The sequence below is a fragment of the Daucus carota genome, chromosome 3 (genome assembly GCF_001625215.2).
Source record: "Daucus carota subsp. sativus chromosome 3, DH1 v3.0, whole genome shotgun sequence".
NCBI classification, from domain to species: Eukaryota; Viridiplantae; Streptophyta; class Magnoliopsida; order Apiales; family Apiaceae; genus Daucus; species Daucus carota.
Window position 1 is genome coordinate 60,936,549 of NC_030383.2, and position 140,995 is coordinate 61,077,543.

Consider the following 140,995-nt stretch of genomic DNA (forward strand, 5'->3'; position numbering starts at 1 on the left):
AATGAACAAAATACTCTCTCTAAACCTATGAAGTATGAGTGCGGGTGCGGCAATACGTGATGCGGGGATACAATAATTCGGCAAATTTTTTTGATGAGAAATCAGGTGTGGGGATACGGTAATAAAAAAAAACTATAAGTATATTGTGTATATATATATAGTTAATTAACAAAACAAAAGAATTCAAATCAAACCAAATAGTTAAATACACAAGTTCATATTAACAAATAAAAGACATAACATTCAATCTTGACTCGCTATCTTAAACTCTTTGACACCATCTAATTAGGGGCTAGTTAAAAAATTTGGGGCTGAAATTGTGAGTTCTATGTTTTTAACTGAAAGTCAAATTTTTTTATTGACCGCAAAATTACGAAAACTACCTTCTTGCACCCCGCGAATCCCCGAGCAGGTGCACTGGCGCATCCGCACCCGGTGCATAGTGCAGCAGCTTCCTAGCTCTAAACAAACCACAAACTCTGGAAGTGAAGAAGCGGATTACAAATAATAACATTAAAGATTTCTTATTCTTTTCATAATGATCAAAATTGCAAGCAAAAAAATGTCCAATGCAAATAACGAAAATGCGCCATAACTATCTGTATGGCCTATAAAACGCCTATCTGAATCAAATTATGATAAAAACTTTATGAAGCTTTCACGATTGAAATTGTGACCAATTTTTAAATTCTAATTAAGGTTCAATTTTTACTAAATTTTCTGCGTCGAATTTGTCCTGGCATAAATGCCACAGAGCTCTCTCTTGCAGTGGCAATGGTATAAGAAAACTAACCTAAGTAATGTAGGTAGAAACAATAACAAAATTAGTTATCTTGTACATACATGAATGACCAAATAAAGTCCACTGTTAGGCACGTCTGAAATTATACTAATACATATATTAAAATCATCATTAACAACAAAATCTCAGTTAGTATGTGCAAATCCACATCATAGAATATGATGTGAATCAGAAACTCTTGATGCATGTACAATCAACAACCTCATTTAAATGATTAGTACTTGGTATCTGAACATTCCTCTGCGTTTAATAAGCACATTAAGCTTATTTTAATGCTTCTGATGAGAACATTCCTAGTATATCAGTCACACACACAAGGGCTAATGTCTAATGATGAGCAAAATGTATCAATATCTACAAACATCATGGATTCAGATACTTGTATAATAACACAACAATGATGAGCAGACGTTTATTATTCTCCGACATATGTTTATCTATGCAATGTTGACTTCATTAAAATATATCTGATAACACAACAACTGCAGGCAATAACAATTCTGATAATGTATCCATTGCACACGTTTATGATTCGTCCAAATATATTTGACTTCACTATGTTCCAAGATTTCTCTTCTGCTATATATAGGGACTTGGGGAGCCCTTTATACTCATTCAATCCGCTCCCATATTCAGACTCATATCATACCTTAAAAACCATGGCTTCTAAATTTTCTTCTAAAAATTCCCAAGCTCTGTTTTTTGTAATTGCCCTTTCATTTGTTTTTTCTTCGTCTGTGGCTGATAATGTTTCTTCCTCTAACTCAATTTGTGATTCAACCCCCTATCCTTCCTCATGTATCTCCTCTCTTCCGACAAATTACAACACTACCAACGCCAATGTCTATAAGGTTTGCCAGTTCTCCATCCGTAAATCCATGTCAAATGCTCGCAAGTTTAAGTTGTTGATTGAGAAATATCAGAAACCATCTTCAGCATTAACACCTGGGGCAATCCGGGCTCTTGAAGATTGCCATTTACTTGCTGATCTCAACATGGATTTTCTGACTAGTTCATTGCAGTCAGTAAGCACCAAAGATTTATCTTCTTCCAGAATCGAAGAAGTACAAACCCTACTCAGTTCCATTTTAACAAATACACAGACTTGTTTAGATGGCCTTCAAGAGACAGCATCAACTTGGAGCCAGAAAAATGGCATCTCCACCCCTCTCGCAAATGATAATAAACTTTTCAGTGATTCTTTATCTCTATTCAACAAAGGTTGGGGACATAATATGAATGAAGGAACGTCTTATCCTTCAAAGAAGCGGCTATCAGGATTTAAAAATAGCCAGTTACCTTCAAAAATGTCAAGCAAAGACAGAGCCGTCTTTGAGAGAATTGGCAGAAAGCTTCTGCAAACAGACGATGGTGCTGATGAGATTCCAATAAGTGACCTGGTCATTGTCAATAAAGATGGAAGCGGGAATTTCACCACCATTAATCAAGCTTTGGCGATAGCTCCAAATAACTCACTAGCTAGTGATGGATATTTTCTGGTTTATGTTGTTGCAGGGGTTTACGAAGAATATATTACTATCCCCAAAAACAAGAAGTACTTGATGATGATCGGTGATGGCATTAATCAGACTGTGATCACTGGCAATCACAATGTCGTTGATGGATGGACCACGTTCAATTCCCCTACATTTGGTAAGAAAATATATCATGATAGTACTATTAGAAGTTAAATATGAGTAGCAAAGAACAAGATAAATTTATGTACTAATAATCAATAAACAAAATTCTATTGCAGCTGTGGTGGGACAAGGATTTGTCGGGGTGAATATAACATTCAGAAACACAGCGGGAGGAATCAAGCATCAAGCAGTTGCATTAAGAAATGGAGCGGATCAGTCTACTTTCTATAGCTGCAGTTTTGAGGGTTACCAAGACACTCTCTACGTGCACTCCCAAAGGCAATACTACACAGAGTGTGACATCTATGGCACGGTGGATTTCATATTTGGTAACGCGGCTGCAGTATTTCAGAATTGCAACATTTATCCACGACTTCCATTAGCCAACCAGTTCAATGCCATCACAGCTCAAGGAAGAATTGATCCGAATCAGAACACAGGCATTTCTATACAAAATTGTAATATCAAAGCTGCTGCTGATTTGGCTTCAAGCGATGGAACTACTCAGACGTATCTAGGAAGGCCCTGGAAACAATACTCCAGGACTATTTACATCCAATCTTTCATGGATAGCTTGATCAATCCTGCTGGATGGCGTGAATGGTCTGGAGATTTTGCTCTGAGTACATTATATTATGCTGAGTTAGGCAACACGGGACCTGGATCAGTAACTAAGGAACGAGTTACATGGCCTGGATTTCACAAAATTAGTGGTAAGGAAGCGGCTAATTTTACAGTATCCAAGTTCCTGCTAGGAGATGATTGGTTACCACAGACGGGAGTGCCATACTCCGGTGGCTTATAATATAACCACATCTGCACTAAATTATAGATTGTATGTGGACAACTGGTATTAATTTCTTATGTAATCTAGGCTTACCTAGCTATCTGGGCTGGTGTAGTAGATTAATCTTGTATTGATTGTTTCATTACTGCATTTTATCTGAAATTGTAATTATTACTTTATTATTCTACATATATCCAAAATTTGATCATCTGTTATTCAATCTTCGTTACCTCAGTTCTAACCTCTAACTAGCCAACTACATGTTTTTCCCCAAGCCCCCGAGTAAGATCTTTGCAAAAGGAACAAACTCAATACCCTCGCTTTGAATGCCATAGCCAGAGTGATAACTTAAAATCTTCCAATCTATTTATTTTACAGACAGTTGATAGCCATTCTCAGACTGCATCTGATGTTTCAGCTTAAGCAGAAAATAATAAAGCGTCTACCGTGTAAATTAAGAAAAAGCCAAGGTACACTTGATAGAAGTGATAATGCGATTATTAGTGAACCGCAGGCAGGGACCGAGCCAGGTTTCTGACAATGAGGAGGCAAAATATTTTTGGCGGAATTATTTAATTTAAGTATATAAATTTTATGAATATTTTTATGTAATTTTATTAATTTAAAAACATTAAAACTAAAAAAAAGAATATAATATGATTTTTAATAGAAATATATTTTATATGAGTATTAAAATGGAATCCTTTCCTTTCTTGTACTGCCCAACTTCAAAGTTGGTTTTCCCAATTAAGTATTGAACCATTACCGGGTAACTACCTAGACTACCTAAATAACAAACTCATGCTTCAACCATGGGAGCAAAAATTGTACTTAAGAAAATTTGTATAGAAAAACATAAATAAAAGACTATAAAAACTACTTGGGACAAGTACCCTAGTGCCCCTCCGTCCCTGACTGCAGTGACACGCACAGGGTGGGATATTAAGAAACAGTGGCAGAACCAGGATCGTGAGACTCTTGCAACTATAAATAATTAAAGCCCGATTTTGTAAATTAAAGCTGCTAATTACAGCTGAACAGGGAAAATCACTTAGAATCAGTTTTTGATGAAATAACGGGGAGACTCCACAAACCAATATCATGAACAGGTGAAATAAGCAACACCAGCAAACCTACTAAACTAAAGAACAAAACTCAAATTCTGAAAGTCAAGAAGAGCGTTACAAATAATAACATTAAAGATTTCTTATTCTTTTTATTATGATCAAAATTGCAAGCAAAAACAAGTCCAAGGCAAATAACAAAAATGCACCATAACTGTAAAGGCTATAGAACACCTATCTAAATCAATTATGATAAAAACTTTATGAAATTTTCACGATTGGATTTTTTACTAAGTTTTTCTGCGTCGAACTTGTCCTGTTGTAAATGCCACATTTACAGCTCTTTCTTGCAGTGGTAATGGTATACGAAAACTAAACTAAGAAAGGTAGGTAAAGAAACTAACAAAATTAGTTATCTTGTACATACATGAATGACCAAATAAAGTCCACTGTTAGGCACGTCTGAAATTATACTAATACATATATTAAAATCATCATTAACAACAAAATCTCAGTTAGTATGTGGAAATCTGCATTATAGAATATGATGTGAATCAGAAACTCTTGATCAATTGATGCATGTACAATCAACAACTTCATTTAAATGATTATTACTTGGTATCAGAACATTCCTCCGCGTTTAATAAGGACTTCTGATATCAGAACATTCCTAGTATATCAGTCACACACACAAGGGCCATTGATGAGCAGACTGTATCAATATCTACAGACATCATGGATTCAGATACTTGTTTAATAACACACCAACTGCAGGCAACAACTTTTTATTTCAAATTGTTGTATATCCGCTGCAGACGGTTATGGTTCTCCAACATATGTTTATCTCAAAGTTGACTTTATTATTCTACATGTATCCGAAATGAGATCATCTGTTATTCAATCTTCGTTACCTCAGTTCTAACCTCTAGCTAGCCAACTACAAGTGTTTTCAACTCTAAGTGTAATCTCTGCAAAAAGAACATTGTTTCAGACCCTTGAGCCCTAGAAAGAAACTCAAAATCGCCAGAGGGATAATTTAAATGCAGACAATCTATTCATTTTACGGACAATTGTTGGCCTTTCTGAGACTTTGTCTGATGATTTAGCTTAAGTAACAGATCTGCATTATAAAATAATAAAATGCAGGGGAACACACAAGGCTGGAGAGTTAAGAAATAGTGGCGAACCAGAATTTTGAGACATTCGTATCTAATAATGATCATTATTAATTTAGAAAATCAATCAAATTTTAAATAAATTTTCACCTTATTTGATAATACTATCCTTTTTCTTAACGATTCTATATTTTTTTGGGTGAGCAAGAATCGAATCCAAAATATGGGACAATTGAGGATAAGCCTTGCTAACTAGGCGAACTAATTAATTTATCATACATAAGATAATGCATGCCTAAATACATAACTACACTGAATAAATGCATAATCATAAAAGGTCAACGATTAAGCACGTCTACATTAGCCTAAAAAATGAAGTTGATTGAACAAAATCTCAATTAGTATGTGAAAATCTCCATTTTAGAATATGATGTGAATTGGAAACTATTGGTGCATGTACAATCAAGTAATCAACAACCTGGTATACAAAACTAGGATGATGTTGGAAGTTGAAAAAATCCATGCAGCAATATTTACAACCAACATGCATTCAGATTCCCTTAGAATAAGCTAACACACAACAACTGCAGACAACAACAATTCTTGTTTCATAGGAATATATTTATTCTCAATTGATTACATATTCATTCTACACGTTTATGATTCTTCCAAATATATTTGACTTCAGTGTACTATATATATGGACTTAAGGAGCCCTTTATCCTCATTCAATCCACTCCAACATTCAGAGTCATATCATACCAGATACCACAATGACCATGGCTTCTAAGTTCTTTTCGAAAAATTCTCTTGCCCTGTTTCTTGTAGTTGAACTTTCAGTTCTCTGTTTTTCAGCCACGGCTGATAACATTTCTTCCACGGCCTCTATTTGCGATTCCACTCCCTATCCTTCCTCATGTATTTCATCTGTCCCGACAAATTACAACACTACCAACACCAATGTCTATAATTTTTGTCAGTTTTCCATCCGTAAGTCCATGTCAAATGCTCGCAAGTTTAAGCTGTTGCTTGAGAAGTATCTGAGATCATCTTCAGAATTGACACCTGGGGCGATCCGGGCTCTTGAAGACTGCCATTTACTTGCTGATCTTAACATGGATTTTCTAACCAGTTCTTTGCAGTCAGTAAGTACTAGAGATTTATCATCTTCTAAAGCCGAAGAAGTAGAAACCCTACTCAGTTCCATTTTAACAAATACACAGACTTGTTTGGATGGCCTTCAAGAAACAGCTTCGACCTGGAACCAGAAAAATGGCATCGCGACACCCCTGGCAAATGACAATAAACTTTTCAGTGTTTCTTTATCTCTATTCAAAAAAGGCTGGGGACATAAGATTACAGAAGGGCCATCGAGTCCTTCTGAGAAGCATCGCGCTGGGTTTAAAAATAGCAGGTTGCCCTTAAACATGTCAAGCAAAAACAAAGCAATTTTTGAGAAAATTGGCAGAAGAAAGCTTCTTCAAACAGATGATGGTGCTGAGGTGGTTCCAATACGTGACCTGGTGATTGTTAGTAAAGATGGAAGCGGGAACTTCACCACTATCAATCAAGCTGTGGCGATGGCTCCAAATAACTCATTGGCTAGTGACGGATATTTTCTAATATATGTTGTAGCTGGGGTTTACGAAGAATATGTTACTATTCCAAAGAACAAGAAGTACTTGATGATGATAGGGGATGGCATCAATCAGACTGTGATCACTGGCAATCATAACGTTGTCGATGGATGGACCACGTTCAATTCCCCAACATTTGGTAAGAAAATATATTATGATAGTACTATTAGAAGTTAAAGATGAGTAGCAAAGAACAAGATAAATTTATTTTGTACTAATAATCAATAAACAAAATTCTATTGCAGCTGTGGTGGGACAAGGATTTGTCGGGGTGAATATAACATTCAGAAACACAGCGGGAGGAATCAAGCATCAAGCAGTTGCAGTAAGAAATGGAGCGGATCAGTCTACTTTCTATAGCTGCAGTTTTGAGGGATACCAAGACACTCTCTACGTGCACTCTCAAAGGCAATACTACACAAAGTGTGACATCTATGGCACCGTGGATTTCATATTTGGTAACGCGGCTGCAGTATTTCAGAATTGCAACATATATCCACGACTTCCATTGGCCAACCAGTTCAATGCCATCACAGCTCAAGGAAGAATTGATCCGAATCAGAACACAGGCATTTCTATCCAAAATTGTAATATCAAAGCTGCTGCTGATTTGGCTTCAAGCGATGGAACTACTCAGACGTATCTAGGAAGGCCCTGGAAACAATACTCCAGGACTATTTACATCCAATCTTTCATGGATAGCTTGATTAATCCTGCTGGATGGCGTGAATGGTCTGGAGATTTTGCTCTGAGTACATTATACTATGCTGAGTTAGGCAACACGGGACCTGGATCAGTAACTAATGAACGGGTTACATGGCCTGGATTCCACATAATTACTGCTAAAGAAGCGGCTAACTTCACAGTATCTAACTTCTTGGTAGGAGATGACTGGTTACCACAGACGGGGGTGCCTTATTCTGGCGGCTTATAGTTAAATTAACTGAAACTGGAATCGGTTCCTTTTGTATTCCTTTCCAGGCTTACCTAGCTATCTGGGCTGGTGTAGTAGATTAATCTTGTACAAGTAATCTTGTCAGTGCATTTGGTATGTAAAACATTTACTGTTACTTTATTATTCATCATATATACAGAATCTGCTTAGCTGTTAAAATTTATCACTATAGTTAATATTTTAATTATACAAAAAGACCAACTCAAGTTCATGTTCTGCAATTCTGCAGTATAATGTTCTCCACTGCAACAAGTTTGGTTCTGCAAATAGAATTGTCAGCTACTTTATCTATCTCACAATGTAATGTCCTGCAACTTTTCGAACAGAACAAATTATTTTAGAATAAAAACGAAGATAAACCATTCCTGTATTACAAATTATTCGTATACTAGTCACTTCCTCATTTTGACAATGTCGATAAATTTTAATAAAAGAACATATTTAGAGTATACTAAATTGAAGAAGATATTGAACAAGCTACTATTTTACATTTCCTAGGAGGTAGTAGCAAACCAGAAAGAGCAGAACTCAAATGTTCCGGCTATACCAAAGATATCATCAACAACTACTTGAGGCCAAATAGAACAGCCTCTGCCTCAGTTGGAATGACAGGTCTTATACATTACTTATACCACTATTCAGGGGTGAGCAATGGTTCTGACCAGACTAAATCTTACTGGAACCGAAAAAATGAAGAATCAGAATCACTTGAAAATTTTAATTTATGATAAAGTGCTATTTATAAAATTTTGATTGTATAGTATCAACTGTACCGTAGAAATTACAAAAATAAAATATTAACAAAACAAATTGAGGCACAGTATTAAAATAAACAATCAAAAATATACTATACAAGGAAAATTTTCTTTTTCTTACGAAAATTCTTTTTAGTATCGTCATAATTTATACAAGTAAAAAGGTCTCATATATCACAATCTCTTCGGCTAATGTTCAAAATATCATAATTATGAAAATGACCCGAAATATCATTTATTAACGTAGGATAATCCAGCGTGTTGATTCTTAAATAAAACAATACATCGTGTTGTGTTTAGGTTTAAAATCGCTATAAACCGTTATAGTAATTGGCGTTTTAGAGTGAAACGCAGCGTTTAGGACTTCAAAACTTGCATAATATGGGGGTAAGAGCATCTCCAACCATAGAGTACCCTTAGCTAAAATGTGAGTTGGCATACCATAATTAAAAATTATAGCCAACATCGTCAAAAAAGTACACTCCAACCACGCCCACCTGTTGTCTATAATTTTAGCCAACCTCCTATGGATGGCTAAATTTGTCGAACCTCTACAGGTCTGTAAGAAAATCTGTAGCAAGATTGCACATCATTTATTACCATATTGAACTGATATATTCTATTTTAACAATTTGAAATATTAATAACATACTACTTTTAAATTATAGCCAACCAAGATAGCCAATACCATTGAAGCAAAATGTGTTACAGGTTCAGCAAATTTTACATAAAGTCTTACATGTCCAATTTAGCCAACGATTATAGCCAACGCCGTTGGAGATGCTCTAAGAGGTGAAAGAGGGATGAACATTACACGATGTAGCGTTTTAGATTTTAAAGTGATATTTGGAATTATTTCTCCGATACTGATATATGGGGCCTTCAAAACAAATCCAATCATGAAAACATTTAGCTAAGAAATGAGTTGGCATTCCAAAAATAAAAAATATAGATAAAATTAAAAACATATTGGACTCCAATCATACTCTCCTCTAATTAATAATTTCTAGCCAAACTCCTATACATAACTATATTTGTCGAACCACTACAGATCTGTTGTAAATATGACGTCGTCGATTACAATATCAAAATAATATATTTTATTTATAACAACTTGAAATAATAACATGTATATTTTAAATATAGCCAATGAATATAGCTAGTATTATCAAATAAAATGTGTTAAAAGTTTAGCAAATTTTACATAATACCTTAGAGATCCAATTTGGCCGACCATTATAACCTGACCCGTTAAAAATGCTCTTATCCCTGAAAAAAATTGATCAACTGGACCAACAACCTTCTAGTCTATAGCTGCCTCACTATTCTAACTTGTAAAATTTTCACCAGTTACATGCAGAAAAAGAATGGTACTAAATTCGTCATGTTAAAACTCAAAATCTCCTAACAATCATTGCACCCAAATCTGATAATACGAAGTTGCCTCTTGCCTGCAGGTGTAGAGACTAGAGACTATTTTGTAAAATATGAGTTTCCTCATCAATGTTGATCATCATGCATATTAATAAACAAGATTATTTAGAGCTAACTACACTGAGTACATGCATGATCCTGAAAGGTCAACCATTAAGCACGTCTGCATTAAGCTAAAACATCAAGTTGATTAAACAACAAAATCAGAATTAGTCCGCCAAAATCTCCACTTCAGAATATGATGTGAATCGCAAACTATTGGTGCATGTATAATCAACAACCTCGTATATAAAACTGAGGATGTTACATTATAGAATCTAAAAGGACCTGATCATATATATAGTTCTACACACGTTTGTAGTTTAATATTGATCTTACATAGTACTTGTGTTGGAAGTTGAAATATCCATGTTGCAATATCTGCAAACAACATGCATTAAGCTACTCTTAAAATAAGTAACTTACTTAACAGCTGCAGACAAGAGACAAGAACAATTCTTGTTTCATTATTTTGTTTTCAGCTGATTCTTCCAAATATATTTGACTTCAGTGTACTATATATATGGACTTAAGGAGCCCTTTATCCTCATTCAATCCACTCCAACATTCAGAGTCATATCATACCAGATACCACTATACCAGAATAACCATGGCTTCTAAGTTCTTTTTGAAAAATTATCTAGCCTTGTTTCTTGTAGTTGAACTTTCAGTTCTCTGTTTTTCAGCCACGGCTGATAACATTTCTTCCTCAACCTCTATTTGCGATTCCACTCCATATCCTTCCTCTTGTATTTCCTCTGTCCCAACAAATTACAACACTACAAACGCCAATGTCTATAATTTTTGTCAGTTTTCCATCCGTAAGTCCATGTCAAATGCTCACAAGTTTAAGTTGTCGATTGAGAAATATCTGAGATCATCTTCAGAATTGACACCTGGGGCGATCCGGGCTCTTGAAGACTGCCATTTACTTGCTGATCTTAACATGGATTTTCTGACTAGTTCTTTGCAGTCAGTAAGCACCAACGATTTATCTTCTTCTAAAGCCGAAGAAGTACAAACCCTACTCAGTTCCATTTTAACAAATACACAGACTTGTTTGGATGGCCTTCAAGAAACAGCTTCAACTTGGAACCAGAAAAATGGCATCGCGACACCCCTGGAAAATGACAATAAACTTTTCAGTGTCTCTTTATCTCTATTTAACAAAGGCTGGGGACATAAGATTAATGAAGGGCCATTTAGTCCTTCTGAGAAGCATCGCGCTGGATTTAAAAATAGCAGGTTGCCCTTAAAAATGTCAAGAAAAAACAAAGCAATTTTTGAGCGAATTGGCAGAAGAAAGCTTCTTCAAACAGATGATGGTGCTGAGGTGGTCCCGATAAGTGACCTCGTGATAGTTAGTAAAGATGGAAGTGGGAACTTCACCACCATTAATCAAGCTTTGGCGATAGCTCCAAATAACTCACTAGCTAGTGATGGATATTTCCTGATATATGTTGTTGCAGGGGTTTACGAAGAATATGTTACTATTCCAAAGAACAAGAAGTACTTGATGATGATAGGGGATGGCATCAATCAGACTGTGATCACTGGCAATCATAACGTTGTCGATGGATGGACCACGTTCAATTCCCCAACATTTGGTAAGAAAATAAATCATGATAGTACTATTAGAAGTTAAATATGAGTAACAAAGAAAAAGATATATTTATTTTGTACTAATAATCAATAAATAAAATTGTATTGCAGCTGTGGTGGGGCAAGGATTTGTAGGTGTGAATATAACATTCAGAAACACAGCGGGAGGAATCAAGCATCAAGCAGTTGCAGTAAGAAATGGAGCGGATCAGTCTACTTTCTATAGCTGCAGTTTTGAGGGATACCAAGACACTCTCTACGTGCACTCTCAAAGGCAATACTACACAGAATGTGACATCTATGGCACGGTAGATTTCATATTTGGTAACGCCGCTGCAGTATTTCAGAATTGCAACATTTATCCACGACTTCCATTGGCCAATCAGTTCAATGCCATCACGGCTCAAGGAAGAATTGATCCGAATCAGAACACAGGCATTTCTATACAAAATTGTAATATCAAAGCTGCTGATGATTTGGCATCTAGCAATGGGACTACACAGACCTATCTAGGAAGGCCCTGGAAACAATACTCAAGGACTATATACACTCAATCTTTCATGGATAGCTTAATTAATCCTGCTGGATGGCGTGAATGGTCTGGAGATTTTGCTCTAAGTACATTATACTATGCTGAGTTGGGCAACACGGGACCAGGATCAGTAACTAATAAACGGGTCACATGGCCTGGATTCCACATAATTACTGCTAAAGAAGCGGCTAATTTCACAGTATCTAACTTCTTGCTAGGAGATGACTGGTTACCACAGACAGGGGTGCCTTATGCTGGGGGCTTATAACTGAACTACATTGAAGTTTTACTATTGATTGTGTACTGAAGAACTGGTATTATTTTCTCAAGCATTCTAGGCTTACCTAGCTATATAAGCTGGTGTAGTAGATTATTAGAGTAATATAGCACAAGTTGTTTCCTTACTGTATTATTATTTTGCAAACATAAAAATAAAAATACTGTATTATAGGCTACCAAAAAACAAGCAACAGAACCAAGGTTGTAGTGAGTACAATCATATTGCCTGATTTCGCACAAGTTTTATTTTCTCCACACCTTAATCAATAAGTTCCGATTCTAAACTTGTAAAGAAAGCGTCTAACTTACAAATTTGCTGCAATAAACCATGACTACATACCTAAAAAAGATCAGAACTTCTTGATGAAATCGTAGATGTGTGCGCTAATTTCCTCTGGCTTCTCTTCTTGGAGAAAGTGAGCAACGCCTTCCATTATGACTAATTCCTGCAAAAACGGTACATCTCTTCTGAGACCTCCTTTATGTATATATTCCTTGACTCCTGGGGTATTATAGGTTATGTCGAGGTCCCCCACAACAAACTTTACAGGCACCTTTACTTGAACACCAGTCCATGGTGCTGTGAGCTCCCAATTTCTGTACGAGGGAAGAGAAATAAAAAATTTAGGCCTCAAGTAAATTGTAGCGAATGGAAAAGCAGCAACCTCTTTTTTCAATTACAAGAATTTAATTACTCAAGCACGCAGTTGTCTCCACTGAGACTCGAACCCCCTCGATCTCTTGTTACCAAGGTTTAGGGTATCTATTAGGCCGTAATGCTAAGGATCCTTTCTTTTAAGACCTGTTTATCTTGTCATTGTCTTTATTTATGTTCAAAAATGGAAATGCAAACTTACAGATCCATAGCTCGATAGTAGTTCAGTCCACCTGTAAAGCCTGTCTGCTTGAATTTACTCGCATAATAATTTACATCTTCCTCAGATAACCAAGAAGGAAGTATTATTTGTTTTCCAGGGTTACGCCCTAATCCATCTTTATGTATACGAAATAGACCTGGATTGCGACCTACAAGAAATTTCTTTATTATTAATGCAGGATCAACACGAGCGAAGTCCTCTTCTGCCACACCAGGTTCCTGTATTATTAGGCAGCAAATTAAATCAAATAAAACAAGTTAGTATTAAGAACTGCTTGATATTCTACATTAATATTTGAAGTTTGAACCAACACGACACACATAGGAAAGGTAGTTAGGACATCGAACAATTGTGTTCATACATTTCACCTGAAAAAATTGATATACAGATAAACTCAACTGTGTCGTTAATATTCGACACATGAATATGATTCAAATTACTGAAACTACCTGCGAGTCCCCTCCCCTTTACTTCACGTTGTTAATTATCACACGGGAGAAAAGTCTCATTATTTTACTTGAGAATCTTTAATTAGAATAAACTGATTTGATAAGAATGCATCTGAGGTTCTTAGATGCCGGTCAATACTGTGTAGCTGGTTCATGATCCACATTTTACAGAAGCAAACACATTTTCTTAGTTTCAAGACATTCAAACAGAGGTTCTCTACACTCTACAGTGCAAACAATTATACTCCTTCTGTCCCTCTCATTTTTTTTCATATTTTTTTTATGAAGTGGCACGCATTTTAAGATGCACATAAAATATAATTTTATAATTTATTTTTGAAATTTTCCTTTTCTGTATAAATATACTTTATAAACAACCTGGGGACAGAGGGAGTATCTAATTAAACTTTGATGTTGTAATAGTATAATATCAAATAAATATACCTTTTATTTAAAAAAAAGAATTATCTCTAAATATTTATAAAAACGTGTAATTATGTGATAAACAAAGTGAAAGAACAAAGGATAAAGTATCTTAACGCCACTCAAGAACCCAACTTTGTAACCATCACCGATTGAATTAACAATCCACAAGTGGGTATAAGTCATATTCCTAGGCCTTCACTCTCAACTCTTAATTTCCCCGTCAGAGGTAAGTTCTGTGTACATCTAAACCTCGTAAAAGGAGTTATGCCTTAACAATTGAAAGTAAATTCAATGAAAGAATTCAATACCTGAAATTTGCAGATGTAATAATCATCCCCAAACGCCGCACGCAAGGACTGCAGAGGCTTCCTCTTAGGGTTCCTAGGCGAATGCACGACACTTAAACTAACCAAAGCCCGGATTCTATCAGGCCGAAGCTTGCAGAACCACCAGGCGATGAACGAGCCCCAGTCATGACCTACTAAAAACACCCTGCCAATCTTCAATGAGTCCAGGAGAGCAACCAGGTCTCCCACAATATGGTGGACAGTGTAGCTGGACACCGAGGGAGGAACATCAGTGTCACCGTAGCCACGGAGGTCAGGAGCGATAGCGCGGTAGCCAAGCGAGGACAGGGAGAGTAGCTGGTGGCGCCACGAGTACCAGAGCTCAGGGAAGCCGTGGAGGAAGAGCACAGGCTGGCCTTCACCAATTTCAGCTATGTGCATGTTGATTCCGTTGACGTGTAAATATTTGTGATGAATTTTCTCCATGTTTGCTTAGACTGTGAGGGAGGAATCAGACAAGAAAAGAGGAAGTGAGTGAAGGTCTTTTGTTTTTGTACTTGCGGGCGTCTTGTTTGACGGCTCCTCTTTTTGTGTGACAGCTGATAAGGCATCCAATCAGATAAAAATATGTGATTCTGTATAACTAATTTCAGGCATCAACTAAACAAAAGAACAAGAAATTTATATTTCCCAAGTTTTTATTTTGGGAAAGCTTCTTTAATACAAGGAACTGAACATTCAACAGTTTATGAAAGGGTTTATCATGAACTATTATCATAGAACTAGGGGTGTTAATTGTAATTGAGCTGAACACCGCCATGCTTAACTTGAATCCGATTAAAAAGTTCAGGCTCGAACTCGACCGAGCCTACGACATGTTAAAATTTGGCTCTAAAGCTCAAATAAATTTCACTAAATATTAATAAAAACTCAAAATATGATCAGTACCACTCAATTAAATATATCAAAAATAAATAACATATTAAAGATTTATATAAAAATGTATTTATAATTTAAAAATGAACAGAGGCTGCTCGCGAACTTTACAAACCAAGTAATTTGAAGCTCGAGCTCGGCTCAGTAAAGAATTTGAAAAGCTGGAACTCAAGCTCAGCTCGATTATTATTGAGCCGAATTCGAATATTTTACGTGCCGAACTCGAGTAGCTTAAGAACTTTTTTACTCATTTACACCCCTAATCATAACTTAATATTTGATTCGTCAATTCACCGGAAATTGAAGTACCCAAAAGAGTGGTGCAATGGAGACTGCTGCAGATAACAAAATTGTTCTTAATATGAAATTCAAACAAGCACAGGAAAAACATGGAAATGTCTGTGTTGTGACCATTATACAACTCAAACCCTAAATCCTCTGCTGTTCCTTTTGCCTCTAGCCTTCTCAAATTTCCGTCCCTTTGATCGTACATAGGGCTTGCTGTGACTGTGGGGCACACCAGGAGCTTTACCGAAGTGCTTGACTGCCTCGCGGGAGTTCTTGGGACCTCTAAGAAGGACCTAGGAAAATCAAAAAAAACTAGTTAGTATAAACATCTCTAAGCTCCATATCACAATTTAACCAGGACCTATATCCATCTTAGCTTACGGATATTTTAGACGATTATAATTCAGTAAACACATAAATGCACATCAACAAATGCCTTGAGATAACATTCTACCAAATGGCTTGAGCCAAATAAAATTTTGTCAAAATTCATTGTCCATAAAATCATATAATTTCCCGCCCCCATTCAAAGATGACCTGAAAGCTTCCTGCTCCCTATTCAAATAGACTAGAAGCTTCCCGACTCCAGCGAAAAACACAAAACAAACTAGTGAATTCATATGCCAGACAATTTGTATCACTAATTGGACAAGTAACTATTAGAAAACTATTTACCACACATCAATCAATAACACACAGTAACAATACATTTAGCTCTAAGCTGACAATACATATAAGCTACTTACTGTGTTCTGTCCAAGAGGGGCTCTAAGAGCAAGCTGGTCAAATGTCAAACATTCACCTCCAGCCTTCTCAATCCTGGCCCTTGCGGTCTCTGTGAACCTCAAAGCAGTTACCTTCATGCAAGGAATCTCATGCACTCGAACATCATCAGTAATAGTACCAACAATCACAGCAATCTTGTCCTCCTAGAACACCAGACATTAGTTGAAGAAATGAATTAGCCTCTCATTCAGAAACACAAGTACACACCAATCTGTATTTACAAAGTTAAAAGTCGACTTCTCTCTTTTCAACAGTTCATACAGAAATACCCCATTACATAGGAGTATACAGCACACATACATACACAAAGCCACATTCATTATTGTAATAAATAAGTAAATTGCTGCTCAAGCTACAATAACAATGGGATAATAAATTACGGTTAGGAATTATAAGTATAACTACACAATGAGCATAAAAGAAACATTTAAAAAGCTTGGAAACAAAACACGGATATGACACAAGGGAAACAATTGATTTCTTAAGCTTTTGTAATCATTATTGTTTTTCCATTACATAGCTAAACTTGTAAGCATTTGCAGGTATATAACTAAACAATTATCTTGTAATCATATTGTATTTCCATTACGGCTGTGTTCACTTGGATGGAATGGAATGAGGGGAGAATGGAAATATAGAATTTTAAGGAGGAAGAAAGTATGAGATAATAGTGACAAAATATGAATGTATTCAAATTTCTTGTGAGAAAGATTGTGAGAAAGCATGATGTAGAAATGGAATGAGCATTCCTTCAAAAACATGTGGGTTAAAATTATAGTTAAAATAGTAAGAACGGAATGATTGAAGGATTGAAAATTGTATACATTTTCTTTGATCAACACCATATTTTAGTACAAAATTCATTTCATTCTCCCTCCATTCCATTCACTCCAAGAATGTAACGAAACTTTAAAAAAGCTCGAGGAAGAATATCCTAATCATCTGTTATCATTCTTGCTAGCTGATTCAGTTCTAGTTATTCAGCATACTTGCACGAGAAAGTGTAACTACACATTAATTACCAGTAAAAAAGGAAGAATATTTGAAGCAATTAAGATCATTCTTGCTACTGTAATCATTTCTCTTCAGCAACTTAAACAAAACAAAACTCTAACAGACATCAACAGCAACACATAAACGATCAATATATAATCAATCGAACAAATTCACATATGAATCAAGGCAGGAAATAAATTGGATACCTTTCCAGTCATAAACCGTATCAACCTCGACAGCGACATAGGAGGCTTATTGGTTTTACTCATAAACAACCTCTTCAAAATCACCGCATTGAATTTACTCCCAGTCCTCCTCACAAGAAACCGATACAACTAACAACATTCACACAAAATAAAATGAATATCCAATTCCAGTACAATTCATTTTTAACCTCGATAAACGACTAAAATTCTCAATAATCACGAAAAAGATAAAGAAACCTTGACAATGAGCTTCAAGTAAATATCATCCGATCTCGGGGCAGTCCTCTTAGTCCTCTTGCTTTTTCCCCCAGCTATCAAATCAATACCCTACAGTACAATCTCGATAAATGAATATTCGATAAACGAATACCTACGCATTACATTTTTTAATCTCGATAAATGAATATTAGATAAACGAATTACAGAACATAATATTTTTAATCTCGATAAATGAATAAATTTTTGGGACTAAAGTGTATTTTCAATTCAATCAAGCATCATAATTTACACAAATTACACACAAATGTAATTACTGAGCAATAGTATTCAATTAAAAATCAAATTAATTGAGATATACAAAATATAAAAGTTATACATACGAATATGTGTATGTATATGTGAAGATAATTAGAGAACGAACCATAGCTGCTTGTTGATGTTCTTGTGAGTCTCGCCGCCAGAGAGAGAGAGAGAGATGTAGGGTTTTGTATTATGGGAGAGAAGATAGAGAAGAAGAAGCTATTGGACCCTGCTGTGATTTAAGGGCCCAAATTGATGGACTAGCCCACGACATAGAAGCCCGAGCGATTATAAAAGTAAAATTAATATTCTCTAAATTTTTCGGAAACATCTTTATAATTTCATAAAATTTGAATTAAAAAAGTGTTAAGAAGATGGACTAGTTCTCAGCATTTTATCCCTACCAATTAAATAAAAAACAAATATTCCGTAAATTTTTTAAAACAATTTATATAAAATCTTATAAAATTCAGAATGACGAAAAATTATTTTAAAATTTTTTGGAAATAATCGGCGTTAAATAACTAATGTAAATAACTAATGTAAATATAATACGTATAATTTGTATTTAGCTTTGTGTCATATTTGGGATTTTTGAGAAGGAACGGTTAAGAGATTGTTTTTAGCAGCAACAATTCTTCTGTAATGAGCTTCAAACAAAGCTTACTTTTGTGCAACAAACCCCATTCCTCAAAGTATCCTTGACTAATCCGGATGTGCATACTAACACACTCATACCCTAAGTATGATAGTCCATTTACTCCCGAGCGTCCACGTTTTCGAACAAATGACCTCAAGACAACAAGCCTTATTTGCCACGATCCAACCATCTGGAACAAGTCTTTAAGTGTCACCGTTCAACCATTTGCCGTGGGCTAACAAAAGAAGTTATCTTTGATTGCGTATTTTAACATCTTTTTTTTCAAAACTACCTAGTGTCCTAAATTAATTAAACATAATGTGAACTAAATTAATTAAAAATAATTCACATTATTTAGAAGGATTTGTCTAGTGTGTGCCCATGAGCACATGCTAAGCACGAAAACTCATAATTTTGGTGTGTTTTCATTCATGTGGTTAGTGTGAATGCAGGAGGGCCAAAAGAGTGTAAACCAATCAAAAAATTGAAAAACTATCAAATTTTGTGCTTATTTAGAAAAACCGTATTTAGAATTCTGATGATCATCACTCCGCTGATCATAAACAAACACACCTACATTCATGTTATCAACAATATTGCACTTGTTGCACCCCTCAGAACCCCACGTCTCCGATCATCATCTTCACTCTCTCACTCACTTCCTCACTCTGCACAGCCGCCACCACCGCGGCTCCAACAGCCTATGACCTCCTCAAAACATACAACTTTCCCATAGGCCTCCTCCCAGAAGGCATCAAAAACTACACTCTGAACCCTACTACTGGCAAATTCAATATTCACTTGAACCGTACGTGTAGTTTTTCTCTCGAAGATTCGTATCAGATTAGATATGAGTCTAGCATAAGTGGATATATAGAGGAGAATAGGCTGACTGGTCTTGGTGGGATTCGTGTTAAGGTTCTTTTCTTCTGGCTTGATATTGGTGAAGTTGATAGGAGTGGTGATGATCTTGAGTTTTTTGTTGGCGTTGTTTCAGCTAATTTTCCGGTTGGGAATTTTGATGTGTGTCCGCAATGTGGGTGTGGAATGGATTGTGATTTTGTGAGGAAGATAAAAAATGAGTAATGACTCTTTTTTCCCTGCATTGTAGGTTTCTTGATTTGAGGCGTGTTTGATTACTAAAGGTTGATTTATTTGAATACTGAGTTGTATGTTGCTACTGATTTGATAATTTTGAATGTTTTCTCAAGTCGGATCATGTACTGTTTCGTGATTTGTGTTTTGATAGTAATGTTGGCAGGCTATGCTTTGTTGATCATCTTAAGTTAGCGTTGTTAGGTTTCTGGTAAGATTACGTGAAATTATAATTCTGGAAACCTTTTTAGCTTATGATAAGTAGTTGAACAAGATTGTAATTAAGATCTAGTAATTGGAGCACGATTGGATAGCCCAAATGGTGGGTTTATCCTCTATTATCCTGGGACACCCAGGTTTGATTCAGGCTCATCCCGAGAAGTATTAACTGAAAACAACGTTGAAAATTAAAATGCTCATGATTCTTAATTGATGCAAGTCATGAGAGTTGCGCCAATTGTTATCAAGAAGGCTGCAGATCCTGACCACAAGAAGGCCGCGGATGATAACCACACTGTTTCTGCAGGAAGTTGAGATGTGTATGATAAAACTTGTGTAGGTTATGAGTAAGGTTTCTACAATTGTCAAGATCAACTATATTGCTTTAACCATTCTGGAAAAACAAGATCCTGAGTAGTATATGCTATTAAACAAACAATTCCGAAGTCAAACAGAGGTACTGGAGATTACTAAAACAAGTCTTTACATTAGGACTCCCCTTCAGTTGGAGTCTGAATATTAACACCTAACTTGCCAAGGTCTGAGTAAAACATCCGTGTTGCAAACATATTTGCAATTTATTCACCAGATTTTCCGCAGGCTACCTTATGTTATGGCTCCAAGATCCTCAGAAATATGGTTACATATGTTTGCAATTTGTTCACCAGTTTTTCCCCAGGCTGCCTTATGGCTCCAAGATCCTCGAAGATATGTTAACTTGGACACCTTGTCCATTGTTGTCCAAAACTGAGTTTTGGAGTAAAGCTGTCTGTCATAGTAAGTCCTGTTCTGGTAACTTATGCTCAGTCAAGGTTGAATTTCATTGTCCAATATGTTAAAGTCGGTAAAAAAGAAAAGGAAAATGCTAAACATTATACCCTTTGTCCCTCTCGTTTTTTACAATTTTTTTAGACACGTATTTATGTTTCTGTAAAGTATAATCTCATATTTTATTTTTATGATATTCTTTTTTTTAATAAAAATATAATAATTTATGAAACTAAATTTTTAAAAGTTTTAAAATTCACGCAGAGAGAGCTTGTCCGCAAGATAAAGAGCCAGAGGAAAGGGGAGTATATCCTGTACTCCTCCTGAAAGGGTTAAATTAAAAAATTTGAAGACACGTAAAATACTTTGATCGTATTGAGCACAATCGGATAGTCCAAATAGTGGATTTATCTTCTATTGTCACGAGTCCGTACGAGACACCCGGATTCAATTATGACTCATCTCGACAAATATGAGAACATATACTCATTTGCGTATAAGCCTAAATTGTAAAAAAGAAAAAAAAAAAAAACACACACTTGGTCGTATTCCTCATTTTTGTCTCTGAATTTCGATTTTTATGTTTAAACTCGAAAACACAGGAGTATAAATTTATCATTTACTCTAGGGTTAACACAGTGAGCGAACCCTAGATAGCTACTATCATTCATGGCTTCAACCACATACACTATGAATTCTCACTACATCCAACACATAGTAGTAGAATCATGTATACCCCTGTTCAAAAACCTCGTTCTTGATCTCAACAAAGTCCAATATACTCCTTGGTCTACTCTTTTTTGTGACACTGCTCGAACTCATAATCTTCTCCATCATATTGATCCTTCTCTCGCTGCTCCACAACTCTCTGATGCTGTCATCGTACTCACTAAACGAGATGACGTTTGTCCAGACGCTCTCGTTCTTACGTGGATTTACGCCACCATCTCCCCTTGCTTGCTTGCCAGGCTACTCACGAAAAATAGTACTACAGCTATGCATGCATGGGCATGTTTACGCAATATGTGTCAACAAGATGCCCCGGTGCAGAAGAAGAGAAGCAGGGCCGGCCCTCAGGTAAGACGAACACCTAGAGCACCACTATCAGGACACCAAAAATCTACACTAGTATCTACTAATAAATTTTTGCATTTATTTATTAATTTGTAATTGAATTGACTGTGTTAGTCTTAAAACAATGTTTTTATTATGTCATTGTATATTGATTTGAATATATGTAAATTTTTCCTGATCTTGAAAAATAGGGGCACGATGTTCAATTTTCGTCTAGGGCACCAAAATCTCCAGGGCCGGATCTGAAGAGAAGGCTTATAAATCATGGTCGTGTTGATATGAAAAGCAAAAAATTGGTAGAGTCATGTGTGGCAAGATTTAAGAATGTGGTTCTTGATCTTTATAGAGTTGATTTCACTTGTTGGTCTAATCTTTTTCGTGATACTGCTCGGGCTTATAATCTTCTCCATTGTATTGATCCAACTTTTAATTTTAGTCCTGATTGTGACATGATCATTGAAGATGCTGTTGTTACTGCATGGATATTTGCCACCATCTCGCCTTATTTACTTGCCAGATTACTGACTCAGAAATCATGGACTTGTGCAAAGGATGTCTGGGCACGTCTGCAAGAAATATGTCAACAACATGAGACTGCTATGCAGAAGAAGCAGAGGTTCATTCAGGCTCATGTTACCAAAGTTTCTCGGGGTTTTGAGACGACTAGTGATGATGGAGTTGATTTTATAAGCAATTTACCTGATGATGTGCTCGTGTACTTGCTATCTTTAGTCAATGATATGAAAACAGTGGGAAGAACCAGCCTTCTTTCCAAGAGGTGGACTCATGTGTGGCCTAACCTCATGGATCTTGATTTCAGTGATCCGGTATCTACTGTCACTCTAAAACAGTGTAGGATGTTCTGTGATATGGATATATTTGCTGACAGGGTTTTTGTTGATTGGGTTAACCGGGTTATAAGGGCAAATCGAGCTCCATATCTCAATTCCTTCAGAATATGTTTTCCCCTCCATAGTTCCTATGCTGTTTACTTTCAGAACTGGATCAATTTTGCCTTTGGTAAAGAGGTTCGCAATTTGGTTCTTGTATTTGGATGCATTGCTTATCCAAAGATCAATTTTTTCAGCATATTTACCAGTGATCCTGCCTTGATCCTCAATACTACACTCAAAACTCTTCACTTGGAGTCAGTGATGATAAAAGGACCTCTGCTTCAGTGGGTTTTAACTAACTGTCTCAACCTTCAACGACTGTCTGTTCATGGCTGTAGGGCTAGTCCTGATGACGTTGCCTCTTCCAAACACCACCAGAGACTCGTGGTCTCGTCCCTTACAGTCAAACACGTGGAGTTTGTTAGCTGCTTAAAGTTACTCAACATTGAAGTACTTCATCTGTCTGCTCCAAATCTTACTTCAATTGTAGTTAATGGTAATGATGTTGTTGTGGAGTATCATAGTATTCCATCGCTTGTGGATGCTACTTTTGGAGGGTCATATTTTCCTCATTTGGATAGCTTATCTAGCTTTTCTTCACAGCTTGAAAAACTGTCTATTGAGTGGTGCAAGGTCAGTTCACAATTTTGTTTCTCAGACAAGATTACTTGTGTCTGTGCATAACCTTGATGCTTCTGATCCTTTCTTATTTTTGTAGGTATACCCTGTAGTTACTGGATTTCCGACTTTTGTTAATGTTCAGCAATTGGAGATAGTCGTTAGCTCTTGGGATGATGGCCTTGTGAAGTCGACCTCCTTGATAGAGGCGTGTCCTTTGTTGCATACATTCAAGTTGAAGGTTGGATTCACCTTTCATATACATTTCTAAATTTGATAAATTTTTGCTGTTTACTGGTTAAATGATCTCAATTTTCTGTTAATACTTCGCGTATGATATTCAATTGAATTTTATTTGTTTTGGTTTTAAGCCGTTTATACCTAGGCTCCTCTTACAAGTATTCTCTGGAATTTTTTTTGGTTTTAAGCCGTTTATACCTAGGCTCCTCTTACAAGTATTCTCTGGATTCCTGGGAACCTGTGAATCAGAATCCCCTGTACTTTAGCACCTTCTGTTATCACCAGTTTTTATGTTTTACTCTTTGAACTTGTTTGAATGTTGCACTTTACCCTTGAAGTTGGCATGACAGGCAGATATGACTCGACTTTCTGTTGATTTACAGATGAAGGCATTTGATACTCTGACGCGATGGCTCTCCTGGTATGCTCAAAAACCTGTAATGTGTCTCCATCAGCACCTTAAGACTGTAGAGTATGTTGGATTTGCTGGATCTGCATCCGCTGCAGAGCTTGCACTTTGTCTCGTTCGACATGCTCCTATGCTACGGAGGTTCATTTTTGATACTCGTCGAACTGGATATTTTGGAGTACCGCGAGAACTTTGTACCTCTGGTAATAAGGATCAGATGGCTATTGCGAGGTGTTCAGCAGGGCTTGCAAAAAGAATTCAATTAACCAAAGCTCATATTGATGTGGTCATTCTATAATTTGATTAATCGAGTTTGTGACTGTTTATCTTCGAGACAAAGTTAAGAGGGGTGTATTGGATTGGGATTTTAAAGCATTTTTTTTGCATTCATGAAATCCGAAGGTATTCGATTGGGATTGTTTGAAATCCATTAAAATCTTGAGGTATTCAATTGGATTTTGCATTCATGAAATCCGAAGGTATTCGATTGGGATTGTTTGAAATCCATTAAAATCTTGAGGTATTCAATTGGAATTTCAAATTATGCAATAAAATCTGGTGGTATTCAATTGGGATCTTAAATTATGCTTTAAAATCTGATGGTATTCAATTGGGATTGTTTAAAATCCATTAAAATCTGATGGTATTCAAATGCTGATGGATTTTTTTTTCATTTCATAAAATAATGGATTTTGTGGCATTTTTCGGTGTATTTTAAGTTTTTTGAAATCCGACCAAAATCAATGGAATTTTGACGCATTGTACCTAAATCCTATCAACTCCGCATAAAATCAAAATCACATACAATCCATTAAAATCGATAGACTAAAAACAATTCATTAAAATCCCAATCGAATACACCCTCATAAATTTCATCACGGAATTTGTTTTCCTATGAAACCAAACTGCAGTAAAACAAAATTATCATTCATGCCTATAATTGAAAGAATGACACATACTACAGGCAAATTTTAAACGTTAGATCATTCCGCGCTTTCTTTTATCAAAAGATAAAATTTGACAGTTAGTAAAATTTTACGTTTTCCTGAATTTGTAATGCAGATTTTGACATCATCTCATACCGTTTGCCTCACAATTAACATTATATATTCCGCTGAGAATAATACTTGGAGGCGTTCGCTCCTGCGTTGTGGGCAGTTTTACATACTTGAAAAACACTACAAACTGATAGCATTACTTCAGAAACTTCAATTTACTAGGCAAGAAATAAGTATAAATTCATAATGAAAAAACATAAGATCCAATGTAGGTCTGAACTATGAAACACAGTTTCAAGAAATCTCAAAAACCTCAACAAAATTATTAAAAGTAGCAAGTTTTCTGGTTTCAGCTGCAAATCTCTGTGTACATGCCTCAACCACAAGCACTTTGTTCCTAGTCATATCAGTTTGCAATGCCACAGTAATTCCATACATTCTCTCTGTCATCTTTTCCCCTATCAGATGCATCTGTGTTCAAATCAAATGAAAAAGTGATGAGTCGGTGAACCTGAAGCCATACATACAAACCATCGGATAGGGCAAAGATGGGTTTTGGAAACATGAAATTTAAAAATTATTAGTAGAAAGACAGACCTACAAGCAATAGTAGCTTAACTTAAAATGTATCAAAAACTAGATAAGCAATCAGGTGCAAAAAAAAAAAGGGCCTATCTAGGAGTCCCGGAATTCAATCAAGATTCACTTCCAGGTCCTCTACTAAACATTAACATATTACAGTCAAGTTAAACGCATGTAAACCACTGGAATGAAGGCTAGATGCACCTGATCTAGCCTGGTTTTACAGTGCAAGTCAAAATACCTTCCACGTAGTTTAATAATTCCTAATGCGTAGTATGGTGTCAAGGAGAAAATAGAAGATCAGATTCTAAAAATAAATTGCACCAGAAAAATTATGCAGAAAGATTAGCAGAATCATATGATGATACTGAGCATATGAAGCAGAAAAACATTCGAGTGCTGATCATGTATTACAACTGAACAATATTCAGATTATGGGCAAAACAGAAAAACAAGAAAATATGCAAGGACTGGTTTAAAATTGCAAATTCCGATCAAAATTACAGCAGAATAAAATGCTAACTCCAGTTCAAAACAACAGAGCATATTCAAATCTTAAGCGAAAGAAAATTGTGAATTCTGAATGACTTTCCCTCCTATGTTCTTGATAACATTGATCTGGTTTAGTTACCGGAACATTTCTTGTACCTGTTTGTGTAACCAAATTCCAAGCAGCCGACAGAACTACAACAATTAAACAGACAGAGTGTCCAAGTATTGCAAGAATTCATCATAAACAATAATCTGATTTGTCTATTATGTCATTATTGCTTGATTAATATTTCACCTCGGAACAATGCAGCTACTCTTTTACTTAGCTAACACTAAAGCTAAAGCTAAAAACAAGCTTGACTCCAAAGTAGTTGAAAAGGACCAACAGGTCCAACACAAGCAACAAAGGCAAGAAACAAAAAATCTTGAATACAGATTTAAAAAAAGCAAGAACCTGATTAATTTCACAAAACTTGTCTTAAACTTCACTAACTACGCAACTATTCTTTCACTCTACATACACTTATATGTACTCCCTCCGTCCCATAATTTCTGTCACAATTTGACTTTTTCACTACTTGCCCGTCATACAGAAAAATCAAAAATATTACATATCCATGCAAAACTAAAGGGGACACAAATTGTCAGAAAGAGAACGTGTTAGGATTCAAATTCAGGGAAGCGCGAAACAAATTTTGGGAAAATGCCTGTTTATTTTTTATTTTTGTACTATAAATTAGAATATTAAAAAAATGTAAAAAGAAAATTATGTGGGACCAGGGTCTTGTACCTCTTCTTAGATCGTGTCTCGTACCTTTTCCTAGATCCGTCCTGACTGTGCTGCTCCATTTGTTCCGGTGGCAGCGGCACCAACACAATCCTCCCGTCCTCCATGACCCTCTTCACGCGACACGGCACATCACCAAGCACCTTCCTAACATCATTCTTCAAATTCCCATCAAGATTCTCATCATAACACGCCATCCCGGTCCACCTACACTTCTCTCGCAAATATCTCACGTACTCCGAGCTCGAGACATCGTTCACTTCAAGATACGGTGCATCAACGAGATTACAACTAAAGATGGCTTCAACTCTGCGTGCCTTGTTCTCCAAGAAACTTCGACGAAACCGGGTTAGCGGGGCCGCGAGGTGGGGATTTTGGGCGATGATCACGTCGAGTTCGGCTATGTCGGGGTCGGTGCTGCTGTTGATTATTATGGCTTGGAATGCTTTCATGGTCAAGAGGAAACGCATGCTTGAGATGGTGTAAGCGTCTTCGACGTGAATTTCTGCCATGGAAATATGTGAAGATTATGATGAGATTGTAGTTGAGATACGAATATGGGGTTAAGTGTAGGGTTTAGTAGGGGTGAATATGGGTCCGGTTTGATGGGTTTTAGAGAAAAACGACCCAATCTAATGACTTAGGGTTAATAAAAACTTAACTGGCCCATTAACTTAAAAAGAAAAATCATGTAACCCAACCTTACCCAATCCAATTAATTCGGGTTGGGTCGGATTGGTTTGGATTAAACTTGCGAAAATAATAATAAATAAAAATTTAGTCATTCATCGCGATAGATAAAAAAAAAATACTCAATCGCACCCAACTTTATCGGGCTTTTTTAAAATTTAACTCATTTATTTTTCAATTTTGAACAAGTCAGGTTAATCGACCTAAAAAAGGTTGGTTTGGGTTGGGTTAGCGGGTTGAATGGATTTATGTTCACCCCTGGGGTTTAGGATTGAGGTTTTTGGGTTCGGGTTATGGTGCGTTTGGATTTGGGCATGGGTTGATCGGGTCGGGTCGCAATTGAAATTAGCTGAGGTGTTCTCGTAAATCGTAAATAGGCTGCTAAATAAAACGGGGTCTCATAACTGGAAGTCTGGAAGGTCCAATTTTCGAGTTCATAACTCATAATATTTATATTTAATGTTCATGTCTATAATCCATAATATTTGTACATATATATATCGAATTTATAATTTATCTTATATCGATTAATATTTTTAATTTTTTTTGTCTACTTGGCCCATTTCTTTCTTATTTACTTGGCTCAGTGTTGTTATTATTATTATCACTATATATGAATTGATTATATTTTTATGTTACTATTTTATTTTGAATTATTAAATTATTATTAGGTATTTTTAACGGATGATTAATGTATAATTTTGATTTTGTCACAAGTTATTATACCTTTATTCCTTTTGAATTCTCTAAAATATCCGTGAAAAGTTAAACTTGCATGACAACATGCTTTGTTACAAAGCTGGGCCTGAGCTTTTGAGTTTTCATAGGATGTGAATTCACGGCACCGATAATTTTTCATACGACACGAAAATATGACGCGAAAACGACACGAAAATTTAGTGTTTGTATTTGGATTTTGAGTACACGACACGAAAAATACACGAATACGAAATATACGACTGAGATGTCGTGTCGGTTTTATGTTTACCCTTTGGGCACACGACACGACACGAGACACACGAAATAAATATAATTTTATAATTAAATATTAATATTTAATTATAAAATATGTATATTTATAATAAATATATGTATATTTTCTTTTAAAATAATGCATAGTTTATAATACTGTAAGTATAAATGATTTAATTATATATATTTCATATAATTTTCTAAATATTTTGCCTAAAAATCTAATTTTCACATTAATTTATATATTTATTTATATTTATATTTAAATTCGATTTTACACGAAACATGACATGAGAACTACACGAAAACGGGGGTACATGACACGAAAACAGGGTACACGACACGAAAATACACAAACACTAAACAGGTCGGTTTTATATTTGGTAATTGAATATTCGACACGAAAAGACATACGACACGAAATTACACGGCCGAAACGAACTGCGAGGTCTAGAATTCACAATGAATGCTGCGTCTAGAGGTGGCAAAATGTGGTTTTGGTTCTCATAAAATGGATTTAGTTTGGATAAATGAACCAAAACCATTTTCAAACCATACATTAATAAATATGGTTATGGTTATGGTTTTAGTTTGAATTATGGGTAAACTAGATTATTAAGTAAAAACAAATATTATATGAAGAACAAAAATTAATACTAGTAAATATAACAATATCATGTGTGAGTGTGTGAGTTGATGTAGTGGTTCAAGCTCTTGACTTCTCCAAGAAAGTTATGAGTTCGAATCACGGGATGTGCATGTGATGTAACTAGCAAAAAGAAAAGAACACAATAATAGTGTGTATGTGTTAAGATTTATAAGAAATCTTAAATGAGAGACACAAATATAGTTCGAATATGGTTAGATCCATATTTTGTGAGAAATGTGAGACTAAAAACCAAACCAAATCCATTTTCTTAAATGTGATTTTCATATTGATCCAAATCCACAATTTTGATTTGATTTGGATTGGTTTAATGGTTTTGCAACCATATTGCCACCTCTAGCTGCGTCATTATAAATTAACATGAATACGTTCAGCTTTCAGTTATGATGAATCAGAAATGCAACAAACAAAAACAAACCCGGGACCAGTACTTCATTCCATTCAATCTCCTTCTGTACACTGATCACCCTCTCATTACCGTCACTTGTCCATTCTTATATCCCTGACTTAACTTCTTTTCCAGCACCATCTTTGTTTAGAATTCTGGTCCTTTTAAGAACTCACTCTCAGTTTTTAAAAAAAAAAAAAAAAAACTCGCTCTCAGTTGAACAAATTTTTGGAAATTGTCTTTTGACAAAATTCAAACCCAAACTAGTACACATCGTTTTCTTATACTCCCTCTATTTCAAAATACGAGTAATATAATTTTTCGACACATGTTTTTAAGTCTCTTGATACCTTTTTTTAATAATAATATTAATCGTATATTTTATCCATAACATGTGCTAAGTTAAAAATACGTGTCAAAAAAATAAAACGACTTATATTTCAAAAAATTATGTGATAAACTAGTTACATTCACAGAACATGACCATTATTCATACCAAGGGTGTGTGTCGAAGTGCTGTTAAAAATTATTGTGCTGATTGAAAAAGTGCTGGTAAAAAATGTGCTGTTGTAGAAATCATATAACTATTTGATAATTTTTTGATGTTTATTTATTTTGAATCATAATAATATAATATTAAAAGAATAATTTTATTGGTGAGGTTTGATGATAAAAATCTATAACAGTTTCCAGGAAAAACTGAAAAGCAGTTTTTTCCAAAAGTAAGAGAGTACCAGTATTTTTCAAAAGCAGCTTTTCAGCTAAAAATTATTGTTCGGAAAAACTGTTTTTTGATTTACCAAACAATTTTTCATCCACTTTTCAACAACAAACTCTTTTTGCGGTCTGCAACAGCAATGCCAAGCAGTATCTAAATATTTAATTGTCGAGAATCATTAATTTGAATTAAACTATTCCCTCCTTTCCGAGGTAGTTGAGATTGTTATTTTTAATACGTATTTTAAAATTGTTGACCGTGTAGTTTTATAATTTATTTTTATAAATAAAAATTAAAAAAAATGAAATTAGACAATCAATATATTTTAATTACATATTCAAAATTAACTGGTTCATTTAATTTTATACGGAACGTGTAGTTTGTACTTCCTCTATCCTAATTTTGATGAGTATTTTGCTAATTTCACACATATTAAGGGGTATTAAATGATTGTTCTTTTTTCATCTTTGTTCATATTTATTGCGTTGACTTTCTAAAGAATTAATGGTACATTTGGAAATGATGAATAAGAAAGAGCAAAAATGAAAAATTGTTGATAAATGTGCATTGAAAAAAGAGAGGCTCGGCTATTTTGAGATAAATTTTTGTCTTAAAAAAAGATCATCTAATTTACGATGGAGCATGGAAACTAGCACAATTGCTATAAAATCCAAACATAAAATTACATGTAGCCTTATGTGAACGAGTTAACGAGGTGAAAGTTGGTTGAGGCTTGGACTTGGAGCGTTGGGTTTGCACTTTGCGGTACCATATTCATTATCACACAATTCAACAACAAACTTTTAAACAATCCAACCTCTCCCGAGTCCCAAACATCATAGCTACAAAATCCCAACTTAAAATCAGCAACTATGTTGCATAATCTTAACAAAAGTAGGTTTGGCCCTACCACATGCTCATCTACTTCACTTCAACTATAAGAATCAAAACAACTACTAATGGCCAAACAAAGAAATCATCAATTTAGAAGTTGCATCCACCACTATCCTATCAAGAAAACTAAAAACGCTCATTTCGACATTTAAATTTCAAAATCTGATCAATTTATAATAAATTAAATCATTTGTCTGTCATATTATTTGGAAAAAGGTTGGGACGAAATTTGAAATATTACTCTGTTGAAATCTTCCGACTGGACTATTTACGACGGATATTTAACCGACATCATAGTTCTTGCTAGAAAAAAAATATAAAAGGCAAAACACTCCAATAATTTCATTTCGACTTGCACCTAAAGATCTGATATTCAACTTTTATAAAGAAAAAAGTAGCCAATAAAACTACATAGCTACGCAAGAGGAACCACTATTTCAAACTCAAAAGAGTACCACTAGGTAGCAGATCACTTTAACATGAGTGATTAAAGAGTACCACTATTACACAAACCTTACAACCAAAAGACTAATGAGCTAACCCATACAAAACACATTGATGCATGCTTTTCACCATCTTTTATACTACTACTAGTATACATTATATCATATAGTACTAAGTACACCACTTTGTGTCACATTATGGAGCATGCACTTTGATCTTCTTCTTGATCATAGCCATTGGGAGTGTATGGCTTGGCTTGGTCCGGGTACGGGAGCGCGTGGTACGGATATGGATACGATCTCGAGTACGTGTAATCGTACATTGGAGGAGCATAGTAGGATGAACTAGTAGTAGGATAGGTGGTATTGTAACTCAACCCGTACATCGGTGGCTGAACCGGGTACGGGTTGATCGGATATGGATATAGTTGTTCGATTGGAGGCCCGATATTTATCGGGCCCATAGGTGGTGGTTGGGGCACCGGGTTCATCATACCCGGTGCAGACTTCGGAGCTCCAACACCACCGAGGGCATTACTTGCCCCATTGTTTCCATTTCCTCCGGCATTTGCAGTGTTATTACCATTCTGCCCTTTCTTCTTTTTCTTACCACCGCCATTACCATTTCCACCAACCCCATTCTCCACTAAACCCTCCTCTGCATTTCCGGGTTCGGGGTTCTCCTCCGGGTCCTGACCCGACCCGTTTAGGGTCTCTTTTTTGGTACTCGCGCCCTCTTGACCCGGGGATTCGGGCTTTCCGCCTGAATTGTTGGGCTTATTGTCGGGATTAAGTTTGGGCTGGCCCTGAGGCTTGTTCTTCTTGGACTTGTTTGGGCTCTTCTCAACCTGTTGTGAAACTTGAGGTAAAAGCTCAGCCTGTTTGCCGGACTTGAGAAGCTTCTTGATAAGTTGCTGCCCGTCCACGTTTCCGGTGACCGTAACTTTGTGCTCCTCCGAATCAACCACCGTCATGTAAACACCTGAAAAAATTACAAGAAATAATTAATACACGTGTCATCCATAATTACAACTCAAAATATTAAATATAACATGTCGAGAGTGAGAGTCCGAATCATGTCATTCAACGAAACCTCGTGTCGAGAGTTCAAATCATGTCGGTTTAACAAACGTCATCCATAATTACAACTCAAAATATTAAATATAACGCGTCGAGAGTTCAAATCATGTCATTTAACGAAACCCGATGTCGAGAGTTCGAATCATGTCAGTTTAACAAACGTCATATATACCGGCTAGTACCTTCAATGGACTGCAGAACTTTCTTCACTTTCTTCTTGCAGCCTTCACAATGGATATAGACCTTCAAAACCCATGTCTACACACACAAAATAAAACCGCACAAATAATTATTTAAATGCATGGCAAAAAATTCATTACAGAATAAATTGTAGTGAATATGTGTACAAAAATACCTGGAAGTTTAGGGTTTCAGGATCATTATTCACAGCTGGAGTTTTTGCCATAGAGAGAGAGACAGGGGAGTAGGAGAGATTTTGGGAGAGATTTCGAGAGAGAGTTGGAGAGAGGGGGGGGGGAGAGGTAGCTAGAAAGATAGTTGTGGGCAGACAATATATTTAAGGATGGATGTTGTATGAATAATTATTGAAAGAAATAAAGGAGGATCATAATTAATAAAGAAATAAAGATAAAGAGGCGAAGAAGGTGAGAGGAATGTGACAACACAACTTTGAGGGAATGCCACGTCAACCCCAACTATTGTCAGTTTTGTGACACGTGGCCCTGATGGGACTATATATTTATTTGCGGCAGGATAGATTTAATGTTTTGTATTCAAGATCGCTAATTTTACTCAATATTGTTTTAACCTTTAATTTTGACTTTTGAGTAAATTTAATAGTGGTAAATTTTTTTAAGTTGAATGCTGTTTTTCGAATGTTATGGGGTTAGGTTTTTAATTTTGATATATAGGTCGTGACTCGTGACATACTCCCTCCGTTTTCAAATATAGGTCGTTTAACTTTTTTTACGTACTTTTAACTTTTAAGTCTTTTGATCGCATGCTTAAAATTATTATTTTTAAAATTTTTATTTTCTGAATAATAATATCAATCATATATTTTTATTCAAAAAAAAATATCAAAAGTAATGATTTTTAGCATGCGGTCAAAGAACTTGGAAATACGTGCAAAAAAGTCAAACGACTTATATTTCAAAACAGAGGGAGTATATTCTAAAGTCCGTATTTCAAAAAAATTCAACAACCTATATTTCAAAACGGAATCATATTTATTTACACCTTGACTTTGTGTGAAAAATCAACTGCGACAGAGTTTATAATATTGTAAAAAAATATTAACAGATTTGGAATTTGGGAAACTAAGATAGCAACAAAACGAATTTAAAAATCGTAAGAGAAACAATTAAATATAGAAGTAATAATTTGAAGGACTAGGGGAAGAGGCGTGGGTGGATGATTAGAAGTATTTGCTTGTATTATGTAAATGGTACATATTCGTCACAAAAATCGAAGTGAGACTACTAGCAAGAAATTCACCCGAGAAAAGTATAACTTTTATCTATTTGGTTGTATTGTTTTCATCTTTTTCGGTTTCGGAATGCTCAAATTGCCCCCGTTCATTTGTCTTCACACGAAAATGCATCGTCTAAACATAGTAGATGAATTCGGAAAACAATCGCCCTAATATATGGAAGAATATGATTTTTGTCGATATCGTACACACGATCGTAAATTTTGTTAAATTCAAATCAAACTTTAACGGTCAATCTCCGTTCATGTAAAATTTTAAACTATCATATTTATATATGAATTTTATGTTATATTGCAATATTTCGTGACAATATTAAGGATGAAGGATTATTGAGTTTGAGACCTTCGTCAAAATTAAGTTCTAATACTATGTTAAGAACGAATTTATTTAAAATCATAAAAAAGATCTCAAATAAACATATCTGGAATTGAAATTTTTGGAAGAAAAACACTTTTTTTAAGGCTTGTGATACTCCCTTCATCCCATTTTAAGTGTCCTGTTTTGACTTTCAACGATCAAATTTACCAATTTTTGACCAAACATAAAGAACAAATTTGTTATTATTTTAAAAAACTAAAAATTATATTTTATAGTATATTGTATGTATTTTATAATGACATAATTTTTTTACTTTTAAAATTTATATTATATATATAAATCTCAGTCAAAATTTGATCAATTTGACCATTCAAAAGTCAAACATAACACTTAAAATGAGGATGGAGGGAGTATAAGAATAAGAACGGTCAAACAGTAATTATGAGCAAGTATGGTTGTAAAGATGAAAAGCTAATCTCCGTCTTTAGAATAAAGATATTGATGATTAAAATGCTCTGAAAAATGTTTCCACCATATGAATCATTGCTATCTGTTGAGAAAGATTTACAAGCAAACAAAATCTGACCTTTTGGACAAGACACCAACAAGCCAAATGGCTCTTGATAATTATTACTCCATTCATTATTCCAAGTAGAGATATACTCTACGAGTGTGTTGTACTAGCTTCCGTCCGGTGAATTATATACGATGGGATGTTGGGCCTGAGTTTAAAAGCTCGGCTTTAAAATTTATTTTTACTGTTTGTGTAAAAAATTAAAAAATACTTATTATAAGAATCTATTTGGTTTCATTCATGTGCACAAAGGTCGTAGAAATCAGAAATAAGATGTTAGATATAATTGATGATTACTAATATTCTTAAAGTCTGTTTTAGAACAGGAATCATCAGAGTTTAATCGGGAAGCTGATCAGAGTTTAGTAAAGTCTGACAGAGTTTGTTAAAGTCTGATCAGAGTTTACATAGTCAAGACTCGACAGAGTTTACACGTGGAAAGAGCTCAGAAGCGGATATACTTCAAGGAAGGATAGAAGCGGAGGAGTGATTTGCTGACTATGGAAACTAAACAGAAAACTGGAGCAATCTTTGATTGATAGAATTCATAGCAGATTTATAGGATATCAAATCAGAGATTGATTTTGTAACTGTGTCTATATAAACACAGATTAGGGTTACTCTAGATGAGTTGAGTTATCGAGTATATTATTAAGAACCCTAGCAGCTCTTAGTGATACATTATAAATCACTGAGAGAGTTTTTGTAACCATTCAAGCTTTGTGAATATAAGAGTTTACTGCTTTCAATCTCTTATATTGTCTTACTGTGTTACAGATTGTGATCACTATATCAGATTATATAGTGAATTTATAGGACCTAACAAGTGGTATCAGAGCCAGCTCTGTTAAGATTACTACAGTGAGATCTTAAACACAATCATGTCTGAAAAATCACAAGCTTCATCCTTTAGAGTTCCAATCCTTAAGGCATCTGAATATCCAGTCTGGAAAGAAAGAATGATCATATTCTTAGACTCTGTTGATCCAGAATACCTTGACAGAATTTATGATGGACCACATATGCCCACCAAGCTCTCTGTTGGGATTGCAGATGAACCTCAAAAGATGGTTCCAAAAGAAAAGAAAGATTATACTCCAGAGGACATCTCATCTATCAGTAAAGATGCAAAGGTGAAGCATCTGTTGCATAGTGCCCTTGATAATGCAATGTCAAATAGGGTGATTGGATGCAAAACTGCTAAACAAATCTGGGATGCTCTGGAAACCAGATGTCAAGGAACTCAGGCCATTAAGAAAAACAGAAAAACAATCCTTACACAGGAGTATGAGCACTTTGACTCAAAATCTGGTGAGTCCCTGACAGATCTGTATGACAGATTTGTCAAACTGTTGAATGACTTATCTCTGGTGGACAAGGAATATGATCTTGAAGACTCAAACCTCAAATTCCTTCTAGCTCTTCCTGAAAAATGGGATTTGAAAGTCACTACAATAAGAGACAATCTTGATCTTGGAGAAATGTCTCTTGATGATGTTTATGGAAGACTAAAGACTCATGAACTTGAAATGGAGCAAAGGAGCAAACGACATGGAGGAAAATCAAAGTCTGTTGCTCTGAAAGCTCAAGAGGAAGCTGCTAAAAGCAAGGGAAAAGCTCATGTCACAAAGTCTGACATTGAGTCATCAAACTCTGATGACTCAAACTCTGATGTTCCCTCAGACTCTGAAGAAAGTGATGATGAGATGATGCAGTTAGCAGCATTGATGGTGAAAAGCTTCAAGAAGTTGGCCTACAAAAAGTTCAACAAAGGCAAAAGTTTCTCAAGGAAAGACAGAAACTCTGACAGAGTTTATGACAAGAAGAACTTTAAGAAGAATGAGGGCAAAGAAGGGAAAGCTGGAAAAGCTGACAAGTATACCTGTTTCAACTGTGGTGAAAAGGGACACTTTGCATCTGAATGCAAGAAAGCCAAGAAGGAAAAGGAAAAAGCCTTTATCACCAAGAAAGGAAACTGGACAGATACATCTGATTCAGAAGAAGAAGTCAATTATGCTCTGATGGCAAACACTGACAACAACTCTGAATCTCCTGCTAAGGTACCTCATTCTACTCTTGCCTTTGATACTGAAGATATAACTGAGTTAAGATTGTTTCTTAAAACTTTACATATCAGCTTTAGAGATCAGACTTTAGAAAATGAAAGATTAAAATCTGAAACTCTGAGTGTAAAGAAAAGGAATGATTTTCTAGAAAAAGAACTAGTTCAGATGTTGGAAGTTCAGAAAGAAAGAGATGATGCTGTCATTGTCAAAGATGAATTATTAAAGAGGTATGCATCTCTTCAATCAGAACTTGCTAAGGAAAGGGAGATCATAAAGACATGGACTAATTCAGGCAAAACTACTCAAGATATCTTAGGTAGTGGAAACTGGAAGAAAGGACTAGGTTACACTGATAACATTGAAGCTGAGTCATCAAAAACAGAGTTTGTTAAAACTCAAAAACCTAAGGTTAAACCTGTCAAATTTGTTGTTGAATCCTCTAAGTCTAAACATAGTAGACCAAAATCAGAGATTAACAAAAATTTAAAATCTGATAAGCCCAAACAGGTTAACATAGGACTGATGACTCAGAAACAGCTTAAACACAAGCTTAAAGAAGTAAAGTCTGATGACAAAAACAAGGAGCCTAGGAAAAACAGAAATGGCAAGATTGGAATAGACAAGAGTAATAACTACATGCCTGTTCCAAATGCACCTAGGAAGACATGCCATAACTGTGGTAATACTAATCATCTTGCTAATTTTTGCAGGAAGAACAAGGACATTAACTCTTTACCTACAAAGTCTGGAGTTAGAAAAAGTAGTATTAGATATAAACCACAAGATCCATGTTTTCATTGTGGTAGTTTATGGCATTCTATTTATACTTGCAAAGAATATCATAGTTTGTATTATGATTATTATCAATTGAAACCTTCTTTGAAGAAGTTTAATAAAAGCTCTGCAAGTACAAAATCTGTTTCTAGTACAAACTCTGTTGCAAAGTCTGTTAGCTCAAACTCTGATAATAATACCGCTGCAAAAGCTAACAAACTTAATAAGGCCAAGGGATCCAAGCAAGTCTGGGTCCTTAAAACTAACAATTAGTGGTCTTTGTAATTGCAGGGCAACAGGAAGAATATTCTAGTCTTAGACAGTGGATGTTCAGGACACATGACTGGAAATAAGGCCCTGCTGTCAGAGTTTGTGGAGAAGGCTGGCCCAAGTGTTTCTTATGGAGATGGCAACATAGGAAGGACTCTGGGATATGGCAACATCAATCTTGGAAATGTCATCATATCAAATGTAGCTCTTGTTCAAGGGCTAAAACACAATTTACTCTCTGTCAGCCAAATCTGTGACAGAGGATATCATGTTGATTTCTATGAAGAACACAGTGAGATAGTAAGCAAGTCAACAGGCAAAGTGGCAGTGATTGCTCACAGACATGGGAATATTTATGAAATCCACTTGCCTACAAACTCTGAAGGAAAAGCAATCTGCTTGTCTACAAGGATCTCTGCAGAAGAAAGTTGGAAGTGGCATAAGAAGCTCTCACATCTGAATTTCAACTCTATAAATGAGCTTATAAAGAAAAAGCTTGTGAGAGGACTCCCTGAATCACTACTCACATCTGATGGATTATGTGATTCATGTCAAAAGGCCAAGCAGAGAAAGACATCCTTCAAAAGTAAGACTGAATTCTCAATAAAGAAACCATATCATCTTCTACATGTTGATCTATTTGGACCAGTTAATGTACCATCCATTGCAAGGAAGAAATATGCTCTTGTCATTGTTGATGAGTATACCAGATACACTTGGGTATATTTTCTTCACTCTAAAGATGAAACAGCCTTGCATCTGATGGATCATGTAACACAACTGGACCATGGATCTGAAGACAAAGTGAAGATCATTAGAAGTGATAATGGAACTGAGTTCAGAAATTCAAAAATGGAAGAGTTCTGCAAAGAAAGAGGTGTAGTGCAACAATTCTCTGCACCTGGTACACCACAGCAAAATGGTGTAGTTGAAAGGAAAAACAGGACTCTTGTTGAAGCTGCCAGAACTATGCTTGATGAGGCTAAATTGCCTACTTATTTCTGGGCAGAAGCTGTTCAAACAGCTTGTTTCACTCAAAATGCAACCTTGATTAATAAGCATGGCAAGACCCCATATGAGATGGTGAAGAAAAAGAAACCAAATCTGAAATATTTTCATATATTTGGATGCAAATGCTTTGTCTTGAAGACTCATCCAGAACAGCTTACCAAGTTTGATTTAAAAGCTGATGAAGGCATCTTTGTAGGTTATCCTCTGATAACAAAGGCCTTCAGAGTCTACAATCTAAGAACCAAGGTGATCATGGAATCCATACATGTGTCATTTGATGACAAGAAAATCATGGGCTTAACAGATATGGATGATCATGAAAAACTGCATTTTGAAAATGAAGAAATATTCTCTGATTCGATAAACTCTGATGAACAGCCAAACTCTGACTGTGAACAAGATACAGCAAACTCTGATGAAAATTTACAAGTTCATGATGATGAAGCACTTGCTGAGGGGGAGCATCAGAATGTTTCAGACTCTACCCAAGATTCATCAGAGAATGCTGACTCAAACTCATCAGAGAATACTGATTCAAACTCTGATAGCACAAACTTAGGGGGAGCTACAGAGAATAATCAACAGAATCAGGAGAGCTTGGATCAAGGGGGAGGATCCAATGATGAAAATGGTCAACTTCCACATGCTAGGAAGTGGACAAAATCTCACACACCTGATTTAATAATTGGAAATCCAGAAGCAGGTGTGCAAACAAGGACAGCTACAGCAAATGAGTGTTTACATCATTGCTTTCTGTCACAAACAGAACCTAAAAAGGTGGAGGAAGCTCTTCAAGATGCTGACTGGATACAAGCAATGCAAGAAGAGCTGAATGAGTTTGAGAGAAATAAAGTATGGACCCTAGTACCAAGACCTAAAGACAGATCTATAGTTGGTACAAAATGGGTGTTCAGAAACAAAACTGACAGTGAGGGTGTCATTACAAGGAATAAAGCAAGGCTTGTGGCAAAAGGGTATTCACAACAGGAAGGTATTGATTATGATGAGACATTTGCTCCAGTTGCAAGATTGGAGGCAATCAGAATCTTTCTGGCCTATGCTGCTCACAAGAAATTCAAGGTATTTCAGATGGATGTCAAAAGTGCTTTTCTAAATGGGAAACTGGATGAAGAGGTATATGTTGAACAACCTCCAGGCTTTGTGGATCCAAAGCATCCAGACTATGTCTATAGATTGGACAAGGCACTTTATGGACTAAAGCAGGCTCCAAGAGCATGGTATGAAACTCTGGCTCAATTTCTTCTTGAGAATGGATTTACTAGAGGTACCATAGATAAAACTCTATTTTATTTGAATCATGGTAATGATCTGCTTTTAGTTCAAATCTATGTTGATGATATTATTTTTGGCTCCACTAATGCTAAACTCTGTCAAAGATTTGCCAAGCTCATGCAGTCTAGGTACCAAATGAGCATGATGGGGGAACTCAGTTATTTTCTGGGTTTACAAGTTAAACAGACTGAAGATGGGATTTTTATAAATCAAGCCAAGTATACCAGAAATCTTTTGAAAAAATTTGGTATGCAAGACAGTTCAGCTGCAACTACTCCTATGGCAACAGCAACCAAACTAGACAAAGACACTGGTGCATCAGTGGATATCACAAACTATAGAGGCATGATTGGATCTCTACTTTATCTGACTGCAAGTAGACCAGACATCATGTATGCCACATGTCTATGTGCAAGATTTCAGGCAGATCCAAGAGAGCCTCATCTGATTGCAGTAAAGAGAATATTCAGATATCTCAAGGGAACCACATCATTGGGATTATGGTATCCTAGAGAATCAGACTTTAGTCTAATTGGATACTCTGATGCAGATTTTGCAGGTTGCAAAATTGACAGAAAAAGCACAAGTGGGAGTTGTCAATTTCTAGGTGGAAGACTAGTTTCTTGGTACAGCAAGAAGCAGAAGTCTATTTCAACATCAACAGCAGAGTCAGAGTATATAGCTGCAGGCAGCTGCTGTGCTCAGATTCTTTGGATGAAGAATCAACTGTTGGACTATGGGTTAGCCTTTTCTAAAATTCCTATTTATTGTGATAACCAAAGTGCTATTGCTATGACAGGAAATCCAGTTCAACATTCTCTGACAAAGCACATCAGTATAAGATATCATTTTATAAGGGAGCATGTGGAGGAAGGAACCATTGAACTTCATTTTGTTCCCACAGAACAGCAGCTAGCAGACATATTCACCAAACCACTAAGTGAAGCAACCTTCACTAGACTGGTGAATGAGCTAGGAATGATATCAGGAACTGAGTAAACATACTGGTCAGATCTTTTAAATTTCAATTGTCAAATTACCATATGTATTGCTCACAAATTTGCCATGACATACTCTGATTGTTAAAATCTGACGACATTCTCTGATGATATACTCTGTGTGCTATACTCTGATGACATTCTCTGATCGTCATTCTCTGACGATATTCTCTGATGTTTGTAAACTCTGAATCTTGTTTAATGATTTCATTTTTATTTCTCTGAGAAAACAAACCTGTGAAGATATTATGAAGCATGATATGAATTAGTAATCATAAATCTCAGTTCAGTTCCTTAATCTTGATCTCAATTTTGTGCTACTACTTAACACTATATGCATATTGATATCATTGAGACTCTATTATTTCACACATCTTAATTATAAGTGAGACTGACTAATTTGCATTTTCTCTCAGTAAATTAGACAGTGATTATAAACTCTGATGATATATACACCCCTGTAAATAAAGCATGGTACTCCTTTGAGATCTTAGATGTCTATATGACAGTGACTGGGAAGACCCAAACACTTACTGGTATTAAGTAAGTGCCAAGATTTTATAATCTATGGTGACCAGTCACAATCTCTGATTACTGGAGAAATACTGTTGCACAATAATATTTAAAGGTCGTGATTCATTTACACTGAAAAGCGTCCTTGAAAAAAAAAAAAAAAAAGGGTCAATTTATTTTACATTTCTCCATCAGAGTATGCCTATTGTCTATGTCTTGAGAGTTTAAATAAATTATTCCTGCCTACCTTATAATTACGAAATTGTGAAATTCCCTAGTCTCTGATCTCATATGTTCAATCACACACATAATTTCACAAGCACATTATTGAGCTATAGATTTTATGACAAACTCTGATTTTCTGATGAATGTTCTAAAAAAAAATCATGTCTTTATTCTGAGGTACTTAGAAATTTTATTTTCTTTGATGTAAATCTCAGAGTTTAAAATTCGAGAGATTTAATCTTGATTTTTTAAATCTTGTACATTTCAGGAGTACAAATATTCAGAGAATATGAAGGGAGTATTTCAAACGGATGTATTGTTAGTAGGTTTACATGAAAAACATTTTAATAGGAGAACGTGTAATCAGCATTTATAACTGCACTGTTTTACTGCGCTCATAATGATTACTTTCTTTTCTCCATGCCACTAACTCTCGTCCACCAGTTAAAAACTGACAGGTGTCCATGTGAACAAAGAGACATGCGTGTACAGCTACACAAAATCTGAAGGGTTTATCACATCAGATTTTATTGCTCATTATTCTCTTATACACTCAATCTCTACACACACTCTCTTCACAAACTCTTACTCTCTTCTCTCTGAAATTCAAATTTTCTCACACACATTTTCTCAAACACTTTTCTCTACTCACAAACTCTGTTATAATGGCAACTACTACATTCACCCATGCAGGTGTGGACTTTGTCCCCAATAACTATACAGCAATTCTTGACACTGCCGAAGCTCCAAGGGATTATCATCCCATGCAGCAATTTCTTGCCCAGAGTGCTATTGCTACAGCTCTTACCGCTCCTGCCAGACTATCAGGAAGCCAAATCATCAGTTTTTGGAGGACGGGTAAGTACGACAATGGTGGTGAAAATGGATCACCATCAATTGTGTTTCCATTTGAAGGGGAGGAGTATTTTGTTACTCCAGCCACAGTCAGGAAAGCATTCAACCTATCAGAGCGTGACACTGCTTATGTCACTAATGGCGATGCCAATCTAAGGACTATGATGACTGACTTGGGCTACTATGATTCTTTGGACAAACTGGGACAATTGAAGCGTCCTGGACTCAGGAAGGAGTGGAGTTTCTTCTTTGATTGCATAACCAGGGCTTTCCAGAAGAAATCTACCAACTGGGATGCAATACCCATGGACATGCTACAAATTGGGTATTCTCTGATCTATTCTACTAATTTCGATTATGGTAGATTAGTTATTAGAAATATTGGTGAAAGAATGAATGAAAATCGTAAAGTTGTATATTTTTCTCGATTTTGCCAATTATTATTCAATGCATCTGTTGGAGAGGTAGAATTTGATGATGAGATCAGATCTTTTAAGTTGCATAAAAGGGCTTTCAAAGATCTCATCTCTAAAGATGAAAAGAGGCCAGTTCTCAGGCCATTCCAGGCTCCAGCACAAATAAGGGAAAGACTGAACATGCCTCCAGCAAATCAACAATCTCCAGTCTCTCCACAAGCACCCAGAACTTCTGCATCTAAGTCCAAGAGGGCTGCAAAGTCTGATGCAACCCCCTCTACTGCCAAAAGGACAAGAACCTCTGTTGCTACACATGTTCTGAAATCAAACTCTGAAGTGCCGACAAACACTGATGAGCAAGTAAACTCTGAGGCTCACTTAAACTCTGATGCTCCAAACTCTGAGATCCCAGAAACCACTGAAGCTGCTACTCCTCAAAAGCAGAAGAAAAGAAGAAGACTTGTTGCAGCATATGAATATGATGATCTTGAACCTGCACTTGCCTTAAACTCTGAACCTACTCCTACAACAGCCTCTGAACCTGTTCAAGCCAGTCCTCAGAAGCCAGCCAGATTCAAGAAAAGGGCTCAAAAGTCTGCAAGAGCAAAAGTCCCAGTTACTGAAATTACAGACTTCACAGTTGAGGAAGACCAAACACCACCAACTCCAGTTGCTGAACATTCTCAAGCTCTGATGGTGCTTCCTATCCAAGCTGTTCCTCTCACATCTCCTACAGCATCTACTTCATCCTCTGAAGTAGATGAGGAAATAAAGTGTGATGAACCAGTTACATCTGAAGCTGGAGCAAATATGGCTGATCTTCATACTCCAGTATCTGATCATGGACCTTCTACTCAAATTCCTACTTCTCCAATGAAAATTCCAGAAGGTGCCATAGTTCATGATACAGCTCCAGACAACTACAGGTCTGATGTAGTTGATGAATCTGACAGGGTAGCTATGGAAGCTCTACAATCTCTTGCTCAGACTGGTGAAGAGACTATCAAATCACAGTCTGAAGCTAAAGGAAAATCTGCTCAAGACAGTGTGGAGAAAGTTGCTGATCCTGTTCCTGATGCTGACAAAGCAAACTCTGAGGCTGATACTGAGGATGATGATAGTTCCTCTGAAAATGATGGAAATGATGGAGTTCCTTTGACTCAACAAAAGTGGGAGTCTACTAGCCAGTATACTGCCAGGCTACAAACTCTGACCACAGACTCTGAGCCACTTCCCAGGGATCTTCAAGTTGATCCTCCAAAATGAAGTATGGGATAAACTCTGGCTTAGTCATCAGCATTCTCTGGAGACACCTAAAGCTGAAGAATTTTTGTCTATGGCAGAGAATAAAATTTCAAACTCTGATGTTATGTCAAGCCTCAAAGGCACAATTCTTTATCTGAAGACATTTCATCCTGCTCATGCCCAGACATCTAAATCAATAGATGGTCTAAGAACAGAGGTAGCAAAAGTCAAGGAGACAAATGAGCTGGAAAAGAAAAGGACCATGCTTCCTCTGAAAGAGAATGTACAGAAGCTGGTAACTGCCAATGAATCTCTGGACAAACGGATGACCATGATTGAATCAAATCAAGAGAAGATGTCCAAACAGCTTGAAGCCATCCAATCTTCACTTTCTCTGATCACATCCATACTGATTCCTGATGAGGATGATGTCAAAAAGGGGGAGAGAGTAGCTCAAGTCAAATGCAAGTCTACTACTCAAACTCTGAAGAGAAAGAAGAAGGATGATGATGATGATATTGATGATTTCACCAAGCACAAGAGATTTCAAGCAAGGACTGGTGGAAGAGTTCCAAACTCTGACAGTCAGAAACAATCTAAGCAAAGTACTAAGTCTGGTCCAACACATAATGTCACATCTGGATCAAAGCACAGACCAGTGACTGGATCAGACAAACCAATGACTGATGAAGAGCTTGCTAGATTGGTTTTTGAACAAGAAAATCCAGAAGCCAATTTGGATTTGGAGTTGATTGCTGCAGAGGAAGCTGAGCTGAAAAAGGAACATGTTGAAGCTATAAACTCTGGAAAGATCCAAAAACCTACAAAGTCAACTACCAAGCCAAAAGAGAAAGGAATATTGATAAAGGAACCTACTGTTGCTGATCAGAGTTTACCAGTCAAAAAGGTATACTCTGAAGATGAATACACCTCCAAGGGTAAAAGCAAAGTAGATGAACATCTGGAGAAAGGCTGGGATAAGAAGAAAGATACAACCTCTGACAAGGATCAAGTTGTAAAGGAAAAGAAGACAGAAGCTGCAATCTCTGACAAAGCTCATGTTGCAGAACCCCAAAAAGAAATATTAACCTCTGACAAAGCTCAAGTTAATAAGGATGCAAAGACAGACACAACCTCTGACAATGCTCAAGCTGTGTTTAAACCAACAACTACTCCACTGGCTGGATTTGCAAAGCCTACTCTGATGACTGAGATAAGCTTTGAAAAGGGCTCAATTCAACCAATCTCTCATCGTAAGGCAGGAAGAGATAAAGGAGGGCTGGGATCCAAATATGAAAAATTTGATCAGAGTATAGGATCAAGACCAGATGACCCCTCATCTCTCTGTGCTCCTAAGACTGGAGTATTGCAAGACAAAATGGACAGACTTGATTCAGTCCAGTTGGTGAAGAATGACAGAGGAGATAATATTCTTATCTACTTCATGTCTGATGGAACAGTGTTTAGAGTACTTGAAGCAGATCTCTATGCTAAACACTGGGAGGAATTGAGATATGTATCACACATATTTCAAGTGAAAAACAAGTCAGGACAACACATCTTCAACCTGCTTAAGGATCAAATCAGAAGAAAGATGGGGATTACAGGAAATAAAAATGCTGGACCTTTTATTCCTAAATACCTCAATCATAAAGGACAGCTGGTTGAGATGAAGAAAAATTCAGCAAAGATTGAAACAATAGGTGGAATCAGAACCCTTGCATTTAATGAAGAGTCTGATAAAGCTTACAATATCAGGCTGGATAGAGACTTGAAGAAGAACAAGATTTATGATCTCAGAGCTGCAATTTATCAAACTGGAGTTTCAGATCCAGAGCTGAGAGAGATCAAGAGACAAATGATTACAGTGCTTGAAGAAGCTGAAAAAGAACTTCTCAGAGGGTATCTAAAGACAGCAAATGGCATCTATGTAGCTAAGGAGTAAAGTATCTGTAAGTATTAAAAGTTTTCTGTTATAATTAGTTAAACTCTGTTGCATTTGACTTATATGTTTTGACATCATCAATTATCTGTTAACTTGCACATAACATATTTATGCACAAGTTGGGGGAGATTGTTAGATATAATTGATGATTACTAATATTCTTAAAGTCTGTTTTAGAACAGGAATCATCAGAGTTTAATCGGGAAGCTGATCAGAGTTTAGTAAAGTCTGACAGAGTTTGTTAAAGTCTGATCAGAGTTTACATAGTCAAGACTCGACAGAGTTTACACGTGGAAAGAGCTCAGAAGCGGATATACTTCAAGGAAGGATAGAAGCGGAGGAGTGATTTGCTGACTATGGAAACTAAACAGAAAACTGGAGCAATCTTTGATTGATAGAATTCATAGCAGATTTATAGGATATCAAATCAGAGATTGATTTTGTAACTGTGTCTATATAAACACAGATTAGGGTTACTCTAGATGAGTTGAGTTATCGAGTATATTATTAAGAACCCTAGCAGCTCTTAGTGATACATTATAAATCACTGAGAGAGTTTTTGTAACCATTCAAGCTTTGTGAATATAAGAGTTTACTGCTTTCAATCTCTTATATTGTCTTACTGTGTTACAGATTGTGATCACTATATCAGATTATATAGTGAATTTATAGGACCTAACATAAGATTTACTCAGTTTTGTTTTAAAAAGAATAGTGCTTGGAAATCGGAGAGCACTGGGAATGAGTATTAGAATTTTAATAATTTTTTCATTTTCAATTAAATTTTTAGTGTAAAATTATAAGTGTTTAATCTTGAAATTTAAGTATGACAATTTTTTGTTATTTATATATAAGAATATTTTATAAATTAATAACAACAATCTAATATCATCAATAATTCATTATTAAATAAATAATATTATTGACAATACATTAATAATAATTGAGTTCACAGTTCAAGTATATATCATCCTCTTGATACTATCTCATAATAATAACTATATGTATATTTCTAGTTATCATCTCTATTTTACAGAAAAAATTAAATCCAAATTTGACTCAGACTCTTAGAGTACTCGGACTCAAATCGAGTTTTGACTTATTTCTCATGAAATCGTTTTTGAATGCGAGTATCCGAAATTTGGATCGAACAAGAGTTAAAAATGAGTACTCGGATGTGTATTCCGTCGAGTTAACCGATTTTTAGAACACTAAGTTGTGCACTAACTTTTTGGCTTTTATCTGACTGTTGCAATTACACGACTATCTCCGTAGCTGGTAACACAAAAGATGTACTTGGATGAGTTGGGACGGTTAACCTAAACTGAAATCTTGTTGAATAATAAAATAATATATAATTTTTATTTATTTCAATCAAATTTTATTCTTAAAAATTAGCATTTCTCTTCCTCATATCAAATCAAACACATGATAGTGGATAAAGCACTTGAAAGACCCTTTTATCTTCACATAAATTAATCAAAATCATTCTGAAACCATTTGATATTAGGTTCAAAGTGCACAACTTTACAAACACTCATTGCTGGTTTTATAATCGATTTAAGAGGGAGATAGGAGATTTGATCAAGTGTGACAGCATTTTGCACTCATTTTTGTGATAACAGTGTGTGCTTATCCCACTGAGAAGAGAACAAAATAGCCTAAAGTGTTTTTAGCTTAGAAAATGTCGTCCAGTGGCTTAGTCGATTTCAGTGGCCCATGATGCATCCAGTGACAACTGGTGGGCTGGCCCATCTCAAATCAGAATAAAACCAGATATTTCAGTGGTTAGGTAAAGTCGTCAGACTGTGAAGTGGATCCGCATTCCCGGACTACGCAACGCTGTTGTGCAAGTATGCAGGGTCCGTTTGGAAAAATTAAAAAAAAAAGTGATTCCGTACTTAAAGTAAAGAAGTAGATTAAGAGTGAGAGATAAATAAGTTAATAAAGTGTATGGAAAATAAGTTGAATCTCTGAGAGAGAATCTAGCATTCTCGGCTTCTTAAAAGTGCTTCTGCTTATTTACACAAACGGGTTAAGAAAAATAGAAGCCAGAGCACTTCTGTTTCCCAAACAACCACGCAGTTTAGATAGAGTGGATAAAAATTATTAATACAATAATAAATTATTATAAATTATCTTTTGAAGTGATCATATATATTTTTATAAAATCAAATATCGAAAACAAATAAATTCTAGAAACACTAAAATTTTCAACTTCTCAAATTATGACTTATCCATCAAAAATTAATTTATAAATACTTTAATTCACTTAAAAGTCGAGCCGAACACCCAAATTATCTGTTGCAATTTACTCTGATGATGCCTGATCTGAAGGTTTTTTCTTTAAGCAGTGTATATAGGACATGTCAGTGTGTCTATTTACAAGCAAGCTTCCACCATGCAATCATGTATCTTTCGAAAATAAAATTGTGATTCGTACATTAGGTGTATCATTATGAAGTTGAATATAGCTCGACAAAATGTACGACACCAGATAGGATTCGAATGTTTCTGCACTAGCTCTAGTATTTTCTTTTCTGAAAAATAGTTAAAAGTATATAATAAATCTGAAAATAATTTTTCCGAATAACATTATAAATATTTAATTAATCTAAATAAAAATTGCTAATGTCGTTATGTTAATGGCTAAGTCGAGTAGGGAGATTAGTGTGAAATTAGAATACGGACGTGCAATAATGAAAGTAAAAGATGTATGTCTAAGTCTTTCAAAAGACCAAATATCTTTGGACTAATTTATCGAAATAAATAATACGGATGATGTAGATATAAGTACTGCGATTCTATCACAGAGAATATCGAATATATTGCTAAGAATGTTATGCATCATAATACCCTTCAGGTTGTTAATATTTTAGAGAGAGTGTTTGACATGTATTTTAAGATTTCTGTATAATGTGACTTTATAAGTTGTATTAATTATTTTTATAAAAATTCATATTCAAATTTTTATTCCAAAAAGCTTTAAAAAAACAAGTTAAAGGTAAGGGAGTAAAATTGTTAAAAATGGAAGGGGGACGGCAGGATATAATTTTTTGTGCTTCGTGAATCCAAAGACTGATGATCCAGCTGGATAGGCCGTATGGACTTGTGTTATTGCAATTGTGGGTTGGGCTGGTTTTCACGTATGTGGTTAGCTGCAGCCATTTATGAACCTTTTTTTTTTTTATCTATTAGGACAACGGACCAGGAACGAAAAAGTTTTGTTTTAACGAGAGAGATGCTTATATGAATAAATTTACTTTGATGCCGTTTGGCTTAACTTAAAATAAGTGATTTCTGCTTAAAATAAAGAAGTGAAATAAAAATTAGAAATAAGTTAAGACTTATAAGTGATTCAAGACTTCAAGTGTTTGGGAAAGGGTTAATTATCAAGTTGGTCACTGAAGTGGGCTTAATGTATCAAGTTAGTCACTGAACTTAAAACGATATCAAAATGGTCACTGAAGTGGCCATAAATATCAAACAAGTATCTTGAAATATGAATTCAAGTAATAAAAAATTATTTATAAAGTTTTACACATTATTTTTAAATGTTACCACAACCAACTATAAGGTTATGATTTCTAATATTTAAAATAATATATTTATATTCTATCAAGTTTATTTATTATTTATATTTTATTATATAGTTATTTTCTTTGTTTTATTTTAAAATAAATAATAAATAAACTTGATAAAATCTAAATATATTATCATAAATATTAAAAGGCATAACCTTTTACTTGGTTTTGGTAACATTCAAAAATAATGTGTAAAACTTTACAAATAATAATTTTATTGCTTGAATTCATATTTGAAGATACTTGTTTGATATTTATGGTCACTTCAGTGACCATCTTGATATCGTTTTAAGTTCAGTGACCAACTTGATACATTATACCCACTTCAGTGACCAATTAGATAATTAACCCGTTTGGGAAAGAAGCAGAAGTCATGAAACAAAAGCTAACATTCTCAGTTTTTTATAAGTAGTTCTTGACTTATTACACAAACCGTACGAAATAAGTGCTTCTAATTTATAAACCCAGAAGCCAGCTTTTAAGCTGTGGCCAAACACCACCTTTATATAATTGAAAATTATCACAAAGATGAAAAATGTAGTTTATTATAAAAAGGAGCATAATAATATTATACGAAAATTGTTTGAGCGGTATTACGGATATACAGTTGGCTAATTGTGTATGGATAGGCTGTAAATGGATTTGATATCCGATCCGATCCGTGGGTGAATAAATGGATATGGACATTTATTAAAAAGAAATGATTCGATAATAATCTGATCCGATAAAGAATGGATATAAATATGGTCAAATCCGATCAGTTAACAATCCATGCTTAGCTATATTACGTATATATTTTATATCGTATTGTATTATAATATAATATATTATATTGTTTTATAATATATTATATTAATAAATTACATACAGAGTAAATACGGGAGCTAAATTTTTCCACTTGACTGTGAAGTTTATTCCGCGTGTAACACCTTCCAATCACCTTTTTCCGTTTTTAGGACATATATATTAATTTTAATCCTTTTAAATGGAGGAGACCATAATTTGCTTCCTCTAAGACCCCAGAAGTATTAAATAATTTGTTTATTATATTTCTATTCACTTGATACATTCTATGTTGAAGGTTTTTATAAAAACAACCAACAAAATTTTATAATTACATTTTTGTTAATAAAATGTAACTGCAGACTTTACTTTATTATTGTATTAATTCCTTTTTGTACTTGTTAAGTTAAAATTCATGAATTAATATAGCTAGAAAATATCACTTATTTTTTTTTTTATGAAAAGTTAATATATCCTTCGCGTGCAAAAATATATTTCATGATTTTAGTGGATTGAATTTCCGATCCGATTGTTCACAATCCGAATGGATTGGATATAGATTGACTTGTAAAAATATACTAGGGCCGCTTGAGCGAGTTTAAAGCAAGTGTTTCTTTATTAAAGTGAAAAAATAAAATAGTGGTTAGAAACAAGTAAAAAGTGATTAAAAAATATTTGAGAAATAGATAGAGTGTTTTTTAAAAAATAAGTATTTTTTCTGAGTGGCCAAACAGGCACGGAGGCACATTTTACAGAAATGAGGGAGATGCTGGGAAAATAAAGTTAACCGTTTTTTTAAAAGGAAAGTCCTTTTATGCCGGTCTTTCCAATTAAAAAACTTCTGCAACACTTTAAAAAAAAAAAAAAAAACTTCTTCAACACACTTCTCTTGATTCAAGCCCTTGTTTAAAAACCCAACACGCACACACATTGACTTGCAGAGATTCTTGAATTACACAAAGAAATGTCCGGTGATTCAAGAACAATGAGAAGTAACAAAAGATTGAGAGACGAAGGTTCTGAAAGTGGGGATTTCATTGATGGGCCTAAAGAAATGAAGGGCATTGACAAGTATTTAAAAATGAGTGTTAAGCAGTTGCAGCAAGAAGCTGCTGCTAGAGGGGTTTCTGCAATTGGGTTGAAGAAAGAACTCGCTGAGAGGCTTTGTGGTGCTGATAGTTCAAACCCCATTGGGTTGGATGGTATGTTCTTGATATCTTTGATTTTAATCTTGCTTGTGTGTGTCAGCGAGAGAGATAGGGAGAGAGTGGGAGAGGGAGAGAGATATAGGAGAGAGAGTGAGAGAGAGATTGGGAGAGGGAGAGAGATAGAGAGAGAGAAAGAGAGAGATATAGGAGAGAGACAGAGATAGTGGGAGAGGGGGGAGGGGGAGGGAGGGGGAGAGAGACTGAGAGAGAGAGAGATTGTGTTCAAATGCAAAGCTTGTGTAGTGTACTAATGTAGTGTACTGTTTTTATGCTCCCACATAATGTTTTATTTGCCTGTTCATACCAATTTGAAATTTCTCAAGAAGTAAAGAAAAAAGATCAAAACTTTTTGAGTTCTTAAATTTTTGAATTTTATTATTTTTACTAGTTTTTGTGTGCGGCAAAGTACTCAGTCTGTCTTTATGGAAACTGTAACCATATAACCATATTTTTTGTTATATATTATATTTGAGCTTTTGTTAGTATTTTTTAGATACAGTTTGATTTCCCAAGCAGAGCTTTGAGTTTGAAATTTAGGGCTCGCAATTCAGGGCTCGCTTGAGCCCCAGCCCAAACTTTTTATTCGAACTCGAGCTTGACAATGTTTGGCTCTACTTGCTTCAGTTACACCCCTATATACATTCTATGTTTGGTTTGGCATGTTTATAATTTTGTTTGGTTTGGTGGAGTTCAGGTGAAGAAAAGATGTTTGTTGACGGGAGCAAGTACACAAGCATGACTTTAAAGCAATTACGTGAAGAAGCTACTGCTCGAAAGCTTTCTGCAATCGGGACAAAGAAAGAGCTCATTAATAGGCTTTCTGTTGCTGACAATCCAGAGCCAAATTTACTTGATGGTAGGTAATCCATGATTAACCATGTATGTTTTGTTGTATTAACATTTTTTTGTTTAGTTCTCTTTTAGCTGATTTAGATGGCTTTATACGATAAATAAATGATTTGAACAATACTTAACTAGTACAGATATGATTCGGAAACGAAAAAAATAAAATAGAGTCATAGAGGAAGCAGAGGAGCAGGATGTATCATGTATGCCAGTTTATTTAGTCATGTATTGATGAGGCCCTAAAATTAAGTAGTAATTATTTATTAATGAAATTTAAATTTTGTGCCCCCCCTGAATAGTGTGTGCATCGCTTATCCTCATGCATGTGCATGACGGAGACAGCGAGGCTGGTTGATGATATTTTGAACCTTCTCAAAACAATTTAAAATCTTAAGATAAAACATTAAAAAATAATATTTTCAAAGGAAAGATCTCCCACCAGATTGGCAGACCCCAGAACCTGGGAAAGACATACTGTGGGTTTGGTATTTAATTTATGATATAGTTTACATTCGAGCTTGTCTGTGTGTGGGTGTGAGTGTGGAGTCTGTTCAAATGCAAACTTATAATTATTAGTGTACTGTGCTATTTCTGAGGTTCTTAGATTTCTGTTTCTTTTTGTTTGTGTTCTACATAATATGTATTTTTTGCTTGTTGATTTCGAACTTTTTATAAATAAATATCAGGCCTTTTTGGAATCTTGAAAGTTTGGTAATTTATTTTTTTGGTGGAATTCAGGCGAAGAAAAGAATTATGTTGATAATAGCAAGTATCCAAGCATGACAGTTAAACAATTGCGGCAAGAAGCCACTGCTCGAGGAATTTCTGCGACTGGGTCAAAGAAAGAGCTCATTGATAGGCTTTTTGTTGCTAACAATTCAGAGCACATTACATTTGACGGTAATCGATGCCTGACAATATATATTTCTTGCGTCTATATATTAGACAATATATATTTGTTGTGTCTATGTTTAGTGTAATGTCTTTTATGTTATCACAATATTTTTTCCTCCCATATATAGTGCCTTTTGCCTGTTGATTCCATTTTGAAGTTTTCAAAAAAAAGAAATCAAAGATCTTTAAATGAAATTTAGAATATGAAGATTCTTACAAAGAACAGAAGGTTCCTGACCAGACCCTGTTTCCAAGTGACATGCTGCTTACATGTTGTGGTATGTGTATGTATCTCATTGGTTTTGGTAAAATATAGGTGAAGAAAATAAGTATGTTGATGATAACAAGAAGGAAAAGCTGGTAACAGCTACAAAGAAAGGTGCAGCAGTACTGGATCAATGGCTAGCAGATGAGATTAAGTCACAGTACCATGTATTCCAACGAGTGAGTGGCATAGCTGCAGTACATGTCATTTGGTTTACAATTCTGCTTGAGGATTAAGAATCTAATTAACACATACTAAACTTTAATTTGAATTTCCATGTTACATATGAGTATTTTCTTTCTAATGCTTTTTCCATGTATGTAGGGAGATGAAATTTATGATGCAATGTTGAACCAGACAAATGTGGGAGATAACAACAACAAGTTCTATGTTCTTCAACTTCTAGGTCACTCCCTGCTTCTATACTTTTTTATCTCTAGTTTTCTTAAGAATATCCTGCTATATTTTCAGATGATAATCAAGTCACTTATGGAGAATTTGAGAAATTAGGATATGTTTTTTTGGCGGGGACAATAAACTGACAAGCTTAAGCTGCTTTCTGGAATTCCTTCCGTAAAGAACTTATTGCATTCTTGGCTTACTAAATTTTTACCTCCTTAACAAGAATCATCAACATCCATGCTAATATATCTCAGATTCTACTATTGCCTTTTTAATCTTACTTTGCTCTTCCGAACCAATTGCAGAATCTGATGATGGTGTAAGGTACATGGTTTACAATAGATGGGGAAGAGTTGGTATTAAGGGTCAAGATAAATTACATGGTCCTTATACATCACTGGACTGTGCTATCAAGGAGTTCGAATTAAAGTTCTTTGCCAAGACTAAGAATCAGTGGTCCAGCCGTAAAGACTTTGTTCCTTACCCGAAGTGCTACAGATGGCTGGAAATGGATTACACTGAAACAGACAACCAAACAGATGTGAGTTTCTTTTACTTTTATGTATAATTGCTTGATTAGTATCTCTACATTTGAGGTACCTAATATCAGTGTTTGTATATTGGTTCAGTTCATGTCACGTTTATATGATTTGATGAAATTATTAGGATTTAGGAGGTATTAGGTATGCACATCCTCATAAGATGATGAATAAAAAAATTATGGTTCTCACTTTTCGGTTACTATTAAATTTGACTGCTTTTTCTTAATTCTCTTGCATTATGAAGTTGGTGTTCAATGGTCATGTATGCTAGAGTTTCTTACCTTTTCATTATTTTGGAAAACTTTCCCTTTATATTTGACTCTAAATACTCAAAAAGTGATGGGCAATTATTATCAGGTACAAGCAAAGCCTACGTCTTTAACTGACATTCAACCTCGAGAAACTAAGTTGGAAGTCCGTGTAGCGAAGTTCATATCTCTTATATGTAATGTCAGCATGATGAAGCAACAGATGATCGAAATAGGTTTGGCTCTTTCTATTACTACTTCACATCATTGCAAGCGTATCAGGTTATTATTTGTGCAGACATTGCAATTATTACAAATTACAAATTCTATGAGCTGTCACCCTGTTGAATGTCTGAATTGTAAAATATCATATGCTAATCATCTTATGATATTTACATTGTTTATTATTTTTTTTAGTATGATTTATTGTACTGATTAATTTACTTGCACTGTTTTCAAAAGTCAAAACCATCCATTTATGCCATTGTAGGATACAATGCTGAAAAGTTGCCACTTGGTAAGCTAAGCAGGTCAACGATTTCTGAGGTAGCCTTTCTATGATGCGTTTTTCTTATGATGTATCTTTTTGATGGTTTTTATGCAATATCTTATCCAAATATCTTTTAGGATAAAATTTAATAGTAATCTGCAAAAATATGAACAATCTATAGTTACTTTAAGAGCCACATACACCTCAAGTATATCATGGTAGCAGATCATTAAGACACTTTCATATGCAATGTAGCTTATTACTAGCTACAACATTTAGGTTAGGCTGTATATTTTTTGTTATTATGCCAAGTTTAGTTCCTGACGGCATTTAATTTGTTACTTTTGGTTTTGATATATCGGAACATTTAATTTAATTCTGTTAAGAATAAATTCCACAAAGTAAAGTTACTCATGGCTGCCAGCCCGCCCTAACAATTAATTCTCTTTTTCATGAAATAGATTATAATGTATGTCTATGGGAAATGCACACTCACTAAATTGTCCATTTTTTCCCCAGGGCTATAAGGTGTTGAGGAAAATTGCTGACGTGATTGGCCAATCAGATAGGAAAAAACTCGAGCAGCTAAGTGGGTAAGAATCATTCACCAGAATATGATTTCTCTGATCAACAATTCTTTTACTAAAACGTATCTTGCTACGCACACGCACAAACGCTTCAGAGAGTCAAACATATATCATGAATATATATCTAATCTTTATCTGCTTCTCTCCTGAACCTCCTATTGATGATTTCTCACAATTCTTGGCCAATGTTAATATTTCCAGTGACTTTTTGCTGCAGAGAATTTTACACAGTGATTCCTCACGATTTTGGTTTCAGAAAGATGCGTGAGTTTCTCCTTTCCTCACTTCTACACTTTCTTATTACTAGTTTGGGCACATTTAGATAAACATGGACTTGTACATTTAGATTAACCAAATCTTCTTCAAAAGCTTATAACAAGTTAACAATAGATGTTTATCGTGAACATTCATAATTGTGGGTTATACAGATAGCAAACAATTTAGTCTATAAACTTGTTGACACTGATAAACTATGTTCACAGGTGAGTTTGTCATCGACAGTCCTCAGAAGTTAAAACACAAATTGGAAATGGTAGTTCTTTCTTTTCTCTCTTGATCAGATGCTATATTGCAGAAAGAATTGTCACGTGTCCAATTAAATGTTTGATTACTTCTTACAAGATAGGTTGAAGCCCTAGGTGAGATTGTGGTAGCAACAAAGTTGTTGGAGGAAGACATGGGAATGCAGGTGTTGTTTTTCCCCTCTTGATAACGATATATCATTTATTTTACGGTTATGGTCGCTATATTATTTATTTTACGGTTATGGTCGCTATATTATTTATTTTACGGTTATGGTCGCTTTCGGCTTTTTTTTTTCTTGAACACATTGTCTTTGCATCAGCAGAATAACAGCTATATACTTAGGGTACCAGCCCTTGTTTAAAGTGACTTACAACAACAATATCATGTTTAACAATCTGCACTTGCTTATATAATAGGAAGATCCTTTGTATTCTTCGTATCAACGCCTCAATTGTGAACTGCTGCCACTTGATGTTGATTCCAAGGAGTTCTCCATAGTAAGAGTTACTTCTGTTATCTTGTCATGCAGAAATTTTCAAATATGTTTTGTTATAAGAATAAGTTAGGAATGTGCTTTCTAATTCTTTCTTAATCAGTTCAAAGTAAATAAATTTTTTAGTCCTGAATCAGTTTTTCTTGTATAGTTGCTTTAGAGTTTTGGTGTCATACAGGTTTCCAAGTATATGAAGAACACTCATGCAAAGACGCATTCGAATTATACAGTGGATATTGTCCAAATATTTCGCGTCTCGAGGGAGGGTGAAGCTGAGCGATTCAAGAAGGTAATGGAGTACATACTTATGTTTGTGGCATTTCTTGCTTCTGTGGATTCATATTCTGTTGCTTGCAATTGTAGTGTTATTCTGATTATTGTTTAAGATATTGGCTTCCTCTTCTTTTCTAAGCAGTTCTCTGGGACGAAAAATAGAATGCTATTGTGGCATGGTTCTCGGCTTACAAACTGGACTGGAATACTGAAACAAGGTATTCCTATCTCCTTTTCCAGTTATTCATTTCTTATTGAGTGCAGATTTCCTCACTTCAACCTTCCCCACATTAAACACTAGGTCTGCGTATTGCCCCTCCTGAAGCACCTGTCACTGGATACATGTTTGGGAAGGGTGTCTATTTTGCTGACATGTTCTCTAAAAGTGCAAATTATTGCTGCTCAACCCCTACAGCGACATCTGGAGTGCTGCTTCTATGTGAGGTGCTCCTTTAAATTTATAAATGTCCTAGCCATGTCAAGTAGTGATAATAAAAGGCCTTTAAGAAATATCTTAAACTTTAAAAGAATGAGCCGTGTTGAGGAATGACCAATTAACAGGCCATTTAGTTGTCATTTACTCTTAAAGATCTAGTAGAGAGAAATATATTACACCTCCAAAACTCCTAATATGTAATAAGTACATCATAATTCACAAATGTTGCTTTTTCCAAAGCACTCTATGGATATTATACAAAATCTAAAGTCCTATATTAGCTTCTTACAACACATAAAGATTGTATAAACATGACTCTTATCTTGTGTTTATATCACATATACTCCTTTGTTGGAAAAGGTTCTAATTGTGACCGACAGATAATCTTGTTATGTGAAACAATGGCTTTCTTGTAGATTTATTGTCTTGCCATCTTATTTTGTAGGTTGCACTGGGTGACATGGCTGAGCTACTGAATGCAAAATACGACGCAGACAAATTGCCAGTTGGAAAGCTAAGGTTCTCTCTTTAAGTCAAGATTGCTAATCTTCTTTCCATCTCTCTACACAGCATACATTTTCGCGGCCTAATTTCTTTTGCAATATCAACGATTCCATAGAGCATATCGAGTTTTGGTTAATTTTTGTCCTTCTTAATGTTTTATATGTACCTGATCTGAAATGCTAAGTGTAGAGTATGCTTGTCCACCTGATATTGTGTAATCCAAATAATCACGGGAACAACTCTGAAAAGCACACATACATGAGCATTGAGAGATTTCTTTTGCTACTATTTTTGTTTCATATCTGATATTCTAACGCAGCACTAAAGGAGTTGGTAAAACTGCCCCGGATCTTTCAGAGGCAGAGACACTTGAGGATGGCGTTGTTGTTCCACTAGGAAAGCCAAAGCAACATTCAGATGTGCAGGTTCTACCCCTAATACCAATGATTTGTACCCGTGTTAACTTCCAAGTATAATAATTATAGATATTAAACAGAATTTAGTTTCTTTTTCAGGCTTCCTTGTTGTACAACGAATATATCGTCTATAATGCAGATCAGATAAGGATGCGCTACGTCATCCATGTCAATTTCAACTTCATGAGGTAGAATATGTCTGTATTATTTATAGCCAAGCAGATCATTGAGTTCTGTTTTGTGCCAGTAAGAGAGGTTGTTTCCTAGAGCTAGATATGTATATGTAATTACATAATGTTAACTCTTTATATATGTGGAATAAGATGTCAAGGTTTATCTAGCCTTTGTTTCGATGTCCAGATTTTTTTTTTAAGCTGATTAGTTCCTGCAGACAAATATTAGTAGTGTAAATAACTCGCAAAATGATGTTAGCCTGATACATGATAACTCTGAAAAATGAATAATCTTGTCAAATTAATTACATATACTCATTTTATTTTCTTTTCCATTTCCAGTCCTGGCACAAATATGTATATATTATTTTCTTTTAATGGGGTTGTAAACGAATCGAGTCAAATATTTGCTTATCGAGTTTTAGTTTTGCTAAACGAGTCGTTTTTGATCATTAAGGTAAACAAACACTTTTTGTCATCCAAACTTGAGTTCGTTAAGAACCAAGTTCGTGATAATTTGAGTCGAGTTTGACTTGAGTTGTTCGTGAAAATTCGAAGAGTTCGCAAATTTAATTATCGAGACGAGCGAGAATCGAATCGGTCCAAATGAATATTCATGGTCTGACTTCATGTTACTCTTCCCTAAAAATATGTTGGTTTCTGTAGTGTGATGTGAAAGACCAAGATTTAAGGAACAGAAGCAAGCAATGATTGAAAATGTACTATACTATTATGCTAACTAAAAACATGCATAATCCATCTTGTTGATTCCTTCTCCACTTTCTGTGGTGCATGTGACACTCCATTTGTTTTTTCAAACTCAACAGCTGACTGTATATAATTAATTGCTTTCTTTATCTAATCTCAGTCACTGCATTTCACACTAATCCACGTTTATGTGTGGATTAGTATGATTCAAAACCACCTGCTCCAGTTGCTTAATAATTATCAATTACTCATTAGAACTGAATGCATCACTGCTCTTGCAGAGATTTTTCCTGTTTTTCTCTGTGTTCCGTAAAGAAATGAAAAGAAGGGAAATATTTTTTTTAATAAAGAAATGAGAAGGATGAAAAATTTATATCCAAATAATGTGGTTTTTAAACATAAACTGATGTGATTCTATTTGTTTTGCAATTATAACATTACAAAAGACATTATTATGAAGGGTCCATGTTCCTGGCATACGTATGCCAGGAGCTGTTAACCAACAATCAGTTTACTGGCCGTTGGATGCATGTCTAATGGTCAAAGATTAAAACAAAAGTTTAATATGTCCCGCGCTTTTCTACAACTGGATAGGTTTTTTCAGTCCGGCGGAAAAAAAACGCTGATCGGACCTCGTCCAACGCTATTTTAACGCTGTTGGATGAATCACGAACTGTGGGTTGGATAAACAGTCGCTGACATATATGATTTGAAGTTTCTACTAAAATAGTGATTTTCATGTACTTTCTTTTCCGGTCTAATTTATAAATTTTTTTTGAAATAATTAAATTTAAAAAAGTTAAACCTAACCCATCTATTCCGAAAAATATTCTAAAAAAAATACTACATACTCAAAAAGAAAAATTAGCTAACATATTTTTATCAGATATCCAACTATTAGACACAGATCCGTCATATCGATTTCATCAATAAAATTATCTTAAAAATAATTTCATAAAAGATTATTTGAGATACCTATGGCTCAGTATTTTAATGTCATTAATAGTACTACAGTGTTAAGCATTGAAAAACATGAAAACATGATGATCTAACTGGATCCAATTTTGAAGTTGATGAGTTGTCCACGCATGCATTCACTAGATTTCATCGATGTAACCTTTTCTTTCCATTTCTAGGCATCTCCTACCCTCACTGTATCCTCCTCTGACCACAGTAATTTCAGTCCACACAACATGCACCAAACAAGATGCATCAGATTTGGCATCTCGGCCTTCCCTTCAAATAAAATCAAAGGGAATTGAGAACGGTTGGATAATTCAAACGGTCAAGAATTTATTCTTTGTCGTTTCAGGTACTGAATTCGATCCCGCTCATCCTGAAAATATTCATTTACAAGATTATAAGTTATATTTGTTAGAATAAAGAAAAAATATCATATAAATATAAATTAATTTTGTAAAATAATTTAGAATGAGAAAATAAAAAGTGCTACAAAATGAGCGTTGCACTAAACAATCATTCTATCTACTCTCATAATTAGATCAATCATCCAACCCTTTTCTCACTATCTTGTTCACACTTTTAATGTATCTATAAGCACACATGTTGTAGATGCATGCATTTTCTATGATTCACTATAAAGCTTCTTCCAAATTTTTTTATGATAAATTTTTATAGAATAATATTTATAATCAATCATAATAAAAGAATCAATATATTTTAAATTCACAATCTTCCATAAAAAATATTAAAATATATAATATACCATTTAATTTAAATATCTTTTGAATATATCTTCGTATCAAGATATAAATACCGCTTAGTATTTGTGACAATAATATTCTAATATATGTCATACAAGAGACCACTTGAACACATTAAATTTGAGTATTTTAACATTCTAATAACTGTCAGTTTGATAATTTAAATTTTCAAATACATTTTTATTTTAAAATATTATAATTATATATCATCCCTTTGTAAACAAATTTAATTTTTAAGAAATTTATATAAAATTCGATCAGATCCGATCCCATCCGAATTATATTTCACAATATAACAAAAAAAATTCAAATGTTAAAAGGAATATATAAAGGTGGGGGCAACAAACAACCAGAAACAAGAGAAGTTTTGTTGTGTCAACTCATCTCTCCCTGTAATCATTTCATTGCATTTCACCCCATCTATCTTCCCCACCTATACATACACCCATCTTGTATCTATCTATCATCGTCTCCGTGTAACCATGGTCGAAACACGGCGCGGCTCGTCGTCGTCGAAGCGCCCGCTCTCATCCCCCTCGTCGTCGTCTCTCCCCACCGGGAAGCGATCAAAGGTGCCGCCTTTTCGCCGACTTTTTCGGCGGCTTTTTTCTTCGCGCGATTCGGTCGAATTGTGTGTGGATTGGGGTTTGATTGTGTGTGAATTGTGTTTTTTTGTGTGCAGGCGGTGGAGACGTCGTCGTCGACGAACGAGAATCGGCCGGCGGCGGAGAAAACCCTAGCACCGGCGAAGGAGTCGGGAGGGGAGTCGAGAGAAGAGAAGGCAGCGGCGGATCGGAAGGAGACGGTTGAGGCGGTGCGAGATGAATCCACTGATGCCAGACTTGAAGGTGAGGTTTCGACAAGTTTGACCTTTTTAGGTTTAGTGATTGAAGTTTGACTTTCTCTGTGAATTGTGATGTGATTTTAGTTAATTTTCGAATATTTGTTTTTAGAAGCTAAAGATAATAGGATTTTGATGGCGGATTTGAGTTTAGTGTTGCATTTTAGTGTTTACGTTTCTTGTTTAAATAAAGTTTTTAATTTTTATCCAGTCGTGATGGTTGATTTGAGTTTAGTGATGAATTCTAGGTTTCTTGTTTCAATAAAGATTGAATTTTTATTGCATGTAATGTTTGATTTGAGTTTTTACTGTGAAATATAAGGTTTCTTGTTTCAATGAAGTTCGACTTTTTCCTGAACTGAGATGGTTAATTTGTGTTTAGTGTTGCATTTTAGGTTTCTTGTTTTAAAAAAGTTTGAATTTTAATTGAATTGGTTGGTTGATTGGGTTTAGTGTTGAGGTTTGGGTTTCTTGTTTCAGTAAAGTTTGAATTTATATTGAATTTATTTGCTTGATTTTGAAGTGTTGAATTTTGGGTTTTCTGTTTCACTAAAGTTAGGATTTATATCGTATTGGGATGGTTGATTTGAGTTTATTGTTGCATTCTATGTTTCTAGTTTTAAAAAGTCTTTGGTTTTTATTAAGTTGGGATGTTGATTAGTGTTTAGATATATTTTAGCTAATTAGCTTACTTTTTGGCTGTGTTAAAAAAGTGAATATTAAAAAAAAAATTATGATATTGGTTCGAGTTCTGTGAAAAATTTCACGTTTCTTGGTTTCAGGAAGGTTTTTTTTTCCCAATTGAGTTGTGAGATTAATTTCAGTGTTAAATTTTTAAATAAAGTGTTTTTGAAATTTTTTTTGTGATGTAGATTTAAATTTAGTCGGATTTTAGGTTTTTAAGACGTTTAACTTTTATGAATATATTGATTTAATTCTAATTTTCAATTTTACGATCCCTGTTTAATTTGTTTTGCTCTTTTTTGTATTACAGGTGGTTCTCTGATTGATGATGAGAAGAATAAACTTAATGGTCCGGCTTTGAATCGAGGAAAGAAAAGACAGCTTAAATCAAATGTTGGAGTTGCATGGGGAAAACTCCTATCTCAGTGTTCTCAAGTAAGCATCTTTATTGTTTTCCCTCTATTGGACAAAATGTTTGTTTTGTTTAGATATCTACTTAGCAATCTTTGTTGAGCCAGAAGTAATAATTATTGTGTTTGAGCTACAATAGAAGGATTTAGAAGTTTGTGATTAGTATGACAATTGTATGAATTAGGGATGTAACTATAGATTTAGAAATGTAGTTGCTAGTAAGTACGGATCTCCTATCCTTTAGCTGCTTTAAGCTGCAATTTTATATCTTTTTCATTTTTGTTTTGTGTATTCAATTAATACAATTTATAAGCAGTAGCTACACTTAACTATTCACACTATTTCGTTGATGCCGGGTTATAAAGGATCTATCCCCCCCTTTTATTTTAGTTATAGAGGGAAGACTATTTAAGGCTTTTCGCATGAAGACTGAAGTTTGCCCTTTTAATAAGAGGGAGCCAGCCTTTAAACTTCATTTTAAGTATCTGCCTACGATTTGCTGCTTCCAAAATTCAAATTTAGTTTTCAGGCGCTTGGAGTGAAATTAAACCCAGCTTCAATTTAGCATACGTCTGCCGTGGGAACAGGAAGCACAGAAATGGACTGAACTCTGAAGTCTTTCTTTCTTGGAGTTGAACAATTTGTTAAGTAAAAGGAAAATTATAAACTACAAGCATGATGAGCCAAGCCCAATCGGGATGTTAGTTCTAGAATGGACAACGAATAGATCATTGTTTGTTGATATTTATAGTATATAATGTAATCCTGCTGGGTTTGTAAGTTCCCCCGAACTTGAATGTATTAGTAATTGGAGAATTCCCATCATCATGGAACTATTATTAAGTTTGTTCTAATTTCGTCATTAGCTGAGTGCCGTAAATGGTATTTTAGTACTTCATGCGCACGAGTTGGTGCATCACATGGATTAGTCGATGAAAGGCTTTCATTGGAACAACAGTGTAGTCTCTGTGATTTGTTTTTCAGATTATGGAAAATAGTAGTATCGCTTTATAGGCTGGGAAAGTCTTGAACAACTCTAAAAATTGGCATTTTACAACTTATAAGTGATGCATGCTAGAAAATGAATATTATACTCCCTCTGTTTTCAAATATTTGACGTTTGACTTTTGTGCACACATCTTTAGGTGCATTGACCACATAGCTAAAATTAATATTTTTAAAATTTTCTTTTTGTGAATTAAAGTATAAGATTAATATTTTTATTCAGAAAAGGAAAATTTAAAAAATAATAATTTTAAGTATGTAGTCAAAGCTCTTAGAATCGTGTGCCAAAAAGTCAAACGTCAAATATTTGAAAACAGAGGGAGTACAAGATAGGATATGGTAATGAATACCCAGACCCCCAGGGTCTTTAGCATTTGTAATTTTTCTAGCAAAACCAGTTACCAGTGATTAAGATATTCGGTAAAGTTTAGATGGAACATGAAGATTTATGGACTGTATGACATGTGCCCAAAATTAATAAACTAGGCATGGTGTGCCTTGTAATGTGGTGAAGATTGATAAAATAATCCTCCCCCACCGACATATTAGCATTCCTTGCTTCACATTAATGCCCTCATCTTAATTTATGCTCTTCTGATTGCTTTTACCAACAGTCATTTGAAATTAGATGTGGTGGCCTTTATATACCCTTATTAAACAGTGCTTGATTTTTTTTATTTTTTACTTCAGAATCCCCATGTCGTTATGCAACGTCCTGTATTTACTGTTGGTCAAGGTCGTCAATGTGACTTGTCGATAGGTGATGCGTCCATCAGTAAAACTTTGTGTAATTTAAGGCGGATAGAGTCAGAGGTATGTTTACTATGCAAATTTGTTATTGATTAATGAAAGTGCTTGACTGCTTGCCATGCTAATTCCCTTGTTCTGTTATGGTTCTTAGGAAGGAAGTCCATCGGGCACTTTACTTACAGTCACGGGTGGAAAAGGGATTGTTAAAGTAAATGGTAAAGTTTGCCCTAAGCATACCTCCTTGCCTCTCAATGGAGGTGATGAAGTGGTTTTCAGTCCATCTGGTAAACATGCTTATGTATCCTTGTCATTTTTTATGGTGTTTATTGTTGAGGTTTATACAGGTATATTTCAATATTTCTAAACTACTTGTAGAGTAAATAAATTTACTTGCTAAATTATATCAGAAGAATTTCCTTAACAAATTAAAACAGATATATCAACAACTTTCTAGAGATAATTTAGCGTCTGATAGTTTGCCTCCTGCAGTGAGCCTACTAGAGCATAGTAGTTCTATGAATGGTCTTCACTTTGAGGCAAGTGGAGATCCCTCAACTGTTGCAGGTGCATCAGTTTTAGCATCTTTTTCAAATCTCCGGAAGGAGTTTTCCCTTCTTCCTCCCCCTTCTTGCGATGATGAGGATGTGCAACCTGAATTGCCTACTCTTCCTTTTGATTGTGAAGTGTCAGATAACCACATTGTGGATGCCAACCTGAAGGATGCAGCAGATCATAATGATGGGACTGGTGTTTCGTTGAATGAGAAGGGTGTACAGTCTACCAATGCTGGTAATGAAACTATCAACTTCAATAGCAGCGGCAATGATGATGCTATGGATGCAGAAATCGAAAAGGTTCCAGAAACAAACCCTGAACTGAGGCCGCTTATGCAGATGCTCTCAGGATCTTCTGCTCCTGAGTTTGACTTGAGTAGTAGTATTTCTAAAATACTTGATGAGCAAAAAGACTTGAGAGATGTACCGAAGGATATGGACGGTCCAGTGTTGATGTCAAAGAGACGCCAATTATTCAAGGAGGGGCTACAACAACGAATCCTCAAATCTGAGAATATTGAAGTTTCAATTGAAAGCTTTCCATATTATCTAAGGTGCAAAATATATCTTTGACGTCGTGCATGCATTACATATTAAAATTTAAGTTTAAATTGTTGCAAGTTGTTTGTATTCTCATATGATCTAATCACTTGGTCCTTCCAAATTAAAATGTCTCAATTTTGGTTCATATATACGATATATCTATAATGTAATCATTTTTTTCATCAAATGGTTCATTTTTTATTTTTGGGATCCAGTATTCCAGTGCATGTGCAGAGCTTCGCTTTTTATTAGAAAATGTCTCCAATTAATTTTTTGTTTTCTCTTTGGGGATCTTTTCATGACAGAAGCTTAGTGCAAAATGAATTTGTCACTCCAAATAATGTCCTGATGAGTATGTATTGTTATTATTAAATGCTATGAGAATCTGTTGTTATTAAATTTTGTAGTTGTGCACATCTTTCCTTTTTGTCCTCTACATCTAAAATTAATCTTTAGGTGATTCTTGTGGTATGATTGTCAGGAGTTATTTATTTTGAGAATGTTTAGGTGAAAGAAAATGTTTGTATAGCCATTAGCCATATAACATTGTAAATTATTTAATTAGAAGCTGTGGCTTTAGTCACCAATTTCCTGTACTATAAGCTGACATTTTCAAACAATGAAATAGTGCAAAAACGTGTTCTATTGCCAACATATGTGTGCTCTGTTGCATAATGCTTTACCTCGATTGACTCCTAATATGAACTCTGAATTTCGTACCTCCATGACGAAATTGGGTAGTCTTCAGTTGTTTGTGCATCCTGATTTAATTTTTCTAACTATGTAGATAACATTTCCGTAAATATTATTTTTGAAAATTATATTTACCTAGTCCTGGAATTCTGCTGTTTAAATTTTCCTTGCAAATTTTTGCTAAATTTTATAATATGCTGTTTATTCTTCTTATTGATAGTGAGACCACAAGGAATGTTCTGATTGCTTCGACATACATACAGTTAAAGTGTAACAAGTTCACCAAGTTTTCCGTGGACCTGCCTTCCGTGAGCCCAAGAATATTATTATCTGGTCCTGCAGGTATTGTTACTTTGAAGTTTTTGTTATTGTAGATCTTAGTGAATTTAGTTTAATATTTGACTAGATATGTGGAAGAAATATGAAACAGACAGGAGGACAAAATTGGGGACCCTCATAAGAGAAACTATAGCCCGGAAGAAATTGAAATATTTTAAGAGACCGAGTAGTTTAGTTCTTTCAACTAAGGTGTGGCATAAAAGTCGTACCAATACAAAGTATTAATGGTTTTTAATAGATTTTATAAGCCCTTTTTGATTTACTTGATCATTGATATGCTCACACATAACAAACTTATAAGGATCGTCTCTGCCTACATGTAGACAATTAGTAGCTAAAACTAATGAACTTCTTTTTTTGTAATTCATTGGATACCTTTTTCTTACTTGAGAATTTTTTGAGTGCTTTTAAACAACAATATTTGAGAAGAATACAGTTGTTAAACTTCAATATATATATGTGTGTGTGTGTTTGAGTGTGATTTATTATTATAATATTAACATCAGATTAGATAATATTATGGATGATTTCTTACTGGGCTAAAAGCTGTGCTGCAAACTTTCATAAATTTGTGAGTATAACTGGGACTGAATGAGTGATATTTACTTTTGAGGTTTGTTTACACATTTGAAATCTGAAATTAATCTCTTCATCAACCAGGTTCTGAAATCTATCAAGAAACATTGGCTAGGGCGCTTGCCAAACATTTTGGTGTGGCACTTCTCATTGTTGATTCCCTTCTGTTGCCCGGAGTAAGCTTTGTTTAGTCCTTTTTCAATTTTTCCTGTCTGTTTGTCTGTCCTCAGGTTAGTATAACTATGTGAGTTGATGCAGCTCCTCAGCTATATTTGACATCCCTGAGGGGGAAGTCTGAAATATTTATTTTTAAATTTACTTTATACCTTGTATTGAATCAGGGATGTTCAGCGAAGGAAACTGATGTTAGGGAAAGTTCAAGGCCTGAAAGAGCAAGCATGTTTGCTAAACGTGCTCAGGCTGTAGCGTTGCATCTGAAGAAACCAGCCTCAAGTGTGGAGGCTGACATAACTGGTGGGTCTATCTTAAGCTCTCAGGCCCAGCCCAAGCAGGAGGTGTCCACTGCATCATCCAAAAACTACATTTTTAAGAAAGGTATATGATTTTTCTCAGTCATTGCTCTCATACATAATTCAAATTTTGTTTGTGATAGTTAACAAAGTGTAGTTTTTAGACACGGATCAGAAGTGTAATTTCTGCTGTATGAAATTATTAAGAGACATATGTTCCCTTTTTTTCTTCCCAGTTTTGGTAAAAACAAAAGAAAGCAAGTGGAATTGTACTTTGTTTATGTTTCTTTTTAAAATCTCAATCACAATACATGTTGGAATTTTTTTTGCACTATCTTTCATTCCTCTCCTCAATATTATATTGTGTAATCAAGTAGTTACTTTTTAGGTAGGTTATGTATCACAAAATTCTATGCAATGATATTTTTCCTCTAGCATAACAACACCTTTAATTAAAATATATCTTTTTCAGGTGATAGGGTAAAATTTGTTGGGTCCTTGCCTTCTGGATTTTCTCCCATGCACCCTCTTTTAAGGTACATTTTCTACCAGTATAAGTAAGTCATTACAATCTTGCAGTTTATTTTCATTAGCTTTAATAGTTATTGTATATGTACTCCTCACCTATCTGTATTCTGGCTTAAACAAAAAAACCCTATTCACCCTGATAATTCACTCTTATCTGTTAGCATGACTCTTTTGTATGTTGTAAATTATGATTGGGCCTATGAATTTAAAGAAGTGTAATTAAGCATAAAGTAGTAGTTCTGCAATGTTCTTTGGTGTGGGGTGGATTGTTAAGTGTAATGGTCATGCTCTTTGGCCCATGCTCTCTGGTGGGTGTGTTTTATATCAACAGTGTACTTTATGCTGTGACAATAATAAAGATGCACAGATGTCTCGAAGGTGGCAACTTGTTTTGGATATTTTAAGGCAAAGAATCTATTTGGATAGCTTGTTAGAGTTTGTGTTGTCCATGTTGGCTAATTTTGTATCCTTAGTATCGAATAAAAGATGAAAATTGGGGTAACTGATTGAATCAAGTATGTGCGACCTTATTCCACATGAAAACATGTAGATAAGTTAAGTCTGCCAACAATTTCTGTCTTTTTAATGCATTGCTGTCTAAGATGATCCAAGTTGTTGCATATGGAATATTATGTTCTATAAAGAGATTGTTTTAGCTTGGAACATACGAATTGACTTGAGTTTTGCAGAGTATGTGATAAAGCAATTATTTCTGATTAGAGTTCTACATAGTTTTACCTCTCCATGTGTGTGAAAGAGAAAGTAGTGGTTTAATTGTGTTTAAAGAATGCCAACAGAGCACTTTTGAGATGGGAAAATTTCACTTTTTATAATCCGCGGATTCCCCGCCGCTGGTGATATTTTTGGTTTGGGATACTGAAGGAAGTTTCTATAGCATCGAGTAATGCAGTATGCATTCCTTTTGGTCAGAAGATGTGTGCTACGTGTTTCTATTGATCCTCAGCAGATTGGCGAACTTGGTATGGATTTGGGATCGGTGACGTTCTGGCTCTTTTCAGTGTTGCTGAGCTTAGTACATTATTTATCGAAGTATCGAGATTGGGCTTTATGTTGGAGGGGGTTGCTAGTGAGGCTCATGGATCCTATTTGAATCTCTTCCATCATTTTCAAGATGAAGTTTAGGGTGGTAAAATATCACCGCATTATGCACATTCTTTGAATGTGTGGTCCCCACTTTTTTTTGGGGGGGGGGGTGGTGTTTGTGTTCTGAGGTTGAATTTCTCTGAAAATAATACTGACAGCCTGGTAACTGCAGGAATGAGTCAGAGAAACTATAATGAATTTAGTTTGGTGTTATGTTTTTTGGGCACTGATGTTACACTATTAAATATTTTGTTTATGTGTTTACATCAATTATGTTAGCTTTATATAATCAAGTTGTTACCTATACATATGTTTGTTCAAGAGCTATACGTGATATCTATCTGTCCCCCTTCTTTTCCCAGGGGGCCATCATATGGTTATAAAGGCAAAGTAGTGCTTCCATTTGAAGAAAATGGCTCTTCAAAGATTGGAGTTAGATTTGACAAACAAATTCCAGATGGTAATGATCTTGGAGGCCTCTGTGAAGAAGATCATGGTTTTTTTTGCGCCTGTGAGTTATTCTCTTGTTCCTATTGTTGCGACATTCTTTTTTGTGTGTTGGTAGCATTTTATGTAAGGCAGTAGGAGTACATGTTGGTAGCATTAGGAATGGCATATTTTATTTTTAAGCTCTCTCTTTCAGTCCATCTCTATCTCTTTCCTTCTCTCTTCCTATCTCCCTCTCTGTATAGCTCTCTCCCTCCCTCTCCCTGCATGGTCCTCATTTTACTTACCTCACTTCAAAATAATGGTAATCAAGGGATGAAAATATGATGTATTTATTTTTTCCCTTTCCATTCTGTACTCACAACATGTAACTGATTTTGAGGCTACAATTGTTTTTGTCATAATGCAGCCGACTTGCTTCGCCTTGATTCTTCCAGTAGCGAGGATAGTGAAAGGCTTGCAATTAATGAACTCTTTGAGGTAACCGCAGCCTGTGATGTACTGTATCTTGTTGTTTGTCTTCCTGTTGCTTGAAATTTTATTTTTTAATGCATCATGACATGATTTTAACTTTCTTACAGGTTGCTTTAGAACAATGTAAAAGTGGCCCATTAATTATATTTATAAAAGACATTGAGAAGTCTTTACTGGGAAATCCTGAGGCATATGCCTCTTTCAAAATTAAGCTTGAAAATTTACCAGGAAACGTGGTGGTCATCGCTTCGCAGACGCAAATGGATAATCGCAAAGAGAAAGTAAGTAATTGTCACTATGTAACCCCCCATTAGCAACCTTTTTCTAGATATATTGAGAGGCCTGTTGGGTTGGTGGGGTATGTACTTAAGTATCACTGTTGGTGATATTGTTACATGTTTGTAGACAATTAATTAAAATTCTTTTTACATGTTTTAGTCCCAGCCTGGTGGACTTTTGTTTACGAAGTTTGGAAGCAATCAAACAGCACTACTCGACCTTGCTTTCCCGGTATGTAATGGAGTTCTATGTGATTATTTATTTTCTGAACACTGTTTCTTGCTGGCTCTGCATCTTTAACCGTCTGGAAATTTTCTTCTGTCCTCTTGTTTGGATGTTTCTTTTTTTTTTTTTTTTTGTTGTTTTTGATGCTTTGAAATCACTTTGACCGTAAATATGGGGGCTAGCCCGCTAGGTTCTAATTATGTTGACACTTCAATTGAAACTTTATTAGCAATTAACTTTTTTGTTTCCACTGATGCATGATTTCATCTAAATGCTTGATGTAATAATATATTTATGATCCAAATATTCAGTTGAATAGCTACATAAAATATAGATGATTGTAATAAAGTATTATACATGACTATGATATAATACAAAACTCAACGAGATATGATAATATTATATTTAAAATCAAAATTAATTTTGATGGAATTTGAGTGTCATTTATATCTTAAATCTTTTATAATTCAGGATAGTTTTGGTAGACTACATGACAGAACTAAAGATGCCCCAAAAACAATGAAGCAACTCACTCGTCTATTCCCAAACAAAGTGTCGATACAGATGCCTCAGGTAATTATCTTTTATGGTGGATTCTTCATTCTTGTAATAAAATATGTAATTGAGAACTCAAATAATACTATTTAAACTGTGGCAGGATGAAACACTGCTTTCAGGCTGGAAGGAACAATTGGATCGTGATGTAGAGACCCTGAAGTCAGAGTCAAATATTATTAGCTTTCGCTCGGTAAGGAGGCACCTGTTTTTTTGTAACATGGTTTTTGTTACCTTGATGTAGAAGATCCTTTAATTGGTTTCCTTTGTGTTTTCCTATGCTGTTTTGAATTATTATGTTACTTTTTAAGCCTAAAGTTGCAGCTTGTTGGTTTGTACAAATACACATGGAGTTAGATTATAGTATGGTTTAGGATTGTAAATCATTTTAATTGAAAAGGATATTTGCTTTTGTGCTATACATGGACTCATAAGTTTAATCTGCTCTTGATTTGAACATTGTGGGGCCTTTTTGTTGATATGAGGCCTAGGTTTCTCAGTTGTAGGTTTGTTAAAGATATGATGTTCTATTTATGATCGGGTAGCTTGAATAATATTTTTAGATTTCCAAGAAATTCAATGCTTCTCTTGTTTTTACCAATGGTTTTACTCGGTAATGTAAATGTACTGAGTTCTTGATTGCAGGTCTTGAACAAACATGGATTTGAATGTCCTGAGCTTGGAACATTGTCCATAAAAGAACAAACCTTGACCAATGAAAGTCAGTACTCAGTACTCATTTAAATTATTTATTAGACATAATCTTAATACGGGACAGATTAGTTTCATCTTTGAGATTGTTCTCTTCATTACAATAGGTGTGGAGAAAGTTGTTGGATGGGCTTTAAGTCATCACTTTATGCAATGTTCTGAAGCTCCTGCCAAAGATGCAAAACTTGTGCTATCTAGTGATAGGTATGTAACTACACATTAAGTAATAGTAATGGATGAGAAAATGTGAGAAATTAAGGATCTAAACATCATTTTTCCTTTTTTTCACTGTTTACTTTTGCAGCATTAGATATGGGCTCGACATTCTACAGGGTGTACAAAATGAAACCAAGACCATGAAGAAATCACTCAAGGTATTAGTTGCAATATCTCGTTGTCTATGTGTTTGTTTGTTTGTTTGTTTTGGGGGGGAGGGCCTATGTGTGTGTCTTTATCTACTGTGCGTTACTGCCAAAAGGTTTCTACTTGAAGTCTGTCTAATATGGAAAGCAATGCATAACTTTTGTAAGGACGTTGTTACTGAAAATGAATTTGAGAAGAGATTACTTGGGGAAGTAATTCCGCCCAACGACATTGGTGTTACTTTTGATGATATTGGCGCTTTAGAAAATGTCAAAGATACATTGAAAGAATTGGTGATGCTACCTCTTCAAAGGCCAGAGTTGTTCTGTAAAGGACAGCTGACAAAGGTTAGATGCTTAAAGCTTTGTTCTCTAGTTTTTCATGTTCTTACTAGTGGTTGTTAACTTTTAGCTCTTTGATATTTTTTTGTGCTAAAGAAGTTACTATATGTAGCCTTGCAAGGGGATATTGCTTTTTGGACCTCCTGGCACGGGTAAAACTATGCTTGCAAAAGCAGTTGCAACTGAGGCTGGTGCAAACTTCATCAATATATCTATGTCAGCCATTACTTCAAAAGTACATAATTACTGTAGTCAATGACTCAATTCTCATAGTATATCTGTTCAAGCTTGTCATCTCAAATTATTGACATGTGTCTATTTTTTGCAGTGGTTTGGTGAGGGAGAAAAGTATGTTAAAGCTGTCTTCAGCCTTGCCAGTAAAATATCACCCAGTGTCATTTTTGTTGATGAGGTAGGCATAATATGGTTTGAATTACAGTAATTTGAACAATGATATTCTATTTAATAACTTTAGGCGAAAAATAGAAAATGATAGATATGTACTTTTAAGCGTGATGACAGTCACATAAATTGCATGAAACACACTTTTTTGTTAAATGAGTTGACAAATTGGTGTTAGATGTTAACATATCTGCTTACATATAGAATCCTTATGGTGTTAAAAATGGAAATATATATTTATTTTTATATATAAGTTAATTGTTATATTAATATCTATGTATTGTTCGGCCTGCCTTTAAAACTAGGCCCGGCAATTTGACAAATAACATGCTAACACGAAAAAGATGGATACGGGTTTTGATTTTCGATGCACGAAACATGAAAGTACACGAACATGAAATTACACGATAGACTTCGTGTCGGATATGGGTTTTCAGTTTAGGTACGGTAAGCACACGAAATATTTGTACATAAATTTTATTTTATATATGTTATAATATATTAAATATATAATTATATAACAAATGTATATTTATATGTTTACGTAGATGAGTATTATATAAACATTAACAAATTTGTAGAGAATTGTATGCAATCATAAATATATCATTCATATTTAGAAATATTATATAGGAAAATGTATATTAAAGCTATTTTATGAATAAAATTATATTAATATTTTTATATGTAATGTACACGAAACGTTTCGGATCGGATACGGGGTTTAAATGGACACGAAATTAATAACGGGCGGATACGGGTTTCACCTTCGAGTACACGAAACGAAATGATTGCCAGCTCTATTTAAAACCCAAGCTGTTTAAATGAGTCTGCTGTAAGTTTTATGACTCGGTGGTCAGCGATTTGTATGCGACTTAACAACAATGCTTATTGATTTTCTGTTCTTTTCTGATGCTTAAACTTCATCACTTCGATCTATGTATCTCCAGCTAGTTGTTCTATGTTCTTTTCCTTTTCTTGTCTATATTAGAGTACTTGCCCCAACACTAACTGTCTCTTATTCAGCAGCTAGAAGCCACAGTCTTTTTACTATATGCGTCTTATGAGAAAGTATGCTTCTGTAGGTCGACAGCATGTTAGGAAGGCGTGAAAATCCTGGAGAACATGAAGCAATGCGTAAAATGAAAAATGAATTCATGGTAAATTGGGATGGCCTGCGTACAAAAGATAAGGAACGTGTATTGGTACTTGCTGCAACCAATAGGCCGTTTGACCTAGATGAGGCTGTTGTTCGAAGGCTTCCTCGAAGGTTTTGACAACTGTGGTTATCTTCTTATTCATTTTCAACGTGATGGGTGGTTTTTTCATGGTTATCATGTTGTACATGTTGCAGGTTAATGGTAAACCTCCCAGATGCCACAAATAGGGAGAAAATTCTAAGAGTCATATTGTCCAAGGAAGAATTAGGATCTGGAGTCCATCTTGAAGCAGTAGCTAGTATGACTGATGGTTATTCAGGAAGTGATTTAAAGGTTACTTCTCATTTCATTATTTTTATTCTTCCTCATTATCCTAGTATTTCAATCGTTGTTCTGCTTTATAAAATTCTCCTTTTCTCAGAATCTATGCGTGACAGCTGCTCATTGCCCCATAAGAGAACTTTTGGAGAAAGAAAAGAAGGTTGGTCAATTAAATTATCAAGCTGATTACATTTACATTCTTCGGAGATATCTATGATTTCATTTATGTTGTAACATGTTTAGTTTCTCTATAACCTGCATCTTCTTGACTCAAACTGGTGTGACTTCTAGTTATTAAAGCTACATATTTTAGATATAAGCTCAGGAAAGTTGAAGGTTGTATTTATAAACTAGCACAAACTTGTTATCTCCTATATATATATGTGTGTGTGTGTGGGTGTGGGTGTGTATATTATAAAACATGTCTATTTTAAAGCATGTTTGTAAAATGTGAAAATGCTGATGATGTACAGAATAGATTCTAGGTGTGAAATTTACTTTCCTCCCTGTTGTCTTCAACAGATATAAACTAGCACAAACTTGTTATCTCCTATATATATATATGTGCGTGTGTTTGGGTGTGTGTGTGTATATTATAAAACATATCTATTTTAAAGCATGTTTGTAAAATGTGAAAATGCTGATGGTGTACAGAATAGATTCTAGGTGTGAAATTTACTTTCCTCCCTGTTGTCTTCAACATACTTATTTTGGAACATGTTACTTTCCTCTCTGTTGTCTTCAACATACTTATGTTGAATGGTGACATTAATGAATTCAGATTCCGGCAGGCATTATGTGATTTCACTTTGAATAGGGTAGTTGCCGCCTCATTTATGCCGTTGTTAAACCTATACTCGTAGGTACTGTTAGGTTTCGAATTCATTCCCTCTTGCTTTCAGAAATAATTGCTTGAATTTGGATGAGCAGTATAATGTACGTTGCTACCAGGTTTTAACCTTGTGTAGTGACTTATTTGATCACAATTTAGCACATCTGATGCGGTGAAATGTTGTTAACTGTGAGTCTGTGATGATGAACATATGAGTTGGAGCAATTTTTTTTAACATGTACATTATAATGTTATGTGAATAGATACATGCCAACATACATTGCATGTCCTTTTTCTTTTTCCGGGACGAGTATAATCTCTTACATTGCATCTTCATTCTGTTAATAAATATATATTTGCACATTACACCAGGAAAGAGCTTTGGCATTGGCGGAAAATAGACCTTTACCTGCATTACACAGCAGCGTTGATGTTCGTCCTTTGTGTATGGATGATTTCAAATTTGCACATGAACAGGTAGGACATTTGCAACAGAGATTTCTTTAACATTAGTAGTAAAGCTTTACCCAAAACTTTAAATTTGTGTGGTTTCAAATGTTTTATTATTTTAAAGAAAGTAGTTGGTAAATTAGTACTGGTCCAGGGAACATGTAAAATTACTCCCTGTTCCCTTTTTTTTTTCAAATTTATTGAAACATTAGTCAATTTTAAGATCTTATGTTCGCCAATATTGATGCTTGAAGTATTTTTGTGTATAATGGAGTATGCATAAAATAGAGGACTCTTTTTGGTCCCTCAAATACATTGTTTAGTTCTTACTTCTTAGGCATGTTTGCTTCCAAATGGTTCAACTAAAGATGCTCTCGAACTAATCTTAAGTAGACTTGGCTGTTCTACTAATAGATTTTGACTTGTGTGCAGGTATGTGCCAGTGTATCATCGGAGTCTACAAACATGAGCGAGCTTCTTCAATGGAATGAACTCTATGGCGAAGGTGGATCAAGAAAGAAGACCTCTCTTAGTTACTTCATGTAGTGGAGGTATCCAAATTGTATAGAATTTTTTAGCTTTATCTTTTTATATCTTTTACTAACTATATAGTACAGCTGATGATGGTGCCTTGTGACTGCGGAAATACTACGGGTTCACCCAAACCCAGATATCTTTTTCATGTTTGAGATAGAGGCTCCTTTGTATCATATGTTTTATGGATATTATAACGCCATCCATACAAGTTTAAATTATACTGAGCCTGTACATACATTGCGATTAATTTAACAAACCATATACATGTTTACTTGGCGTTAATGTTGAAGCTATTTGATGACATTAACATCTAATATTATTGGCCTTGGTTTCTTTTATTGTGTGTGCTCTCAGTGTTGTGAAGGGCTGGGTCTGATGATCTTTTAGAGTTCATAGATTCATTTATTTTGCTAATGTGAAGTTTCTGGATTCTTTAGAAGTCGAGCAATGTAATTTGTTATTCGTATTGATTATATTTGCAAGAGTTATTTATTGACTAGTTTAATAATAATAATAATATATAAGACTAAGGTGTGGGAGTGTTTGGCCCGTCTTATTTGATGAAATTAAGTACTTGTTTAGGAAAAATTTCACATATACATAATATTTTCAGTATTAAGTATTCAATATTTGTTTAATATTTCTATTTACAGAAATAAGTCACTTATTTCTAGAAGAAAGTACTCATTCACGTACGTATTTACAGAAATAAGTCACTTGTTTCTTATTCACAGAAATAAGACTGTGAGCCTTCTCTGTTTTGAGTGTTTCAAGTGGTATTCGATAGGAATTGACTGATTGTTCATACTTTGATAGAGACTATGTTCTTGATAAAGAAGGCCATACTTTGGGAGAGCCATACTAGAGAATAGGGGGGAGGGTGGTTCTTTCTTGGAATTGATAAGGTGAGTTTTGATGAATGCATGAGATGATATTAGTGAAAACCATGACTCCAGACGCTGATAGTGATATTTGGGGTCTAATTGCTGAGTGATAGATCACCCTGAGGGAGACTTGAGTACGAACACCTGGAGAAGATTTTAACGAAATATGCCAAAGAGTTTCGAATATGTATACCAATTGCCATTAGAGCATCTGCAACGCTAACAGTGAAAACTGTTAGCTAAAACATGGTTACCTATAATTTTACCGTAAGCGATTTTTGTTCCAACAGTGTTAGTTATAATCATTAGCTATATTCAAAATAGCTATTCAAAATATTGTTTTGTTTAATTATTTTTGATGATATAATTAAAATAAATTTAATCAGTATAGACATGGGCAATACTAATTTTAAAAAATATGCTATTTTTGTTTCGGAATATTATATTTTAAAAAAGAGTGGTAAGTTAGTTATTTATTCTTATTCTTTTCCAAACTGAAGTATTCTGAATATAATAAAAAAAATAACAAAATAAAATAAAATCATATGTGTGTATGTGTTAAATAATTAAATTTCATACCTTTTAAATTAGGGAAATCTACAAAACTACCTACCTTTTCTTTTATTGTTTTCAAAAATACTACCTTCCAGAATTATTTTTGAAAATACCTTTTCATAAAATTTTTTTTTTCAAAAATACTGTTTGCAACTTTTGCAACCTCATTTGCAACTACAGGCGGCGCCAGCCGTGTTGCAACCTCTTTTGCAACTTCGTATGCAGCTGAATTCCTGATTTCAAATTCCAGTTCTCAAATGTCATTTTCGACCTCATTTTCGGAATCGATACATACATGTATGTATCGATTCCGAAAATGAGGTCGAAAATGACATTTGAGAACTGGAACTTGAAATCAGGAATTGTAATTGCATATATAGTTGCATATGGTTGTATTCAGTTGCATATGGTTGCATTCAGTTGCTTCTATTGTAATCTAATGGCCCCGCCAGGGGCACACCATACATCTGTTGTTACTTACATTTTTCAGTTGCATTTAGTTGCAACTGAGGTTGCAAATGAAGTTGCAAAAGTTGCAACTGCAGTTGCAACCTCATTTGCAACTTTTGCAACCTCATTTACAACTATGTATAGTTTTCAGTTGCATTTAGTTGCAACTTCATTTGCAACCTCATTTGCAACTTTTGCAACTTACAGTTTTCTGTTGAATTAGTTGCAATTGCAGTTGCAACTTTCCATTTTTATTTGCAACTTTTGCAACCTCATTTGCAAAAGGTTGCAAATGAGGTTGCAAAAGTTGCAAATCGTATTTTTGAAAAATTTTTTTTATGAAAAAGTATTTTTAAAAATAATGAAAAAGATGGTAGTAAAAAAATAATTTTACAGATGGGTATTTTTAAAAAGATCCCTTTAAATTAACATTTTAATATGTGATTTGAGAATTAGGATTTGGAAAATATATGAGTTGAGTTTATATCATTACTATCATATTATTATTATTTTATTTTATTACATAAGTATCTAATCTATATAACGGTGTTTTAAACATAATCAAGACAATTGTATTATTTTCAAAAAATTTACTCACAATAAGATGTATTCAACTGGAATTTTAAAGAATTCTTTTTTATTCAAGAAATTCGAATGTATTTAACTCACATTTTAAAAAATGTAACAGAATCTTGGTGTATTCAATTGCGATACTAAATTATGTTGAAAAATCTGTTGATATTCAGTTAGAATTTTAAATTATATTTTAAAAATACAATGATATTTTATGGGGATCGTTTAAAATCCATTTAAATCTCTAATATTTAAATGCTGGTAAATTTTTTTGGACTTTATAAAATGATAAATTTTGTAGGATTGTTCAGTATATTTTACGTTTTTTGAAATATCACTAAAATCAATAAAATTTTGAACAATTCTGTAACATTTTATTAAGGATTCATATAAAACTAAAATCATATATAATTTATTGAAATTTATAAACTGAAAAAAAATCGTTAAAATCCGACACTCTTTGCTCTTTAGAGTTCGAAACCAGACTCGAACCGAACCCAAAAATCTTTAATAAGCGCCTCGAACTGGAGCCTAGACCCGCCTAATTTGAGACGGGGGACTATTTATCGACAATCTTCTTATCGACTTTCGCGCCAAAACATAAAAACACATCTGTTCAAGTCTAGGGTTTGAAAAATACACACACTAATTATGATCAATTGAGACGACAATCTGCACTACGACACTTTAATCAAGCCACAAAATGCAAGAATCAACAACTCCACCGGCGCCGTCGAGTTCTCCGGCTCTGATAAGGCCGATAAACAAAGGCGTGGTTCACAAAATTTGCGCCGGACAAGTGATTCTCGACCTCTCGTCGGCGGTGAAGGAGCTGGTTGAGAACAGCTTAGACGCCGGCGCTACCAGCATCGAGATCTCGTTGCGAGATTACGGTGAAGAGTCGTTTCAGGTTGTGGATAACGGTTGCGGCATTTCACCAAACAACTTCAAGGCATGGATATAAATGTACATTTTTGTTGCATTTGTGTGTTTATTATCGTAATCGATAAGTCAATACTCGCTCACTCGACTTGTTTATAGCCTCGATTGAATGATACATTTTGTTAATCTGGTTAATTAGGAAAATGTATAGTTTGTTTATGTAATGTTCTTATGTCAGTCTTGATTATGGAAATTTCATGCGTTTGTGTTGTACTTGTGGTGTGATTTTTTTTGGTAATATTCATTGGTTTAGAACTAGACATAGGAAAATCTCGATGAATTTATACTTGATTCATTCATAAGCTAGATTAGATCATACATTTTGTTCGACCGGTTGTATTATATTTATTGATGACCTTGAATAGATACTGCATTTTGTCGACTGGAATATATTTAGGCAAATTAATAATCACTATTAATTAGTAAGAGCAAGTCCAATGCAATGCTATACTTGATTCTATTTCTATAATTTGGCACCAAAGGCAAAAACAACTCCAAAGGGGTTTTAATTTTTAGATGCAAATATGCAGAAATGCATCCTTGGTTCTTAATTTGAAACCAGGGATGGATTTATGCATCCTTGCCATGTCATCATTCGCTATAAATGGAGGGGAAGAAGATAAACAATTACTGCATTTTACATCTAGAATTGGACTTGCATTAAGAATTTTGAGTGCGAGACTATAAATTTGTAGAGGTTTTACAGTATGCACTTGAGTTTGAGAGTTTATTTGATATATTTTTATGGATATACATGATTCATTGTGGTACTCTGTTACGTTGAATGATATTGTGTGGGTTCTTTTGTGTTCTACTATATTGTAGGTTTTGGCACTTAGGCATCATACTTCAAAGTTAGCAGAGTTTCATGATCTTCAATCCTTGACAACATTTGGCTTTAGAGGGGAGGCGCTCAGTTCACTTTGTTCTTTAGGAAATTTGACTATTGAAACTAGAACAAAGAATGAAGCCGTGGCTACTCTCTTGACCTTTGATCGGACAGGTTTGTTAATAAAAGAAGAAAAAACAGCACGTAAAATAGGTTCTACTGTCATGGTTAAGAAGTTGTTCGCCAATTTGCCGGTGAGAAGCAAAGAATTTCATCGCAACATCCGCAAGGAATATGGAAAGCTTGTTTCTTTACTAAATGTAAGCCTTCTTGTGTCTTATTGCATTGGTCGACTCTTTAAGTAGCTTCTGGATAAATTGCTTACCGGCCTTTAACTAAGTCTGCTGCTTAGGTTTTTTTTTATAATCTCAAAGATATAGGCACCTTTAGTTATGAACCAAATTCACTAATAGGCTACTCCGTGAGAATTAAGTTTAGAATTAGTTTGCTGCAATTTGCACTTTCAGCTTCTATATGCTACAAACTTGCTATCATTAGTGGAATGGATAAAATTTAGGCTTAATGCCCTTTTAACTCTCAATGTTTGGATGTGTATACCAATGCAGCCTCAATGTTTTAACTCGGCCGATTCAACCCTCCGAGTATCCGATATGTTCCAATTAGCCCTCGTACTGGGATGAAGCCAAAAAACGGTATATGACGGAGGGTAAACTTGACAATTACTAGATTAAGTTTGCTTGTTCCTTTTAACCCCTAAAGATTACATTAGATGTTCCTTTTAACCCCTAAAGAATAGATTAGAATACATTAGATGTTCCTTTTAACCGTCAATGTTTAAAGCCCTTTTAACCCTCACGAGTGTGAAATGTCATGGTTGTACATCCGTTATATACCGTTTTTTGGTATGAGGGCTGATCGGAACAATATTGGATACTTGGAGGGTTGAATCGGCCGAGTTAAAACATTGAGGTCGTATCGGTCCACACCCCCAAACATTAAGGTAAAAGGGCATTTAGCCTAAAATTTATTATCCATTACAGCCCTCTGCTGGATAATTGCATGCATTGAAATCAGAACAGGTTTTTTTTGCATACTGTTGTTAACTCATTTACTTATATTCCACCATTAAGATTTACTTAAGGGAAGCGCGGCATATTGGGAGTTGTGTTTGAAGTAATTCGTAATATTCAAGTACTCTGTTAAACTAACTTACAAGTAATATTTGTCTGTAGAAGAGATATATCAATACACAAGTAATCTTATATTGTAACAATCTTTGGGTTATCTGTTAATTGAAATAGTTTTTGAACGATCTTTCTCACTTGAGTACACATCAAAATTACAGGCCTATGCCCTTATTGCGAAAGGTGTAAGGATAGTTTGCAGTAACACGACTGGTAAGAACACAAAGTCTGTGGTACTTAAAACGCAGGGAAGTGGATCCCTTAAAGATAACATAATTACAGTGTTTGGCATGGACACCTTTTCCAGCTTGGAGCCCATAAGCTTATGTATATCAGGGGGTTGCAAGTTGGATGGGTTTCTTTCAAAGCCTGGATATGGTAGTGGACGATATATGAGTGACCGCCAATTTTTTTTTGTTAATGGTCGGCCGGTTGATATGCCTAAAGTTGGAAAGCTTGTGAATGAGTTATATAAAGGTGCAAACTCCCGCCAATTTCCAATCGCAATATTGGATTTTACTCTTCCATCTAGAGCTTGTGATGTCAATGTAACACCTGATAAAAGAAAAATATTTTTTTCTGAGGAAAGTACCATCTTTGACTCGTTAAGAGAAGCCTTACAAAATATTTATTCACCTGGACATGTGAGTTTCTCTGTCAATAGATGTGCGAATCTCAGTAAGCGTGATGACTGCTCACAGTTTTCACCCAAGAAGTTCTCCATGAAATGCAGTGATTCAATTAAAGAAGCAGATAACAAGGAACAATTGGAAATTGGTGGAATCGATCACACAACTATTAAAGAAGGAAAGAGCAGATCATTGGTTGCAGAGGTTATCGACATTGATGATCCTCTGGAGGCTGGTATTCGTAATAGGCAGCCCATGCATCATGTTGGTAGTAGTAAAATCGCTCAACATGCTCCACTGCTTTCAGGCGAAGCAAAAACACCTGTTGTTGACAACATAAATTCATCAGGTCGTGCAAGTATCATCCAGTCGTCCCTTTCAAATTTTATTACAGTTAATAAAAGAAAACATGAAAGTATCAGTGCTGCATTCACTGAGACCCCTCTTCTTAGAGGCGGATCTGTTATACATCAGTCAAAGAAAATCAGTCCTCAAATTTCCACTTTATTATCAAAATCTATGGTGGAGTCCAATGAGAATGAAGGTGCCAATGTGGTCAAAAATATTGGCCTTGGACCTTCTAGGAAATGTGGACCAGAAAGAGTGTGCAATGAAACTGATGAAAAATCTTCTGGGGGCACTGGGAACAACAGAGTATATGGACAAGTATGTCTAGAGATTATTTTACTTTTACGCATTTCTTTTCATGTTACACTCAGGGAATGATTTCTTTCATTACTACTTGGTACAATTAAAAATATTAATCATGTCTATCGAAAAAATAAAAAACTGTATTTCCTGTGCATAGCATTTTGATTATGATAGCTTATACTTGAATATATTACCGTGCGAGTCAACACAAAAAAGAATGCATCTGCCGTCTAATATTTGTTCTACTGTTCTGTCTAGTTACTGGCAGTATATTATCTATCTAATTCGAACTTACATCCAGGAGTTGGTGATTCAAGAGGAACATCTGCCCTTAGCTGATTCAGTATTACCTGTTACAACTACCAATAACGTCACTAACGAGTCAATGGGTACACTAGCTACGCCTGTGCTAGTGCAGTCTTCTGGGTTAGCTGCAAATTCTTCAGTGAGTTCTGCGCGAAATACAGGTTTTACATTGAACTTCAGTTTTAAAGACCTAAAGTTGAGAAGGGATCAGAGACTGTCTAGATTAAAAGACATCAGTACTTCTAAAGAAAGAGCCCAGTCTGAAACGTAAGTTATGCAACGCTTTCATAATTATAGATTTTATGTAGTAGTTTTTCTCTAAACTGATTTGCCTGTCGATCATTTCACAGGTGCTATGATGCTGCAACGCTAATATCATCCAAACTTGGGAATATTGATGAAAAAGAAGCAGCTTTAGCAGCCGCTACCAATGAGCTAGAAAGGCATTTTAACAAAAAAGACTTTGGTCGAATGAAGGTGGTTTTCTTATTATGAAATACATAAATATATATTAGGTTGAATCACAATTATGGAAATGCAAAGATCGGCAAATTAAATTAATGAGAATATGTGTACTTATGTTTGCACAATTGTCTCCTTAATATGTGAGTCCGCCACAAAAAGGTTTTCTTAAAAACCTTATGTATACGAAGTTTGTTTTGTCTCAAAAGGAAAAAAGAAGAAGCAGCTTTTAATATGTCACAGATATACATAAAGTCATAAATCAATGCTGATGCGGGAAGTATGGATGTTTATGATCATAAGCATTATACTCCCTCCGTCCCACTCATTTCTACACGGTTTCCTTTTTGGGATGTCCCATCATTTCTATACATTCCAAAAATAGTAAGTTTTTATAATATAAAACACTATTACACCCACTACTTTCTTCCACTATATCCATCCTATAATAATAAAAACACTATTACACCCACTACTTTCCTCCACTATCTCAAATCTATTATTAAAAATAAATGGGTCCCACCACTATAACTACTTTTCACCTAACTTTACACATTTTTTACACTTTTTCTTGGTCTCCGTGTCCCAACCAAATGTATACAATTGGTTAGGACGGAGGGAGTAGATGTTAAGGATTTGGCCCAGAATATAGAAGACAAATCTCTCTTAGGTGTATTCTTTGGAAGAAATTAGTTCTATTGTGCTTATCTGGACTAATTTCATCATATTTTATAAATTGGCACCTTTTTACTTTCGGTGTGTATATTGGAAAGAGTTTTTGGTCATGTGCTGTTGCATAAATGCTCATATTTAAACCACTACAAGTACCTAATTGGACAAATTAAATTTTCACTTGAAGTTTTTAGCTTATGCATTTGAAATTTCCATATTCAAGTATGGGATCACTTATCTGATGGGAATGCTATTTTGCAAAATTTTATAAGTCTCTATCTTTTTTCCAAGTGAAAACTATATGCTGCAGAAGAGTGTACAATGTACAGTGTCTACTATAATATATTACTTTTAATTTTCTTATAAGCTGGTTGTTTTAGATGAAAACACTGAACTGTAGTCGCATGTTTTCCCTTAGTATGATGGCCATCATTGGATGTCTAACAAACTATTTTATTAATTATTGTAAGATGATTAGTTTCTTAGTGTGAGTTTTGGGATAATAGAACATGTAAAACAGTTGGATTTACTCTGTACTTGTGGTAGTGACTAGTGTCCTTTTGATGACTTCTGACCAAACAACTTTGCTGTCTCCACAGTTCCAATACTTTTTTAGTATACCTGATTCTGGTTTATTTTTGATCCAGATTTCCTATATATTTTGAAAATAACTTGTACCTTCTTTTTTCTAGGTGATTGGTCAATTCAATCTGGGCTTTATCATTGGCAAGTTAGATAAGGACCTGTTTATTGTAGATCAGGTAGTTGTCGCTTTTGAATCACTTTTCTACTGTTTTCCATGTCAAACTGCAAATTTTGTATACCTGACAGTCTGGACTACTGGGAAGTGTTCAAACAACACTAATTTGAACCTGCTGTCCTTTTTCATCTGAGTGGTATTTATTATTTGTGTGATCTTGGTATACTTCTTTCTCTTCAGCATGCTGCAGATGAGAAATACAATTATGAGAGGCTCTCTCTATCTACAATTTTGAATCAACAGCCATTGCTCCGGTGAGATTTTATTTTCTTAACTGGGGCCGCTTTTACTGCTCATCAGATATTTGATATCAAGAATATATTCAATGAAGGGTTATTGAATAATACTTTCGGATTTTGATTACTATATGCTATTAGCAAATGTGGAATCTTTAGGGAATGTGAAGATTTTGTTCCAGTAACTATGTTACGTGTTAAGTGAGTTGTGTTGCTAGTCAATTACACCGCGATGTTTTTCTTGTAAGTTTATGTGGTTCATTCATCATTATGCTTCTGGCAGTAAAACTGAAAGTAACTGAATATTAGGTTTTTTATGTACAGTAGAGCAATATAAGGGAGAAGAGTTTCTAAAGTTTATAATGGTTATTGGTTGCAACTAGACCTGGAATTTTTGTACACTACACAAAAATTTAGTGTTTCGGTTTGGACTCTTGGGTACACTAAACGAAAAGGTAAACCAATCACAAAATTACAAGATAATAGGTTTCATGTTATGTTTGGCTTTTCAAATAATGATGTAGGGATGATTATATAGCACATCGGAATAAAATGGTTTGTGTATTGTATCATGATTATTTTTCATTTTAAGTTTTAGTATTCTAGAGTGTCCTGACTATTTCATTGATTGTAGACCAATGAGTTTGGAATTATCTCCTGAAGAAGAAGTAGTTGTTACAATGAACATGGATATCCTCAGGTACCGCAAATCAGTTATCTATTTCTTGCTTTCATGTTTATACACTGGTCAATATCTTTCTCTTAAAATTTCAATTTGTTTGGGGGCTTAATTTTTTCTTCATTTTGTTTTTTATAATTCCTTTCTTTTGGATGTACGGCGTCTTTGAAAGTGGATTTTTGGTCTTTTTTTAATAGAAGACGTGTTAATGCACAATTTGATTGTTACACTAGTGGAAGTAAATAGTATCTGGGTCAAAACCTAAGCTTATCTGTTTCTTTAGGTTTTTTTGACAGATAATAATTTTTTTTATCTTTTATTATTGGGCAATATTGAGGTTGTTTCTTAAAGGTCCTGATATGAACCTGTCTTTTAATTTTTCAGAAAAAATGGATTCGCTTTGGAAGAGGACTTCAATGCTCCTTTAGGGCAACGATTTAAACTAAAAGCCGTTCCTTTTAGTAAGAACATAACTTTCGGAGTTGTAGGTAAGCCAACTCAATTAATTATGAAACCCTGGCTAGTTAGTTCTTCAACTCTATTCACCAACGATGAGATCTGGGACTCCATGGATTGCACTGTTCTTTCTTTCTTTCTAATTTATAGATCTAAAAATTTATACAAACACATGGGCTCTGTATGGTTTCAATTGCAGTTCCAGAATGTAGAAAACATTATGTTTTGACATAATGTGTTTGGAACAAATAGTATTCTCTTGCATGGTTTAAGAAAGTATGCACTGTTATGACTTGAGAATGGAGCATTCCTTCTTAAATTGGGGGTGTAATCTCTAGCATAGAGTGTAAGGAAGGAATAAAATTGATAAACATTTGTTCATAATATAGTGCAAACTCCATTCCTTTCATATTCATTCACCCCAACCAAACACAACGTTAGAATTAGAAAGTGCCGCCTATCGCCTTGCAAAGTATATTGTGCTTTCTTTGCAGCCTTACCTTGTTTCATCTCTTTTATGAGTCATTGCTGTCTTTATAACCGATAATGATAGCACATTACTTATCAAAAAATTATCATAGAGCATATACTGTGCTGTGCCCCTACTAGACCTTAGTATAGTTTTCCATAGGGTCACAGGTCTGAAGTCAGACAGAAACCAGTCACCACAGACCTTAAGACTGTGCCATCATTTTTAAGTTGTTTGTCATGCTTATTTACAGATGTAAAGGAGCTCATCTCTATTCTTACCGATAGTCAAGGTGAATGTTCGATGATTGGTAGTTACAGGATGGACACTGCAGATTCAGTATGTCCACCTAGAGTTCGTTCAATGCTAGCTTCGCGTGCCTGTAGATCATCGGTTATGATTGGAGCTTCACTTTCTAGAAACGAGATGCAAAAGGTGATAGTTGCGATTGTACTACATCTTTATTTTAAATTTCTATTATTGCAAGAGGCAATCCTTATAAGTTATACAGCTAGCACAACTTTGTTGGTATTTGCACTTATAATCTCTTGCTAGACATAATTTTTCATGTTCCATGCCCTTTTCAGATACTTAAACATTTGACTGACCTAAAGTCTCCGTGGAACTGTCCACATGGAAGACCAACAATGCGTCACTTAGTTGACCTAGCAAGTTTACACAGAGAGTGGAATCCCGAAGATGGAGATCTGTAACGTAGGAAACCTGTAGTTGGTAGGTTCAGGGCCTGTAATGTTAAACTTATTTACTCATCTGATTATGGTACATAATAGTCTCACCTTGTGCTGTATACAGAGAATACAAGTCCAGCCTCTTTGCAAATTGGGATTTGTATTCTTGTTTTTACGGTGCCTTGCCTTGTTTCTCTGTTGAGATGAAAACAGAAGTAATAGAGTTTAGTAAATAGAAAAATTCAGCCCTTGTATCCATTGTTTTCAGAAATTTACCCCAAAAGTGAAAACTACAAATCGATAAATATCTATTTTCTGCTGTCACGTAATTCTTGATTACTAAATTATGAGCTTGTTTGATTACTAAATAAGCAAACAAGATTAAAACATTTTTATTCATAACGATATACGCATCTAACTAAAGAAAGACTATTTTTTTCCCATGATTCAGTTGTGTTAATTTTGCTGTAAAAGAAGCGATCAGTTCTCGCCTCGTAATAGCAGGTATTTTACGAGTCTCAAATGGAAAGCCATTGCAAGGGACATTCCTGCCAAACACCGTAAATACTGCATGGTGATATCGATGTGGATCAGTTTCGACAATTGAGGAAGTTGCAGACATGACTCTACATTAATTTGTCATGTTCACGTTGGATATATTTGTCCAACTTTTACGGTCTTGTAAGATCGGTAAGAAATTTTTAAAAAGATTTTATCATTATTTATGATAATATTGAAATGATATATTCTTTTATACCGATCTAAAATATTACTCCTCCGTCCCTCTTATTTACTTACAGTTTTTTGACATTAGTTGGCACGTATTTTAAGGTGCATCTGAAACATAGTTTCATAACTTATTTATAATTTTTTTATATAGATATTTAGACATTAAATTTTTATTCAGAAGAAAAAAAAGATAATTTATAGAACTAGATTTTTTAGAAATTTCAAAATGCGTGTCAAGATTCCATCCTCCAGATGGAAAAAAAAAATTCTTTCAAATATTTTATTTCGTATTCCAAAATATTATAATCTCGTATGAATTTTCTTTTAAAATAATCTTTCATTTCCCAAAATATTATAATCCCGTATAAATCACATTTTCCAAAATTATAAAATAGCAATCCGAACCCGATTTGCATTGGGTCAAATTTATAAATTTTTTGAGACCCCTCATTATCCAGTCATTTGTCCGCCCATGTATATCATGATAGTTAAATCGTTTGAGAAAATACTTCTTAGAAATTCTTTCTTATATTACATTTAGACAGACCTGGAAAGTTGCTGTAACAGATCTGTACTCAAACTTGCTCATCAAGCACATATTATAACTAAAGAACTTGATAACTTTTCGTCAAAAAAAAAAAAAGAACTTGATAACTAAGTGCTCCCAGAAACAGTCAAGAAACACTTAGATTGTTAACTTAGGTAGCAACTGCGTCAAGTAGATATCATCATTACACCACCCTCTATACTGTGCAAAAAGGGCCACGTAATCGGTTAGGAGATATTTTTTATATTTATAAAAGGGGTTAAGTATCAAGTTGGTCACTCAACTGAAGGCCATGTATCACTTCTTTCATTAATCTTTTAGAGGTAGCATCTTGATCACTAAAGTCGTATAATATATCAAACAGATACCTCGAAAAATGTGTCGGGCAAGTAAATATTTTTTTCATTATGTTCTTCACATATTTTTTCAACGCTACTATAATCTAATGAAAAGTGGTTAATTTTGGTATATTAGATAATATATCTAGATTTTTTTAAAAATATTTATTATTTATTTTAAATTTTATAATTATTTAATCTTATTTAAATAAAAATATATGGTAAATATGTGTTTAAAAATCTAGCTATATTATCTAAGATTCCAGAATTCACCGCTTTTCATTTGGTTATAGTAGCGTTGAAGAAAAATGTATAGAATTTAATGAAAAAATATTTACCTTCTGGACACATTTTTCGAGGTATTTGTTTGATATTTTATACGACTTTAGTGATCAAAATGATACCACTAAAAGATCAATGAAAGAAGTGATACATGACCTTAACTTGAGTGACCACTTGATACTTAACCTTTTATAAAGGATAAAATCCTCTTGTCAATATTCCCACCCGAAGCGCTTATAAATCTCACGATAAACTTCTTTTTCCAACTCAAAATTAAAAGAGAAAGGGAATGCTGAATCCTCCCTGATGTCAAAGAGTGAAATGGTTGCTCTTTTAATGACTTGTCTATGGCGATTGAAGGTCAGAAGCCAGGTATCGCCTGAAGCATCAAGTAACATTGATACCCCAGGCGAGTCTTCATCAAAAGGATGGACCGGCCACGACACATCAGCAACATGCTCACCATAATCAGAGAGCTCCCTTAAGTTGTAGATCTGGATTACCTCAAAATCATCATATGTGCCCTTCAACAGCTCATACTTTGACTTTAGAATTGAAAGGCAGTCTGCAAATGTTTGAATCCAATTAATCCCGATAAGAAGTATAATTCCCTTGCCAGCAACCTCGGAGACTTTAACCTATAAAGTGAACCAATAACCGTTCATTCGGATGATTAGCAGAATGACAACAAATAATTATGGTCGCAAACAAGTTGTATACTGCAAGAAACACAGGAAATTGCAAGTTACATCAACCTTCCTATCAAGTTGGGAAAAAAGGACCTTGCCCAGATTAATGAAGAGAAATAGTGAAAAACCTCAAGACAATACAAAAGGTGACAGTTCAAAAAAACTTGCCTCAGAGTACTTATCTGTTCGTCTGAGGACAGAGTTAGAATCCCAGAGCATGTCCAGTTTCACATTTTTTGGCTGTTCCAACCAGCAAATCAACAAGTTTTGTGCAGCTGAATGAGTAAGCTGGAACTCCAAAATTCATAAAAATATCAGCGCCATATGGTTCAAAGAATTCCCCTCGAGGTCCAACAATAACAAGTCTGGGATCTGGTTTCGGCCCGTCCAAATCCAGAGGATAGTGGCAAACCCTCATTAATTAATGAATGGGTCTTTAAACGGAGTGCCAATCATGACATCATCTTGAACTTTTTCCAGAACTTATCTTCCTTTGTACAACGAAGGGGTACCGACGTGTCATGCACATAGATGAGCACGACCTCGAAGTTCTCAGTGTGGACCAATTGTTTATACGCTGTCATCAGTTTCGTAGTGAGGTTTGAGGTTAGAGTACGAAGGGCAATGAGCCTCTTCAATAAAATGAAGGGCAACCGTGTTCAATACTCTGAATATGCACCTACAATCATCAAAATGAAGTTTGTATGAGAGAGAGGGAGAGGCGGAGGGGGTGCACTTGACGACCATTCTTATGAACTTCACTCAGTGTAGCATTGTGAATGCAATTTCTACAAATTTTGGGATCTAAAGTTTTCAAGATGTGTTTTCGTCTCTAATGAGGTGTAGATGTACAGCACCATTATTATGAACTTTAGTAGAATTAGTTAGATCCGAAACCTTTCTTTAAGAACAACTACATCACAAGTCTCACCTACATCAACTACATGAACTAAACAAAAAATGCAAATCAATTTCTTCACAAGAAAAAATTTAATTCTAACCAAATTGAAATTATAAAGAATGAAATAAAATTCTATCAAGTAATCACTACTATTATTGTTGATAATGTTGTGAAATGGAAAAAAAAATGTTGTAAACGGTAAATAAATGTTGTGCAACGGTAAAGATTGACATAGTCTGAATATTAAAATTTTGTTTTCAGTGTTATTATTTTCGTATTAAACATTCTAATCAAGATAAACATGACTTATTTATTAGTGAAGGATTTAGATGTTCAAAAAAGATAAATTAGACATAACATTTAATGAAATCAGTCAGACTATCGCATACGAAAAAAGCGAATAAATGAATATCGAATTTTGAAAAATTAACTTCCGAGCTACCAGGTCTACAGATATATATACATATTACACTCAGAAACACTACAAACTAAATATTCACATATATATGAAACAACAAAAGATATTAAGCTAAAAAATTTGACAATTATCAATCATATACACACCAAAAAAAGGTTCAAAAATAATGAATTATCTTCTAAACAAAGCATAATCAAACCCTAGTTCTGACAAATATAAACTTAATACTAAAATCACAATATGCACATATGCACATCATATTTAGATAGCTATATACACGTGAATCCATTTGAAAGAATCACGAAATTATAAAAATTCAAAAATAAATATAGCTCGGGATCGTCAGCAATGTGGCCATGAAAGAATACCGTCCTCTCCTTTGATGTGTGAGAAAGCTAGAAGTCTTGTTGAAAAACAAGATCTCACGTCCAATTTCTGAGACGTTTGGGATTTAGAGTTCTCAAATGATTCCTTTGTGCACTGCAGTTATGATAAAGATGAACTGCAGTGATGATAAAGATGAACATCATCCTCTCTGCAAATGACTTTCCGAGAGAGCGGCAGCAGAAAGATTGATTGCCTTTCTAGAGGGATCTTTACATCAATCGTTTCGCCGCGTCGAATCGTTTCATCGCATCGAACCTGAACATCTGTAAAAAAAATGATAAATGTACGAAGCAAATTAAAAAATATTAATATATAAATGCATTTATATATAATAACGTGCACAGAATTTTACCCTAATACTTCATTTTCAAATCTTAGGAATCTGCAAAAATATACACAGCAACTATTATACACAAATGTATAAACAAGCAATATCAGGGAACAAAATCGGCAAATAAAAACACATATATAAGAGGCACAACTTTTTTTTCTATCATTAATAATGTCCCTTTCTCAACATACACATTATTATCCGTCATTAAAAATTTCAGATGAAATGACGAAGGAAGGAAGAATATGTTTCATAACCTTAAACTTATATAATATGCAGAGACGGATCCTAATAGGCCCTTAAATTTAATATTATATATATATATATATATATATATATATATATATATACATATTATTCATATATTTAAATTGATCTCCTTAAAATTTTATTGATATACTAAATAGGGTGAAAAAATAGTATACGATAACTAGTCTTGTAATAGTTTTCTGAGTAAAGTAGAGTACCAAATTTTTAGAAAAAACATAACACTACTAGTAATGTAGATAATGTTGTAAAAAGGTAAAAAAAAAATGTTGTGAACACTAAAAAAAATGTTTTTTATCATCATTATAGTATTGAACATTCTAATCAAGATGAACATGACTTGTTTATTAGTGAATGATTTTAACATAACCAATTCAACGAGTTAATGTAAACCGACTGATTGTTGTTACAAAATAACGTGTACGACCCCTAAACTTTCAGAATTGGATCTGTCACTGATAATTTGGTACATTATAAATACAAGTATGGAGACCACATAATAAGTAGTCAAGAAATGTTTAGAAATTGCAATAATTTTATTTAATTTTTGCCTTGCCCTCACTTTTAAAATTGCACATATTTTTTTTTATGAGTTGCACACAGGACGGAGGCACACTGGGTGGTGTACGCCTAACAGATTGTCATGTGGTTTAGTAATTCTATTGTATAGTTTTCAACGATTTTAGCTTTGCTCTAATGGTTGACTTGTTACCTTTTTTAAAACTAAATAAATGGTATGGGTTCACAATATTTTTCTTCGATACAAAAGCAGGTGATGAGTCCGGGACTGAAATAGACGTCTCAAACTACCAAATGAGGCAAGACCAAGATATACCAAATGAGGCAAGAAAAAGAGTGATGTCATTTGTGTAGCTCATGAACTTCCAACCCCCATTCAAGTACACGCCGGTAATTATTACAAAATAGATTTAAAATTTCGATTTACAAAATAGATCAAGTATTTTAATTAAAAACATGCAGTATTGTAAGAAGTAGGAGTCGGACTTAATCGCTGAAGTGATGGAACAAGGATTAATCGAAGATTAATTGAATTGATCGGAGATTAGTTGGATGATATTGAATAATTGGATATTTAATCAGTTCGACGAGTTACGGAACATGAATTAATCGGTGATTAATCACCGAATTTTAGAACAGAGAAAACGGGGAACAAATGTAGTCGAAGAAGACGGTATAAATATTGATCGAATAATTAGAAAGACTAATTGAAATGTTTTATCTGGTCATTAATGAGAATGATGATTTGATATTATTACATATATTATAAAATCATGTTACACGAATATCTGGCTTTAAAAAAATTGAAAATTTTGACATAGAAAATAAATTCGGATATTTGGTTAGGAATTTTCTGTAAATTATTTTTTTTAAAAATTAGATACTTGGAAATTATTTATTTATTAGTCAGCTTAAGTGTTAACCAACTACGGTCCAGTATTACAGAAATGAGTAATTACCTCCAGTACAGGACATCCATCATACCCGATTCTCTGAAAATAATCGAACCTAATCGGATGATTTACCGATTTAAGATTAATAAAAAAACTGGGGATTAATTGGAGTCAAACTCAGATGTATTTCAATATTAAAATATTATTTAATATTTTGTTATTATTGTTTTGGTCATTTATTAATAAATATATCGTTACTATATCATAATTTTTATAATTGTTCATATTTAAAATGATATAGTATTTTAATTTTGATAAATTATTATATATAATTCGATTAAGAAAAACTTAAAGGATTAATCGGATTTCAGAAATTGTATCGGTCGACAACGGTGCACGGCATTAATATGTTAAATCGGGAATTTTTAGAACACCGCAATGGTCCAACAAATATAAACTAAAATTTCTATAAAGTAATACAATTCAATTTAGAGATCTTATTAATTTAAAAAGTGTTAATTAATATGTGATTTCTCAGGTTGTCAGTTTAAACAGTTAGTATTATTTTTATGTCTAAATTTGTTATCATAATTCCATTGTAATAGTAAATTATTATCAATTCATTCACGCACGACATTTATATGTTCTGGATTTTCCTAGTAAAATCAATAACTAAATTTTAAATTAATTATTTGAAAAATAGAGATCTAATATTATAGGACCGTTTGACTTAATTTAAAAAAGTTACTTATTACTTAAAGTAAAAAAGGAGATTATAATAGATAAATGAATTCACTTAAATTTCATTTGATAAATTTCATTGTTATAAGCTTGAATATCAGCAAGAGATTGCAGATGTCGTTTATATAGTTGAATTTGCTCGTATTCGGGCATATGTAGATTTGGAGAGCATCCTCCGAATTTCCAGTGAACAAGCTGCGCTGCTTTGCCACTTTTTGCAAGCACTTTTAGCAGCAATGCAGGGTTCAAGGTTCCGGATATTTGCAACTCACTGTCACTATGCATTGTGAAATTCGATACCTCTGTCTATACATAAAAAATCAAGAACAGATAAACACTTCAGCATAGATAAACTCTAATTCCAAATTAGAGTTTATGAAAGTATATATAATCACTTCAAACATAATTTATTATTCTATTCTTATATTATATTTCCAATATCATCCATAAACCATCTCACACTATAATGTCGATCAATTCAGGATGACACTAGTGAAATCAAGATACAGAGCACAGATGTAATATGTAATTTCTGCCTGCCATAATAAAAACCTCTCATAAACACAAACATTTGCTCGAAAACTGGCTTTCCTCTACGAAGTTCCATTATCAGAGCATGATATCCATCTCCAGAGCACTACGATATATAGTAACAGTGTAATGAAACTATATACTAGTCCTTCATGTGCTTGACGTTGCTTCCGCCTTCTTCTCTGGAAGAGCTGCTGCTTTTTCTGCATCCGCCTTCTCGGGCTTTGTTCCCTCTTCACCTGCAACGAGGAAAGAAAACACAAATTGTTTTCAAGTACAGCGATATTAAATGCACCAAATCCACTGATGATTATATTAAACTTCAATATCAAATTTGTTCCTTGGTCTGAAGAAATAATAAAGTAATTAATGTACAAAAAAAAAAAAAGACGACTATGAAATCATGACAAAAGTAAAAATTTCGTCTGGGTACGTAGACCTGCAATTTGCATCTACATACATACCGATGATAAAAAATGCATTGCCATTTTAGGCTAAAACAATGTCACCTCAATGGTGAAAAGTACTACCACGCATTATATGATTTGTTCTTGTTCCTAACAGACTGGACTGATTTTTTTGTCCAGACCTCAGTCAAAGGTGGTGGATCCAATTCAGATTTAATATAATATAAACACATTTTAACAATCTACGATTTTGAAAGATTGTTAGCTTCTTTGAATTCCATCAGTGGTAACACATGGTCAAGTTAACATAAAATTCTAACCCAGCTCAAATCGGTCTTTAAAGAGTGGAGAGGGCACATATCGGAAATAACTTTTTTTTTTAAACAATGGCATTGGTAGCTGCTGACAGACAAACTCTTCATTGCACAAAATAGTAAATCAAGACACGGGTTCAAAGCTTAGATGACTGTAACTACCGTAACCAACACGTCAGAAAGTCATGGATTACTCTCATTCTACAGATCTATTACAACCATAAAGGGTTGTACCTGGCACTCGTATGCACAAACAACACAGAATGATCAAATCTGATGAATTGAACTCTAAACTTGAACTATGCAAAAGGTTTGACAGACACCCAACCCTCTAAAATTTGCTACTGACAGATCTTGAATTTATAACCAACTCAAGTCCCAACAAACATACTTAGTTTGAGCAGTTTGAATATTATTATAATTTATAATTTATAATAATGCAAATTCTTCTGAATATAAACTGCCACTAGAGACATTTTCAATATAATATCCACTAAAGTACACACACACACGTTTATCGAATACCAGAAAGGTTATTTCTATTATTACCTTCATCATCACTTTCATCAAAGTCATCACCCATGGAGAAGTCGCCCATGCCAGGCATACCACCCATACCGCCCATTCCAGGCATACCACCCATGCCAGCCAATGCTTCCATGCCTGGCATGCCTCCCATGCCGCCCATGCCTCCCATGTCGCCGAATTTCTATGAAGAAAAAACGAAATACAGATAAGTAATATATATATATATATATATATATATATATATATATATATATATATAGGAGTAAGATCCTAAGAGAACTTTTTTATCGAGAGAACCGAGGGAACTAGTCTATCTACCGTAGATCAGTCATTTTAATCCAATGGCTATTATAATTAGAAGATTTAGTGAATATATATATAAATGATTCAGTAAAGGGCATAATCGGATATCAATAAAAAATATTTTATGGGCAAATTTTCATTTATGACCAATGATTTGATTAACATAAATAATAAGATATGTAATCAATTGATTTCCTTATTTATATTCTCCTTATTTATATATATATATATATATATATATATATATATATATATATATATACACAGCAAGTTAAAAATTGAAATAATGACTAGAAGAGACATACCGAGAAATCCATTCCATCCATTCCAGCATCAGTCGGAGCTACGAGCGCAATAAGAAATCATAACCATTAGCACATAAATCAAGTTCATATAAGTTGAACAGAAAAAACAGAAGAAAACTATATCAAGTACCAGGATCATCATCTTCATCTACCCACTTGTCCCAATCTACTTTGACATAGTGTGGCGTCTTTGCATCTCCCTTCAACAATTTATCCCACCATTTAATTTCTGCTTTTTCCAAGATACAGAATATGCTACGCGGACTAATGTTTATTTTGCTTTCCTGCAAAAAGAAACTATTAAGTCAACAGCATAGATAACATGGCAGAAGGAGAAATACTTGTTTTCGTAATAAATTGCGAAGATGCAAGTGTCGGGGGGGGTAGGACATCGCTGCCATACTAATTACTACATCTGCCAGACCACATGAATTATTAAAAAATAAGTCTTGCATAAATATTAGGATAAACCTTAATACCAACCTAATGAAATAACATTTCAACAGCATGGGAACAATATGCTCCATAAATAGGATAATGTGCGCAAGAAGAAAAGAGTTTGACATGACATGCTCATCGAACAATTCAGAGTAAATGTATGGTTGAAGTAATCTAGAAAGAACAGTATACCTCTACATTAACTTTATCAAAGAGATCAAGCTTCAGTTCATAAGAATGATTCTCTGCTCCAGCAGAAGCTGAAAATTTGAAAACACCTTCCGGCTCAAGATTAACCTTTGGATCTTTTGTGTCAGCCAAGAGGACAGTGATAAATATCTTGTCTTCCCTCTGAGCCCACTTCACTTCAGGATGGCGACTAGAAAGTTTACATCAATATTATAGACAATGGAGAAAATATATTAAGCACAAAAACAATCTCCAACATAAACCCCCTAACAGCCAACTCTGCAAGAACAACAAAGTTTTGTCCTACAAACTTAAAAGCTGCAACTTGCCACAATCACATAGAAAATAACCATTTTACCACAATGCTGTAACAACTCAGAACACCCAAATACACCAACTTAACCACACACCTACAACTCTCAGATCAAAACCCATACAGTATCCATACTGTATACTAACTAAGAACATATTCAGCTTAGTGTAAACCTCACATCACTTGATTTGGGTTACTATTAGACTAATATGCTCCAGTAACCCAACTCATTACTACTAATATACTACTCCCTCCGTCCCATTGATTAGTACCATGTTACCGATACATATAATATACATGTTTGTGTGTGTATTACTTTGCATCTTCAGAAGATGACTGAACCCCAGCCCGCTACAAAATCTAGAACTGACCCAAAATTTGACCCAATCAACCCGAAAATAACCTGAATTAACTCACTGTTAGAATTCCATTCACGCAAACTAAAATATTCAATTCCATTCTTTATTTAAGTGGTTTGAGCTCAACCCAAAATTGACCCATATATAAACACGAAGCTGACATGAAACCCAAAACTGTCACCCGCCCCTAAATTTTATAACAAACAATCCGATAATCGGACACTGTTATTTCAAATCTAAGAGAACATCGTATTTACAGTTTTACACCAATAAACAAAGATGATATTCACATCGCAAAGTCACATATATACTATCTCCCACATATAAAACCTTATACATATCAGTCTGCAGTCCCTCTCTCTCTCTCTCTCTCTCTCTCTGTGTCTCTCTCCCTCTCCTCTCCTATCCTCTCTTCTCTCCCCCCCCCCTCTCTCTTCTTCTCTCTCGCTCTCTCTCTTTCTCTTTCTATCTCTCTCCCCGGCTCTTCCCCCCTCTCTCCCTCTCCCTCACACATCACACATGTATAATTCACAAGTACCTATGAACTAAGACCACACAATTCAACTAAATGAGCAACTAAACAACGATCATAAACTTACACAAGTCATCATGAACAAGAATTGAACAATTTAAAAACTGTGAATTAAAAAAGTGAAGAAAATTACCTCATTTTCGGTAGCTTGACGAGAGAAATGAGAATTGTAAACCCTGGAATCAAAAGAGGGGTTTATTGTTTATCTTTCTTTTATTTTTTATTTTTATTTTCTTGGGTTTTATTGGATGTGGTTGTATGTAGTTATCTTTTGCTGCTACTGCTTCAGAGTCGGTGACTTCAACGGCTCAGATTATACGTTGAGATAGGATGACAATTTCGGTTTTATTTTCGGTTTATAATCTTAAATTTTCTTTCGAATTTATAGTTTAAATTTTGTTAGAGAGTTAAATAATTTTTTGACATTAAGTAAGTGTACTCAATTAAAATTTTCAAAGTTTATTTTTATTCATGAAATTTAGGTATATAAATATATTTAATTTGAATTTTAAAAAATTATCAAAAACTTGCGATATTCAGTTAAGATGTTAAATTATTCTACTAAATCTCGTAGTATCCGATCAAGATTTTAAATTATATTTAAAAATCCGATAATATTCTATTGAAATTATTTTAAATCATGCTGATGGATTTTTTTTAAATTTCATAAATAATCAATTTTGTTGGGCTATTCAATATATTTTATGTTTTTTAAACTGTCATCATAATTTATTAGATTTTGAAATATTATTGTACCTAAATTCTAAACACTCAAATCAACTATGTCATCATAATTTATTAGATTTCGAAATATTATTGTACCTAAATTCTAAACACTCAAATCAACTCCGTGACATTCCATATAAATTTCACATAAAACAAAATAAAATACAATCTATTAAAATTCATAAACTATATATAATCCACTAAAATTCCAATTAAGTACAGACTATATATAGTCCATTAAAATTCTATATAAATACAACACCCTAAGTATGTTAATGGAATAAACTCAAACAAAATAATACAAAAATTGAAAAAGATGTTTGTTTTTGGGACATGTGTAATGTGTATGTCATGTTTGGGTAAAATGCCCTTCTCGAAACGAGGTTTAATTCTAATCCAATAAAAAAAAATATTTACGTATACTTTTTAAAATAGTAATACAAAAAAGTGATTCATAATTATTCTTTAGCAAAAAAGAGTATTTCCGTTTTTACATTAAAAAATCCAAAAATAAGTTTTTATTTCTGAAAACGAAGATAAAAACACCCCGTAATCTAATGCAAAATTGTAGCAACAGCCTCCAGACTCAATTCTCAATGAGGAGGATCCAATGAGTTGGCGATTTATTTTCTTAATCCTCATCACATTCAGCTGAATCTCAGAAATGAAATGTAACACAAAGATTACAAATTGATTTAAGAAGCTCTGATGTCTTTCAACAGCATTTTGGTCCATGTCAAAAGAATAATGTTCATTAAAGTGTTGAAACAAAGCAAAGGTAAACAAACTACTAAAAAGAGAAATTAGGTTCAGACACCGGTAAATAGTCGGCATTGGGATTCCCAGTGTTCTTTTGCCTGCTTCGTACGCTCAGCTCTTTCAGACTGTCGACGTTCCTCCCAGTATTCCGGACAACTGTCAGATTAAGATTGTAAATACGTACACTTGTTGTGCCAGCTTATAGTAGACCATTATACAAAGACAATTCAAAGTAATACAATACGTACCTTCTACTTAATAAAATGTTCAACTCTTCTAGATGGAGAGCACCTTCATAGACCCCTGCCTGAAATCAGTGCAAAGAAATTACAAAATTAATAGGTGATCAATATACCTAGTCTTTTCCAACTCAAGAAAGGCTGGAAAAAATCAAAAATATAAAATCCTCCAATAAAACTGTGGAGCAGATGATCAACATAAACTCCTGTTATATATCTAGCCGAGTAACCTATAAATTAACATATATGGTTTCGTTGTGACCAAATAAAACCTGCATCATCGAAAACCACTTGATTGCACCTAACATTAAGTGAATGACAATTTAAAAGAAAATGTCATGAACCTGGGTTTAACTAAATAAATTTACATACCAATATATATAAAAAGTTGTCATGGAAGATTATCTAAAAAAATCATATATTGTATTTTTCAGTTGTTTGGAGCAGCAAACCATTATTAAATACTTAAATACACTGCGCTGATAAAGCAGAGTCTATTGAGGGTAAGATGTACACAGAACTTATCATTCCTCTATATACAAGTCCAATTACAGATATCATCACTTTACATGAAGATGCTAAGACTGATAGTGCATACTTCTCACAACTATTTGCGTTGTACCGAACTCAAGCAAAATAGTAATTACTCACCTTTCGAAAGGTCATTACAAGGCCCTATGTTTCAGTAAACTAACATCAAGATGGTAAATGAGAATTATTCCAGTTTTTCTGCCCTTAATATTGGAATTCTATGGCATGTATTCTTCCAATACTGAAAGTAGCAGACTAAAATTTGAACAATTAGCTTGAATCAATGCCATTACCAATAAAGGAAGCTTCAAATACCATACATGAATAAAGACAAAAATAAATTAAAAAACAGTGACGTAGACCAACAGTTACCTCTCGACAGAGAGCACATTTCTCCCTGGACTGTGCTTCTTTCAGTCCATCCACTATTGTCACTGATGCAGCCTTGCAAGCACACATATAGCAGAAGATGTGGCCACAAGTTAGAGATACCGCATCAAAAACTATATCCTGCATCAAATAGTTAACATTCTTAATTAAGGTTCATTGGCACAATGCTAATCACAACGTTTTCTCCACTCATGCGTAAAAACTATGTCCCAGATAAACTATATGCTTGGTAAATCAAAATTAAGTGTTCAAGGACGAATGTATTACTTCGTAGAAAGAGAAACCATTCTTGTTTTTCTTTTCTTTATGGTCAGATAAATATGACCTTAGCCACTGAGGCAGTGATTACAGTTCTTCATTTTATGAAAACTTCACCCCACAAGACAAAAATATCTAAGAACATAGCATATGCAGATGATTTCCCAAAAGTTGTGTGTGTGTGTGTGTGTAAGAATAGCAGAATGAATTTTTATTCAGAGTACCAGAACAAGCTTCAAACATAGCACAAGAAGCACTCAACATCAACCAATAAATACCAAGGTTTCATTTTATTTTCTTCTAGAAAAGTTCAATGAGTATTACCGAAAGTCCGAAACAGCTAACATAAACCAACAATGTGCCGATTTGAGAAAATGAATAATATGAATAGGAAAAATCCACAGTTATAATAAAAATAACCAGCCAACTTATACTGGAATAAGCTAATAATAAGGTAATAATATGAAGAGTACAAAGTGATGAAAATAAGATACATACCAAGCATATCGGACAAGTCAAGTCTATGTCAATCTTGACAGAATCAAGGAGCTCAAAAGAGAGAGATGGTTTTCCGTCATTGAATTCGAGGGAACAACCATCAAAGAAATCAGGGGCATCTCTTTTCTTGGTCTTTGTTTCTCTCAAATTAATGTGGAAAGCCATTAGTTCACATAGCCAGGGGGACTGAAGGATCTCAATATGCATACTTTGGACTTGTGACTTGAAAGCTTGGCCTTGATTGGAATAATGAATCTGCTTCCAATAGGATCCAGAGTTAACATATGTAATAAGTAATTAAAGTGAATCTAAACATATATACTTGTGACATCAAATAGCTTCATAACATACCTTATCATACTTCTTCAGTATCTTACGCATGGCAATGGCATTGATTAATGCATAACTGACCAGGTCCTTGCCTTCTTGGATTAAAGCAACATGGTTTCCCTGTAGTTTGTCTTTGAACCAAATAAAGCACTTCTGAACACCTGAAGCTAAATGCAAGTCGAGCAACTTTTGTGCACGCTCATTGAAGCTACCCACCACAGCAGACATTTCATTGAGAAGGGATGGAAAAAACGTGCCATCGCAAACTGTAATATTACATATTACAATCATAAATAATTAGGAAGACAACAAGATTTTTTCAGGGCAGGAATACAAATCAAATGATTAGAAGTTTATAAGCAGAAATTTTATAATACTACGCACCAATCGAGACTAAATGGAATTCCATATTTCTTTTACCAATTGGCAGTGATGGTCGTCATGCTCTGTTCATAAAGAACTGTAATTTTTTGTCATGGTGTGCTATGCTATTTCTTAAATATAACAAAATCACAAAAATCCCTTCTAGTGTTGCCGAAACAGGAGTGTGTTTCATTGATATCTAATTCAGTGTTAATCATTCAATCAAAGGTGGTTACAGAAAGACTTAAGTTAATGAGCTAAACAATGAAATATAGACATATTTTTCGTTTTGAGATCCACCTGAATCAGACTCCCCTCACAGCCCAGTTAAAAGAGGAATCAATTCACTCAACAGAAACTGATAAAGCCACCAAAACAAAGATGCTGAACTCATAAAAATTAATATAATAAGCAAGCCAACAAAAGAACAAATCCCAGTCAACCAAATACAAAAATCAGCAAAACAACACACAAATGATTAAAAAAACACAACAAACTCAATATGGAATATACACAAACATCTTAAACACAACAACAAAACCAACAGACAAAATCCACATTATTTTATTGAATCTAAATTCACAACACAAGAATCTAAAACACCACACAAAAAAATCATTTCAAACAAAAAACACAACAATCAAAAGGGTATCAGAAAAGGATTCAAGAACCTTAAAATAGTAATACATCATTTTTCAAACAATAAAAGAGCAAATAATTAAAATCTCAAAAGGGTATTAAAAAGATTGAATTTTGATGATACCCGAACAATGATCAGGGCAAGAGGATGAATCATGAAGCTGGGCAGAAGAGCTGGCGCGACTTTCGAGGCTCAAGTTCTGCAAATGCAATTTATGGTGTTCTTGTTCTTGTTTCCGACATCTTTTCAGGATCTTTTTAAGGTTTTTAAAGCCCACCCCAGGTAGTTTTTGATGGTGTTGTCCTTGCATGTACTCTTCATATCTCTTACAGAACTTCATTTCTCCTTGTCGTTAAGGATTCTGTTGTTATACATACAGACAGATGTGTGTAATATGATGTTTGTGTGTGTTTTTATGTTATGTGCGATTTTTTGTTGCTTTTATCATAAAAACGCGGAAAGTGATTGTGTATATGTTTACACCTGAATTACGTATACGTGTAGGATAGATGTTTGAAGAAGTAGCGGAAAATTCGGGAATGAATTATAATATTTATTTATTTATTAAAATAAGTAAATTTATTTTTATTTTAATAGATTGATATCTCTTATAATTAATTTTGAAATGAATTAGAAATTAATTTAATTTAATTCTGATAAATTTCGAGACGAACAAAAAAAACTATAAATTTTGAGAGTCGGCCGAATCACTCGACTAAACGCCATTTTACTGCAAAGCTAATGGGGCATGTTTATGAATATTTTAAGGTAAATCCAAAAGATATCAGTACTAAATGAGTACTCCCTCTGTCCCTCTCATTTCTTTACAGTTACTATTTTGGGATGTCCCTCTCATTTCTTTACGTTACTATATATAGTAAGTTTTTCCAATCATTACATCCACTATCTTCCCCCACTATCTCATATTTAACAATAAAAACTACTATTACACCCACTACTTTCCTCCACTATCTCAAATCTATTATTAAATATTGATAGGTCCCACCACTTTAACCACTTTTCATCTAACTTTACTCATTTTTTATACATTGTCTTGGTCTCCATGTCCCCCTCCAATGTAAACAATTGAGGGGGACGGAGGGAGTAGTAATTATAAAAGTCAATTAGAGGTTGTCACTAAAATTGGATTAGTGATAGTGATAAAGTTAAGGTGCGCTTTCAAGTGACGAAATGATCAGACTTTGACATTTAAATTACCACTACCTAGCGCAAAATATTAGATTTTTTATAAATTTTAATTGATAATATAATTTATACACCCATATTAATGTTAATGAGATCAAAAAATCTCAAGCTAACAAAATTCGGATAGATAAAATTACTCTTAAAAAAATAGTTGTACAGACGGGGTGAAGTCTTTCACGTATAGTTGTACAGATGGGGTGAAGTCTTTCACGTTTTGCGTCGGTAGTCCGAATTAGATGATGTTTGAGCGGTCATTTTCAATTTTAAACTGAAAAACATATAAGTCGGAAGTTGGTATAAAGTTAGAAATAAATAAAAAACTAATTTAAAGCCAGATAAAGTTAAAGAGTTAGGAGCTTTTTGGATAAATTTTAAAAAAATTCTTACATTTTTCTTAAGAAAAAGACAACTTATAATAAAGAAAGAAGTGGATTAAAAGTGAAAAGTAAATAAATGGTTCAACTATTAGACAAATAAGTAGAAGTCCTGAAACAAAAGTTAGCATTCTAAATTTTTTATAAGCGCTTCTGATTTTTTACACAAACGAGTCAAAAAAAACAGAATCCAACTTTTTTTCAAAAGAAGCCGGATGCTTCGTTGCCCAAACCCATACTTTGTTTGAATTAGTTTTTTGAGTGACTGAGTGACTCTTTAGTTATACCCATTTCCGATTTTTCCCGATAAGAAGTCAATTTCTACTTTTCTTGACCCGTTTATGTAAAAAGCGAGAGACGCTTATAAAAAGTTGAGAATGCTAACTTTTGTCTCAGGATTTCCACTTTTTTTCTCAAATAGTTCAATCACTTATAAGTCTTCGTTTTACTTATCACTTCTAATACATTTCTCTACTTTAAGCAAGAAGCACATTTTTTAAGTTTACCCAAACAGTCTTTAATTTTTTTTTAAACTTTTTTTTTGAATAAAAATTACACGGTAGTCATAAGTTACTCATAAATCAATTTTATTATTATTATTATATCTTTAATAACTTGTAAATCACTAATAAGTCAGAATTATCCAAAACAAATATTTTAATCTTCCAACTCCTGACAATAAGTTACTCTAAATTATTTATTTAAAATTCAGCCAACGAGGCTCGTAATCAATGGCATCTTGAAAGTAAGATATGTTAACTCAAAACTTGACCCGACGAAGAATTTAATTAAAGAAAAAGCCTTTTTAGTAAATGTTAAGATGTTTCTGACTTGAAAATTTATTTAAGTTTTTTCTAATTCGCTTGAATCCAAATATATATAATTACTTATTTAAATATAAACAACACTCTAATAAACATGTAAATGTCAAAAGTGTCATTTACATTATCATTATTATTATTGGAAACTTATTTTAATTTTCTTTTTTTCTTAATCAAACATTTTGGTCCAGAATAAATAATATTCATGTATAAGTTCATAGGTAAAATCCATATTCTATTTTGAAATTTATAATAGATATTTTTCACAAACAGATTTACTTGATAATTTAGAAAAAGAAAATAATAAATAATTATTAAAAGAAACGAAAAATATCATAATATTATTTTATAAATGTAAATAAAAAACGGAAAGTGCACCCTAAATAGCCCGTTGGTCATTGTTTTCTGAGATCTGGAGGATAGGCGGATCGCTAACACCAAGACTCACGTGAGGTCTCGTATCGTAAAGGACTCCTGGGTCCTGAGATGCTGAGCTCAATGTAAGAACATATAAATCTGAAACTTGCCCGGGAAACACGTGAAATTTTTTAAATAAAATGACTCTTTAATGTTCAATTTTACTATTAGCATGTGAACATGTAAAATCAATTTCAATTATGCCTGTATTTTATGGGTTCGATTATATAATTCACATCCATGAATCCCATCACTTATAAACAGGTCCTATTATAATTCAATTATATAATCGATTGTTCATCCATTGTTCATCGAATATCTCTTTCAATCTAATTTTTTGCTAAACTCGCATTTGATGGATAAATTTTACAGGAGAATTCTTAAATTCTCATGACACTGAATTCTCGCCAACATTTTTGTTACTCAGTCGACATTCTAACTTTCATTTTCTTCACTATCATTTACGCGAAGTCATCTTCTCCACTATCATTTACGCGAAATCTTTCTTTAATGCGGAACACTCCTCTACCGATGTATTTTTATATCTCACATTCATAGCAAGAGTTGATAATATTGTATAAGTTCGAATTAGATTAAAATATATCTGATTACTATTCTGTATTAGGTATCATTGATATTTTTGATTAGTTTTCAAAATAAAAGTATATTTAGAAATGTGATAAAAAAACAAATACATTATAAAAATCAAATCAAACTTGCTAAAGAAATAAAAAAAATCAGATCAAACTATTGGCAAAAACAAAAAAATAAAAATATCCTCTGCCGTCTCCGGTTTTGGTTCCGAGTCTTGCTCGTCCCGAAAATGTCATAGAGGACTATAAATAAAGAAAAAAAAAGTGCATCGTTTATTAATACAGTGCGCCGGAGTCTTTTTAGTTTCTAATCTCCACTTATAAGTCTATGATTAATACTCTGAACAGAAGAACCGGTGGAGGTTTTATGTAGAGCAAAAGATGATTGTGCATTTTGCATGATTGTGATATCTCCGGGGGAATGGCCACTTTCACGCTTTCCAACGCACCTGATAGCCATCAGCCATCCAATCTTTGTCACGGATTCTTTTTATACCTCGAAGAAGACAATGGTTGAATGGGGCATTAATCTCAATGAAAAGACTTACAATCTCTATATTTTTTTTCTATTTTTTCCTAAAAACGTTTCTTATTTGAAATGTTTCATGACATTAGACAAGTTACTAATTTACATCTAATCTATAAGATTAAATATAGTCATTAGTGATCTTGTTGGTATTGTATTTATAAGTACTCCCTCCGTCTCAATTTATAGGTCCAGTTTGGAAAAAAAAATTGTCCCAAAATACTTGTCCTTCTCTTCTTTCAATACAAATTTATCTACATATTAATTGTGATTTTTTTGAAACTCAACATTATTCTCATTTCTCAATGCACTAAATCCCTATATTTATTGTAATTTTTTTGAAACTCAACAATATTCTCACTTATCAATGCACTAATTAATGATACATGAGATAAAATTCTATCTAACCAATTTTTTTCTTAATATGTGTGTTTATTCCAAAATGGACCTATAAATTGAGACGGAGGGAGTACTTTAATACGATGACATTTTTATATTTTATAATAATATAAAATCAAAAATATTAATGATAAAAAATGTGTGTTGTCAAAACGTGATAAACACAAACATAAAAAGTATTTAGACACGGAGGAAGTATCTTTTACACGATTCCCCATCTAAATTTGATTTTACTCCCTCTGTATTTTTATTTATATGACACTTTTGATTTTGGCACGTATTTTTAAGTGGGTTGACCGGAGGGTAAAAATTATTATTTTTAGTTGATTTTTTTGTGAATTAAAATTTTGATTATATATTTTTATTCAGAAAATTTTTTTTTTGAAAATAATATGTTTAAATACCTGATCAAAACACTTAAAAGTGTGTGCCGAAAAGTCAAACGTCATATATTAAAAATAAAAAACAGGAGGGGTATATGACATGTGAAATCGATAATGCCCTGCAAATTATGAAATTCATTAATATATCTCGTTGACAAGGTTTATTAATAACAATAGAAAACCAACAAAAGAAGTTTAAAGTGGCTGTTTCATTCTCCCTTGTTTCGAGAGTCGGACTCCTATATTAGGATTTTAACTGTCATTTTCCCGCTTTTCAGATCTTCATCTCCCTCGCCAAATACTCCTTTCGCTCTCTCATCCCCTCTATTTTATCAGTTTTTCAATAAAATCCCGAGCTAATCTTTTTGGATTAATCTTGTTAGTACCTTGTTATCAAGATTGTTCGTCGTGTCCATTTTTTTGGAATGTCAGTGTATGCCTATCTTTTTGGGATGTCGGTGTATGCCATCTTTTTGGGATGTGGGTGAGTTATTTGTTATTCTCATGTGTCTTGGTATGTCTTTTGGTTATCATTCTGAAAAGTATAATGTATTCTGGGAGATCCGTAAGACTCACAGCGATTTTGGGACGATGATGGATACTGCAAGAGCTCACTTTTCACAATAAAAAATTGTTTATGTTTTGGAGACGTTTGGTGCTCCAGGATCAATTGATTTGACTGATATTCTGAACATCAGATTACAAATTATGCTTATGTGAAAGTCAATTACGATACTACTAGTTTCTTAACTGATGTAGGTTGGATTGATCGAGATATCATTGTAATATTTTTTAGATCATATTGAATCACGCTTTGATATGATTAAAATTTGAATTTTGATCCAGCTTTGACCAGAAATTTGGATTGAAACTTATATTGATGGAATTTATACTGATCGATCGAATTTAAAAGTTTGGGTAGAACCGTCGGAACTCAGCTCGATAAGCCGAAGTTGTTGGATATGCTCCGAGCAAGGACACCACACAGATGTTAAGATGACTTCGTGATCTGATAGACTGACACATACTTTTGTTCTGGTTTGGCCCAGAACCATGGGCCTAGAGGCTAGAAGCTGCCCTGAATACTCTAGTAACTCGCATCTGACTATTTGACTTCGGATGAAGCCTATTAGGACTTGTTTGGTTCGTGGAATACTACGATGTTGAAATTAAAATTTTGATATGAGGTGGTATAATGGTAGAAATCATGTATTTGGTTGAATTTCGAAAGGAATGTATTTAATTTTAAATTTTATTATATTGTTAATTAGATTAAATTATTTTATTAGATAGCATACTATAAATATTTTTGTTATTATTGATAACATTTACATGTAATAATTTATTATCATTAATATTTTTTCAGCTACAAAAAAATAAAATCAATAATAATAACCACACTAATATCTTATACCCACCTCTTTTCTTATGTTTCAAAAACTTATAATTCAGGGGGTTTAGGTATGAATATGAGTTTAAAAAATGTTCAACCAAACATTAAATTTGGTTGATTTCATATCCATACCTGAACTTCAAATAAATATTTTTTTTTTTGACTTATATTTTTAAAAAGTAAGTTTTTATTTTTCTGAGAAAGTATATATTTTTATATTTTTTCCTGAAAAAATTATTTGTCTATATAAATAAATATGGAGAAACTTCTGGAATTCTAAAATTTATTATAAAAAAGTAATTTTTTTCCAAAGTAAATTCTTATTTCTTATAAATAAGACCCCAGCACATATTCAATATGTAAAATTAATACTAAAATCTTGTGCTTTATAAACGGCGATGAGTTTATGGAGCAAACTGTACACTATCATGCGATTATACAGTGATTATTGTTAATTTATTCGTCCTCTACACTTTAAACTTTTGTGAGTGGAAAGCAGCAGAAGATAGAATGGAATAGAATAATCTTTATCCTCCTGTTTATTCCATTATCGATGCACCCACATTCCCTCTTAATCTAAATAGTATAAATTTAAACAAATAATTTTACATGAAATTTATAAACTTTTCTAAAAACGTGACACATATTAATATGCTCTTTTGGGAAACTATAAAGGAATATAAACTTATGTTATCAAATAAGTATTTCCTTCGTTTTAAAGAACAGGTCCAATTTAAAAAAAATTACGTCAATTAATGAAATTATATTTATTTAGGAGATTTACATTGATAATTATATTTATTATATTGATCAAATATAATATTTTTATTTTAAAACTACAAATAATGAACTACAATCGTTGGTCTAAAATTTTTGATTAATCTTTAATTTTTTATACGAATTTACAATTACACTTTGATTTGACTAAAAATTCTAATTTTATTCGAAAAGTCTTCGTCAACAATCTGATGTAAATTGCGAATGGGTAGATAAACTCGTTAGTTCTGATTCCCGACGACACATCACAATATATTTATATTGGAATGTAAAATATTTTTCTTTCTTTTCACAATTGGAAATCTATACCAAAACAAAAAAATGTAATAATTTAGGAAAAGTTCATAATATTATTTATGATTTTCTGGCATGTTCTGAAAGCTTCCGTGTGGCCAAGAAACTAAGTGACCTTTCTTAGTTGGTTTATTCACAACCAACCATTGGCATAAGTTCCTTGTCGGTCTCTTTCCACAAACTCTCTCCAAATTCTTCTCTTCCTCTTTATATATATCACATGCAAATTTAAAGCTTCAAAATTCAAATAGAAGCAAAAACAAACTAATATTTTATATTTAGTTACGTGATTATCAAGCAATATTCAAGCTATGGCCGTAGAGAAACAAGTGATGGTGTTCGGGATGGACGATAGTGAGCATAGCTATTATGCACTGGATTGGACTCTTACTCATTTGTTCACTCCTCAGTCCTCTCCTTTCAAGCTCGTTGTTGTGCATGCCAAACCTTCTCCTGCCACGGCCATCGGCCTCGCGGGTCCCGGTAAAGTTCTCGTTATGATCAAGTGTCTGCTTGTTAAATATTCGTCGATAGTTAGGAGTTTTTTTAATATAATTATTTTCGACTGTCGAGATATATCGGGAAAAATGTTATTTTCAAGTATTTTATTTTCGATGAAATTCGGTTGTCATATTTAAATTCGACTAAAATTTCCAACCGGTTTTATGTTCGACCCATGTCGGTCGAAAATAGTGACAGTGGAAAATCCGTCATTTTCTGTATCGTGGAGTCGTGTGTACTGTGTACGAAATTTTATTAGAGCTTCAGAGATGGGATTTAATTGAATTAATATGTTGATTGCAGGCTTGATTGATGTATTGCCGACGGTAGATAGTGATTTGAAGAAGATTGCTGCCAGGGTGCTAGAAAAAGCCAGGGAAGTCTGTGCTGCTAAGTCTGTAAGTTCACTCGTTTTCAGATTTTTCTTTGTTTTTCTTTATTGTTAAGTTCAGCAACCTTAGATTTCCATAATCACCTTTGCTACTCACAGATTGTCACAATCATTTGAATAATTGAATTAAAATAATTTGATTTTATAGAAATACTAGAGTTGGTTTAAGAAAGTTATGAAATTTTTCTGTGGGACTGCAGAAAGTATGCAGTGTAATTCCTGTAATTCTTATCATGACCAAAAAACGGAGGTGACCTTGGATATAGACGAGCAAGACTTGGGATCCAAATTAAGGGTCCAAATTTTTTTAATTTCTGTCGTGCATAAATATTGAAATATCTAGTTTTTATATGGATTATGATTGCACAAATTTTGAATAAGGCCCTGTCAAAGGCAGGGCAATGAAAATATAGTGATAAATGAGTAAAAGATTAGGAGAAATTGTATAGTGCATGATAATAGTTCGCCTGAGTGTTCTATTTCTGTGAAGGTGCATGATGTCACATTTGAAGCTGTGGAAGGCGACGCTAGAAATGTTCTCTGCGAGGCTGTAGAAAGACACCATGCCGCTATGTTAGTTCTTGGTAATCATGGACATGGTGCTATAAAAAGGTACAGGTCCCTTCTTATATTATACAGGATGAGTAGAAGCTGCAAAGCTGAAGCTAATCACATAATCAGCGTATCTTTATATAATCATGGTCTATATCTGAGCCTCTGCTCTTACTCTGTCAGCAAAATAAAGTCACTTTGGAACACTTGCAGGCTAATTTCGTTTTTCTGTCGATGAAACTTTGAAAATATTTCCTCATAATTTAGTTCTATTAGATAAATAACGCAACAATCAAAACTTCTGCAGGGCTGTGCTGGGGAGTGTGAGTGATTACTGTGCTCATCATGCTCATTGCACGGTGACAATCGTCAAGAAGCCTAAAACCAAGCACTGAGGTTACTCGATCCGAGTTAATGAAGAAACATCCTGGTTGAGCCTCTGTTTCAATATGTTAGCTTTGGTGGATGACTTGGAAATGTAGAAGTTCAATGTGTGTGTTGAAATTGAAACTGTTATGTTGGTCTAGTTAAAGAAAAGCGAAGTAAGAACTATTAGGTTGCGCTGTGTGTAATAATTTCTGTTGCTTCCTCAAATTTATGATCGACGATCAAAATTCAGGAAATTCTAAGAAAATCAGATAAGATGTGTAAAATATTTCCCAACAAGGTTTCCAGTTCTTGCCTTTGTATAACTTAATAACAGATTATTTCTCATTCTTCAGTCCTCCGATTGAATGGACAGCATATATGTTTAAATAGATATATAAACCACCTGTTAGAACAAAATGCTAGTCAAATATATCTGAATCATACATCAACCAAATATCAGTCCATGATTAAAAACCATCAGATTTTCTAAAGTCTGGAGAGATGGTATAAATATTAAGATTAAAAAAAACAGTACAGCATAACAAGGACAAGTTGGTTTCTAACCATTCAGATTCAAATTCACTAGTACACCAATTAAAACTTAGTTTATAATTAGAGATTGGTACTGATAAGCACATGCATTGACATCAATCCGCAATACACCTCAGTCTCACCCACAGCGTTTCGAGATCACCTGTAAGTTTACAACAGCAATTTATTTGAATCGCGCAAAATTTGGATACAAGATGGAAAAAGTAATGCATACACAGAGTACTGCTATACAAGCGTTGTACCTGGACCCACTATTGCTACGGCTACGACTTGGACGTGGACTTGGACTCTTGCTCTTTTTGGGGCTTTTACTAACACGTTTCTGCCGCTGTAAATGACATGATTAAAACAACGATATAGCAAATAACAAGGTTTATAAGTTCTTGATTATTCTAAAACATTTGCAACAATGGACCCTGTAGTCCAGTACAATAGAAGTTTACCAAGTAAAACTGTTCCAAATATCCATCTAACAAACTGGATATCAGACAAATTAGTTGACTGTATAACATGACAACCAAATAGAAAGATAAAACAAATTATAATAAAACCTAGTAAAAATCAACTTACAGGTGGTGCTGGAGACCTGGACCTTGACCGTGATCTGCAAAAGTTCCAAAAACAACCCAGTTTAATATCCAATTGTTCCTCTTAACAGAGATCCAATAGCCTTGATGCCAGTTCCACGTGTGAGTTTCATTATATAAAAAAACCAGAAATATTACGGCATCAATAGAATAAGGACCAACTACAACAAAATATATAAAAAAACAATTTATAACTCGAAAACCTATAAAACCATATAATGTCAAAATTAAGACTCTAGTAAACAGGATACCCGAAAATCCCATAAAGTTTGAATAGCGTGCTTCATTAGCTTGACAGCATTTGATGGGACAAAATTATATGTTTCCACGGCAAAGGATGGTAGTTCCAGATTCAAAAGAACTAAGTTCAAGAACCAGCTTTACCATCAAAATCCATAATCTGCTTTGTCCCATATAGCACCCTTGACATTCCCGATGCTTATTTAAACAGACACACCCGATAGGCTTTCAAAGCTTTGGTCAAGATAACTCCTATCTCCACAACCAAATATGGCATTTGAACCAAGTCTCATCGAGAATTTAACATGCAATCCCCAGAGATGCCGCAAATATCCAATATCTAAAAAACAAACAAGGTGATTTCATCTTTAAAAAAGATAAAATTGACACGATGATAGTTTGACAATCCATTGGGTCACTCAGTAGTCAGTACAACCATCTGCTTTTAGACATCATGAACTATAGCAAGAGACAAGAGAGGCTAGCTTTCTGGATGAAAATAATACAACTTCGTCTCTGCAAACTGTGAGAGAGTCCTCCCCAAGAGGAAAAGGTAGTCGATATATTTGCCAAAGAGGAATAGGTACTCTAACCGTAATTTTGAAACCTAGTCCTAGTGTAAATGCAATTCAATACATATATTTCATATATCAACTCGGCAAAATTTGCTCAATAGCTACCCAAATTATTTATATGTGAAATACAAAACTTCAACTTCTTTAAAGGCTTAAGGATCTCTTTACATACCCAAAAAAAAATTTCTTACACATATCGATGGACTAGTCAAATTATTACAAACTATAAGATTTCACAGCCTTACACTCTTTCTCAATATATATGAAAAGGAGCGTAGCATGTAATAATAACTTCATAAATCAGTCATTAAAGTATCCAAAAAACAGAGTGCAATGATAAAATTACCAGACATTTAAACATAGATACATCCACTATATGAAATAATAATCATATCACAGAAATCTGATGACTATACCTTGACAGAGCACGCGGCTTCGATCTAGAGCGCGACCGAGAGCGAGAAGATACAGATCTTGAACGAGATCTTGAACGGCGTGAAGATTTAGGTTTTGGAGATTTGCTGTAGATTTAATATTAAAGTTATGCTAAAAATAAAGCAGCACAATAATCATCTATTATGTGATTCAATCGTACCTCTTACTCCTGCTCCGACTCTTACTTCGACTACGACTGCGGCTGCGACTGTAACTTCGGCCTCTGGAGGGACCTGGACTGCGGCTTGAATCATAAACCTTCACCTATGTCAGGAATAGTATTAGAGCAAGTCCAATAGGTTACCTATCTCATTACTTATATATAATATAAAATAATGAATCCTAGTGTGTCTTAGTAATTTAGGTAATCTATTTTTAGTGCCAACTCCAATAGCAATCCCTATATTTGTTCTCCTAAGATTATTTTAATAATAAATTTGAGAGAGAGAAGGGGAAAATGAGGGAAAAGACAAAGAAAGGAGAGAGATGATTATTTTATTCATAAATATTAAATAGGTAATGACTAGGGGTTACTTATAAATAGGTGATGGCTAGGAGATTTGAGGTTGTGCTAGTGATTTAGGTAATCACTAGGATAGTGTTGGAGTGCATCTTTTTGAGGCATTACCTAAAAATGAGTTTAAGAGCTCATTTAAGTAACCTATTGGACTTGCTCTTATGAGACTACAAATATTTATATATGAGAACGAAGCAATAAGTAATAATGATATTTTAACTAATTAAAGTCAGCTCATATCATACTCGAATTACACCACGAGAGAAGGCATTTTTGAATTCAGAGTCATCCAATTTCCTTATCTGAAATGATAAAACACTTAATCATATATGATATATATCTAAAGAGAACATTTCTTTAATATAAGATAAAGCTAGTAATATATCAGTTGACTTTCAAAGCAAACTAAAGATAACTTACAGCATATTTCATATCGTCGTAGTTCGTATAATCAACAATACCAGTTGTGCCTGTGAGACAGTCAATATACATCCACCACAAGATCATTTAAAAAACAGTGACTTCTATATTACATATGACAAAAAATGCTTCAAATAAAAAAATACCAGCACTGAAGGATAACGGTGCCAAAATTATGCAGTAGGAATAATTTAACGTTATATAGAGAGGCTCTGAGGCACATAGGGTATTATATTACCCTAGTAGCATGTTTAATGCAACTATAACTAATGCAATGTCTCTATTTTTGACATCAAAAATAGAACACGTCTCTCAAATGCAACGATAAACATGAACATAAAATAGCATAGGCACAGATATTGCTACAACTGTGACATAAGCATTCAAGGAGGAAAAGTGATAAAATGGATTATTACAAGCTAGCATGCATATTTAAAATATTAATATGACAAAAGTGATAGGTGCAAAGTTGGTTGCTTTAATGGTTACCACTTATCAGTTACTCCCTCTGTCCCCCCAGGTAGTTTACCTTGGGGGACGAGAGTTTGTCACGCATTCTTATGCTCCTAGAAAACATAATTCCGTAAATTAATTTTTTATTTTTTTTTTCTTTTGAATGAGAATTTGATGTTTGGATTTTTATACACAAAAAGATAATCTTAAGAATAAGTTACAGAACTATGTTTTATAAGAGCCTTGAAATGTGTGTCGAGCAGTGGAAAAAGACTGTAAAGAAATGAGAGGGACGGAGGGAGTATCACGCTCTTTTTTTAAATATGCATTAGACTTCAAATTCTAAAAGCAAGGATGAACCTAATTATATTTTCCACATAGTTACGCAGGTAGGAAATGTGATAAAATGGATGATTACAAGCTAGTATGCACAATTTAAACATTGACAAATGCAAAGTCAGTTAAATTAAGAGCTATCTCATTCTATGCATTGGACTTCAAATTTTATTTTAGCACAGAAATTAACCTTTTAATGTCAACACATACCAATAGCTATATGTATTTTAGTGCAGGACATGCTCCAACAATATTATGAACATGCATAGTACAATGATAATATCATAGGCAAGCTTTCACAGTCGTCATTAGTTACCAAAAGTCGAGGGTTTGAGTCTAATTCATCAAATCATGATCTTAGAGTGAATGCTTACTCCAAACGCAAACTTTGTTGTAATCAACCCATATGATTTTATTTAAGATTATTTAAATCATTAATTATAATATATTACTAACTTATATTTTATATCAACATCCAATCATTATTATCCACATTCAGTGCATCTTGAATTGATATATATACTAAATAGTAAAAAAATTACTAATGAGATTTATTAAACCTGACTATTTGAGTGAATATATTAAATGTGTTTATTAAAATTAATAATGTCGAGGTATAGTTAGAAAAACATGATTAACCATCAACCTATATGTTGTGGTTAACATAATCCATTATTTCATCCAACTCGAACGATGAAACATAGAAGTTATACACATCATATATATATATATAGGTCTAACTTCCTTGGTGACCACATATATCTGGAGTATTGGAGTTCTCCATCTGTACCGTTCATTTACTTCTAATCTAACGGCTACAAAATTAACTGGTTTTTTTTAATTGCAAGGTTGTATATTGGCAAATGTAGTTTACATAATACAGATCATTTGTAACTGTCACTCAGTTACAAGCCCCATTAGTGGGGTTGGTTTTTCCGTAAGGCACCAGGCGACCAGCATGTTTATATTCAATTTATTCCTCTGTTCTGTTGCTCGCAGTTGTCCTTCACCATATTGTTTTGTTACTCGCAATTGTCCTTCACCATTTTTTAGAGTTATTTTCATCTCTCAAATTCAGATATTCATATTGTTCTGCAATTGGTGAACTAAGAGGAACAAAATGGAGAACAGTAACGGTTTGATAATGGGAGGAAAAAGAAGGAGACTTGAGAAACAATATAATACGATTTCTATAAATCTGTATAAGGTTGTTAGTTACAGTTTTTAAAATTATAGATATTATCCACTTGTCTCTCAAATCCACCATGCATGTTTATTTTAATCCAACGGTGTTGGTAACTTGGTATAGGTCTTCAAAGACTCCAAAATCTTTGTACTCCAAGGAGCCCAACTCTCTCTCTCTCTCTCTCTCTCTCTCTCTCTCTCTCTCTCTCTCTCTCTCTCTCTCTCTCTCTCTATATATATATATATATATATATATATATATATATATATATATATATATATATATATATATATATGATGTGTATTTGGGCATTCTGTCTAAATTTCTACTCATTATCAAAAATTAAAGCAAGCGGTATGGAAGATGCTAGGGCCCAAGATAAAGGTCCCCAGTGGTGGCACTTAATTATTTCATTTAAATTAGCAGCTTACCGCCACCCTCACGAAAAACTTGGGCAAAGCATACATCTCCTGCACGACGCATATGATCCTAAACAAATTCGAATGAATTTAATTAAATAAAGGTGTAAAGGCTTCAATTAAACATCACTGTTTGTCATTGTCTGTGCAACAGGGAACCATTTAAAAATTCCGTCTTACCTTAAGGTCTTGCCATGATGCAGAAGAGGGTAATCCGCTCACCATGACTGAATGATAAATGTAAAAGTGATCAGCGCTAACAGATGATAAAAGACGCACAATATTCAGTGCTAGGAGGAACTGAACTACTTACCACGATAATCTGAACGCCTCGACACACCTCCACCACGTCCACCACCACCACGACCACCGCCATGATTACTATGGCGATCTGATGAAGATAAATTACCATTTCCACGCCCGCCATGTGCAAGCTCAACCTACTCATATAATGTAGAAGAAAACAATTTGTTATAACTACTTACAATTAAATGTGTGATAAACTTGCATTCTATGTTTGACCTACCCGTAAGCGATGACCATCAAAATCATAGCCATCACGTCCCCTCATAGCATCAGCAGCATCACGAGCCTCTTCAAACTGAAAATTATTTTGACACCATATGAGACCTAAACATAGATTAACTTAAAATTTTAAGCAAAAGCTTACCTCAACAAATGCATAGCCAGGCGGTCTTGGTGGAATTTTCAAGTCAACATGAGCAATTGGTCCATACTTCAACGTCAAATGATGCACCAAACAAAATAAAATCAGGTATTTTTATTAATAAAAATCTTGCAAAGTTTTAGAGTTACCATCTACACATCCTACATAACATCCATCATCTTTCAGATATATGAACATATTTGCTGTGCTAAATAACCAACTTTGTAGACACTACTCAAAGTACTATCAAATCTAGTGTAAAAATTAATGTTGAATGGGAAAATAGCATCCAGACAGTAGCCACAGTATCTAACAATAGACAGATTCATACTCATACCTACATTGAGGCATTTAAAACCAACTTGGTGGACTGGCAATATGATTCCAAATTTTCAACTGGTTCCAAATATACAAGCTACTAGAGTACTAGACTGTTGTTTCATTAAAATAGTAATGAACTAGCAGGATTATCTTGTTGTGGTTCCGCAAAGTCAACATTCAATCATGTGCCAGAACAGCAATATACTCCTTCAGCCATACATTAACATATAGCTCCTATTTGCGTTAGTAATAGCAGATAGACTCGATCAGACAATATTTACTTTTCTCATCATTTCAAACATTCTCAAGTCGTTGAGCTAAATAATAATCTCAATTATCTTCTAATAACAAAATTTCACAAATTTCTCCCTGTTATAACTTTAATTTTGATACACTATTCTCTACTTTTTCTTTTTCGCTACCATTCCAAACACATAACACTCACATCCGCTACATAAAAATTATCAAATCGAACACATGAACTAAATAGCATCCACATTATCAACAAAAGAGACCATCACCAAATTTAACCACATAACAATCATCAACGCATATCAACAACTGAAAGTTTCCATAAAAACCAATCTATGATACGGAAAATCGGAGAGCAACATAAGCAATAAAAACACCTTGTAAAAAATATCTTCGACTTCGCGCTCGCGAACATCGCCAGGGAGATTGCCAACATACAGAACCTTACTCGACCTGCTCATTGCGTCTAATCAAAATTTAACACATACAAAACCACAATTAGATGCAAATTGAGTTAAATTAAGTTAATAATATAGTTAAATAAACCTATAGATACGCATATAAGTACACATATACGTTAAAATTAGATAGAATTGGGGAGGGAGGGAGGGAGGGAGAGAGCGAGTGAGAGAGAGAGAGAGAGAGAGAGAGAGAGAGAGAGAGAGAGAGAGAGGAGAGTGGGAGAGAGGGGGGGGGGGGGGAGAGGGAGGGAGAGAGAGAGAGAGAGATTTACCTGAAAATAATTGGGGGAGAACAAGAAGATTTAAAATTAGGGCTTTGAATTTTAGAAGAGAGCGATATGTATGACAGTGTGAGTGTATGTTGTGTCATTGTGTCGTTATTGTGATGTAATTAACGACTCGGACTGAGTTAAGGTAAATTTGCACATCATTTATTTGAAAAAATTTATATTATTAGAATTTTTTCTTAATTCGAAGATGAGATTATTGTCTAATTTTTTAATTTATTTTATTTTAATGAATTATTTAATATAAATTTAATTTATTATGAGTGTTATTCAAATGCGGCTTGTATGGAGACAAAAAAAAATTTATCGTAAAAATTAAATAATTATATGATAGTAATTTTGATATTTACATATTTTAAAATATAATAGGAAAAATTAATATTTGTATTAATGTTTGATATTGAAATTCATACAACCGTCTGGAAAGATTGTTTTTCAAATTACGGCAATCTATTTTTATAATATAAAATATTAATGAGTGTTGAAAATTATTGGTTGTTAAATTCTGACTCAATATTATGAATCTGCCAAACAATGTTACGCAAAAATTTAGAAACATATTTAAACAGTAGCTAAACATTGATATTTGAATATTTCCTAAAGTATTTTATTTTTAATCATTTATTAATAAGCAACTATTTATTTTAACAATGGTAACCTAAAAAATCAAGTTGTCACCCAAATATTATTTTTTAATGTACAAATACCTCAAAATTAAAAGTTTCCTCATCTAACATAAAAACCAGCAGAATAGCTCTTACAGTAACTGGGGATTACCAAAACAGCAAGAATGCAACATGGTAAAATTACAAAAGAGTATAGCACTGTGAAAGGAATGACAAAAGTGCCATTCTGCCTCTGCATATAATGAAATAATTTTTTCCAACCAGCTGAAAATCGGTAGGCTTTGTATTTTTGTTGTAATTGAGAAACACTATCCTCAGACAAGCAAAAAGCTTGACCTGCAAATGAGAGTACCATAAGCCAAAGGCGATATTCTACTAAATAACAACCGGACCATGAAGGTGATTCTTCGTTCACAATGTTTATAACAATGGCTGCAAAAATGCTCCGGAAGAAAGTAGTGACAAGGCTCAATTGTCGTGCCTCTTTGCCAAATCCAGAAAGCAGAATCTGCCACATTTTATCACAAGGTTCAAATGATCAAGCCAACATTATGAACAGAATTTAATAATTTCAGCATTGCTAAAATTTAATTTCAATAAACGAGTCCAGTTTGGACTACTTGAGCTGCATTGGTAAAAATTTTACATGGAAAAGAATATATATGTGGGTGATTATGAAGTTATATTTGTATGTTTCTTATATGTTGAGCGAAAATTACCAGTGCAAATTTGATACTAGCTCTTTAGGACATCTTGGGCGCAACTGGGATCAAGTAACATCAATAGCTACTGAATACTCATGCAGTTGCATTTCATGAAGCCTTTGTGATTAAAAGGCCACTTTTCCTGCAATTCGTGAAACCAATCAGAATGACCTGTTTATCTTGTTATAATGACATCCATACTGATACAGAAGTAACATAGAATACAGTATAATACATTGTGACCGTGTTTCAAACTCACCTCAAAGATTGTCGTCTGATCTTTGAAGTAGTTTTTGGCAAGCAATGGTACCTGGAAATTCAAGAAAAGTATAACCTAGCAACATGGATCTGTCGCTTGTTGTCATTTCCCTGAAAGCGAATGAGGGGCTAGTCCAAGTGTCTAAAACAGAAGGCATTGCAGGCAAAACTACCTTCTTAACACCCAAATTAATGAGCTTCTCTTCAAGCACATTCATTAATGTCTTGCACATACCTTGTCTTCTGTAATTGAATCGTGTAGCTATAAAGGGTATTTCTGCTACTTTGTCGCCAAAAACTCTTACTGTTGCAAATGTAACGACTCTATTACCTTTCTGCAAGATCACAGTATAAAATCCTTTAAAATCTAGTTGTTTCAAATCCGATTTCCTGCTAAAAATTACAGCTTCACCAACATCCCTCCCACGCCAAGGCTCTGCCACGGGTTTAAAACACTCATGCATCACAACAAGTGCACGCTTCAGCTTTTTCTTTGTCTTAGGATCATCCACACTGATATTATTCTTTAACAGAGTCCAAGTTAAATTATTTCCATCCACAACAATTGGTTTCCCTAACAACCGCTTAAGACCAGAATGTATGTTCTGACACCTCTTACTACAAAACCACTTGTTCCGCTCCAGCTTGCCAGCACGGTATCCACCTATGCACTTTACATGGTAGTGTTGTTCACATTGATCACACTGTTTATCACGCATAAATTGATCATCTCTGCAAACACTCTGGCCACAAATTCCACAGGAACATGATCGACAGTACCAAAACTCACCAGCAGGAATCTCTGACAGGCCAAGACAAGGTGCATGAAAAGCAGAAGGGCATTGATCACATAACATCAGATCTCCACCTTCCCTACACACTGAGCAAACATCATCATTTCGGTCTTCCAAAGTCTCAGTCACTTTTCCACTGTTAACACAAGTTCTTCTCCTAAGAACCCTTGTAGCTGCCTTACAATCCTCCCCTTTAGGCCCTTCTGACAAATAGGAATCACCACCCGTACTTTTCTTCAATTCATCAAAATCATTCATCTCCTCACCCCCAATCTTCCTCTTCTTCCCCCCTTCACTCAACTCACATTCCTCCCTTCCAGTATCATCAACACTACCATCTTCCAAGTCACTGACAACGTCTCTACGTCCACTATCCTCAAACAAATCGATCCAAAACTCCCTTTTCCCACGCTCCACACCCGAACAACCTGGCACATAAACATCCACATCATTATTCACCACTTCCCCCTTAAGACCACCTAATTCCTCCACCTCTTGGCCATCCAAACAAGCCTTGCATGCAGCTCGAACCGACAAATACTTCTTGTTCCCAACAGGAGACCAGTACCTAGGCTCTCTCTTCCCACACTCTCTGACCAAATGCCTTAAAGACCATCCTACAGCCACCAAATGCTGCTTAGCTTTCAACACTAACTCCTTCATGTCTTTTCTTGTACCTCCTGATCCATCTGTGTTGTTGTAGTAATCAACAACAGCTTGAGGATTGAACAAGGGCTTGATGCTCTGAGTTTGATACTTGAAATCCATGAAGTCTCCTGGAGTCTCCTGGTTGGATTCCTCAGAGTGATAACTATGAGACTAGAGTACAACCAAATTTTATACTAGTTTTGATATTGCAAAGTTTTCATAATTTTATTTGTTTTCCGAAAAAAATGGGTAGTAACAGAAGTAAGCAGCTTATATATATTAGTATTAACTGTGTTAATATGAATAAAATTTGGATATATCATGAGGAAAAAGGTAATAGTGAAAGAGCTTGGTAAGTTTTATCCTCTAGAGAGTTTAACATGTAATGCAATTCTAAGACTGATCATAAATTGGCCAGTAGCGAGAAAACGAGAAATGGGTTAATCTCCTCGAGTGACAGTACTCTCCCCCCCTGGTTTTTTTTAGCTCGGGCAGCGGGCTTGACACACATTTCAAATATTCTATAAAATGTAAATTTATAAGTTATTTTAAATTTTTTAAGAACCAAAATTTAATATGCAAATATTTATATAGAAAGAAAATTTTCAAAAGTAATTTATAAAATTATATTTTATATACGTCTTGAAATGTAAAAACATGAGTTTAGAATTTTGAAACCAGAAGCTGGAATTCAAAAATGCAGCTTCTTTTGATTTTTTTTAGTCATTTGCATTTTGTTATGAAGCTTTTAAATTTTTAATGTGTAATAAATTTTATTTGTTAATAAAACTTCTTCTATTATAACAATATTTTTTTTTCTAATTTATAAATTTGAATTACCAAATACCTTATAAATATAATTATCAAAACACATTTAGTAACTTATAAATCAAATTCACTTGTCAGTCTCTCAAGTCTACAACTAAATTGAGCTCAACATAGTCTTGGATTTTTCAACAAAGCTTCTCACGATCACTTTGTACACAAAGTTACACTTCTCCATCTTCCAAGGCACTTAAATAACCTAGCAGATTACTTCTCTAAAGGAGCTAAGAGAGGAAAAATGATGGCAGCTTGGTGTGAGCAATAAAGAAGCCTTACAAAGATGGATCAAGAGTGCCTAGCCAGTAGCCACCCAATTAGGATTAAGAGTTCAGTGTAAAAATATATGGTGCTTTAACTAGTTTTATTGCAGCATCAAATCAAAGCTTCCAGGTCAACTATAAGGACCAATGCATGTAGCTCAAAATCTTCCATCATGAGGTTTCTGGTGCAACAATAGTTAACAAGGCAAGTATGGCATTTGAAGATGCATATAGAAGCTAGCAGTATAAGTATTAGGTTTTCTACCACTGTAGTTACACCATTCTCTTGTTGGAGTTTGGTTGTTAATAAAAGTCTGGCTTTTCAAAAAGAAAAAAGAAAACAAAGCTTCTAGCCATTTGCAGAGCCAGCTGAAATTTTCGTGGGCCAAGAAAAATACCCGAAATTTGTTTATATACCATGCTAAAAAACCCACTGTAAATCATGTGGGGCACTAAACAAACCAGAGATTTTTTAATATCCAATGGTAACTTCTTGACAAAAAAAAACGAAACAGCAAGATGGTAAACTTACAAAAGTGTATAGCATTGTCAAATAGTAATTATAATGTTTTACATCACTGAAAACTGGACTCCCTCATTTGATCTCTATCCATTTGTAGCATGACAGGAAGGTACCACTCTACCTCTGCATTTCAGCAAGTCGATAATTTTTCACGTTATTTCAGTTATTCAGGTTCTCCTCATCTTCCTCGCTTTCACTATGTTCTTCCTCCATATCCTCATCGCTTCCAATATGTTCTTCTTCAGTGTCCTGAGTTTTACTCCCTTTACTGTTTTCTGAAAGGAGAAAAAACAAATTAGAGAACCATTGGTGTGTAATGATAAGCTATAGACTACGAGAACTAAAAAAAACTACACGAATATGGACTACAATTTCCAAAATGCAAATGAAGGCTTATGAATTGTGAATGGGCATAAAGGTATGTGTGGCTCAAGAATATAATAAAAGGTTCCTGCCATTTCAAAAAATAAGAACAATATTTACTTGGTTGCAGATGCAGATTCTGCATACCCACACAGAAGAGAGGAGCCTAAGGTCTTAAGTCGATTTATCATGCTGATGTAAATACGAGATACAACCACCACCGGCCATAAATACATGAACTTCATACTTTCATGAGACATCAACCATCATCACAGATCACCGCTTCTAAGCGAAATATATTTACAAAGTTATTAACAATGACCGTTGATTCCAGCAATTTTATGAGTTATGATATCCCCCCCCCCCCCCCCCCCCCAAAAAAAAAAAAAAAAACACAGGAACTCCTGCTACTATTGGAAACTCAAATGCCTATTGACGTCTAATCAAGCCTTAAAAAGTGGAACATTAAATTATTCTTTAGTTTTGCAAGACTAGAACTAAAGAATAATTGTTTTAGAAGACTATAAATAAAGAAAGGAATGCCATAACCTTAAATTATTTTATTTTGCTTTAGAACTACACAGTGAGATGTCAAGAGCGAAAATTATCGTACCGTATTCACTGAACATGACGCCACCAGAGCACAACCCTTCCTCGATTTTTATAAGTTGCAAAGACATTCTAGGCCCCAACTCCTGAAGCTTAACAGCACTTTTGTTAGTAGACCGGTTAACTCTGCCTAAATCACTTGGCAGACTCACATGTGCTGCTTCATCGTCTGCTTCACTTTCAGATCCATAGCCAGCTCTTCACAGAGAGACGAAGGAACATAACAAATAAAAAAGAATGAATCAACAACGAATCTACAGTTAAAAATTATTCATTTCTTTTGCCGATCATAAACTTAATTTTCTATAATAACAACGATATGACAGGGAGACTTTATAGCATCCTCAATTTATAGACTGAAAGATATTTGAATTTTACTAATTCAGAACTGCATGATTCATACGTATACGTACAAGGTAAAATGTCCTCAAATACGAATCTCATGCATATGTGTGTGTGTTTAAGTAAAGAGAGAGAGGGAGAGATCATACTTTGTCACAAAATCACTCACGTCCTGAAGATCCCTGAGATCAGGAACCTGATGGTTCTGCACAAATTTTCTGATTCTACGTGAGACACCAACCGGCTGTAATCTGATTGAAAAATGCCGAAAATCAATAAGCTTTGTATCCTTGTTGTAATTAAGTAACACTATCCTCTGACAGGAAGAAAGCTTGACCTGCAATTGAACGTGAAATATGAGAAAACCATTACTCAGCAAAATAGCAACCTGGTTATAATGGTAATTCTTCGCTCACAGTGTTTATATCAATGGCTGGAAATATATTCTGAAACACTGTAGTAATGAGGCTCAGATGTCGCTCTTCTTTGCCAAATCCAGAAAGCACAATCTGCCACATCATCAAAAAGGTTCAAACAAACATAGTACATTATGAGCAGAATCTACAAGTTCTAGCTTTCTTAGTGGTCAGCAATATGGGATATAAAGATGAGAATCAAGTTTGGCTACGTGAACTGGATTGATAAAGATGTGGTACACAAGCAAAAAAATATTACATTAGTGTGTCTCTTGATATATTTATACAAGCATGTGCAATTTAAATCTGCATGAATATAACTGCATGTTCCTTATAAGTTGGACAAAAGTACCAGTGGTGAATTTGCGAACAGATCTTTAGGACATCTTGGACGCAACTGGGATCGAGCAACATCAATAGCCAACGAATATTCATGTATCTTGAATGTAAGTGTTGGGCCTTGTGGCGTCTTAGCTACCCTCAAGTAGGGTGCAGTTGCAGTTTTTGATAACATAAGAAAGTGTGTAACCCCCATTGGTCCTGCAACGTTCAGGAAGTCTTTGAGATTATTACGCTTCTTCTCCTGCAATTCGTGAATTTAATTAGAATGATCTAATTATCTTGTTTTAATCAGATATACATTAGAAGTAACATAAAATAGATGTTAAATTGTTTGATAAGTTACTTAAAAGAATCCTAAAGATCATATCCAGCACTTGGCAGTTGGCAAGAATATCAAATAACTGAAGTGTGAAAGAATGTGAGAAGCAGCCAAGCCAGAAGTGATTAATTAAAAAAGTAAAAGTCTTCAATTTATTATGAGTGATGTACAGTTGCAAATCTAGAGATATGCAGACTCTCAGCTAATCACTTGTCACTTACTCACAAATCACGATCTTCATATTAGAAGCATTTACCAAGTAGGACTATGCAAGAGATGCAAACATGTACATATATGGAAGCACAAGTTCACAAAGTTGCATGAATAAATTAACCTGCTTCCCATTAATTATCTAATTAGTACAAATTAAGGTTACATGAATAAATTTACCTTAAGCTTAAGTGCTGTGTACGGAAGCATAAGTTTTCTCAAGTCTGCCTGCAACTGTTTAAGTGAACCAGGCAACTTCCCTCTTGAAAAAACAAAGCTCCGCGGTATCCTGTCTCCAGTAATATGATCGACATTCTGCTGCTGTTGTTTCTTTACAACAGGCTTGACAAAAGGAACTCTCTTTTTCTGTTGCATTTCAAACAATTACAAATAATAACATTACACTCTGTAGGTCTGATACCTAACATCGACATACAAAAACAGAAAATAGATAAGTAACTGTTATAACAACTGCTTACATTCCGAAATCTTGGCATAGCCTTAGAATAGCTTCCCAATACCCTTCGCAGCTATGCACTTGTGACTCGTTGCTTTAACAATCAAACTGCACATACATTTGTATTCAATTACATAAAACTTCAATCTACAGTTTTTAACCGACTACTCTCTTGCAGCAATTTCTCTCACACACATGCTAGAGTTTTGAAAAATAAATCTCAGCACACGACTTCGTACTGACATAACAAACAGTTCAAGAACTCCTTAAAAGATTATTAACCAAAAATCCACTCTTCAAGTATCAACCAACCACTCTTTTACATCAATTTCTCTTAAGCTTCTGCTCGAAAGTTTCAATTTTTTTTTAACCACATAACTTCCTAACAACAAAAACTGCTCAATAATCATCATTAAAAAAAATCTCAAAATAACTCTCACAGGACTTTCATCAAACACTAAACACCATTAATCATGATATTGCTTCAGACCCGTCAAATTCTCAAAAAACAACAATCTGGGTCATCTTTATTTCACCTACTAACCATCAATGACCCCTTAAACAGACCTATTTTCAACATATAAAATAAATCATCACATAAAATGAGCTTTGTATTGCTCAAACACAGTTCGATACAGCCAAAATTAACACACACAGACACACTAAAGAAACAAATAGTTTGTTACCTGAGTTGTCTGAGCTATGTATGGTGGAGTGAACGCAGCTGTGGGTGTGTGCGCGCGTTTTGAAGGTGTTTTAGTGTGTGTTGATTAAACCCTGTTTTTACTCGTTATCAGGGTTTTGCAAGAATTATTGGGCTTGAGATATATGCAAAAGTTTAGGTGGGCTGAGAATGAAGGCCCTAATTATGATTCTGATTTTCCAGGCCCAAAAATATAGTATGAATTATTATGACATGCCCGTCCTACATAGTTATTTTCATATAAATTATATAAAGAAAAGGAGAATTACAATTTACATGTCCATTTTGGGGAAAAAATTATTTCAAATTAGTTGTCCACTTCAACTTTCAATGCAAAATCATATTTCCAAAATTATTTCTACTCCACATATCTCTTATTTATATTTTCTGGATCAACCTCATACCACATGTTATGATCATTTAATGCAATTGATTTGTAAACAACTACTTTTCTTAAACTGTGATTTTTTTAAAGTAGACATGTAATTTGAAACGGAAGGAGTATATGTCATGGTAATTTGGAACGGAGGGAGTATATTTCCTGGAATTTGAATATATAAAATAATAATAATTCTATAAGCTGAAAATATATTAGTTTATAAAAAAAATATTAATCATCCTTTTTTCTTATTAAGTATTTAACTATATCAAATTATTTAGTTATATATGATAATTAATATGTCATAAATACTTTCAAAAAAAATATGTCATAGATACTTTCAAAAAAAATGTCATAGATTATATATCCGCTTTTAAGTTATTACAAAAAATATTGCATCTTTCTTATTTTTAATTTTTTATTAAATTAAATTTTAGATTTTCAAATTTCCGAAAAAGAAGACGAACTTTTAACTTTTATAAGTGAACAATTATATATCAATTTTTGATTGATTTTCAAAAATTAATTTCTAATACAAGTAATAATCAAGACTTGGGTCCGTCCGAACAACGATAAATTAGCGATTAATCCCGATTAATCGGTCAATTCACAGAAGAGGAGCTAAACAGGATTAATCTTTTAATCCCTCGTCTTTGTTTATCAAACAATCTTCCACCAAGGAGTACGGTGACCAGGCGATATTGCTACATGATTATTGATTGATGTTTTAACATATTTTTTTTTAGCTTTTTGTTTTTATAAACATTTGTTGTGTGTATTTACGCCACAACGAAGGTACGCTTTCTTAAACTTTTGAAAATTTACTTTAATATTGATTTTGTTGGGTTATAAGTATTATGTGTAAACATGAATATTGATACTCTTGAATTCATGTATCTGCTACTTGTTATTTTTTCGATATCATTTTTTTATGAATAGTTTAAGATTAGTATTGTAGTTGTTTTGATTATTTGTTATAGCCTTTTGGAGCCTATATTTTATTCGATTTTCTTGGTTAAAAGTTTAAGTTTCTTGTACTCTAACTCTTGCTAGTTCACACCTTAAGATCATTATTCTGATTTGATTAATATATGATTGGTTTTGTGATCACTTGTTGTTTCTTTTCATCTAATTTCTCCAATGCAATGTGTGAATTTTGTCAATGTTGATTCATTGGGATAGTTCATGTATGTTCCAATTCTAAATTTTTTTTGTCTTTTTGATTTTTCTAGAAGATGAGATAGTTTGTGGGATTTAGTTAATCTTATTTTGTATATTACGTGCATGATATTGATATGTTGTCTTTTTTCAAATTTATTTCGAGCTACAAGTTTATTTGTGTTTCTGAGCTTGTAAGGGTTAGAGTTTGTATATCGTTATTGTTGGTGACAATCACGAGTTTATGGTGCTTCAATGTCGGTTATGATGAGATGATACTATCACTTAATGTGATTTTGAAATAAAATCTTTTTGAATAATTCTCTTGCATGATTTAAGGTTTGTTTTGTAAAAAATTGGTGCCAACTTTTATTTTATTTAACTGGCTTTAATAGTAGTTAATGATTACTTAGTTTTGGCTATATTAAATCGCTAGTTGACTTGCTCGATTGGTGTTGATTTTTGAATTTTATTTGACTTGCTTGATTGGTGCTGATTTTTGAATTTTGTTTTGTTTCTCGAGTAATTGCTAATAAATATATGCTCTTAATGTTTATTCCTCATTGATTAGACTTTAATGCAATCCATTAACTGAAAACTGATGTATATTTATTTACAGTCTTAATTAGTGGCCTTTATTTGTACCATTTATGGGTGGCCGGTGTTAGGAAGAGGGCTTACCAGGATCATATTCTAACTTACCCCCTCACTCGAAAGCCCATTTATGGGTCGAGAGTGGATCACGGGCGCCCATCTTTTTTGGGACATAAACTTGCCTTCGTGTCCTTAATAAATTCTGAGAATATTGGGGGTCACAGGGAGTCGAACTCGAGTCTCCCGCGAGCCTAAGCTCTGATATGATGGTGTAGATTCTTGGCCTGATAACGGCAATTTGGTGTCATTTTGTTGGCTTGCTTATTATATTTATTTTGTTACTTAAAATTTCAGATTTTTTTTGAAGTTTAGAGTTTTATATTTTAACTTTTTTTAATACTTTTATTATTAATTATATTCCTAGTAATTAATTATCTTGTTATATATCTAGCCAAAGGGTCCCCCTTTGGTTAGATATATATTTTCTATTTTCTTTCTTATATTATCTTCTTTTTTGTCGTATTATTTTATATTTATCATTTCATTCACTTTCACCATCTTTTGATAAACTATATTGATTTTAATTATTAAATTTATTATTATTATTTTCTTGTTATTAATGAATCGTATTTGTTTCAGGTAGCGTGGTCTTACAAGTTGGGACATTTTCTTTTCGGACATTTAGATCTTATTGTCTAAACTTCCAGAGACATTTTCATGTCTTTAGGTTAGATGATAAGCTTTTTTGAATGAAAGAAACTCTTCGGAGTATTGGCGTATTTCAATACGAGCAAGTGTATTTTCTGTAAAAAAAAAAAAAATCCCGATTAATCGACTAACTTCGAAAATAATGATTTCTGGTAGTCAGAAAAACAAGGGAGCCCGGAACTCCACTCTAGTAATTATTTTGAGTAATAAAATTATAAGAAGTGACTGAGGGCGGGTATGCTCTTGTTAAACAGAACTTGTGTCATGCTCTATGTCTGAGTCTTATATTACACATCAATGAATCCATCCTCAAATTTACACAAGACTGTAACAACCATTCTCAATTTCTTGCAAAACTGCAAAACCTCCACTCAACTCAATCAAATCCAAGCTCAACTCATCCTACAAAACCTTTCTTCAAACACCAACATTGCTCCCCATTTTATCACCACTTGTCAATCTTTAGGCCTTTTAGACACAGCCCTTCAATTTTACACCCACCTAGAAAAACCCCATGTGTTCATTTGTAACACACTTATTCAAACATTTTGTCGCCATAAATTACATAAAGATTCGATCTTTTTGTATACCCATATGAATAAGAATTCTATTTGGCCTAATAAGTATACTTTTCCTTTTGTTCTTAAGTCTTTTGCTGATGTTAGGGACATTGTTAGAGGGAGTTGTGTGCATTGTCAGGTTGTGAAGATGGGTTATGATTGTGATGTTTATGTGATGAATTCGTTGTTGAATTTGTATGGTTCTTGTGGGGATATGGTGTTGTGTGAGAGGGTGTTTGATGAAATGCCTGAGAGAGATGTTGTTTCGTGGACTGCGATGATAAGTGGGTATAGGGAGGCTAGGAGATTTGATGATGCATTGGTTGCTTTTGAGCAAATGCAGTATGCTGGTGTGGTGCCGAATCGGGTGACTATGGTGAATGCTTTGAGTGCTTGTGCTAGTTTTGGGGCTATTGAGATGGGGGTGTGGATACATGATTTTATTAGGAGGAATGAGTGGGAGTTGGATGTGAAGTTGGGTACTTGCTTGGTTGATATGTATGGGAAATGTGGGAAAGTTCAGGAGGGTTTAACGGTTTTCGAGAGCATGGCGGAGAAAAATGTGTTTACCTGGAATGCATTGTTGAAGGGGTTTGCTCTTGCGGAGAGTGGACAGCAAGCAGTTTGGTGGTTTTGTAGGATGCAAGAAACTGGCATAAAACCAGACGTGATAACATTGATATCAGTGCTTTGTGCATGTGTGCATTCAGGGCTGGAGCAGTTGGGCAAATGTATATTTTCATCGATTATAGTTGGAAAATATGAATTTTCGCCCAACGTTAAACATTACGCTTGTATGATTGATCTTCTAGCACGTTCAGGGTCTTTGGAACATGCTTTGAAGGTCATGGAAGCCCTGCCCATTGAGCCAACTGTTAGTATGTGGGGTGCATTCTTGGCTGGCTGTAGAACTCATGGTAGAGTAGAATTAAGTGAGCTTGCTGCTTGGAAACTTGTGGAGTTAGCACCAGATAATAGTGCTTATTACATCATGTTGTCTAATATATATGCAGAGACGTCGAGATGGAGTGATGTCGAGAAAGTGCGGATGTTGATGAAAGAAAGGGGGCTCCAAAAGGACTTGGGTTCTAGCTCCCTTGAACTTGACCCCCAGCTAGTACAAGATTTATTAGCATAACATGTACCATTTGCCGCTCAAAAGACTGCTATGCCTATATATAATTGCAACACAGCATTAGACAGGATAGGATGAAATCTCATTTAGCAAGCAGTTTGTACCAGTTCTGGTTCAGAAGCAATATAGAGCCTGTTTGGCAACGCTTAAAGTCGGCGGTTTAAACTGTTTCTGATTTTAAACTAAAAATTGTTTGTTCGAGGCAGAAACGGATTTAAAGTCAGAAATAAACTAAAAATTGACTTAAAAGATAAAAGTTATAGGTCATTAATAAAGAGACATTTTTATCACAATAAATTATGTTGCGTCATGCCGTAATTCACAATTTTAAACTTGGCCAAACGGACTTATAATTTTGTTTGACAAGTCATTATGGCCAAGCGGGCTCATAATTGTGTTCGAATGTGGTTAAATGTTTGAAGAAGCTGGCGCTTTTGTTCTAGTCACTGGCGTATAAATCAAGAATTACAATATTCAATTCTGCAGACTTCCAAAAAGTTCCTTATACAAACACAAACTGCTTGCAGGCTGCAGCATCAAGGGGAAAAAACGCCACGTCGCAGTAACAGGGTTCTGCATACAGACAAGAGAAACAACCCTAGGAAGTGAAATGATGGGAGAATGAGAAAAGAGAAAAGAAACTACTCTTGAGAACAATGATCCAACGATAGCTCATTGTTCACATCACCAGGACCCTTCAGTTATGCTTCTGGCGGCAACATGTTATTGGGTGGTGATTCCGCTTATGGAGTTAAATCAACACGGAGGCATTGTGCCTCAATGTCAAGGCACCATGTACCTGATATGTCAAGGCGCCATGTACCAATCAGGCATATTCAATCGTTCATATACAAAGTAAATGTTGCTTTCCCCAGATTCATTAGACTTCATCAATAAACAATGCAAGACATCAACCATTTAAACACGTTGAGAAACTTGGGCAAAATCTGGTACCAAATGTACATGCTAATCTAATGTCAAGTTTAATGGTCTATTCTTTTTACGCATCCATGTGAACTTTACAACTGTAAGAGCAACAATATTCATGCATGAAAAATAAACTTGTTTCGGAAAACATAAAATGCAACACAAATCTTCTTACTGAAGCAACAACTTGATCTTCTTACATCTGCTCGTCACAATTATTTTTTATTTAATTCTTTTTTCTGATTACAACAGTTAACTTACATATACAGCACTATTTACACCTATTTACAGCAAATTCATAGATAAAATTTTTATCTATGATTGTCTAAAGTCTTGCAATAACACAATACAAACATCATATGCATCCTTCAGAAAGCTTCTTCGGGCTTCAGAAAGTTGTGATATTCCAGTTGAGTCATCTCGCCATTGGTTGCTGGATCAAACTTGCAGCGGTAGAAACTGCATAAATTTGTATCAATTGTGAAAAGATTTTCAAGGGACATGGAGTACATAACTAAAAGAAGTTTGATTTTATCCATATATAATTGTAGATGTGAGAGCTCTCAGGGGTCGTTTGGTTCGACGAGTGGTATGGGGTTGGAATGAGGAATCGGGTTGAGCTGGTATGGGTTTGAGGTCCATATTTGATATCATGTGTTTGGTTGGTGTTGGAATCAATATATACAATTTTTTTGTAAAAAATAAGTTATTAATTTATATTAACTAAAAATATTAATAAAATTACTATTGTTATATATTTTTGCATTATAGATTTAATTTTGTATTAAACATTAATATTTCATTACTTAAACAGAGACAAAAAAATAAAAAATGAATGCATCTGATACCTACATCTCATACCCACCTCCCCACTTGGGTATCAAAAACCCATACCTTGGGGGTTTAAGGTATGGGTTTGAGATTTTATTTTCTCCAACCAAACATCAAGTATGGGTTTGGAATGGACAAAACGCATACCTGATTCCACATACCCATGAACCAAACGACCTGTCAGAGCACTATACAAATATGATGTGAGACCATCAAAGTGTGCTGTGTGCATTATATATGCTCGTAGTTGTGAAGTCTCACCAAAGGAATAGCATTTTATTTTTTATTATTATTATTTATTTATTTGGAGGGGGGAGGGGGGGGGGGGCATATTAACAAAAAAGTAGAGCAGTAGAAGATGATATTTTACCACAATGGAACGTAGGAACAATGTAACCAACTCACCTTCCATCCAAACCAAGAATGACAACCGTATTCTTTTGGTGACCAAATGCAACAATGTACTGAGAACCCTCAATCAATCGAAATTGAGCCACTGACCACTCTGAGTTGAAGTACTTGGGCAATACTCCTATAAAATTAAATAGTTCTTAGTCATTAACTTAATGGAGACACATGAAACAGCCATGTCCTTTCAAAATTTATTTTTCATTTTATACCATTGATGATGCGCTACAGATCTTAAAAAATTCTAGAAAATAACGGAACATGAGTTTGAATGATAACTTCAGAGAGTAATAAATGAGATGATAACAAGGCAAAAACTTCAAAATGACAATTATCAACCAATGGCTTCATAATTTTATAAATCCGGGATGATTCGACCATATTTACAACTACTAACCTATACTAATTCTAATCCTCATAAAACCCAAATTAACTTGATTTACAACTCCGAGTAAAATATAGCTATTTAAATATTTATTTCAGAATACTATGGAAAATAATATAATCAAACTAATAAACAAATTCAATTAATCTTGAATCTGAATAATCATACAAAATATATACTTATTTAATTGATTCCATGATCTTCCTAAATTGCAACTCAACATATGACATGACTTACATAAGCAAGACAATTATATTTGGCATTTTGCCATTTTGGCTTGCATAATTGATTTTTTTATTGACTTCAAAACTTAACAAACCACCACTTATATAGCATAAATGGTCTCCACAACTTCATTAGCATCATCGATGCACCCATTAACAGTAGCTACGAGAAAAACTATATAACACCAATAATGAAGTTGCATCCTATATAATCTTAGATCAGCATACAGAATGTGTGGACATCCAAATGTCCTCAGCAGGAGGAAAGTCAACTACACAGTGCAACATCATCACATGAAGCACTGTTGCATAGTCGATCTAAACATGTATATTAATCACTCTCATGCTGTGAATTTTATCCCAATTCTTCCACTAACTACTATAACGTCGTCAGTAGACCCGGCAAATTTTCACACGACACGAATACACGACACGAAAACGACACGAAAATTTAGTGTTTGTGTTTGCATTTTGAGTACACGACACGAAATACATGACTGAGAAGTCGTGTCGGTTTTGTGTTTACCCTTCGGGTACACGACACGACACGAGGTACACGAAATAAATAAATATATATATATATATATATATATATATATATATATATATATATATATATATATATATATATATTTACCCTTCAGATTAAGAGTTGGTCGCAGACAAATTCAAAGTTTCCCAATTATCCTTTATTTTATGTAACTTTGCTTATGTTTAAGCCTGAATTTGGACAATATTTGTAAAATATTAATATTTCGTGTACTAATTCGTTACCAGTTTCGTGTATTTTTTCGTGTATATTTCGTGTTTTCGTGTTTTCATGTACTATTTCGTATCGTGTCGTTTTCGTGTACATGAAAAAATTCGTGTACTACAGTTCGTGTCGTTTTTACCTGTTTCTAAATCGTGTCGTGTTCGTGTTTACAATCGTGTACACGAATTGAATTCGTGTCGTGTTCGTGTATACCCACCAGATACACGAAACACGAAAGTACACGACACGTTTATACATGACACGAACGATTTGCCAGGTCTAGTCGTCAGTATACCAATTAACACCAAGCAAAGTTGGGCAGTTGAGAAAAGTGCTCAAGTCTTGTAGGCAACAACCATCCCTGAAGGGTAGGGGGTTAATTTATCCAAGTTGGCCAGAACTTGAATGGAACTCGTTTTTAAAATTGAGCTTGGATAAAAAAATTCGCTCCATAAGAAAGGCGAGTTGATCAGAGATCCATACAAAGGGAAATCAGTTTTAATCTTAAGATCATATTTGACACACTTGGGCTTGACAATCCATGTACGGAAGGAATCAAGTTAGGAACAGACAGCAATTTGAACTACTTCGTCAGCATTATGACAAACTTTCATTTAGCCGTCCATCCAATTATAAGAGCAAACCAAGGCATATTACTTTAGATATAAAACTGGATACTTGTCCCTTCCTGCTACATAGTACAATTTGCGGCCACCTGTCGTGGTGAAAGTGATGTGGAATGTAAACATATGGTGCGTAGATGGAGTATAAGCTATGGGTAAACCAAGAAGTTAATATTAAGTTTTAGATTGATTTAATCCAAAAAAAAAATAAAAAAATTACTCCCTCCACCCCCTTTTACATGTACATCTTGAGTAAATCATGCATCTTAAAAAAAATGTTAGTTGAGTTATTTATTTCCTTATATACTCCTAATAATTACAGTGAACTAGATTAAGTTGTGTGTGTGTGTATTAGTCAAATACTGGAAATAGTAGTCCAAAGGTATATCTTGGAAAAAATTTAAGAAGTTGTATCGAAAAGAGAAAAGGACAAGTGTTTTGGGACATTTTTTTTTCCTGATAAATACTTAAATAAATGTAGAAGGGGACAGAGGGAGTATCGGTCTCCCATGTGAAGCTTAATTCTCCAAGCTGTTTCCGGACTCTAAAAAAGTAGTTTTGTAGGCAGAAATTAAGGAAAGTCGTCGTGGGAAGTTATTTTTAGCTGAAAAAACTGCATTCAGGGTAACGAAAACTAAAGAAGCTCTGAGAACTGCGACTCAAGCTGAGACGAATTTTTAACCCAACTTGAGCTAACTTTTATTGATGAGGCAGGCTTAAAAATAGGGATGACAGTTTTACCCGACCCGATGGATACCCGACCCGTTCCGATCCGATTGGGTCTACCCGAACCCGATTTTTTTGGATTTGGATCCGGATCTGGATCTTATTTTTGGACCCGAAAAAGTTTGGATCTGGATCTGGATCTCAGGTATCCCGACCCGAGACCCGACCCGAAACCCGATTTAAACCCAATCCGAACCCGAAACCCGATAAAACCCGATACAAAATATTATACATGTATATACATACATACATACATACATATATGTTAAATGTAAAGTATATATATTGAAATATTATGAATTATTAGGTATGAATCTTAACATTTTACTTAATTTTATATTTGCAATATAAAATTTATATTTATTATATCAATATTTTATTTTTCTCAATTATTGTGCATTAAAAAATCTAAATACAATAAAAATAATAAAATATAAATGATAAGTTGAATGATTGTATACAATTGAGTTAACATGTTTCACGTGTTTATTGTAATAAATGAAGCCTGTAATTCCCTTTTTTATATTTCTAAAGTTAAAAAAAAATCCATAATCACATTTTTTATAGATTTATAATTTTTAATTTTTAATTTGTATTTAATTTTATTTATTAAAATACCCGAATTAGACCCGAACCCGAACCGAAATCCGAAAAAACCCGACGGATTGGGTCTGGATCTTCATTTTTCAGACCCGAACCCGAACCCGAACCGACCCGAAATATAATGGACCGGGTCTGGATCTCAAGAAACCCGACCCGATCCGACCCGTTGCCATCCCTACTTAAAAACCTGTACATGCCAAGACAGTGTTGAATGTTAATGTCAACTTGCGACGGGCCCAACAATACTCAAGTTTCTTTTCAGTTTCACAAAAGGTCGAGGCAAAACTCAGCCAGCTACTTGATCAGTGTCTAGTCTAGTAATTTATTTAAAGTTAGCTGGTCCAAAAATATTCACTATATCTACTTTCAAACCTAACTCAAACATTGTTCAACACTATTGCTTATCTTAAACTATTATTTCTGTAAAACAAGTATATTTCTACTGTTCACAATTAACAAAATATATACAAAATCAAGCCAAGTTCAAAGCAATCCGAGTTCCAGGGAAAGCACAAGAACTTAACAAACTCAAAACTTATTCAAGCATGGATCACTTACAAGTATGAGCCCAGAGAGTATGCATGAGAAAAACTCAAGTCAAACTGTGAGTGGGCTAGCTCATATTACAGGCCCCACTGATATCTTAAAAAAATGTCACATTTATAATGTCATTTTCTTCATTCTCACATAACAACCAACATCTT

General features: G+C 34.2%; 18 protein-coding genes and 1 long non-coding RNA gene across 26 annotated transcripts in view; 9 read left to right on the forward strand and 10 right to left on the reverse strand.

Moving 5' to 3' along the window:
- The first annotated feature begins 1,403 nt into the window (after positions 1–1,403).
- On the forward strand, positions 1,404–3,317 carry LOC108212867 (pectinesterase). Its single transcript, XM_017384581.2, has 2 exons — positions 1,404–2,455; positions 2,559–3,317. Exons 1-2 carry the CDS (start codon positions 1,462–1,464, stop codon positions 3,245–3,247), a joined length of 1,683 nt encoding a protein of 560 aa, XP_017240070.1. The 5' UTR covers positions 1,404–1,461; the 3' UTR covers positions 3,248–3,317.
- A 2,761-nt stretch (positions 3,318–6,078) lies between these two features.
- Positions 6,079–8,275, forward strand: LOC108212868 (pectinesterase). The gene is made up of 2 exons (XM_017384582.2): positions 6,079–7,184; positions 7,291–8,275. Exons 1-2 carry the CDS (start codon positions 6,182–6,184, stop codon positions 7,977–7,979), a joined length of 1,692 nt encoding a protein of 563 aa, XP_017240071.2. The 5' UTR covers positions 6,079–6,181; the 3' UTR covers positions 7,980–8,275.
- Positions 8,276–11,428: 3,153 nt separating this feature from the next.
- On the forward strand, positions 11,429–12,768 carry LOC108214847 (probable pectinesterase/pectinesterase inhibitor 7). The gene is made up of 2 exons (XM_017387063.2): positions 11,429–11,835; positions 11,942–12,768. The coding sequence occupies exons 1-2, from the start codon at positions 11,487–11,489 to the stop codon at positions 12,628–12,630; spliced, it is 1,038 nt and encodes a 345-aa protein (XP_017242552.2). The 5' UTR covers positions 11,429–11,486; the 3' UTR covers positions 12,631–12,768.
- A 20-nt stretch (positions 12,769–12,788) lies between these two features.
- Positions 12,789–15,305, reverse strand: LOC108214848 (uncharacterized). Its single transcript, XM_017387064.2, has 3 exons — positions 14,703–15,305; positions 13,499–13,737; positions 12,789–13,238 (listed from the first exon to the last, which is right to left on the reverse strand). Exons 1-3 carry the CDS (start codon positions 15,165–15,167, stop codon positions 12,992–12,994), a joined length of 951 nt encoding a protein of 316 aa, XP_017242553.1. The 5' UTR covers positions 15,168–15,305; the 3' UTR covers positions 12,789–12,991.
- Positions 15,306–15,953: 648 nt separating this feature from the next.
- On the reverse strand, positions 15,954–18,683 carry LOC108214850 (large ribosomal subunit protein eL18y). The gene is made up of 5 exons (XM_017387066.2): positions 18,534–18,683; positions 18,131–18,220; positions 17,894–18,022; positions 16,652–16,834; positions 15,954–16,198 (listed from the first exon to the last, which is right to left on the reverse strand). Exons 1-5 carry the CDS (start codon positions 18,534–18,536, stop codon positions 16,040–16,042), a joined length of 564 nt encoding a protein of 187 aa, XP_017242555.1. The 5' UTR covers positions 18,537–18,683; the 3' UTR covers positions 15,954–16,039.
- LOC108212869 (uncharacterized) lies at positions 18,605–20,138 on the forward strand. Its single transcript, XM_017384583.1, has 2 exons — positions 18,605–18,646; positions 19,671–20,138. Exons 1-2 carry the CDS (start codon positions 18,605–18,607, stop codon positions 20,136–20,138), a joined length of 510 nt encoding a protein of 169 aa, XP_017240072.1.
- A 5,424-nt stretch (positions 20,139–25,562) lies between these two features.
- On the reverse strand, positions 25,563–27,848 carry LOC108213840 (uncharacterized). Its single transcript, XR_010290598.1, has 2 exons — positions 27,231–27,848; positions 25,563–25,837 (listed from the first exon to the last, which is right to left on the reverse strand). It is a non-coding gene; the product is annotated as an uncharacterized LOC108213840 (long non-coding RNA).
- A 4,060-nt stretch (positions 27,849–31,908) lies between these two features.
- LOC108211584 (heavy metal-associated isoprenylated plant protein 35) lies at positions 31,909–33,610 on the reverse strand. Its single transcript, XM_017383221.2, has 3 exons — positions 33,435–33,610; positions 33,262–33,337; positions 31,909–32,981 (listed from the first exon to the last, which is right to left on the reverse strand). The coding sequence occupies exons 1-3, from the start codon at positions 33,483–33,485 to the stop codon at positions 32,191–32,193; spliced, it is 918 nt and encodes a 305-aa protein (XP_017238710.1). The 5' UTR covers positions 33,486–33,610; the 3' UTR covers positions 31,909–32,190.
- Positions 33,611–52,235: 18,625 nt separating this feature from the next.
- LOC108211274 (poly [ADP-ribose] polymerase 2) lies at positions 52,236–59,871 on the forward strand. Of its 2 annotated transcripts, XM_017382829.2 has the most exons (19): positions 52,236–52,604; positions 53,305–53,466; positions 54,195–54,356; positions 54,667–54,794; positions 54,940–55,021; positions 55,323–55,558; positions 55,917–56,043; positions 56,298–56,353; positions 56,817–56,890; positions 57,102–57,148; positions 57,367–57,416; positions 57,510–57,572; positions 57,826–57,906; positions 58,081–58,191; positions 58,318–58,393; positions 58,477–58,619; positions 59,057–59,130; positions 59,435–59,540; positions 59,631–59,871. In XM_017382829.2, exons 1-19 carry the CDS (start codon positions 52,367–52,369, stop codon positions 59,721–59,723), a joined length of 2,109 nt encoding a protein of 702 aa, XP_017238318.1. In that variant the 5' UTR covers positions 52,236–52,366; the 3' UTR covers positions 59,724–59,871. The 2 variants fall into 2 exon arrangements, 1 of the variants encoding a protein (XP_017238318.1); XR_010290204.1 differs by lacking the exon at positions 59,631–59,871 and having other exon boundaries at positions 52,262–52,604; positions 58,477–58,614.
- A 2,613-nt stretch (positions 59,872–62,484) lies between these two features.
- LOC108214240 (uncharacterized) lies at positions 62,485–78,067 on the forward strand. Of its 5 annotated transcripts, none has more exons than XM_017386121.2 (28): positions 62,485–62,708; positions 62,819–62,984; positions 63,972–64,096; positions 65,768–65,890; positions 65,979–66,125; positions 66,262–66,391; positions 66,512–66,935; positions 67,838–67,959; positions 68,617–68,708; positions 68,874–69,087; positions 69,475–69,538; positions 70,997–71,145; positions 71,491–71,561; positions 71,663–71,836; positions 71,994–72,065; positions 72,531–72,632; positions 72,718–72,807; positions 73,260–73,335; positions 73,433–73,529; positions 73,630–73,699; positions 73,856–74,035; positions 74,142–74,264; positions 74,358–74,441; positions 75,517–75,701; positions 75,786–75,924; positions 76,013–76,072; positions 77,117–77,221; positions 77,627–78,067. In XM_017386121.2, exons 1-28 carry the CDS (start codon positions 62,619–62,621, stop codon positions 77,738–77,740), a joined length of 3,588 nt encoding a protein of 1,195 aa, XP_017241610.1. In that variant the 5' UTR covers positions 62,485–62,618; the 3' UTR covers positions 77,741–78,067. The 5 variants fall into 5 exon arrangements, with proteins under 5 accessions (XP_017241610.1, XP_063946080.1, XP_063946078.1 ...); XM_064090010.1 differs by having other exon boundaries at positions 65,979–66,111; positions 66,317–66,391; XM_064090008.1 differs by having other exon boundaries at positions 66,262–66,935; positions 77,627–77,745; positions 77,812–77,949.
- A 2,665-nt stretch (positions 78,068–80,732) lies between these two features.
- LOC108210808 (DNA mismatch repair protein PMS1) lies at positions 80,733–89,436 on the forward strand. Of its 2 annotated transcripts, none has more exons than XM_017382226.2 (11): positions 80,733–81,145; positions 81,961–82,284; positions 83,331–84,464; positions 84,751–85,022; positions 85,106–85,232; positions 86,582–86,650; positions 86,830–86,903; positions 87,520–87,585; positions 87,949–88,052; positions 88,743–88,924; positions 89,077–89,436. In XM_017382226.2, the coding sequence occupies exons 1-11, from the start codon at positions 80,897–80,899 to the stop codon at positions 89,200–89,202; spliced, it is 2,727 nt and encodes a 908-aa protein (XP_017237715.2). In that variant the 5' UTR covers positions 80,733–80,896; the 3' UTR covers positions 89,203–89,436. The 2 variants fall into 2 exon arrangements, with proteins under 2 accessions (XP_017237715.2, XP_017237716.2); XM_017382227.2 differs by having other exon boundaries at positions 81,030–81,159.
- Positions 89,437–91,286: 1,850 nt separating this feature from the next.
- Positions 91,287–92,181, reverse strand: LOC108212870 (probable nucleoredoxin 2). Its single transcript, XM_017384584.1, has 2 exons — positions 92,014–92,181; positions 91,287–91,712 (listed from the first exon to the last, which is right to left on the reverse strand). The coding sequence occupies exons 1-2, from the start codon at positions 92,179–92,181 to the stop codon at positions 91,287–91,289; spliced, it is 594 nt and encodes a 197-aa protein (XP_017240073.1).
- A 4,427-nt stretch (positions 92,182–96,608) lies between these two features.
- Positions 96,609–100,713, reverse strand: LOC108210632 (uncharacterized protein OsI_027940). The gene is made up of 6 exons (XM_017382003.2): positions 100,573–100,713; positions 99,239–99,425; positions 98,739–98,892; positions 98,609–98,646; positions 98,022–98,181; positions 96,609–96,990 (listed from the first exon to the last, which is right to left on the reverse strand). The coding sequence occupies exons 1-6, from the start codon at positions 100,575–100,577 to the stop codon at positions 96,902–96,904; spliced, it is 633 nt and encodes a 210-aa protein (XP_017237492.1). The 5' UTR covers positions 100,578–100,713; the 3' UTR covers positions 96,609–96,901.
- Positions 100,714–101,830: 1,117 nt separating this feature from the next.
- On the reverse strand, positions 101,831–105,638 carry LOC108211566 (probable E3 ubiquitin-protein ligase BAH1-like 1). The gene is made up of 6 exons (XM_017383200.2): positions 105,297–105,638; positions 104,192–104,436; positions 103,841–104,095; positions 103,067–103,204; positions 102,173–102,231; positions 101,831–102,080 (listed from the first exon to the last, which is right to left on the reverse strand). Exons 1-6 carry the CDS (start codon positions 105,511–105,513, stop codon positions 101,975–101,977), a joined length of 1,020 nt encoding a protein of 339 aa, XP_017238689.1. The 5' UTR covers positions 105,514–105,638; the 3' UTR covers positions 101,831–101,974.
- Positions 105,639–112,408: 6,770 nt separating this feature from the next.
- Positions 112,409–114,521, forward strand: LOC108214434 (universal stress protein PHOS34). The gene is made up of 4 exons (XM_017386427.2): positions 112,409–112,839; positions 113,161–113,255; positions 113,739–113,860; positions 114,108–114,521. Exons 1-4 carry the CDS (start codon positions 112,668–112,670, stop codon positions 114,193–114,195), a joined length of 477 nt encoding a protein of 158 aa, XP_017241916.1. The 5' UTR covers positions 112,409–112,667; the 3' UTR covers positions 114,196–114,521.
- A 130-nt stretch (positions 114,522–114,651) lies between these two features.
- Positions 114,652–121,980, reverse strand: LOC108214433 (serine/arginine-rich-splicing factor SR34). 2 transcript variants are annotated; one of them, XR_010290205.1, is made up of 15 exons: positions 121,863–121,980; positions 121,507–121,595; positions 120,560–120,625; positions 120,416–120,490; positions 120,203–120,329; positions 120,070–120,116; positions 119,902–119,959; positions 117,496–117,545; positions 117,321–117,377; positions 116,719–116,822; positions 116,540–116,644; positions 115,560–115,888; positions 115,292–115,325; positions 114,964–115,049; positions 114,652–114,863 (listed from the first exon to the last, which is right to left on the reverse strand). XR_010290205.1 is itself a non-coding variant. In XM_017386426.2 (14 exons), exons 2-14 carry the CDS (start codon positions 121,588–121,590, stop codon positions 114,860–114,862), a joined length of 897 nt encoding a protein of 298 aa, XP_017241915.1. In that variant the 5' UTR covers positions 121,591–121,595; positions 121,863–121,980; the 3' UTR covers positions 114,652–114,859. The 2 variants fall into 2 exon arrangements, 1 of the variants encoding a protein (XP_017241915.1); XM_017386426.2 differs by lacking the exon at positions 115,560–115,888.
- A 4,407-nt stretch (positions 121,981–126,387) lies between these two features.
- On the reverse strand, positions 126,388–130,397 carry LOC108210787 (peter Pan-like protein). The gene is made up of 8 exons (XM_017382202.2): positions 130,260–130,397; positions 129,596–129,681; positions 129,297–129,482; positions 128,598–128,828; positions 128,246–128,338; positions 127,979–128,166; positions 127,492–127,685; positions 126,388–126,790 (listed from the first exon to the last, which is right to left on the reverse strand). The coding sequence occupies exons 2-8, from the start codon at positions 129,611–129,613 to the stop codon at positions 126,675–126,677; spliced, it is 1,026 nt and encodes a 341-aa protein (XP_017237691.1). The 5' UTR covers positions 129,614–129,681; positions 130,260–130,397; the 3' UTR covers positions 126,388–126,674.
- Positions 130,398–133,330: 2,933 nt separating this feature from the next.
- LOC108213200 (pentatricopeptide repeat-containing protein At5g66520) lies at positions 133,331–134,961 on the forward strand. The gene has a single exon (XM_017384971.2). It carries the CDS (start codon positions 133,413–133,415, stop codon positions 134,811–134,813), a length of 1,401 nt encoding a protein of 466 aa, XP_017240460.1. The 5' UTR covers positions 133,331–133,412; the 3' UTR covers positions 134,814–134,961.
- A 931-nt stretch (positions 134,962–135,892) lies between these two features.
- LOC108215154 (autophagy-related protein 18a) overlaps positions 135,893–140,995 on the reverse strand; it is a 7,719-nt gene continuing 2,616 nt past the window's right edge. Inside the window, exons 3-4 of the mRNA XM_017387519.2 lie at positions 136,974–137,100; positions 135,893–136,196 (exon numbers count right to left, since the gene is read on the reverse strand). Coding sequence (XP_017243008.1) covers positions 136,106–136,196; positions 136,974–137,100 — 218 coding nt within the window. The 3' untranslated portion in view covers positions 135,893–136,105. The remainder of the gene's footprint in view (positions 136,197–136,973; positions 137,101–140,995) is intronic.

Bases quoted from the DNA above. Each gene is read 5' to 3' on its own strand.
- LOC108211274 (XM_017382829.2), top strand. From the start codon at position 52,367: ATGTCCGGTGATTCAAGAACAATGAGAAGTAACAAAAGATTGAGAGAC. The intron at 55,022-55,322 runs GTCACTCCCTGC...AACCAATTGCAG, and splicing joins CTATGTTCTTCAACTTCTAG to AATCTGATGATGGTGTAAGG. The intron at 57,907-58,080 runs GTAAGAGTTACT...GGTGTCATACAG, and splicing joins ATTCCAAGGAGTTCTCCATA to GTTTCCAAGTATATGAAGAA.
- LOC108212868 (XM_017384582.2), top strand. From the start codon at position 6,182: ATGACCATGGCTTCTAAGTTCTTTTCGAAAAATTCTCTTGCCCTGTTT. The intron at 7,185-7,290 runs GTAAGAAAATAT...ATTCTATTGCAG, and splicing joins GTTCAATTCCCCAACATTTG to CTGTGGTGGGACAAGGATTT.
- LOC108214433 (XM_017386426.2), bottom strand. From the start codon at position 121,590: ATGAGCAGGTCGAGTAAGGTTCTGTATGTTGGCAATCTCCCTGGCGAT. The intron at 116,823-117,320 runs GTATGATATGAG...TTCCTGACATAG, and splicing joins TCTCTCGTGGTGTAATTCGA to GTGAAGGTTTATGATTCAAG. The intron at 116,645-116,718 runs GTACGATTGAAT...TTAAATCTACAG, and splicing joins AGTCGGAGCAGGAGTAAGAG to CAAATCTCCAAAACCTAAAT.
- LOC108213200 (XM_017384971.2), top strand. From the start codon at position 133,413: ATGAATCCATCCTCAAATTTACACAAGACTGTAACAACCATTCTCAAT.
- LOC108210632 (XM_017382003.2), bottom strand. The intron at 98,893-99,238 runs GTATACTGTTCT...TTCTTTTTGCAG, and splicing joins TTGATAAAGTTAATGTAGAG to GAAAGCAAAATAAACATTAG. The intron at 96,991-98,021 runs GTAATAATAGAA...TCCTCGTTGCAG, and splicing joins TGATGAAAGTGATGATGAAG to GTGAAGAGGGAACAAAGCCC.
- LOC108211584 (XM_017383221.2), bottom strand. From the start codon at position 33,485: ATGGCAAAAACTCCAGCTGTGAATAATGATCCTGAAACCCTAAACTTC. The intron at 33,338-33,434 runs GTATTTTTGTAC...TTGTGTGTGTAG, and splicing joins CTGAAACCCTAAACTTCCAG to ACATGGGTTTTGAAGGTCTA. The intron at 32,982-33,261 runs GTACTAGCCGGT...TAATTTTTTCAG, and splicing joins AGTTCTGCAGTCCATTGAAG to GTGTTTACATGACGGTGGTT.
- LOC108212870 (XM_017384584.1), bottom strand. From the start codon at position 92,181: ATGAGGGTTTGCCACTATCCTCTGGATTTGGACGGGCCGAAACCAGAT. The intron at 91,713-92,013 runs GTTGGAACAGCC...TTCACTTTATAG, and splicing joins CAAAACTTGTTGATTTGCTG to GTTAAAGTCTCCGAGGTTGC.
- LOC108214848 (XM_017387064.2), bottom strand. From the start codon at position 15,167: ATGGAGAAAATTCATCACAAATATTTACACGTCAACGGAATCAACATG. The intron at 13,738-14,702 runs GTATTGAATTCT...CTAATAATACAG, and splicing joins ATTACATCTGCAAATTTCAG to GAACCTGGTGTGGCAGAAGA. The intron at 13,239-13,498 runs GTAAGTTTGCAT...TCCCTCGTACAG, and splicing joins TACTATCGAGCTATGGATCT to AAATTGGGAGCTCACAGCAC.
- LOC108210787 (XM_017382202.2), bottom strand. The intron at 128,339-128,597 runs GTACTTTTGTCC...ATGATGTGGCAG, and splicing joins TGTTCGCAAATTCACCACTG to ATTGTGCTTTCTGGATTTGG. The intron at 126,791-127,491 runs GTACGATAATTT...TTCTCCTTTCAG, and splicing joins CGTCATGTTCAGTGAATACG to AAAACAGTAAAGGGAGTAAA.
- LOC108212869 (XM_017384583.1), top strand. From the start codon at position 18,605: ATGGGAGAGAAGATAGAGAAGAAGAAGCTATTGGACCCTGCT. The intron at 18,647-19,670 runs GTGATTTAAGGG...TGCACCCCTCAG, and splicing joins AGAAGCTATTGGACCCTGCT to AACCCCACGTCTCCGATCAT.
- LOC108212867 (XM_017384581.2), top strand. From the start codon at position 1,462: ATGGCTTCTAAATTTTCTTCTAAAAATTCCCAAGCTCTGTTTTTTGTA. The intron at 2,456-2,558 runs GTAAGAAAATAT...ATTCTATTGCAG, and splicing joins GTTCAATTCCCCTACATTTG to CTGTGGTGGGACAAGGATTT.
- LOC108214850 (XM_017387066.2), bottom strand. The intron at 16,835-17,893 runs GTATCCAATTTA...CTGGTGTTCTAG, and splicing joins TACGGTTTATGACTGGAAAG to GAGGACAAGATTGCTGTGAT. The intron at 16,199-16,651 runs GTAAGTAGCTTA...TGATTTTCCTAG, and splicing joins CCCCTCTTGGACAGAACACA to GTCCTTCTTAGAGGTCCCAA.
- LOC108211566 (XM_017383200.2), bottom strand. From the start codon at position 105,513: ATGAAGTTCTGTAAGAGATATGAAGAGTACATGCAAGGACAACACCAT. The intron at 104,437-105,296 runs GTATCATCAAAA...GTAATATTACAG, and splicing joins TTGCCCTGATCATTGTTCGG to TTTGCGATGGCACGTTTTTT. The intron at 103,205-103,840 runs GTATGTATCTTA...TATTTGATGCAG, and splicing joins TGACTTGTCCGATATGCTTG to GATATAGTTTTTGATGCGGT.
- LOC108214847 (XM_017387063.2), top strand. From the start codon at position 11,487: ATGTCAAGAAAAAACAAAGCAATTTTTGAGCGAATTGGCAGAAGAAAG. The intron at 11,836-11,941 runs GTAAGAAAATAA...ATTGTATTGCAG, and splicing joins GTTCAATTCCCCAACATTTG to CTGTGGTGGGGCAAGGATTT.
- LOC108214434 (XM_017386427.2), top strand. From the start codon at position 112,668: ATGGCCGTAGAGAAACAAGTGATGGTGTTCGGGATGGACGATAGTGAG. The intron at 112,840-113,160 runs GTAAAGTTCTCG...TGTTGATTGCAG, and splicing joins CATCGGCCTCGCGGGTCCCG to GCTTGATTGATGTATTGCCG. The intron at 113,861-114,107 runs GTACAGGTCCCT...AAACTTCTGCAG, and splicing joins GGACATGGTGCTATAAAAAG to GGCTGTGCTGGGGAGTGTGA.
- LOC108210808 (XM_017382226.2), top strand. From the start codon at position 80,897: ATGCAAGAATCAACAACTCCACCGGCGCCGTCGAGTTCTCCGGCTCTG. The intron at 84,465-84,750 runs GTATGTCTAGAG...ACTTACATCCAG, and splicing joins ACAACAGAGTATATGGACAA to GAGTTGGTGATTCAAGAGGA. The intron at 86,651-86,829 runs GTAGTTGTCGCT...CTTTCTCTTCAG, and splicing joins ACCTGTTTATTGTAGATCAG to CATGCTGCAGATGAGAAATA.
- LOC108214240 (XM_017386119.2), top strand. From the start codon at position 62,619: ATGGTCGAAACACGGCGCGGCTCGTCGTCGTCGAAGCGCCCGCTCTCA. The intron at 65,891-65,978 runs GTATGTTTACTA...TATGGTTCTTAG, and splicing joins TAAGGCGGATAGAGTCAGAG to GAAGGAAGTCCATCGGGCAC. The intron at 73,700-73,855 runs GTATTAGTTGCA...AACTTTTGTAAG, and splicing joins CCATGAAGAAATCACTCAAG to GACGTTGTTACTGAAAATGA.